Here is a 144,179-nt window from a genome sequence, read left to right on the forward strand (position 1 = left end):
TAAAAGTAAAATAAAGTAAAATAATATTCACAAAGCACCAGGCCTCGGCAATGCTCGGCTTAGCTCGCACTAAGCCTAATCAAAGCCACTAACTTGTAGCCCAAATGAGTTATGCACAATGGAAGGTAGAATTTTGTTTGGGAGTTTTGAATTGGGAATTAACTAAATTAAATGTAAACTAAAATAAAAGCAAATAACTAATTATCAAGCAAGAAATTAAATTCGGATTTCAAATTAATGGAAACATGGGAGTGTCGGGTGATTCACGCTAACTATCTTGTAAACATCGATGCCAATTTCACAAATGCATGCATTTCCTATATGTGTTAAGTCCCGTATCTAGTACCGGTCAAGGCTACTAAAACAATTATTCTTTCGGTGTATCGATTATGCCGGTTAGGGCCACAATCGACTCTCTAACTTAGGCATTACGCCGGTTAAGGCCTGAATATCTAAAATTAGAGGCCTCGAGTGCAAGATAATAGAGACCCAAGCAAGCTTAGCTACAATTAAGTTAGCTAATGGTTACCACACTTAAATCCTAGATGCAACAAGACCAATAAGTTGTCAATTTATCAATCTATTCATCACAATTGCCCACAACATAATTTCAAAGGTTGACAAATTAAAGCCTAGAAACATGCTTCTAAGGACCAATAAATTCGGATTTAAAGCATACACAATGAAAATTGCATTTATTAAAATTAAAGCATCAATATTTATACAAGATGAGTTAGGGCTTCACAACCCTAACTCCCAAAATTGAACTACTCACTACCCATACTCAAATACATCATCAATACCTAAGAAATTAAGAGAAATGATAGAGGAGAGAGGGAACACAAATTAAGCTCACAATTTTCTATAAGCAAACATGAACCCAACTTGATATTAATCCCCCACTCTTTACCAAACCCAAAATCCCTTGTGGTGATGAAGCCTTGATGATGTGAAGTGAAAAGCCCCTAATTGCTCCTTCCAATTTTGAGAGAAAATGATAAGAGATTTAAAAATGGAGGAGAGAGAGTATGAGAGAGAAGATGGAAAATGGAGGAGAGGTCTCTAAATTCGGCCAAAAGGCCTAGGGGGTAGAAAATGGGTCTTAAGCTTGTGAAGTGTGTGCAAATGTGCTTAAATACCCCCTTGGGTTCAAGGGTCAAGATTGGACTTGTACCCTAGATCCAAGGGCTCAAAAACAAGTAGAAAATGGGTAAAATGAAAAGACTAAAACAACCTAATAAAAATGTAGAGAATTAGAAGATTAGAAAACATTTTGGAAAATATAAAAAAAAAAAACAGATGGTAAAAGTGTAAGTGAGTGTGTGTCTAGTGTGAACACAAATAAATATCTCATCCACATGTGTGATGTGTGTGAGGTGTGGTCCACTATTATTATTGTCATTACATCCATTTTGAATTTGAAATTTGAATACAAAGATGTAATACAAATGGGCTTGGGTCTTCACTTGTGCTTCTTTGGTCTTAGGTCTTGGACTTCATGCTATCGGGCCAAGTTGACTTGGTTGACTTTTCGTCCTTTTGTCGAAAACTCCATTTTGCTCCAATTTCGCAGAACTTCTTCCGAAATCCACAACTCCGCTTATTTACTACAATATAAATGAAAATGGATTAATTACATAATAATTAACTTGAGGATTAATTTATTTCTAATGTTTTAGATATAATTACATGCATAAAAATGTGTGTAATCACACCCCCACACTTGAATTTTGCTTGTCCTCAAGCAAACTAAATGAAATATAATCCGATAATCTAATAACTTACAAACATAAAGATAGTGTAGTATTAGCCTTTCCAACCGTAACCCTCAGAGAACTAATTATGTTAATGACCATGAAGTAGATGTAAGCACAACATAAGATTTTCAAATTTGTAAAGCAATTAAGATGCACATGTGAGAAATGCTCAAGTATATGCATGTGATATCCATTTGTCAAATCAATCCACCATAATCAAATAGGCACATAGAAGACCCAATATAACCCACTAAACTCGCATAGGTTCACTAAATATTACCGCTAAAGTGTTTAGGGGTTATATGTGTTTCACTCAAGGTTCTAAAAAATGCTAGGCGCTAGTCGGGCGGTAACCCGAGGCCTAGCGCCCAGGAGCCTAGGCGGGGACTAGGCGGTTTTTATTTTATTTTATTTTATTATAATAATAAATACAAATGAATTAAATTTTTCACATAACTCTTGATAATTAATTGAATAATTATATTCAAATACTAAAATCACTTAATAATTTGATTGAGTAATTCACGTGCCCTTATCTCAATTCCAATTAACCTTATCATGTCAACGTGGCCAAACCATATGACAACAAAAAGTGAAAAAAGTCAAAAAGCTGCTCACTTCCTCTCTCTCTCTCCCCTGCTTCTTCTTCCCGAACTCTCTGTCTCTCTCTTCACTCTACCAGAAAATGGAGAACAAGAAAGAAAGCCACCTCTTCTTTTCCCTGACCTTCACTTTCCTCCTTCCTCTCTCAAGTCCCAACCCTCCTCCTTTTCCCCACCTCCGTCCCCTTCCTCTCTCAAGTCCCAACCCGAATCCATCTCTTAAACCTCCGAACTGGACCTGGACTCTCTCTCACTTCAACTCCACCTCCGCCTTTACCGCGACACCCTCTGCTTCAAAACCCTCACCTCTCTTGCCGCCGCCATGACCTGCAACTTGAGGAATTGAAAAAAATTTCTGGTATTATTCCAGCGCCCAGCGCCGAGTAGCTCCGCCTAGACCGCCTAGGCGGCCGCCAAGGAGCCAAACACCTACAGCCATCGCCTAGCCTATAATCGGAACGGTGACTCGACGCCCAGCGCCTAGGCGGCCGCCTAGGCCGATTTTTAGAACCATGGTTTCACTCAAAAGCAATTTCACAACATGCGCTGCCTTATGATTACTCTTCGATCTCATCTCCACTAGGTAGCTCACAACATTCAAGATCAAGATGTCTTTTATTTGGTTGTAATGGGGGCTCAGGGTAAGTGGTTAATAGAAATGAAGGATAAGGAAATACAAAGTCCATGGAAATCGGTGAAGCAACTCTTTCTTGTAGAGATATATGACTTTTGCTTTCAAATGCTAACTCACTCACTCTAATCCCAATGTACAACCCATACTATACTATGTAATACTCTTTTTTCTTTTTTTTTTTTAACTCTTTTTTTTTTGTTTCTTTCTTCTACTTTTCTTTTCCTTGAACTTTCTTTCTATTTTCACAAACTTTTTTTTTTTTTTTAGAACTTTCTTTTCTATACAAATCACTCACCCCCACACTTATTGTTTTTTAACCTCACACTTTTGACTTTTCTTTTCTTTTGAAGCACTCAAACATAAAGTCATTCTCTTGAATCGCTTCTCCAACCACCATGGAAGAGTAGGATAAAAGTGTATAGGCTAGGTAGGGATTTGTGGTGCGAATGAACGAAAAGCTAAATATATAAATCATCTCAAAGTGGCAATCTAGTGGTAAATATCTTAGGGCACATGCTTTTTTGGCCATGGTGGTATTAACCCTAATGCCTCAATCCTTTCCATCCCATTGTAAGTAAACATATAGCCTCGAGAGGTCTCAAGCAAGTTCTAGGTACGCAATGTCATGAAATTGTACACACATGAAAGAATAAGTGAATGAACGATGCATACACTATAGATATAGGCACAAAAGCTCACAAATAAGGGTATGCAAGTCAATCAAATCATCTATATGCTTTTCTAATTATGATGAACCAACCTAACCATAGGCTATGTGCACACATATAGTCAAGCATAGATGACATATACACTTAATCACAAAACAAATTCATAGTCCTAGATCATGCTCAATCTATCCACAGTCATAACAAGTTAAGTCCATGACTCGTCATTGGGGTTGGAAAAGGCATTAACCACTAAATTCTAATTACAAAAAGCTATCTAAAAGAATTTTTTTTTTTTTTTTTCAAGGGCACCCGAGCCCTCACCCCCACACTTAAAACCAACATTGTTCTCAATGTTGTCAAGTGAGCTCGAAAGCTAAAATTTGTGTCGGATTTAGGCATGTGAGTGAAGTTCGGGTGAAGGCACAAAAATTAACTATGAAAATGAAAATCTAAATGCAGAGAAAAGATATGGAAAACCCCCTTGTGGTGAACCTCCATTGGTCACGACCTTCGGAGAAGACCAATAAGAGACACCAACCTCAAGACACAAGGCCTTGACTTCCTTACATGTGCTCCATAATAGCTCAAGGTGCTCATGAAAAGATCAACTCCATTTAGAACATAAATGTCTTTGAGCAATGCGCCACACAACAACCACTTCAAAGAATAAGGAAAAGAGTCCTCCATTAAGCACATGGCCTTGATCACATCCAACACAGACCAAGACTGCCCATACATTAAACTCCATTGAAGAATTGAAGCGCAAGAAGTTCAACCAACCTGAGTGAACAAAAACTAGTGAGTGCAGAAAATTTCCAGCAATGACCTTTCTGTCTTCACACACCCATATCTCAAACTCAGAAATAGATAAATAAGTGAGACCTCATGGAATAGAAAGTAGACTCAGAGAGCTTTCTATCCAACTAAAATGAACGACCTATCTCCAACCGAGAAGAAATCTATAGCTGGTCAAAGTTGCTGATCTGTCATGAAGTCTTCTGCTGACCCTCAATCACCAAAACAGAAATATCTGAAGCTCCAGAGGTGCAAAGAGGGTGAGACTAACTGCAGATGAAACTAGACTCAAGGGGTTACCTTCTACTAAAATTTCATTGAAAAATAAATTCTGAGTCAAAAATCGTTGGCCTCCAAACTCACTGATCTGTTCTGCAGTTTCTGCTGTGCCTTATTTCTGACCTCTATCACTCGGAACATAAAATATGAAGGTAGGAAGGTTCAAATCAAAAACTGTTTTCTCCTGTATACAGAGGACATGTGAAGACACATCTTTAAAAAATTTTAGCTCCAAATTGCTTGGGATGTAGAAGGTGTAACTTCCCAAAGTCACTCTACAGTAGCTGTCTCTGTTCTGACCTCGATACATTGACTATTAAATAACTAGAGTTCCAGTAACTCAAAGGGGTTGAAATTTTGGCACATGACAATAGACATATAGGAGAATAGCCCCAAAAACTTTCAGCTCAAATTACCAAGTTAGTCAGAAGATATAGTCACCCAAAATCGACTGAACTTTCTAGACAGAAACTGCACACTACTACATTCTTGCTTTCTTCACACTTCAAACTCCGGACACCTCCCATCCTTCCAAAAGGATAGCTAAATAGCCTTATTGATGCAAAATAAACAAGAAAATTTCAAAACTACCTAGGGTTGCCTCCCTAGAAGCGCTTGTTTTTAAAGACCCCAAGCCGGTCTATGAAACTTGGTCTCTTCAAGGTGGCTCCTTCTTTCCACCACCACCCACAAAAGCTTTAGTAGAACTAGAACCTCCACAAGATGGTGCAAGGAACTTGATGTTCACAGGAGTTTTCCACTCAAGATACCCTTTCTTCTTCTTCTTTTTCAACCTACAAATCTCCCCTATTGTCTTGATTTGATTCTTTTGCTCCTCACTCAATGCGAGATCCTCATTCACATTTATCTCATCAAGAGTAGAAATTGCAAACACTTGGCAAGGAGAGGAAGAATTAAAAACCAATGGCTCTTGGTTGTAGTGTGGGACTTGGTTCAATGGGCCAAAAATTCTATCTCTCTTTGCTTTATTGTCCTTGACCAAGTTAATAGAAAGCACACTCTTTACCACCTCCGAAGGGTAAATGGGTTCAAGCCTCTTGAGTAATACTTTTTCACCCAATACCTTCATTTTGATAGTGCCCTTTTGAACATTAATTTTTATCCCCGCGGTCGCCGTAAAAGGTCTACCAAGAACGATAGGTATGTCCTTGTCACTAGGAGGTACATCATCCATATCTAATACCAAATCTTCCGATAACTAGAACTTGTCAACTTTGATCAATACATCTTCGACAACACCCATGGCTCTAATGATGCTCCGATCCACAAGTTGCAAGAATATAGGAGTAGCTTTAATAGGCCCAAGGTCAAGTTTCCGAAAAGTCTCAAAAGAAATAATGTTAACACTTGAACCAAGGTCCATCAAAGCTCTATTAAAGACTTTCTCACCAATAGTGCAAGAGATATTAAAGCTCCTCGGGTCCTTCAGTTTTGGAGGGATCCGTCCTTGGAAGATAGCACTAACCTTCTCACAAATTTCAAACCGCTCATCACTCTTTATCTTCCTCTTATGGGTGCACAAGTCCTTTAGAAATTTTGCATAAACCGGCATTTGTCGAATGAGCTCAATCAAAGGTATATTGACATTGACTTTCTTCAAAATATCATGCACTTCGGACATCAAACCAACTTTCTTCTTTTTCCCATCCTTCTTCACATTTTCCTTTCTTGGCACATTAGGGTAAGGAAGTTGAGGCTCCGGTGTACTCAAATCAAGAGGTGGATCAAAGGTGAGACTCCCGGTGGTGCCCCTAAGAGTAGTCACGGTCCCACTAGGGTTCTTAGCCTTCAAGGCCTCGCCTAGTGATGAATAGACCGGACCACCCCTATCACTAGAGCTACCATGAACCTGTAGGTCTTCCTCCTTATTCCTCCCCTCTTTTTCGGATGAAGTAAATGACTCAAACACATAGGAAGTGGGTCTAATATCATCAAGAACCTTCCTAGAGGTGTCATCGGCCTTAGATTGGTCCCTAGCCTTCATGGCCTCACCATCTAATCTGGAGGCCGAGATATCCTCATTCCTAGAAGTGTTCTTTTTCAATAAAGCTCTTTCCTTGCCGCTATCAATCAAACCATATTTACTTGCATCATTTTCAGAGAACAAGAAACCATAACCACCATTAGGCCAATAACCTTAACACACGACACTTTTTACACAACGAAAAAAAAAATTGTTGTGTGATGTGGGAAAGTGAATCTTACAACTCTTTTAAGAAAGCTTCATTGTCTAAAGCTGTTAAAATTAAAAAGATTTTAGCTGGAAGGTGATTGCACAACAATTACAAAAATGATCTGTTGTGTGAATGAAAAAAAAAAGAGCGGCATATTTCCCTCGTACTTTTACTCAAATGTGGCTCCAAATTTTTACTAAATTTCACAACAGAATTGTTAATTTTGTTGTATAAGAGTAACTTACAGAATGTCATACAATAATTTTTTACTTTGTGTTGTATGATCAAGGAAGATATTTTGGGAATCCCTACTAAATGCCACTCATTCCCCCAAAAACATACATATTGGAAATCATATTGTAAGTTCCTACAACATAACTCCCTTATTTCTATTGTGTGAATGAAAATGCCTATTCTAGCACCAAAGTCATTGAATATAGCGGGAACTTTCCCTCTTTTGAACCTTAGCTAAATTTTAACTTGTACATAATCAGACAACAAAATGTAATGTATATGTTGTCTGATTCATGAATACATTGACTTAGGTCTTTGACTTCGTGTACACTTACACTTGGACAAAGTGGATAGTCGTTTCCCCAACACTTAGACAAAAGAACAACCTCTTCTCTCCTCAAAAAACTCAGACCTACCAAGGCAAAACTTCTCATCTCAACACGACCTACATCACCCCTCATCAAAATACTATCATCCACCATCTCGCCATCTCTCATGAATTAGGGTTAGGAGTTCTACTGTCGCCATCTCTCATCAATAGGGTTCTACTCGGTTAGAGAAGGGTTATGGGTTCTACTCAGTTCGATTAGGGTTCCATTTGTGGGAAGAAGAAGGAGGAAAAGAGGGTTTCAATTTTCTAAAATTAGGGTTCCATTTGTGGATTCGGGGCTTTTTGGGCTACTTGATTTGGGGGTTTCTCGGCTACTCGAACTGGTGAGTTAAATTTTGTTTGGGATGTCTCGATTTGGTTTTGTGACTATTCATTGCCTTTCATGTGTCGATTTGCTGAACTTTTTCATTGGCATATGTGGGTTTTCTAGTTCGGAATTGGAAGAAGCTATTGTGGGTATATTGATTCCAAGTTGTAGGGTTAAAGGCATTCTTCTTCAGCAAAACATTCAGGCCATTGTTGCTATCGTTTTGTTCACGGTACGAATGTTAGTTCTCTTCTGTTTTCCTTTTCTATAGAAACAGCTTATCGTTGATTTAGAATGTGATGGTTGGTTAGATTAGGAAATTTGTTTGCTATGAAAAATGAAATGTTACCTTCTTTCCCTTTCAATTTCTCCTCGATGGTTAAATGTTAACGTCCTCTGTTATGGGTTTTCTCAGTTGACCACAGTTTCTCTGGGTTTCAATTTCTAAATGTTTATCTAAACCAACTAAGTAAACCCAATTGCTTTTAGATTTGTTCTCAAGCATTTGTTCTTCAAGCATTTTCATATCAAAGAGCCTTATTCTGGATGTGTTAAAGCTTTAAATAATTAGAAGATAAGTATATTGATTTATGTCATTCCAATATGATTCTATCTTAAATGTTGCAAGTGAGACCTTATAGTTTATCTAATTTAGTTCTTATATATGTATGGATATTGATTTATTTTGTTTTTGTATTCCTTCCAATTAGTTGTTAGGGAAAACTAAACTCCCTTTAAGCCTCCTATATTTGATGTTTCCTTTATATCAGTTTTTTTATTGCCTCTGTTTGATTGTGGCTCATGGGATTTTTTTTTTTTAATGTGTTTTGAATTAGAACATGGATGTTTTCAGTGTTCTGGGTTTGTAAGCATATCACCTTTTGCATCAGCAAAACTCTGCTATGATCTGGGCTGGTTAGAATATCAGTAAGAAGAAGACTATAGTGTTAGAAAATCTTAGATCATGATTTCAAAGCTTTCATAATTAATATGCCATACATCTAATAAAGTTATATGAAACATAATAGAGATCATAGATCTTATGTAGAGGTACACGTCTGCCCCCCTAGTTGGAATATGCCAAGTATGGAATTGAAAATTTATCCCATATTAGCGTTGGAATTTCATCAAGGAAGTGTTTTCTGTTAATGTAATATCATGATCATAAAATTTATCCTATTTTCTGGTTTCCCTAACCTTTTGTGCAAGTTGGCAGTATGCCAAATCTTGTGTAGTGTTATATATATATATATATATATATATATATATATATATATATATATATATATATATATATATATATATATAAACTGTTCGGACAGCATTATTACCCCCCACAGACCTATTCTTAGTGATGGTAAATATTAGTATAAGAAATTTAGTGAAGTTGTTGACCTACTAGGCAATCTGACCAAACGATGTCATTAGTTTAAAGCTCAGCCCCCTATGATCACCTAATATGATCATTAAATAATCACCACCTTGAAGCTAATAAAGTTATCCGCTCCCTGCCACCAGAAACTATGGGATTTTCTTTTGAGTCTAAAGTCTTGTTTTATGTAGAAACCAGAAACTATCAAGGATAATGCTGAGAAGAAAAGGAAAAAGAAAGAAACAGTGGATGAAGACTCAGAGGTACAATTTAGCTTGGCGTCAATGGCACCTACATTACCAGAATCATTGAAGATGCTATGTCAGTGGGGTGAAGACAAATTCAGAGACTGGCGTACCATCAGCTTCCACATTGAACCTGAAGTCTTCGGATATTCTCGCAATAACCTTCTAATGGGATCAGATGTTCAGCGACTTGCAAGCATGAGGGAAGTTAGTGGAACTTGCATTGTTGTGTACCAAAGGTAAAAAAGATTCAAATTTTCCATTACATATCATTGCTGCAAGTATGGCTGCTGAATAGTTGCTGAAAGTATTTTATTTGGTGTAAATGCTTGATAGGTATCTCTATGAGCAGTTGATTGCTTATAAAATGGTAGACAGGGTTGCATTCATTGACCCTTCTCTAATTGGTGCAAGTGGGTCTGGGAATGGAACTGTTAGGGCCCAACACATTAGAGATAGGCTTGTAACTGCAAAACCAGGACAGATGTTCATGTTGCCATATAACTCGGGGTAAGTCCATGAAAGTTATGTTTTTCGTATATTGTTTGCAATCAATTTGTGCCATGTTGAACATATATTCTATTACAAGATATATGACTATTTTGTATGCATGTAGTGATCATTGGATGTTGACAATTGTTGATCCGGACCAAGGCACTGCCTATTTTTTGGATCCTCTGAAAAGAAGCTTACCCACCGGAGATTGGATGTCTATAGTGGAAACGTAAGTCGCTGCTATAGATAATGCATTGTTGAGATCATTATATCTATTTAAAAATATATGTTGCCCCCTTCTGTTTCTCTCACATCTTCATTTTCTTGTTCTGATGTAGTGCACTAGGTATGTATAATTCTGAAAGGAAGAAGAAAGGCCTAAGTTCAGTTATGTGGAAAAATTTGGCTGTAAGTTTCACCTAACTGTCTTGCAAAAACAGTATTTTGTTTGTTGTTTAATCATCATTTGTTTTTAGGGCATTCCTCCCCAACCTAGCAACAAGGAGTGTGGGTACTTTATCATGCGATACATGAGGGATATTATTGAGAATAAAGACCTGTCATTATGTCCTGTAAAGGTAAACCCACCTATAAATGTAGTCACTTTACTTGGTTTCTGTTGAGATTGTGGACATAACAGTTATGCATGTCTTTGCCTCACTTTGATATAATACATTGATTTCAGTGGGAGAGGAGAGGTAGCCAGCCACTATACCCAAGCAGACATTGATTAGATGCGAAATGAGTAGGCAAAGTTTGTGGTCAAGGCGTATGTGTAGGAGATGAAGGAAAGCATTTCCCATGACGTAGGTTGTTGCTGAAGGAAAGCATCATTTTGGCGTGGTTCTCTGCTGGTACAATATCCATGCACCATGTGGCATGTTTTGGAACAAATATTATGTATTTGTACCAGCTTTTGATGTCCCAAGTAGATGGACATGCATTTGAGTGCTTTTCTTCTTTTTATTTTGGATTGGATGATTGGGAAATGCTCCATTTTAACATTTGAGGTTTATAATATGGGTTGGATTATTCATTTGATAGTTTGCAATATGATTTCTTTACAACTGATCACTGTTCAATAATTAGGTCCAAATGGAGCACCATTAGTAATGCACAAAATGCAAGCAATAAAAATTGTCATAAAACAGATTTAATGTTAATGTTACGTTATCTCAATACACCAAAATCCGGGTACTCACACAATGCATTCTTATATATCACACAATGGTTTTACCAAAATGTGTCTCTTCAATTACACTCACACAACTATAACAAATGCGTTCTTATATATCACACAATGGTTTTACCAAAATGTGTCTTTTCAATTACACTCACACAACTATAACAAATGCGTTCTTATATATCACACAATGGTTTCACCAAAAATGCGTCTTCTCAATTACACTCACACAACTGTAACAAATGCGTTCTTATATATCACACAATGGTTTCACCAAAAATGCGTCCTCTCAATTACACTCACACAACTATAAAAACAGAACTACGTTGTCTAGAACTAAGCTACACAACAACGATAGTCTCTAACTAAAGTCTGACAACAAATCAGAAGACAGTGAAATTTAAAAAAACGTTGTCTGATAATGTTTTCCAACAACATCTTGAAACAAGTTTCGTTGTCTGATGCATGCACCAACCATGCGCAGCATGGCTGCACGACAGCTCTGCCTACCATCTGCCGAGAGAATGCACAACGCTGATAACAAGAGTATGTCGACTGTTTTCATATCATACAATGGTGCATCACCGTTGTGCTATTTTTCATCACACAACGTGCCGATACACAACGATGGCTGTCAATATACCACAACGAAAAATATCCGTCGTCTGTTTCATTTTTTGGCCTAGTGCACTATAAAAAATAGCTCCTCCGAAAGGTACATTTTCTTCTCCTCCAGCTACCTTATCCACCCCCTTATTTCTTCCTTTGACATCACCCACTCCATATTTACCGGAAGGTACATTTTCTTCCCTTCCGGTCCCATCCTCCTTATAATAAAAAGAATCATGATGTGTATGCAATTGATCATCAACAACATGGCCAAGAGGTACATTTTCTTCTCTCTTGGCCCCATATGAGTGCAAATCATCATCAAGCACAAATAAAGGATTTGAATGGAAACTAGGAGATGAGGGCATGTAAACAAGATTATCATATACCTTTCCCGAACGTAAAATGGTAACGGCATTGCATTCATGAACTTTTCCTCTTGGGTTTGGCTCTGGTTGTGAAGGTAGAGCTCCTTGTGGACGTGCTCCAAGCTCTTTTTCCATTTGACCCAATTGAACCTCTAACTTTCCCACACATTGTGCAAGTGAACTTTGACCTTGAGCTAGAATACTAAGAGTTTGATCTGTCTTTGCTTGGCTTTGTGTAAGAGAAGTATGACTTTGAGCTAGAGTGGCCAATATATCATCCATGTGAGACTTCTTTGGTTCTAGTTGTGGTGCTTGCCTATTTTGAAATCCGGGAAGAGCATTTTGTGTAGGATTGACACCTCCAAATGATTGGGAACTTTGACCAAACCCTTGAGTGTCATGTGGGGCTCCTCCATAAGCATGTGTAGCACCAAAAGATGGCCCTTGGCCTTGAGAATTGTAACTAGATGCTTGCTGCCCATAATGATTTTGTCCACCAAATTGTGTGTTCCCATGACCGTGGGGACTAAAAGATGAAGAATTAGGGCCTTGATTCCCTCCATATGAATGAGAACCAACTTGGTGTGCATTAGAGGACCCTCCATTATCTCTCCATGAGAAATTTGGGTGATTTCGCCAACCCAGATTATATGTAGTAGAGTAAGGATCATTTCTTGGTAGCCTTTGATAAGAACTAACCGCTTTAACTTGCTCCTCAACAAATTCCGGAAATTGCGAAGCCAAGTAACAATCATGAGTAGAATGATGAGGGGACTCACAAATCAAGCAAAGATATGAAGAACTAACACTCTTAACATGTGAAGAAGCAGTACCATTACCCTTTTGTGCATGAAGAAGCATCTCAAATTTCTTGTCAATCTTTGCTTCAAGCCTTTCAAGCTTAGAATTCATAACTCCATCATCTCTAGAAACATGAGAAACATCATATACACCTCTACCACGAGGCTTTATATCAACTCGACCTCTAGACTCCATAGGATCATCACGGTCTCTAGTACCATATGCATGTAAATCTCGACCTCTAGATATATGATCGTCTCTACCTCCTCTTCTCCTTTGATGATTAACCCATTGACCGGATTGGGTAGCCACTTCCTCACAAAAGTCTCAAGCGGCATTAGGACATTTCTTAAGAAAATTTTCACCCGATGCATTGTCCAATCTCCTTCTATCATCAATAATCAACCCATTGTAGAAAGATTTGCAAAGAAGCCACTTGGTGAGTCCATGATGATGGCATCCTAACTCAATATCCTTGAAGCGCTCCCATGCATTATAAAAAGTCTCATTATCCTCTTGAAAGAACTTGGTTAAGCTATCCCGCATATAAGTAGTCTGATGATGTGGATAATAAGCATTCAAGAAGACTCTTTGCATACCGGGCCAAGAGAGAATGGATCTTGGCTTAAGCTTATGAAACCATGTGCGTGCTTGATCTTTCAAAAAAAATGGGAACAATCGAAGCTTCAAACCCTCCAAGGTTAATCCTCCCAAGTGCATAGTGGAACATATGGCATCAAACTCAATTATATGATCATAAGGCCTCTCACTAGCCATGCCATGGAAAGTGGGTAGAATAGACAACATGTTAGGCCTGATCTCAAAGTTGGCATTTGTTGGAGGAAACACAATGCAAGATGGAGCATTTACAATGCTAGGACATGAATAATGACTCAATGGAAGCTCCTCCTCATCTTATGGTACTTGACGCTCGTCAGCCATATCTACTACAAAATTGACAATAAATTAAAGAGGTGAGAAGAGAATGAAAAATAAAAAGTACTATTAAAATGAGTAAACTAACAAGCAAGAAGTGGAAAAATAAAAATAAAAGTAAACAAAGAAATAAGAAATAAAAATAAAAGTATGCTATAAGTGACCCTAAATGCCAATTACCAAGGGATTAAGATCCAAAGACCCTAATCCCCCGCAACGGCGCCATTGACTTGATGCATATACTCTTGCAAGCGTACGAATCGTGTCAAGTAAAAAAAGTATTTGGACCTTAGTTATCGTACCTCGGAGATTAGGTGTTGGACCTAACCGAGATAATTGGCACTAGGACAACTCAAATGCATACAATGAAAAATAAAAATAAAATAAAGTAAAATAATATTCACAAGGCACCAAGCCTCGGCAATGCTCGGCTTAGCTCACACTAAGCCTAATCAAAGCCAATAACTTGTAGCCCAAATGAGTTATGCACAATGGAAGGTAGAATTTTGTTTGGGAGTTTTGAATTGGGAATTAACTAAATTAAATGCAAACTAAAATAAAAGCAAACAACTAATTATCAAGCAAGAAATTAAATTCGGATTTCAAATTAATGGAAACATGGGAGTGTCGGGTGATTCACACTAATTATCTTGTAAACATCGATGCCAATTTCACAAATGCATGCATTTCCTATATGTGTTAAGTCCCGTATCTTGTACCGGTCAAGGCTACTAAACCAATTATCCTTTTGGTGTATCGATTATGCCGGTTAGGGCCACAATCAACTCTCTAACTTAGGCATTATGCTGGTTAATAAGGCCGCAATATCTAAGATTAGAGGCCTAGAGTGCAAGATAATAGAGATCCAATCAAACTTAGCTACAGTTAAGTTAGCTAATGGTTACCACACTTAAATCCTAGATGCAACAAGACTAATAAGTTGTCAATTTATCAATCTATTCATCACAATTGCCCACAACATAATTTCAAAGGTTGACAAAGACTAGAAACATGCTTCTAAGGACCAATAAATTCGGATTTAAAGCATACACAATGAAAATTGCATTTATTAAAATTAAAGCATCAATATTTATACAAGATGCGTTAGGGCTCACAACCCTAACTCCCAAAATTGAAATACTCACTACCCATACTCAAATACATCATCCAGTACATAAGAAATTAAGAGAAATGACAGAGGAGAGAGGGAACACAAATTAAGCTCACAATTTGCTATAAGCAAACATGAACCCAACTTGATATTAAGCCCCCACTCTGTACCAAAGCCAAAATCCCTTGTGGTGATGAAGCCTTGATGATGTGAAGTGAAAAGCCCCTTAATTGCTCCTTCCAATTTTGAGAGAAAATGATAAGAGATTTAAAAATGGAGGAGAGAGAGTATGAGAGAGAAGATGGAAAATGGAGGAGAGGTCTCTAAATTCGGCCAAAAGGCCTTGGGGGGTTAGAAAAATGAGTCTTCTTGTGAAATGTGTGTGCAAATGTGCTTAAATACCCCCTTGGGTTCAAGGGTCAAGATTGGACTTGTACCATAGATCCAAGGGCTCAAAAACAAGTAGAAAATGGGTAAAATGAAAAGACTAAAACAACCTAATAAAAATGTAAAGAATTAGAATATTAGAAAACATTTTGGAAAATATAAAGAAAACCGAAGGGTAAAAGTGTAAGTGAGTGTGTGTCATGGATTGGGTATTGTGATAAAGCCACATAAAATAAAATGCATTTGGTACCAAAAACGTGTGTCATCTAGCATTACTCAAATTTAAAATTAAAATAAATTCTTGTTGCAAAATTGTATTTGGTAATTGGTATAAATATATTTTCTTTGTTAGAGTGGGTATAACTGTATAAACCATGAATCCATAGCATTGAAGCCTGCTTTCGCCCCTCGTAATTCTCAAGAGTCCTAGAAAGTTCGGTGGAAAAACAAAAAGGACACTTATCCTCAGGGCCGAGTATGTACTAGAAACGTCTTGGCCATCCTTATAAATACGCAACCAAGATTCTCTTCACCAATCAGAGTAAGCACAAAAATCTGCCATGTGACCCAAATTTTCTCGAACTTATTCATCGTCAAAACAGTACAATGTCGCTTATCCCCAATTTCCGACGTAACAGCAACATCTCTGACCCCTTTTCCCTCGATCTCTGGGACCCCTTCAAGGATTTTCCATTCCCTTCTTCATCGCTCTCTCCTTTTCCCGAATTTCCTCGCGAAAATTCGGCTTTTGTCAACACTAGGATCGACTGGAAGGAGACCCCGGAAGCCCATGTGTTCAAGGCTGACATTCCGGGGCTGACGAAAGAAGAGGTCAAGGTCGAGGTAGAAGATGACAGGGTGCTTCAGATCAGAGGAGAGAGGAAAATAGAGAAGGAGGACAAGAACGACACCTGGCACCGGGTCGAGAGAAGCAGCGGCAAGTTCTCCAGAAGGTTCAGGCTTCCTGAGAATGCCAAGATAGATGAAATCAAGGCTGCTATGGAGAACGGGGTTCTCAGCGTGACTGTTCCGAAGGCGGAGGTGAAAAGGCCTGATGTTAAAACCATTCAAATCTCTGGTTAAAATTCCAGAAATTAGGATCAATTCTCTCTTACTTGTCGTCCTATAAATATCGTTGTGAGTACTTATAAGAGTCGTATATTGTTCTTGGTGTGTATCATTGTCAATGTGTGACCGTGTGTCAATGTAATGGATGTATGAATGTGTCTTGTAATATTATGAACTAATAGACTTAAACTTGTTTTGCTAATGTGAGTGTCTTATATTCCTGTGTTTCACCCCATGAACCCAATTGCCTGATCCAATCTCAAACATGGTTGTCTAAGCAATCAGAACAGTACTTGAAGAAAAATCACTCCCCCTTTCAATGTGAAAGTGTTTCAAGCTCCATGAATAAAGCAATGGTAGGGTTGTCATTCTTGTGAATACCGGATGAAACTGTCAGGCAAACCACATGATCCTATATATCATGGCTATTCTGATGTAAATGCTGCCTTAAAAGTTTAATGTAATTCCAGTCATGTTTACCTCCTTACCTTGAGTATTTTTTCTTTCTTTTGGTCTGGAAATTTATCTTATGTATTTGATTTCTTTCAGAGACTATATTCTGTTCTCACAACTTTTATATGGCATTTGAAATCTACAGAGGCTTGTACGAATTTCAGAAAAGCAAACACCAAATGTATAAACTTAATCACTAACAGAAAAAATGGACACAGAAGCAGAGACCAAATGAAGCACATTTTTTAGTGGTGTTTCAACTTTCACCAACAGTGTAATATGCTGGGAAATGTTTTACTGATATCTGTTGCTTGCATGTGTGTTCAATGTGTAAGAAATAAATTGGCATGGACAGGAATTACCCTCAGATATACCTAGCAACTGGCATATCCGTACACCTTTCTACACTCCCTCTTTTTCATATTATAAGGTTTGTGTAGTGCTAACTAGCGTCTGAAGAGAATTAACAACTGGAGAAATGAGAAGTCAAAGCAGGATAATAATGAAGTTCAGTTGTACAGCTACTAACTTTTCAATACCAGAGGATATAAGCCAATGCAGCAGCTGGTGTATTTGATGAAGTCAAAAACTGTGCTAACATGTTGCTTCTTAAGCACTACCCTGTTCTGTGCCATGACTGCCATCCTTTCCCATTACTTATTGTAAAGAGATCATGACTGAACCTGTACAAATTCTAGGGATGCAGAGATATGAATCTACAATAACCATATTTTGAAATTAAAAATATGAAACTGAAAATAATATTGATTGAAAAAATATCCATTCATTACAACTATCATTTCCATGGAAATTTTTTGATATGTTGAAGTCGCTGCAGTATGACCTTCTTATCAATACTATCAAGAATGTCCTTCTCAACATATCCAATCAAGCTATCCCTCATCCATTCATCTTCCATTTGATTGTGTAATTGATTCTTCAACAAATTCACAGCAGAAAACAGTCTTTCTACCCTGGGAGTTGCAACCGGTAAAATTAGAGACAATGTCAACAGCAAGTAAACTAATGGGTAAACCTGATATTTTCCCGTCTCAACCAATTTTTCAGCAAGCTCAGAAATTCCTTTCAAGGTTGAAAATCCAATGCTAGAACGCATGTCCAAAATGTATTTCTCAAGCTGGTCTTCAAGTATCATAAAGTCAGTTGTGGAAAAGTCATTTGGATAATATCGAGCAAGTTGAATCAACTTTAGTTTGTCAAAAGCAGAGAATGAATTACTTGGATCTAAACATGCCACACAAAGAAGCAACTGAGTATTCATCTCAGTGAATTGATTGTTTAACTCTTGAAGTTGCAGATCTATAACACTGTAGAACAACTCAACACAATAATGATGCTTGTTTGTGATCACTTGAGCTTTATGCCTTGGCCGCCCTCGAGTTAGAAACATACCATCCATCTTATGAACTTCAATATGATGTTTGTCACAGAAACTAGAAACTTGATCAAGTAAAGAATCCCAACAACTCTCCCTCATCATCTTCAGTTGCTTTTTGCATATTTGTACCAAGTTCAGGATGTTTAGAATATCTTGATCTTTTCTTTGAAATGCTTGTGACAAATCATCTGTGATTCCCAAAATCATTACCATCATATGTAAGCAAAAAATAAAATTGAAAGATTGGAGGGAATCCAATAGAATTTCTGCTTTATACTTCTGCTCAGAATCTGATCCAACCTCTGCTATCATCTCAAGCACATCTATCACGGATGAGAACACAGTACGCAAGCTTGATAAAGTCATAAAATTTGAGCTTTCCTCATTTAGACCTTGTCCTCTTAAAAACTCACCAGTATTGAGTGCTTCAAGAACTAACACACCATGTTTCTTCCGAAGTGTATCACGACATTGAACAAAGGTTCCAACAACCTTCACTACATTAGCAACTGCAGTAAAGAGACCCATGATTTCTTTGTGATTCTTCGCCACATCTATGAGAACTGAATGAAGATCATGAGTAAAGCTATGAACATAAAATGCACACTTATTCTCCTTCATAATAAGTGTCTTAAGACTATTGAACTCACAATGCATATTACTTGTCCCAACGTAAGTTTGTCCCCGCAACCTAGACATGATTAATCCATGACTAGAAAAAAAGTCATCAACAGCCACCTTGAGGGAGAGAGCAGTAGCATTGGTAACATGCACCATACCTAAATATCGCTCAATTACAGTACCCTTATCCACAAAACGTAATATAATAGCCATTTGATTCATTGAAGAAATGTCAAGGAATTCATTAATAAGAACGGAAAATAGTGAATCGCTGATATCTCTAGTAATTGTATTGACGATTTCGGTTGAAATAGCACTTACAATGTCCTTCTGAATATCACATGATGTCACCTTCAGAGTCTCAGGAGAATTTCTTGATGCAGCAGCTTTTATATCTGTACTATGATCATATAGAAATCTCAAAAGTCCAACAACACTTCCTTGGTCATTTGAAGTTTCATATTCATCATGTCCGCAGAATAGGAGACCTTGTCGCATAAGAAACTTAACACAATCAATTGATGCACCCAAAAGTGTTTGACAATCACTTCGAGCTTGGTTTTGGTTCAATAAGGCTTCATAATTTATCCTAGCTTTGTTGTGGGAACTATTAGGTCCTCCAACATGACCTTGTAAACCTTCTTTCTTCTTCCAATTCGAATACCCTTTGCGAACGAATGCATCACTGCCTGTTTGTTCTCCAATATCAGGTTTGAAGAGATAACAACAGAGACAAAAGGCAGCATCTTTTTCAATGCTATATTCCAACCAAGTAGGAAATTCATCAAACCAAGCCGGATTGAACCGTCTTTCTGAGTTTCCTGCCAGGGTCTTCTTGGGAAACTTATAGTCTCGAGGCTGACAAGGACCTTTTTGTATGTATGCCATTCGAACCTGTTCACGGACATTAGGATGATAATTCCAAATTCGAGGACGCAGGCCCGGATCAGTGGGGAGATCTTCCAAGTTTATACCCAAGGTAGCTTCTTTTGAACTGTTATTTACTTTCTTTGGAGCAGATGATGACTCTGTCAACTCATGCGTTGATTTTCTTTTGAAATATCTCTCCATGGCCGTTCTGTTTCAAAATGCAAACCAGTTCAATTACATATATGTACATCATCAAAAGCCCTATAATTTATTCTCTAAATCGAAGAAACACAGTCCACATCATGGAATAAAAGTAGACACACGAAATTTACATTCTTAGTTTTAACAACTAAGATATCCCTAATCAAACCAAAGCTAGTTTTACTTAGACTTTTATAGTTAAAACTATTCCTGTATTCCTTAGCCATCAACTGATCATTCAAATTAACAAAAATATACATGCAGATCACACCAGGGATAAGAATTCCTGAATCACTTTAATTGACAAAATTCATCAAACTATATTATATGCATTAAGATACACTGCAAAACAATCACTCAAACTAACAGAACCGCTATAAAAGCTTAAAAAACACTATAAACTTCAAAAGCTGGAGAAGTTTTATACCTCTGGGGAGATTGAGAGAGCAACAAAAGCGAAGAACTGAAGAGGTGTTAATGGTTGAGAGATCGGTAGGCGTTCTTATGATTGAGGAAGGAGTTTGAGAAGTGGAAGGGTTTCAACTTTCAAAGAGTTTCGAGTCTTCTGACGCCTCAGAGTGAGAAAAGGAGGGAAAGGGGAAGAAGAAACAAAGTGAAAACGGGATTAGGGATTTGAGGGCATTTTTCTACCAGTGAAAAGTTTACACACTTCTCTGAAAATAAAATGGAGAGATAAACACGTTAACCCAAAAAAAAAAAAAAAAAAAGATAAACACTGAGATTCAAATAGTAAGGTGTCTACTCATAATTATCAATGAGACTAGAGCTAGAAAAACTCTTACAATTCTATACAATTCTATACAATTGTTTTACTATTGAAACGGGATAAAGAGGATTCTCTTGCCTAAATCAATTTAAAACATTCATTCAAATTATCTTGTATTGACATACATTACTGTGTCATGATTCATATCATTAATTTTCTATTATCTCAACAAAAATATCAATCATCTCAGAGATCATCCGATCATTTAACGGTACTATTGTACCAACTAAATAAATGGACGAGTTTGATAAAGAGTTTTTTTATTGGAACCTCCAAATTTACTCACTTGACCTCTAAGCTTTTTACACCTCTTATCAAATTTTCAAATACTAAATTTACTCACAAAACTTCCTCAAATAATCTCACTCATATAATTTGCTAAAAAAATTATTATTTTTAAAATAAAAAGTTTGGTCATTTCAATGATTTAATCACTCTATAAATCTTAACTAAATACATTTCTTAATCAAACTTGAGTTTCAAAAATTAATGTCTAATCAATAAGAAAATGCCATGAACTATTCTTTTTAAAAAAAAAAAAAAAAATTTCTATTTTAGCTGTGCAAAAAAAAAAAATGAAGAAATCATTTGTTTTTATTCTCAAAAAAAAAATATTTGTTTTTTAATGTTTATTTTTTGTACCAATGATTAATTATTTAAATATTTTTATTTTTTTTTAACTGCTAGATTTTTTTTTTTTTGCAAATATAATGGATTGACTTAGATTTAGGTCATAAATCATAAGAGGATTTTTTTTTCCCTCACCAATATGCGTTCAACATATATATCATACATTTTTATGTCACATGATCTTAATCATATTTTTTAATTCTTATTAAATATATATGAATGCTTTAATGAGTATGTAGTGAAATTCGAAAATGAAAATAGATAAGGAAAATAATAAGGAATACAACCTAATATTATTGAATTGGAAAGTCTACATAAAATAAATATAATATTTTTTTGGTATAATTATTGTCCTTAATAGTCATTTTATAGTAAGTTATATATGTCATTTAATAATTCATAATAGAGTGAGGTCAAGTGAGCAGATTTGAAGGTCCCAATAAAAACTCTCTTTGATAAAAGTTCTCATTATTGCAAAAAAAAAAAAAATATTTGAGGCATTTCATTCACTAAGATAAAAAATAATTGAGTAAATTTCTTTTATCAACACTATACACATTAGATTAGATAAAAACGAGCTCTAGAGGTTATATCCTAATTAATTTAGACAAAAATACCCTTCATCTTGCAGCGAAAACTTTGAAGATAAGATAGTGAAGTAGTGATACATTACCCGTTACAAAAACAATAATTATAAAATTCCTGGGAATAGTGATCATCTTGGCTAACTACTAATACCTAAGGTGATCACGTTTTTTTTTTTTTTTTTTTTGAGTAAATACGTAAGGTGATCACCTTTGGAGGGGTAAAACAAGGAAAAATAAATCAATAAATAAAAAAATAGTGATCAAATTCTGGGTATAGTGATCAAATTCTTGGGTGTAGTTAGAAACAGCAGGAGCAATTGGTCCAAAACATTGAGCCGTTGATAGCTCCCCGCCTTACTCGGCCCGCCCAATTTGAAGAAACTACCAGAACCTCCAAAAGTGCTTCTACTCAAAGCACTTTTCACCGTCCTCCACTTGCTCACTTGCTCTCCTTAGTGTTTCGCTTTGATTTCTCAGTCCATCTTCAATTCCAACCAAAACCCAGTTCGACAAACATGTCAATCATCCCAATCAACGAGCGACGAAGCAGTGACTTCGATCCCTGGGCCCTCGACCTCTGGGACCCATTCCTAGATTTCCCATTATTCCCTTCTTCACTCTCCAACGTTTTCCATGAACTCAATCCGGGTTTTCCCTCGGTGAATTCCCGGCTCGATTGGAGCGAGACCCGCAACGTCCACGTTCTTAAGGCAGCTCTTCCTGCATTTGCCAACGAAGACGTGCTTGTTGAGCTTCAAGAAGACCGAGTGCTTCAGATTAGCACAGACAGCGGTAGCTTCATGACCAAGATTAAGCTCCCCGAGAACGCCAAGATTGAGGAGCTCAAGGCCTTTATGAGCAATGGGGTTGTTACTGTCACTTTTCCTAAGGGGGAGGCTGACAGGCCCAATGTCAGAGCCGTTGAAATTTCTGGCGAAGATTAAGGTGATAAGGTGATTCTCTGGGTAAAATAAGATATGGGTAATAGAGTTTTATGTAGAATGTCAATAACGTTTGTGTCTTTATCGGTTTAGATTGTATATCTCGGTGTGAGTATGTGTTGCTTAGATGTGCTATGTAGTCTGAAATTGTCGTAATATGCGAAGATTAAGGTCCAGTTCTGGGTGAAATAAGATTAGTCTGACACTGGTTGATGAATGTGAGTAAAGTTTGTGTCTTTATATGTGTTTGTACGGCGCCAGTTTGTAGTGCTTGGATGAACTTAACATTATGTGAAATTGGATCTGTCTTCGAGTACTGCTTGTATATTATGAAACTTGCAGGTACTGAATTTATATCTTTGTGCTTCTAAACGTAACGTGGTATGTAGTATGAAACTGTATTAATGTGCCAAGATTATCTGGCTGCAATGTGATATGAATAACATCAGGTTTGCGTTTTTATGTGTTTGACATGTATGGTTCGAGATTGTAATGCTTCACTGAACTTGAATAATGTACAGTCTACTATAAGTTTTGTAGTATACTTCGGTGTGAATTTGTAATGCTTAGTGCTAAATTGTATCATTATGAAGATTAATAAGATAAAGATCCCGAAAATAGATATGGGTTACACTGCTTGATGTCAGAATGTGAGTGAAATTTGTGTCTTTATCTGTTTAACACACCATATGTAAATATGTAATGGGTCAATAATTTATATAATGCGCTATCTAGCATGAAATTGGAGCGTCTCTGAGTACGATTTGTATACTATGAAAGTTGAAATTACTGATTTCATATCTCTGTGCTTAGCAAAAGGTAATGTGGTAGATAGCATGAAATTGTATATAATTTGCCAAGATTATGATCTAATTCAGGCCAACATAAGATACCTATAAGATCAAGTTTGTGTTTTTATGTGTTTTGAGTATGCTTCGAGAATGTAATGCTTCCCTTAATTGTCTGCTATGAGATTGGATTTGTCTTGATAGTCATACTACATGTATAGCATTTATGCAATTAGAATGACAAAATAAGGTCCACCAAATCATTCAAGGAATTGGAGGAAGAACCACCCTGGTTCATACTGGATTCAATTTTCTCCTTCAAATCTTTGCAAATCAGCTCTCCTTTACCCACCAGAAGCCTTCTTATAGCTCCCTCTATTTCTCCTCTCTTCATCTCACTCTCCCACTCTAACCCTACTCCCCAAACTTGGGTCAAGTACCTTGCATTCACTCGCTGGTCCCCATAATATGGTTGGCATATCGACGGAACTCCTTCGGACTTTCAGAGATATTCTCAATGGTTGAATTCCAACCACAGCGACTCCAAAACCCTCCAACTGCAGTGTGTGCCAAGACTTCCTGTTGGGGTGCCCATTTTACTATGCAACCCGTCTCCAACAGCTTCTTGGAAACCTTCTGGCATTGCTGTGGAGTCCATTCGGACCACCCACAAGAAAGGCTGCTCGCTGTTGGAGAGACCCCATGCCATTTCAACTAGGCCTTTATTGTCTATGGAAGCTGCGCTTCCGAGGCTTACATGTTGTGTGATTGTTTGTCAAGCCATGGAATGCAACTCTGGTCCTCTTTCAATAAGCTGATGGATATGGCCGAAACAGTTTTGTTGAGAGGGCTGATGGCGGGGAACAACGGAAGTTGGTATTCCTGCTGGATCTTTGTCAATGTTGATTGCTCAAGGCACTCCATGGAGTTCCAGATGATGGCTGAAGATGACCTTCGATCAAGGGCTTTCGCTATATGTTGAAGCAAGTCATCCAAATTTCTGAAATATGCGATGGCAAGGTCTTTAAATCTAAGTGGTTCAAGTCCTGGTAGTAGTTCCAACATCATAGAATCTGCCTTTATATAGGTAAAGCATCAGAGTTCTTAAGGTTCATGTCAAAGTTATGCATGAGAAGTAGAGACTAATAGAACGCAATTCTCACAAAAAAATAAATAATAATAATAATAATAATTCTATGTATGTCAATAGTCAATACAGCATTCAGAACGTTGAAAGATGTCTAATTGTTGCACACCTTGACAGGGTATGTAACCATTGTTTTGGAGCCTAGGATATGCAAGGTAACTTAATTAGCGTCTTTGCTGCACTGCTAGTAGACAATATGATACTAGGAATCCTTAGATTTCTGCAAAGTACATATATTCATCATAGATGATGCAAGCAATCTTATTGTGTTGATCCACTTTCTCCATTATCCTAGCCAACGATTCCCGGAGATGGCCTTTGCAGTTGGTGTTGAAACCTGATATCACGGCTATAAACTTGTGGGCTGATATATTTTGCTCACATATGCCATCGTACAACTCTTAAGAAGTCGAAATGAGGGTAGTTCAGCGGGTTGGGAAAGTTGAACACTTGAACTCGGTATGAGCGATTGTGACGTGAAAGCCTTTGGAATGAAGGATGGTGCCCAGATGAAGCATTGGGGTTACGTGGACGTTATTACCTGAAAATGGATTTACAAAGAATCATAGATTGATATATTAAATGAGTAATTGTATGCCTACTGAATACTTGGCTTATAGATCTGTATCAATGAGAGTTAAAGATTCAACGTTGGACCAATCTTGCTGACCCAGATAGTTGTAATTTATTGCTAGGAAATCTCAGTTACTCTATTATGCTATTTCCGTAGTGTTTAGTTACAGTACTTTGCAAAAAGTTTGCTCAGATTCTTGTTTTGTTTGCATTTTGCAGGTCTCACTTTTTGCTGATCTGATGTAGCTGATTGTGAATGGGAGATGCTTTTATGTTTGATGATTGTTGATGGGAGCGAATTCCTTTATTTTTGATGTAAGACCTATATTTCGTCTCGTAGAAACAACGAGTTGATTGAATGTTTTTTTTTATTTAGAGAAATGAATAGAATGTTTAGTCTCCTCCAGAGTTTTTGCTTTTTGCCCTTGTCACTGGTGTCTTTTCATTGTCTAGATACTTAGGATCTTAACATGGCCTGGTGATTAGAGAATGAAACAGTAAATATTATTACAGGATAACTAAAAATATATTAATGTCTGATTTAGTTGATTTGTAATTTTAGTAATTTCAACGAAGGTTGTATGTGATAAGATTAAGGCCATGACAGTTCCTAGTGTTGCCCATGGTTCAGGGGACTAGCCCAAAGAGCCCGTAAAGCAAAGCCCAAAATACAAACTAAATTACAAAGAGTTGAATCTCTCCTCCCTGTTCGACTAGACCAGGAACCAGAAAGAGCAACAGACAAAAGCATAACTAGAAACCCAGCAGCTAGGAAGAAGCTGACGGTGGACAAGGAAGGCCAGCAGTCTTCAGAACTCGAAGCAAGGATGGTGGTGGCGTGTCTGCCCAATCCAAATGCAGTAGAGGCATCAGTCCAAGCCCCGTCGCAGTTGACCTTTACAAAACTGGCCGGGGGAGGAGTCCATTTGGATGGGAGAGCTGACCTTGGATGCAGAGGGGTAGTGCTTATGCTTCTAGCTCCCCATAATTCACCAGCCAGATTGATGCCAGCTCTTATAACTTGCTGCGGGGACAATGCCTTCATTTGATAAATGAATTCACACCTCGCAGTCCATATTTTCCAGCAGAAGAAGCTCTGGTAATCAGGGTAAGAAGCCTCTTTTTTTCTGATGCCGTAGTAATACACTTGTATACGCTTGATAATCATTTGTCAAAAGTAGTTACACTTTGTTTATCAAGTCTGACGCACAATGGAGACCCAAACCACACTAAATCCACCCATGTACACAGTAGGAGAGAGTGTTCAATGGATTCTTTGTAATCACGACAGATAGGACATATGGGTTTAGGGGAGATTTTTCTTCGGTCATGAAGATTGAGCAATGTAGGAATAACCCCAGACATTACTCTCCAAAAGTAGTTTTTTACTTTTGGCAGGGTGTCCATCTTCCATACCAACTTCCACACACTTTTCTCCACAAGGTGTGATGTATGTCTGGAGCTAGAGATTGCCATACATATGCCGATTAGAGTGTAACCAATGGTAACCTGATTTGATTGAATATTTACCATTCCTGTTCCAGGGCCAAATTGTAATGATGCAGAACAGATGGCAGCCTAATTTGAAGAACAGTTGGACCGTGCTAAAGGAGGAAAACGAGAAGTGACTAGTAGACGCGAAACAGCTTCACGGAGTCCGTTTGGGACGCACTTTACCTTTCCGGAAAGGGAATCGTGCCAGAAATCAAACTCGTCGCTATGCCACGACCTGTGACCTTTTTCGGGCTTTCGGGGTCGTTTAGGACCTCAAAACTGCATTTTTCTATTTTCCGGTATTTTGGTTTTCCTAGTTAATTTCGGGTTGTTTTCGTTTTTACCCATGGGCTTTAGGGTTTCATTGTTAGTCGCCCTAGGGTTTATTTTCTTATAAATAAGTCGCCTTAAGGCTGCAGAACGCATCTATTATCTTTTATCAATAAATTTGAGATTATTCTCTTTTATCTCTGGTGGACTCCAGAATCTTTGCTTAGGTTTATTGCTGGTAAACCTAGTTTTATCAATCCGATCATTCCGACTGCGTCATGTAAGATGTTATTCAATGCAAAACATGTAAATATATACTTGAACATATAGCAACTCAGATAATCAACACTGCAGCAATTTCTATCAAAATCTGATATACAAATTATGCAGCTATAAATTATCAATTATGAATTATGATTAACTCTAAGTTCATCATTATATAGATTAACACATATTGGATAACTAATATGACTATGTCAAATATAAGATTGTAATTCAACAGCAACATGAATAAAGACCAAAATTTCTGCAGTAAACCAAATATTAAATCTAGAGCAAAAACTGATAAAAGTATGTAATACTAACACGATGCAGTTCCAGAATCCATTGATGCTTCTCCAAGATCCACTCTTAATCTCAATTGTTGAATGGGACAATTATTTGAGTGTGAAGTGTTCTTGCAGGGATCAAATGAGGCAGTTCCTTCCATCAAGAAACTGTCATGTAACTGCCATGTTTTGTCTGATTAGATTAATCCAAATAACCATACAATTTGAATTTCAAATTCAAATAGATCATCATCACCAAACCTATTTTCGATTACAGGTTTTATGTGTTTATATGTGTCACTACTTGAACTCAAAACATCTCATATATATCTACTTAAGTAATATTGCTGATATCTAGTTCCAATGAGTTTTACAATCTCCCACTGAACTAGATATCACACAAGATTAATTATACACATGAGTTGCTTCTAAAGTGTGCACTTGAGTTCAACAACACAATCTATTTTCAAAGTTCTGTCAATTTTACTGAACTGCATTGAACTAGAGAAAATTACAATGTTTTCAAGTCTGTTGCTGAATATAATTCAGAATCTCTTCGCCTACAGTCCATGTTGAGGTTTTGTGGACAACCTGTCACAGAGCAAGAGCTAATTGAGAAAACTCTCTCCACCTTCCCCGTTTCAGCCATTGTGGTATCAAAGCAATATCGCACTGAAGTCAATACTGGACGGATCACGAGGTTTCATCAGCTTATCAATCTCATATCTGTAACTGAGAATCATAATAACATACTCGTGAGGAATTATAATTCAAGGCCCATTGGAACTAAGAGCGTTCATGACGCGAATTATAATGCACCCAAAAGAGGGCGCAAGGAGCGGAACCCTAAGAATAAAGGATATGAGGGAGGTATAGGTCCATATAACCGCCCTAACAATGAAGGAAACCGTAGGTTTGGTGCGGATACACGTGGTGGCAATGCCACTTGTGGGAGAGGTGGTCGTGGTATCCCTGGTCGTGGTGGTGGCGCCAACCCTTCTAGGGAACGCCCACAACGTGCACAACGTCCACCTCAATTAAAGGGAGGCAACCACAATGACATGTGTCATCGATGTGGATCAAGTGAGCATTGGTTCAAGCAATGCAAGGCAAGCGAGCAACTAGCTTCAAGATACAGGGCATACAGGGACCTGAGGGAGCAAGAAGTGTACCTTGCAAAAGAAGAAGATGGTGGAGATGTCAATCTCACCATAGAGGACTTCAAAGCTGAAGATGAAGTGCACAAGGATGCTGCAGACTTTGATTAGAATAGTCCTTTTATTTTGCAAGAATTTTTGTAATGGCAATATGCCTTAGTCAATAAATGACAATTGTATTAAACTCTTTTTTATGTGGTGCACCCAATGAAATATGATGTCTAGGAAAGTCATCGAGATTAATGGTACTTAAGAGAGCCTCGCTCCACCAACATCTCTCTCTACTTTCCTGGTCATATTTGATTGGAGTTACCAAACGGATAGAGTGACTACAATGTGTCTTAGTTTGATTTTATTTTGGATTAGACTTTTTGGGACCTTTGATGTAATCATTATTGGCTATCTTTATTAATAAAGTACCGTATTATTATTCGATGTCATGGATGTCACAACCCAGAATTGAGTCATGACTAAAGTGGAGGTTAAAAACTGAAATTAGAGTAAGGCATTTTTTTTTTTTTGAAGTAAGAACATATCTGTGAGCACCAAAGTAACACAAGCAAACTGGACGTTTTCAAACTCTAACTCAACAGCAAGATTCAAATCCTTCACTGAACAAGACTTTTTACCAAAAAAAAAATTCCAAAGGAACACTTCTCAAAAAGCATTTCTACAAATCTGAGAGAAAAGTAATACATTTTACAAGCTCAAAAGAGCAACTTGCTTACAAAGTTTTCCACTACAAAAGAATGCTCCAGGTTAACACTTCAGTCATTTACAACAAATGTACATTGCAAAAAAAGACAAAAAGAGCAAAATTCTGGAATGTTGAACATCCAGCACCAAGGAGCAATCATTTAAACAAGAAAAGCAAGGTCCAGCACACACTTCACAAGCAAAACAAAGCTCCAACATTTTCTGCTCAAGACAATTCTGGTATCTCACTACCACGTCCACTCATGGACGTCTTTCCTGAAAATCACAACAAGAATATAGGGAATGAGCTTCACAAGCTCAGTAGGTACAACAAAAGATTAATATAGCAAAGATTCTAATTTAGAATGCCCATAGAAAGGGAGAAGCTAATGGAATTAAACCTTAAAAGTTACTGCTGAAATTCTTTGGAAAGAAAACAATGACACAATTGATATAAGTTATAACAAGGCTCATCTTAATAACAAAGACACAAACTAGCTGAAAGCAGTTCCATAAACAACTGAACCAGAAGAGAATAGTAAACAAAAAAAAACAACCATAACTGTCCTGGTAAACCTTCAAATATGTTGGGACAAGTAAAACTCGTCTTAAATCCCAACGAAATCCTTGAAAATCCATCTTTTTTTTTCCAGTTAGAGCCCATTGCTCGTATTAAGGCCACCGAGCACACCCCGTACAAGCGGATCCTGATCAGGTTTTGGGTCTTTCACCCTAGGGAAGCACAATCCCTACTTAACTTTTCCCGAGCCTAACCAAATAAAACGATTTCAAATCCAAAATTCTTTCCAGAAACCTTTTGTCTCTCCAACCAAACTGAACAGTCAAAAGAGTTCCGATAAGAACTTCAAATCTCTTTTCTTTTCAAATTCAATAGAGTTATGCCAAGATAAGGTTTAAAATTTAACTCTCAGATAAAATGAGAGAATAGTCAAAGAATGGAACTTGTTTCCAAATACTCTCATGAATGGAAACTTAACAGCTTTTGCCAACAAAACAAATTCGAAATCAGTCCAAAACAACAATCTTTTGAATAAAATCCCTTACTTGTTGTAAACATAATTGAAAAGAACAAATCCCTTTTTCAGACAATACTTTCAGTTAAAAGAGAAGGTGATTAAGCATAAAGTATAGACAAAGCTCTAATGGGAAAATTACTGTTTGGATGAAACAGATTGTAAGTAAGGAAGGAGTTGATTCACAACCTTAGTAAAAACAAACATTTGTTAACAATCAGTTTTTGATAGGTATTCTTGGATCTGCAGCAGCTATATGTATAAATCTTTAGCTGCATAGCGTTAAAAGGAGAACAACACCATAATATAGTTCTCGTGTGAACTTTGAAAAATTCCAGCAATTATAGCACAAAAGGTAGTTCCATGTGGACGTCCAAAAGCCAAGAATATAGATAAAAAAGAAAAGAAAAAAAAAAAACACAACTGTTCCTTCATTCAAATCAGTGACTAATCAACATGAGAAAATTGGGAGAGAAAGAGAGATGCTTCCAAATATCATTGTCAAAACTTTTGCTCAAAGCCTATTTCAGATCAAACTAAAAGAACAGAGGTAATGATCATATGAAACAAGGCATCATTAATTCCTGCCAAAACAAAGAAATCAAAGTTGCACGAAGGGAAAGCATTCCCTATCAAACGAGATTTCCACTTACAAATCAATTAATACCCAAAACAATAATCTCATAACAATTCGTAAAGAAAACATTCCAAAGCAATCACACTCACTACGTACACACTAGAATAGAAACTAAGCTATAAGAAAGTTTCGTCTTCCCTACCTCAAGCCTTAGTTCAGCGGCTAACAAAACCCCAATCCACTGCTACACGCGGCAACCCAAAATCAAAATGCTAATACCCACTCGATAAACAGCAATTCCAACCACCTAAACCAAATTTTCGACAAAATTAAACCCAAAATCAAAGAAAGGCAGAAACAGAAGGAGTGGGTTTTGGAAGATGGAAAATTCGACTTACTAGAGATAGCTGCAAGTAACCAAGGAATTCAATTCGAGGTCGGTGGGTTTCACAGCAATCTCTTTGAAGCTATTGCAAGAGTGCAGATTTGTTAACCTTTGGGTGAGTGAATGGATGTCTATCTCTGAGGTACAAGGCAAAAGAAGCGGTGGAAGAGGAAGTAGGAATGATGTTTATCGTTGAGAAAAAGAAGGGCACAGGAACTCGTAGCACGTGTTGTCCATCTAGATTGTGACTAGGCTTCTATACCCCAACAGATAAGTCTAAAACAAAATAAATTAAATAACCAACTAAAGAGATAAAAATCTGAAATAAAACCAAATCCTAGTCAGCAAACAAAACACACAAAATAGAAGGACAAAGAAACAATTCGATAACATCTCCTATTTAAAATCTAGGTCGTCACAATGGACATGTTTTAATTCCGAACTTTATTTTTCAGTATGTTTCCTGGAGAGTTGGAATGCCTTGTTGATAGTGGCACCACACATACTATATTGCAACATAGGCAACTATTTCTATGGATGATGCCTAGTCGATCTTCTGTGACTACGATGGCTGGACCATCACAATTGATTCATGGTCGAGGACTAGCTCAATTTATGTTGCCAAATGGCACAAGTATTAATGTCACCGAAGCTCTATATGCTCCTAGGGCTGGAAGGACCCTATTGAGTTTTAAAGATATAAGGGCCAATGGTTTTCAGGTGGAAACACATAAAAAGCTAGCAAACAAGTCAAGTCAAGTGACAATCGCTATCGATGCTCATGTCTTACATGTACTACAAAGTAATACAAGTCCCGTCACTGCGATAGAAATAACCACAAGTCTCAACAAACAAACACACAACTAGGAAATAATCAAAATAAAGTAAAACAAATAATTACAATTTTTTTTTTAAAGCTAAACACACAAAGAAAAATTAACTAAACTAAGAAAATAATGCAAGTGACCTAACAACCGAAAACCAAGGGATTAAAGTACAGGTGGCAAACGGGCCGGCCCAGCCTGACCCGGCCCATTATAAGCGGGCCTAGTCGTGCTTCGTGCCGTGCTTGGGCCGGCCCATTTATTATCGTGCCGAGCTCGTGCCGGCCCATTTACTTAAACATTAAGTCCGGTCCGGCCCATGGCCCGAGCCCATATAGTGCCGGGCCGTGCTTGTGCCGGGTCAATAAACGGGTCGTGCTCGTGCCTACCCACTATAAAGCACGATTTTAAAATCTTAATTTAAATAAATAAAAATTAATTTTATTTAACTATTTAGAAAATTAAAATAAATTAAGTTCTACAATATATTTCTTAATCTTAGCTTTTTAAGATTAGTTTTCTAATATTTTTTATATTCCACTACAAGAAAGAAAGAAAAAAAAAAACTCAAAATATATTGCTTGTAGTATATTATTGTGAGATTAATTTTTATTAATATAATGAAGATTTAGTATCATATTATTCTTTCCTTCATTCTATAGTTGTATTATTATGAGATTAGAAAAAATACTTTATGTCAAAATAAGGATATAATGTTTTATTTCACTATTTTGACAATATAAAAAAATAGCATTGGTGTAATTGTCATGAGATTTTAAATAAAGAGGTCTAATATTCAAATCTCATCATTGTGATTTTTAAATATTTTTAAAAACAAAATGAAATTTTGTGTTTGTAACGGGCCGGGCCACAATATGTCGTGCTCGGGCCGTGCCGGGCCCATTACGGGCTCGAGTCGGGCCGGGCCAATATTCCTAAGCCCAACCCTGCCCATTATTCTAACGTGCTCGGGTCGTGCCAGGCCACTAACGGACTTGGGCCGTGCCGGGCCTCTTTTAAGTGTGTCGTGCTCGTGCTTAGCGGCCCGTTTGCCACCTCTAGATTAAAGCTATTACACTCTAATCCCCAGCAACGGTGCCATTTGATTTTGGTGCTTAAATGCAACTTACGCATAATAAAGGCACGGTCATCAAAGAAATGAGAAACATTTGAACCCGAATTTATCGTAGGGGATTGAAAAGCTAACACTAATCCTTAGTTATGCCGATTACTAAGTCACTAACAATTTAACAAACAAAACCTAAAAGATAGCACCAAGCTATTTATGTGCCCGGCTCGGAACAACCAAGCCTAAAATGGTCATGCAAGAGAACCACAAGTGAATGCATAAACTGTTGGGTGCATCACGAGTATGAAAATATGTGCAAATTTGTGTGATGTGCCCTACTCCCAAGTATAGGAGGTCAAGTTTTAGTAAAGGGGAAAAGTAAGAGTATCTAACCCAAGGGATTGAGTAACTCTACCCTAACTAGATTACCGCGAAAATAAAACCTAAAAAACACATGCGAGTCTATCTTTTTACAAATTAATAGTCTCGGCCCTTTGGAAGCCAAAACTATCAATAATGATATTTACAATGATAAAGTGGTGAATCGGCTTTGTTGATTTTAATTTCTATAAAGTAAAATAAGTTGCACAAAAATAAACTAAGCTAATAAAAACAAAATAAAATAGAGACTTTGATCAATGAGATAAATAGGAGCATAGGTTTTTGCACCTAGCCTCCCTCATGCATATAATGTAACCCATTTTCTAATAACAACATGCTTTGATAAATTTCCCCTCGGTTTTCGCTAGAGAAATCGAGATACCAACTAATCATGCAATCTAACCATGTCGCTAGAGCAAAGCTAGATCACATAACCCTAGTCCAATTTACATTCGCTAAAACATAAAAGGGCTTTGATGTCGTAAAGCCTAAGGCCTCTCGACTCTTAAACTCATGGCACCAAGCATTAATTTTAAGGTAAGGACCCAAGCAATCTAGTTCTTCCCATAAGAATAAGCTAGACCACCACCCTATTAGCTACACGTGCTTCTCGGTTACAAAAGATTGTCAAGCTTAAGTTTCCGATTTCATTAATTCCTACAACATGCTTCTAGGTGACAAATCCAAAAACACATGTAAGAAAGCATTAAAGTAAAGTAGCTAAAGGATTCAAAACATGCATATTCATCAAAAACATGGCATCACATTGTTTTATACATGAGTTTGGCTAGGGCTAAGGCCTAGCCCCAAATTTATTCTACTCACAACCCATAGTTACATAAATCAAACCCATAAACATAATAATATCAAGCAAACACTACAAAAAAGAATTGTATTAGCTTCACCAATTTGCGTCGGCCTTCAATTGCCGTCGCCAATGCCTCCTCTTTTGCGACGGCAAAAACTGAGGGGTCGCGATTGTGTAAAATATTTGCGACGGTAACAACTGCCGTCGCCACTGGGCGTAGTAAAATAATATGCTTACAATATGTTTGTTGCAGGGGATTACGATCCCACCTAAATCTAAGTCGCTAACCCTAATCCCTCATTCCCTCAGCCTCTATTCGAGATTTCGACTGACCCTGACCCTCAGACTCTCTTCAACTCACTCCCTCTGTCCCTCAGTTTCAGTCGCCGCCGAGCCACCGCAAAGTTGGACGGTTCGGCCTTATCTCAGTCGTCGCCACGGCTTTGCTTCGACCCACTGTAAGTAAACCTTCTCTCTATACTTCATTGTTGGGATGTTGGTCTCCGACCCATCGATCTCCAGTTAATAGATTTCATTATTTGAATGTTTTGATTGATTTGAATGTTTTGATTGATTGATTAAGACCAAGAGCCGCCTTCATCTCACAACTCTCAATCTCCCTCAGTCCCTCATCTGAAATTTCATGAACCCAGTAAGTCAAGTAACCAATTATTTCAATTTTCAACCCAATCTCAGTAACTAACTCTCTGTTTTTGATTAAATAGTCTTAAATCTTACTCTTGGAGAGTTGGAGTCTTGGGGAGGCCGGAACTCAGGAAGACGAGCAGTCGGAGTAGACAGGAGGAAGGAGGTGAGAAACTGAGAACATGCGGACTGTGAATCTGTGAGTCTTCATTTGAAAATTGAAATTGCTTTGTGGGTTGTGGCTTCTTTGTGAGTCCACGGAGAAGCAGAAGGAGGTTGACTCTGATCTCACATTGCTTTGAATGTGATTGAAATTATTCCATCAAAATCTATAATACCTTTGCTTCTAAAAAGTTTGTAAATTACTAAATTTGACTGCATCCTTTTATGTAAAAAGCTTAAAATGAGTTGTATGATCATTTCCTTGGGTTCCATATAATAAGCTCCCAGCCAGAAGTACATAGAATCGTGGCCGTTAAGTCTGGCTAAACTTACACCAGGAATAACTGTGTACCAAATTTGCTTTCAACCACCATGCTTGTACAGATATCATTCAGTTCTCTCACCCCCTTCAGTCAACATTGGTATATGCATATAGTTAAAAGCTTGCTAGTAGAGATGTTTTAGTTTTGTGTACTTGATTTTATCTTTGAAACTTTGTAGAATAGTGGTTATTCCTTTCCTTCAGTACAATATGTAACAACTTTGGTTGAATTAGATCAGGAAATGTAGTAGATTTAGCTGTGGATTGATGGATGGAGTTTTTGAAATTAGTCCACATTAGATTCCTGTACGGTAGTGATAAAAAAAGATTAGATACTTGTTCCATTGCAGGAGCTAGAGGGTACCTAATGCCTTTTACTGCTTTTGAGCAGGCTGTTGCATCAGAAGTTTACTTTCAAAGAAATACTTATGAGCTTGCAAATGTTGCTGAGAAGACAGTGACTCTTCCTCTTGATAAGGGTTCTGATGAAGGAGCTGAGAGGCTAATGATGATGAGAGGCATGACAGCAAACAATTTTGACCCCATTAGATATTCTGGTAGGTGGTATGAAGTTGCTTCACTTAAACGTGGATTTGCTGGGCAAGGTCAGGAAGACTGTCATTGCACCCAGGTAAATGGAAATGGTATGTCTAGTTGTGAACTGATAAATGTGATGTTGAAATCTTGTTTTTGGAAATAATTTTGATATGCAGAGGAATTTACATTCTCCTGTTTTTTGTACCGGACATGACTGCAGTTACAAGTTGCGAGAAATCTCTTTCTTATCTTATTCTTATTGTTTTTATACATGTTCCTTCAGTCAAAACCTTAACCACTTACTTCTAACTGTAAAAACATTTCAACTTACTCATTTCAGGGTGTGTATACCTCAATCCTGGTTAGTTGTTTTTACATGTGGGGGGATTAGGCTACATTGTTTCTGTTTTGGTGATTGTCTCCTCGGATTTACCTGTGGGCTGTTTGAGTTGAATACATCTTTTGTTCTATCCTCGGACTGTGAATCTGTGAGTCTTCATTTGAAAATTGAAATTGTTTTGTGGGTTGTGGCTTCTTTGGTTAATTGATTATATGCAGCTAAGCAGCTTGATCAGTTTTTTTTTTTAATTATAATTTATATGCTTGATTGCTTGGCTGCTTCGTTGAAAGACAGAGAGGGATGGAAATTGCTTTGTGGCCTTGTGGCTTGTTTGATTAATGAATAATGATTATATATTTATATGAGTCTGTGTCTCTGTGTATGAAAGACACAAATAGTCAAATGGAATTGGTCAATTGGATTGGATAATTATGTTTGGTCATGGAAATGTTTGGCCAATTGGTTAAACTTTCTCACCTTTGTTTGGTTAGGTCACTAATTGTTTCTTCAGTTGGCAAGCTAAAGATCCATCTATACATCTAAAATAGTTAGAACATACTTTATCGTGTCAGCAATATATAACACACACACACACGTTTTGTTCTTTCTGTACGTATGGATATTGTTTCATGAGATGTATTACTTGCAAATATGTTAGGTTTAGATATATTCATGCCAAAAACAAGATAGGCTTTCTAGATAAATGCATTATCTCATAAGCAAGTTAGTTGATATGTGTTTGGTTTGTATTAAATGTTGAGGTTCCAAAAATTTTACCATATCAAAAGCAAATTTATCTATGAACTTCATGTCATGCTTGTTCTTTCTCAATTTCTTTTAGCTCTCTTTACAAGCATTAACTATTTTGCTGGTTAATTTTGACAGTGATAATGTTTATAGAATGCGAAAGTTAGTTGGTTTGAATTTAATGTGATTATATCCAACGCAGGGTTTGATGTCATCTTCAGAATCTAGTGAAGATGGAGGAAATGAAGTGTTCTGATTACCAGTTTTCCAGTACATTAACTATATGTAATTTAATTTTGTAAATTTATGTATTTGAACATTGGTGAAGATATATAAAATTGATGTTAAAAAGTAATTTGATGGAACTTTTCCTTTGTATCACTTTCTTCCCTAAAATAAAAATTTTAAAAAATTCTAGCATGCAAATTTTGTATGCTAGATTTTTTTTTAAATTAATAATTCACATTTTGCGACGGCAATTTGCCGTCGCAAATATCAATGGCGACGCCACCATTGCCGTCGCAAATATCAATGGCGACGCCACCAACGACATCGGCAAAATTGCCGTCGCCTAGCCGTCGCCATTGGTCTTTTGCGACGGCAAATTGGCTTTCCGCGACGGAGTTGCGCCGTGGCAATTTGAATTCTTTTTTGTAGTGAAAAGAGAGGAAGAGTAGAGACAGTGGTTGGTTACCAAACTAGCTCCCCTTGATGCTAAACTAGTGAGAGATGTTTCAAAGTATGGAAATTTCGGTTTTCTCAAACCCAAATTGCCATACAAATCCACAAAGCTCTTAGAAACTTGAAGAACAAAGGCTTGAAATGATAAAACTAAGGTGTGATTGATCAAAGATGTAAATGATCTTCGGTTTTTGGTAAAAACCCAAGACACTTTACACTTTTCTCTACACAAAAGCTAAACTAAACTACCTAAAAGATGAAGAACTATGGAGAATGGAGAGGAAATGGAGAAAGGAAGAAGATGAAATGGATGAAGGAAAGTATGAAAAAACGTCCAAAGTGAGGGGAGGGTGTTTTTATAGGCCAAAAGTGATGAATGGAGGGTGGAGATCAAAGAAAATGAAGGGCTAGATGTGATTGACAAATGTGTAAGTACAAAATGTAGATCTAGTCTTTAATACCACATAGAAATGACCTAGAAAGCCCATAGATATTTTGGTGGAGGAGAAAAAGTAAGGGTAGAAGAGTCATTGTGTAGGGGAACAAGGTAATAAATGAGAGACAAATGTGTAAGGTGTAAGGTTTCTTGACTATGTTGCCTACACATCCAAGTATCCCATGATTGATTTTATCAACTACCAAAAGTTGTCCCATGCCCATTCCGCCTATCTTGGTGCTCTTGATAATGCCTATGAACCTCAAAGTTTTCAAGAAGCCAGTCAACCTGAAGTTTGGAAACAAGCCATGGAAGAAGAGCTCCAAGCTCTTAATGACAATGAAACTTGGAGTGTTGTCAAGCTTCCAAAAGGAAAGAAAGCAGTGGGAAGTAGATGGATTTAAAAAAACAAGTTTCATTCTAATGGAACCATTGAGAGACACAAGGCTCGGTTAGACGTTGCTCAGGGATTTACACAAACCTATGGAGTGGATTACAAAGAAACATTTGCTCCAATTGTTTACGGTATTGTTGTCTCTAGCTGTTAACCAGGCTTGGTCATTACACCAAATGGATGTCAAAAATGCATTTCTGCATGGAGAGCTCGAAGAGGAAGTATACATGAAGCTTCCCCCTGGTCATCCCCAATCCCATGATCCTAAACTGGTGTGCAAGCTTCACAAAGCCATTTATGGCTTAAAGCAGTCTCCACGAGCTTGGTATGCTAAACTCAGTTCTGTCCTTGAAGAAGTTGGATTTCACAGAAGCAATGCTGATTCTTCACTCTTTGTTCGCCAGGGCACTCATGGAAAACTTGTTGTCCTCATTTATGTGGATGATTTGATCATCACTAATGACAGTGCAGATGAGATCACGTCTCTTAAACAAGCACTACAAACCAAGTTTGCTATAAAGGATCTTGGCTCTCTCAAATACTTTCTTGGTATCGAGATGGAATCTGCTCACAAAGGACTTTTCCTAAACCAAAGGAAATATGTGCTTGATATTCCGCAAGAAGCAAAAGTCATGGATTGCAAACTAGCTCGTAGTCCTCTTGATAGTAAGCTTCAATTGGATATCAAGAGTGAATCTCTTCTAAACTTGAGTTACTATCGAAGGTTAGTCAAAAAACTCATTTACCTTACCATTACTAGGCCTGATATCTCATATTCTGTGAGCATTGTTAGTCAATTTATGCATGCTCCTACTATTGCTCACTTGAACATTGTCAAGCGCATCCTTAGATATCTTAAGGGTTCAATTGGAAGAGGCATCATGCTAAAAAACAATTGTAATACAAACATCATGGATATGCTAATGCTGACTGGGTAGGAAATGCTCTTGATTGAAAAGGCACAACTGGTTTCTGTACTTTTGTTGGTGGCAATCTTGTAACATGGAGGAGTAAGAAACAAAGTGTAATTGCTCGATCAAGTGCTGAGGCTGAATATCGTGCCATGGCATCTGCTACTTGTGAATTGATTTAGCTGAAGGGTCTCCTTTCCGACTTAGGATTCTATAGTAATCAACCTATATCACTGTTCTGTGATAACCAAGCTGCAATGCACATTGCCTCAAATCCTGTTTTCCATGAGCGTAAAAAACACATTGAGGTTGATTGCCACTTCATCAGAGCAAAAGTTCAGTCCGAAGTGATTGAAACTCATGCATTACACCAAAAGCGAGGATTAGTTGGCTGACATTTTTACTAAATCTCTTCTTGCTACTCATTTTCAGAAGATTCTTAGCAAGCCTGGTTCAATCAACCCCCTTGACCCAGCTTGAGGTGGAATATTGAAGTTTTGGTACAAATAAAGTTAGAGAAGATTTAGAGAAGATTTGTGAAGTCATGGCATATTGCCAGCTTACAATTGCTTCTGTCCGTTGCTTCTCTCTTTCCTCTTGCCAGCTTGCAATAGCTTTTGGCTGTTGCTTTCTTCTCTTTCCTTTTGGCTATATGTATTCTCCTTCTTGTAAAGTTCATTCATTCATTCAATGTAGAAAACTTGCTCCATCAGATTATGTTTCTCTACAGAAATTTGTGGCGAAGATTAAGGTGATAAAGTGATTCTCTGGGTAGAATAAGATATAGGTGATAGAGCTCTATGTAGAATGTCAATAAAGTTTGTCTTTATCGCTTTAGATTGTATATCTGGGTGTGAGTTTGTGTTGCTATGTAGTCTGAAATTGTAGTAATATGCGAAGATTAAGGTCTAGTTCTGGCTAAAAATAAGAGTAGTCTGACTCTGGTTGATGTCTTCGCCTAAAAAAATGACTCTGGTAGATGTCAGAATGTGAGTAAAGTTTGTGTCTTTAATTCTTTATGTGTGTTTGTGTGGCGTCAGCTTGTAAACTTATATACTATGAAATTGGATTTGTCTTCAAGTACTGCTTGTATACTATGAAACTTGCAGCTACTGATATTCTTTGTGCTTCTAAACGTAATGCGGTATGTAGTATGAAACTGTACTGATGTGCCAAGATTATCTAGCTAAAATATGATATGGATGATATCAGGTTTGTGTTTTTATGTATTTGACACGTATGGTTCGAGATTGTAGTATGCTTCTAAACGTAATGCGGTATGTAGTATGAAACTGTACTGATGTGCCAAGATTATCTAGCTAAAATATGATATGGATGATATCAGGTTTGTGTTTTTATGTATTTGACACGTATGGTTCGAGATTGTAGTATGTTTACTGAACTTGAATAATATACTGTACTATAAGTTTTGTAGTATACTTAGGTATGAGTTTGTAATGCTTTGTGTTAAATTATATCGATCAGTATGTGAAGATTAAAAAGATAAAGGTCCCTAAATAGATATGGGTAACACAGCTTGATGTCAGTATGCAAGCGAAATTTGTGTCTTGATCTGTTTAGCATGTATGGTGCGAGTTTGTAATGCGTCGATAATTTATATAATGCGCTATCTAGTATGAAATTGGATTCATCTTCGAGTACCGTTTGTACACTATGAAAGTTGCAATTACTGATTTCATATCTTTGTGCTTAGCTAAAGGTAATGGTGGTATTTAGCATGAAATTGTATATAATTTGCCAGGATCATAATATTATGATCCAATTCAGGCTAACATAAGATACCGATAAGATCAAGTTTGTGTTTTTATGTGTTTGAGTATGCTTCGAGAATATAATGCTTCCCTTCATTGTCTGCTATGAAATTGGAGTTGTCTTGACGTAAACTTGAAATTGCTGATTTAGTGATTTTATATCTTTATTCTTTTTGTAGTAATATAGTATCATCTATAGCATTTAAGCAATTAGAATGATAAAATAAGGTCCACCAAATCATTCAAGGAATTGTAGGAAGAACCACCCTGGTTCATACTGAATTCAATTTTCTCCATCAATTCTTTTGCTCTTTCCCTTATCAGCTCTCCTTCTTTACCCACCATAAGCCTTCTTATAGCTCCCTCTATTTCTCCTCTGTTCATGTCATTCTCCCATTCTAATCCTACTCCCCAAACTTGGGTCAAGTACCTTGCATTCACTCGCTGGTCCCCAAAATAAGGTTAGCATATCAACGGAACTCCTTCAGAGATACTCTCAATCGTTGAATTCCAACCACAGTGACTCCAAAACCCTCCAACTGCAGTGTGTGCCAAGACTTCCTTTTGGGGTGCCCATTTTACTATGCAACCGCTGACTCCAACAGCTTCGTGGAAACCTTCTGCCAGTGCTGTGGATTCCGTTCGGACCACCCACAAGAAAGGCTGCTCACGGTTGGAGAGACCCCATGCCATTTCAACCAGGTCTTTATTGTCCATGGAATCTGCGCTTCCGAGGCTTATATAGATGACAGAGTTGTGTGATTGTTTGTCAAGCCATGGAATGCAACTCTGGTCCTCTTTCAACAAGCTGATGGATATGGCTGGAACAGTTTTGTTGAGAGGGCCGATAGGGAACAACGGAAGTTGGTATTCCTGCTGGATCTTTGTCAATGTTGATTGCTCGAGGCAATCCATGGTGTTCCAGATGACAGCTGAAGATGACCTTCGATCAAGGGCTTTCGCTATCAGTTGTAGTAAGTCATCCAAATTTCTGAAATATGTGATGGTTAGGTCTTTAAATCTAAGTGGTTGAAGTCCTGGTACTAGTTCTGACATCATAGAATCTGCATTTATATATGTAGAGCATCAGAGTTCTTAAGGTTCATGTCAAAGTTATGCGTGAGAAGTAGAGAATAATAGAACGCAATTCTCACGAAAAAAAAAAAAAAAATTGGTATGTCAATACTGAAAGATAATGATTTTGTAAATGGATTGCATACCTCAAACTTGAGATTGCTTTTCTATTTATATTAGAGTTGGGTCCATATACAATGATTGTGAGATTCAATGATAGTAACAGTTACAAAATCAGATAGCTAGAATCAAGCTAATTAATACAAAAGGAAATAAAGACATTGATACAGTCTTTAAGAGAATGATTCAATCTTTAATAGGTGATTTGCCGTTATCAATTTCCATTGAGTTATCACCTCCCCGCAAGCTGACGGGGCGTGCACGAATAGGAAGCTTGAGAACTAGGGAAGAGAATCTAGCAGATGGCAAACCTTTTGTAAATAGATCTGCAATCATATTAGTTGTGCAGAGATAGTGAACTGTAAGCTCACGACGGACCACCTTTTCACGGACATAGTGATAATCGACCTCCACATGGCGAGTTCGAGTGTGAAAGACTGGATTAGATGCTAGAGAAAGAGCGCTGATATTGTCACACCATAAAGTGGGACAAGAGAGAGGCAATTTGAGATCTTTGAAGAGATGGCGGAACCATGAAATGGTTGCTGCTGTATAAGCAAGCTGACGATATTCAGCTTCTGTGCTTGACCGAGAGACACCTCCTTGTTTCTTAGAAGACCATGAAATTAGATTAGGACCCAAATAGATGCAAGAGCCACCAGTGGAGATTCGGTCATCTGGATCTCCAGCATAATCCGCATCAGAAAAAGCATTTATATTTAAAGAACCAGGCCTATAAAAGAGACCATGATTGTGAGTTTTCTTGATGTACCGCAGAATACGTTTCACTGCAACCCAATGTGTGGTAGTAGCCTTATGTAAAAATTGACAAACTTGATTAACAGCAAAGGCAATATCCGGACGTGTGATTGTGAGGTATTGAAGGGCGCCGACAACACTTCGAAAAACAGTAGGATCAGATAAGGCATCACCATCATTAATGCTTAAACGTTTACCACTTACAGCTGGAGTGGCATAGGGTTTGGCATCAAGCATATCTGTGCGGCGTAATAGATCCAGAGCATATTTAGATTGAGTGAGGGAGAGACCAGCAGCAGAACGTTGAACTTCAATACCCAAAAAATAATGAAGATTGCCGAGATCTTTCATAGAGAATAGTTTTCCCAAATGAATAATAAGTGTAGCAATAGAGGATGAATTATTGCCCGTGATCAGAATATCATCAACATAGATTAATAAATAAATTAGCACAGTTCCAGAATGGTAGACAAATAGGGAAGAGTCAGCCATGGACGAGACAAAACCCAGTTCTTCAAGGTATGAGGAGAAGCAAGAAAACCATGCCCGTGGTGCCTGTTTGAGGCCATATAATGATCGGGTTAATTTGCAAACAAAATGAGGGAACTGAGCATCAACAAATCCAGTAGGTTGCTTCATGTATACATCCTCAGTGAGAAATCCATGTAGAAATGCGTTTTGAACATCTAGCTGTTTAATAGACCAACCAAAATTGACAGCAATGGCAAGAATAAGGCGTATGGTAGAATGCTTGACAACAGGGCTGAAAGTCTCACCATAATCAACACCTTCACGTTGATGGAAACCATTTGCCACTAATCGAGCTTTTGAGATTGAGAGGCATATCGCTTTTCAAGAGAGATCCAGGTTGCATGAGAGGAAGTAGAGCGAGCCACAGTGGCGAGGACAGAGGGAGTAAGGGACCCATTAATCCAGCTTAGCACCATCTGATCCTGTTGAATCCAAGCATCAAAATCGGGATTGACAGTATCTGTGAGGTTTCCTTTGTCATCCTTTAGAAAACAAGGAGGGCATTTGTTAGAACCATCAACAAAGCCCAACAGATTGCGACTGCGCAAGGTGGGAACAAGTTGAGCGAGCCAGAGGGAATAATTGGTCCTATCGAGTTTGATATTCAAGAAGTTGGTAATGGATGGAGTAGAGTTGGAAGTGGTGCTGGAGGAAGAGATGGTAGTGGAAGTAGTACTGGAGGTAGTCATCATAACAAGGGAAATGGGAGAGAAAAAAAATTTGTGTCGTTAGACTAGGGCTTTGATACCATGAAAGATAATGATTTTGTAATTGGATTGAATACCTCAAACTTGAGATTGCTTTTCTATTTATATTAGAGTTGGGTCCATATACAATGATTGTGAGATTCAATGATAGTAACAGTTACAAAATCAGATAGCTAGAATCAAGCTAATTAATACAAAAGGAAATAAAGACATTGATACAGTCTTTAAGAGAATGATTCAATCTTTAATAGGTGATTTGCCGTTATCAATTTCCATTGAGTTATCAAATACAGCATTCAGAAAGTTGAAAGAGGTCTAATTGTTGCACACCTTGAAGGGGAATGTAACCATAGTTTTGGAGCCTAGGAATTGCGAGGTAACTTAGCGTCTTTGCTGCACTGCTAGTAGATAATATGATACTAGGAATCCTTAGATAATTGGCCACCTCTTCTGCAAAGTACATGTATTCATCATAGATCGATGATGCAAGCAATCTTATTGTGTTGGTCCTCTTTCTCCATTATTCTAGCCAACGATTCCCGGAGATGGCCTTTGCAGTTGGTGTTGAAACCTGATATCACGGCTATGAAGTTGTGGGCTGATATATTTTGCTCACATATGCGATCGGACAACTCTAAAAAGTCGAAATGAGGGTAGTTCAGCTTGTTGGGAAAGTTGAACTGGGTATGAGCGATTGTGATGTGAAAGCCTTTGGAATGAAGGATAGCGCCCAGATGAAGCATTGGGGTTATGTGGCCTTGAAAGGGCAGAGGAACCAGCACCACTCTGCGGCATCTCTCTTGTTGATATTCCATCTAGCACTGAGAATGGGTTGTTCAACAGAGAAATGAGGTATTTTCTGTTTTGGTCAGGTGAGTTGGAATTGCATTGTTTTGTGGTTTATATAGACAAGGATACCTTAAAAGCTTGAAGTCAATGCTCTCTGAGAAGCAAAGTTGTTTGTTTAATTTGGAAAGTTGGAATACTTTCAATTTCCTAGAAATGTATTATGTTTATCGATCTAGTCCTTATTTAAAATAGCTTTAAAATAAGATCAGTATGGACTTTTGAGACTCAGTTTTGGGAAGGAAATATGGTAGCTAAGAGCTGATGATGTGCTTCAGTACGGAAATAAAGTGGAAGTCACAAGTGAAATGCATAACATATTCTTATCGTATTGTTGTTCTTCTTTTTTGTGTTGACTATGAACTTGAACAAAGGCACAAAGCCTTTCTGCTTCTCGAGAATGGTAGTGGAAATTTATGGGTCAGTCCCTCCTTAATTGGAGATGAGAAACCATGTGGTGAATTACACATGAAGAAAGCATGAGAAACTATTGCTTTGGTGACCCATTAATTGAAGAAGGCTATAGCTACATGGTAGAGCTATATAGGTTAAAGATGAGAAACAATTGTAGTACAAGATGGTGGTTGGAGTTTTTGTCATGAATTGATTAAGGAAACATGCAATTAATGTTAGCACGCAAACATAGAAACGTAAGAAATGGAAAAGCATGACCTTGCTTTACGAATATGAAGATGGTGCTTGATGATGAGTTGCAAGCACTGTTGTTACTAAGCTCGTTGCCAGACAGCTAGCTGGGAATGGGTGGTGTCATTAAGCGACTCAGCTCCTCAAGCCGTTTTCACACTGAGCACTGTAAAAGACGGCATGTTCAATGAAGAAGCAAGGAGGAAGGAGCAAGAAATATTGACCGAGTCAGAAGCCCTCATCACCAACAACGTGGAAGCAATAGAAAATTCCACAACCGAGTCAAAAAGGAAGACCGGTCAACGGGAAAGTTTAGCCCGAAAGACACAAAATGTTTTCCCTGTGGTGAAAAAGGCCACATGAAGAGGAATTGCAGGAGGCTCAAGAGAGAGCAAGCCGAGAAAGGTGGTGCCAGAGATACAGCCATTACTACCTCATACGGACATCTCAAGATACATGTTGGATCGTCGATTCCGGCGTATCGTTTCATGTAACCTCACGGAAGGAGTTCTTTACATCCTAACACTGGAGATTTCGATAATGTCAGGATGGGAAATGATAAGTTGTCCAATTAAGATCGTGGGAAGAGGAGATATTTCCCTTGAAACTAACAGAGGCTGCTGCCTGGTTCCTAACGTGACACATGTTCCAGACATGCGTCTCAACTTGATCTCCACAGGAGTACTTGATGATGAAGGCTGCAGAAATGTCTTTGGTGATGGAAAGTGGAAGCTCATATAAATCGTCTTCCCCTGTCCACTCCTCAAACTACTCTCCAGCACTTTCTCACTTGCTCTCCCCTGTTTCGCTTTGATTTCTCAGTCCATCTTCAATTTCAACCAAAACCCAGTTCGATAAACATGTCAATCATCCCAATCAACGAGCGACGAAGCAGTGAGCCAGTGACTTCGATCCCTGCGCCTTCAACCTCTGGGACCCAATCCCATTATTCCCTTATCCACTCTCCAACGTTTTCCAAGAACTCAATCCAGGTTTTTCCTCAGTGAATTCCCGGCTCGATTGGAGCGAGACCCGAAATGTCCACGTTCTTAAGGCAGCTCTTCCTGCGTTTGAGAACGGAGACGTTCTTGTTGAGCTTCAAGAAGAGCGAGTGCTTCAGATTAGCACAGACAGCGGTAGCTTCATGACCAAGATTAAGCTCCCCGAGAACGCCAAGATTGAGGAGCTCAAGGCCTTTATGAGCAATGGGGTTGACTGTCACTATTCCTAATGTGGAGGCTGACAGGCCCAATGTCAGAGCCATTGAAATTTCTGGCGAAGATTAAGGTGATAAGGTGATTCTCTAGGTAGAATACGATATGGGTGATAGAGTTTTATCACTTTACGTAGAATGTCAACAAAGTTTGTGTCTTTATCGGTTTAGATTGTATATCTCTGTGTGAGTATGTGTTGCTTAGATGTGCTATGTAAGTCTGAAATTGTAGTAATATGCGAAGATTAAGGTCCAGTTCTGGGTGAAGTGAGATTAGTCTGACACTGGTTGATGAATGTGATTAAAGTTTGTGTCTTTATGTGTTTGTATGGCGCCAGTTTGTAATGCTTCAATGAACTTTTATAATGTGAAATTGGATTTGTCTTTGAGTACTGCTTGTATACTATGAAACTTGCAGCTACTGATATTCTTTGTGCTTCTAAACGTAATGCGGTATGTAGTATGAAACTGTATTAATGTGCCAAGAATATTGGCTGCAATGTGATATGAATAACATCAGGTTTGCGTTTTTATGTGTTTGACGTGTATGGTTCGAGATTGTAATGCTTCACTGAACTTGAATAATGTACAGTCTACTATAAGTTTTGTAGTATACTTCGGTGTGAATTTGTAATGGTTAGTGCTAAATTGTATCATTATGTGAAGGTTAATAAGATAAAGGTCCCCAAATAGATATGGGTTACACTGCTTGATGCCAGAATGTGAGTGAAATTTGTGTCTTTATCTGTTAATTAACATATACGGTGCGAGTTTGTAATGGGTCAATAATTTATATAATGCGCTATCTATCATGAAATTGGATCGTCTCTGAGTACGATTTGTATACTATGAAAGTTGAAATTACTGATTTCATATCTCTGTGCTTAGCTAAAGGTAATGTGGTAGACAGCATGAAATTGTATATAATTTGCCAAGATTATGATCTAATTCAGGCCAACATAACATACCTATAAGATCAAGTTTGTGTTTTTATGTGTTTTGAGTATGCTTCGAGAATGTAATGCTTCCCTTCATTGTCAGCTATGAAATTGGGTTTGTCTTGATGTAAACTTCAATATCTGATATGGTGATTTTAAATCTTTATTCTTTAATTATGTAGTAATATACTATCATGACTATCATCTATAGCATTTATGCAATTAGAATGACAAAATAAGGTCCACCAAATCATTCATGGAATTGTAGGAAGAACCACCCTGGTTCATACTGGATTCAATTTTCTCCTTGAAATCTTTTGCTCTTTGCCTTATCAGCTCTCCTTCTTTACCCACCATAAGCCTTCTTATAGCTCCCTCTATTTCTTCTCTGTTCATCTCACTCTCCCACTCTAACCCTACTCCCCAAACTTGGGTCAAGTACCTTGCATTCACTCGCTGGTCCCCATAATATGGCTGGCATATTAACGGAACTCCTTCAGAGATACTCTCAATGGTTGAATTCCAACCACAGTGACTCCAAAACCCTCCAACTGCAGTGTGTGCCAAGACTTGCTTTTGGGGTGCCCATTTTACTATGCAACCCCTGTCTCCAACAGCTTCTTGGAAACCTTCTGGCAGTTCTGTGGAGTCCATTCGGACTACCCACAAGAAAGGCTGCTCGCTGTTGGAGAGACCCCATGCCATTTCAACTAGGTCTTTATTGTCCATGGAAGCTGTGCTTCCAAGGCTTATGTAGATGACCGAGTTGTGTGATTGTTTGTCAAGCCATGGAATGCAACTCTGGTCCTCTTTCAATAAGCTGATGGATATGGCCGGAACAGTTTTGTTGAGAGGGCCAATGGGGAACAACGGAAGTTGGTATTCCTGCTGGATCTTTTTCAATGTTGATTGCTCAAGGCAATCCATGGAGTTCCAGATCATGGCTGAAGATGACCTTCGATCAAGGGCTTTTGCTATATGTTGTAGCAAGTCATCCCAATTTCTGAAATATGTGATGGTTAGGTCTTTAAATCTAAGTGGTTCAAGTCCTGGTACTAGTTCCAACATCATAGAATCTGCAATTATATAGGTAAAGCATCAGAGTTCTTGAGGTTCATGTCAAAGTTATGCATGAGAAGTAGAGAATAATCCTGGTACTAGTTCCAACATCATAGAATCTGCATTTATATAGGTAAAGCATCAGAGTTCTTGAGGTTCATGTCAAAGTTATGCATGAGAAGTAGAGAATAATAGAACGCAATTCTCACAAAAAAAAAAAAAAAAAAAAGTAACCATCAGAACAGCATTCAGAATAATTCAGAAGTTCTTGAGGTTCATAATAATAATAATTCTATGTATGTCAATAGTCAATACAGCATTCAGAACGTTGAAAGATGTCTAATTGTTGCACACCTTGACAGGGAATGTAACCATCGGTTTGGAGCCTAGGATATGCAAGGTAACTTAGCGTCTTTGCTGCACTGCTAGTAGACAATATGATACTAGGAATCCTTAGATAATTGGCCACCTCTTCTGCAAAGTACATATATTCATCATAGATGATGCAAGCAATCTTATTGTGTTGATCCACTTTCTCCATTATCCTAGCCAACGAATCCCGGAGATGGCCTTTGCAGTTGGTGTTGAAACCTGATATCACGGCTATAAAGTTGTGGGCTGATATATTTTGCTCACATATGCCATCGTACAACTTTAAGAAGTCGAAATGAGGGTAGTTCAGCGGGTTGGGAAAGTTGAACTGGGTATGAGCGATTGTGATGTGAAAGCCTTTGGAATGAAGGATAGTGCCCAGATAAAGCATTGGGGTTATGTGGCCTTGAAAGGGCAGAGGAACCAGCACCACTCTGCGGCATCTCTCTTGTCGATATTCCATCTGTCACTGAGAAAGGCTTGTTCAACAGAGAAATGTGGTATTTTCTGTTTTGGTCAGGTGACTTGGAAATGCATTGTTATGTGGTTTATATAGACCAACATACCTTAAAAGTTAAGGTTGAAGTCGATGCTCTCTGAGAAGCAAAGTTGTTTGTTTAATTTGGAAAGATTGAAATTATTATTTCAATGTCCTGTTCCTGGAAAGTGTGTTATGTTCATCTAGTCCTTATTTAAAATAAGATCAGTAGAGACTTCTGGGGACTCGGTTTTGGGAAAGAAATTTCGCAGCTGAGAGCTGATTTATTGACTAATAATAGATAAATTGGTTTTAGTTTGTGACTTGATTACCAAGTAAAGGGAAACTTTGAAACTTTAGTTTGTGGCTCGATTACCAAGCACAACTGATTTATTGACTTAAGACCAGCTTTAAAAGTGTCACAAGTTTGTGGCTTGATTACCAAGTGATGGGGAACTTGTTGCGCTTCGATACGTAAATAAAAAGAATAAATAAAAAAGTGAAATGCGTAAGATATGCTAATCGTTTTCTTATTCTTCTTTCTTGTACGTGTTGATTATGTGATTAGACAAAGGCACAAGGTCTTCATGCTTGTCCAGAGTGGTATTGGGAATCAACTAAAAGCCAGACAATTTTCATAAACTATCTGTACGGAATGTTTGTGTTTGTTGAATCAGCAAGAATATACGTTTCTCCAACCACCTTATGAGTTAAAAGGCAACAATATATTTTCTCCAGGACTAATGTGATGCATTAGCATAGTTAATTTTACTCAAGGCCGAGTGATAAACTACAACGATTTCTCTACATTCAGATTTAACATCAGTTAGCGAGTAAAAGGGGGTCTCATCACTTTTCTGTTGAGAGACAAATTTATTGGAGTCACAGGTAGCCAATAGAGTGTTTCTATTCATACCTCTAAAATTAGTAATTGGACCTCTTAAATTTTTTGAACTTTTAATATTCCCCTTTTAAGTTTTAACCCTAAAATTAAAAAACATAAAAAAACTATCTAATTCCAACGAACAACCAAATGCATAACCTCCACCTTGTCGATCCACTCTTTGAGAGTCAGTGTTGTCAATTGATCATATTCATGTAGATTCATAGAAATTAAGATTTGATTGTGTTCATGTAAATTCGTATGAATCTAACTGGATTGTGTTCATTATATTTAATGGATAATTTGATTTGAAAATTCACAATTAGGTTTGATGATTAATCTTAGTTTCGTGGTTGTAATTCATTGCTTTAATCATATTTTCTCTAAAAAGTTTTTTTTTTTTTTTTTGAGATTTCAACTTTGTCTGTTTCGTTTTGTCATATACATATTGCAATACACTCTAAACTACCAGTTCCTAAAGAATGTTCTTGGCTAATTCTCATGAGTTTTTCTTAATTGTATAGTGTTATGTTTTCAATGGCTAGACTTTTTACTCAAATTGATATCTTGTGTTTGAAGATGAGATTACTGTGGTTCAAGGAAGATGGATAAAGTTGGAAGTTTTTTTTTTTTTTTTTGATCGAGGATAAAGTTGGAAGTTTGATGATAAAAAATTCAAAGGAGGTATGAATAGAACCACTCCAGCCAATGGTAGGGAGGAGATCGACATTTGCCAATCAATGAAGAGTAGTCCACGAAAGAACTTGTAACAAGCATCCGAATCCCCATAGGAACCAGTAAAATATCATTGCAATGAGCCCTCACCGTGAAGAATAGCATCGACAAATCAGGTGAAGCATACCTAAACCGGAAATCAACTTCATTAGACCAAAAAAAAAAAACTAAATTCGAGGTAGACAATATAGGGAGAGAGCATAGAGGGAATCGTCGTGGCAGATGCCCTTGTAATTCCAATATACGGTTAGGCGACGGGAATGTTCATGGTATCTAGTTGCTTACGCTACCAAACAAAAAGGATAGACTTAGTATTCAAAAAAAAAAAAAAGACTTAGTACTCTTTCATCCGATCAGACTAGATAATTAATTACGTATAACTTTACCATATTAAGATAAGGCGTTCATTTATTTTCTTAATAAAAAACGTTCAATCTTTATTCCACATTCTAAATTTTTAAAGGGCTCATGCCATTAGGAAAAAAGTCCCAGCATAGTTTACATTCCTCATTTTTTACATATAACCTAGCAGTTGTTATGTGTTCTAGCCTTCTAGGTATTCGATACTTCCGTTGACAACGTGACTTTTACATTCTCTTTCCATCAAATTTCATGGATCTCCTTTCTTGACTTTTTCTCCTTTGGTTTTTTACTGTAGCATACTGGTCTTAGTAGTGCCTCCTTAGCCCCAAACAACAGCATAGCGATGACAAAGTATGTGTCACAAATTTCTTATATGGATCAACAATGGCTTCCAGTATGTCAAATTCTTGAAGTTGGTTGGCTTTACCTCACAAGCAGGGGCGGATGCAGGTACTTAGTCAGTTTGGCTCAAGCCCCACTGAGGTTTTTGGGCCAAAAAAAAAAAAAAAACTAGGTATATAGCATCTGTTTTATTTTATTTTTTGTTGAACGCTCTTTTCCTTTCTCAAGCCCCACGGAAATCCCGAACGCTCTTCTCCTCCTCTCCGTCTCCGAGCTCCAGGCCTCTAGGTATCTCTCTCTCCCTCTCGGTCTTCTCCTCCTCCTCTTCTTCTCTTCTTCTCCTTTATATTCCTTTTTTTTTTTTTTTGAAGTTTATGATCTTCAGTTCTTCGGCAGCTCGACCCTTGATCAATTGACTCCAATCACTCCACGAATCTAAGATGTTAAAGAGGTATTATAATTGATAAGGCATTCATATGATTGATTATCATTTTAAAATAAGGCATTCTGAGATGTCAGTTGACCCCATTTCCTTTATATGGTGCCCAAGAATGAAACCCTAATTGAGTTTATTCCTCATGTTTTGGTAGAGGATTCAAAAAACAATGCTGCTCCGGCAAGTCTCTCTAACTTAGATGAAGGTGAGACTTTTTCCTCTGAATTTGTTTGATAAACCTCATTTTCTTCATTGGGAGCCCAAGAACGAAACCCTTTTTCCTCAATTTTGGCAGAGGATTCAGAAAGCAATACTGCTCCTGGAAGTCTTTCTAACTCAGATGAAGGTGAGATTCTTTCCTCTGAATTTGTTCGATAAACCTCATTTCCTTCATCGGGAGCCCAAGAACGAAACCGTAATTGAGTTTTTTCCTCAGGTTTGGCAGAAGATTCGGAAAGCAATGCTGCTCCGGCAAGTCTCTTTAACATAGCTAAATGTGAGACTCTTTCATCTGAATTTGTTCGATAAACCTCATTTCCTTCACCGGGAGCCCAAGAACGAAACCTTAATTGAGTTTTTTCCTCACGTTTGGCAGAGGATTGGGAAAATAATGCTACTCCAGCAAGTCTCCCTAATGCAGACAAAGGTGAGACTCTTTCCTCTGAATTTGTTCAATAAACCTCATTTACTTCATCAGGAGCCCAAGAACGAAACCCTAATTGAGTTGTTTCCTCATGTTTGACAGAGAATTCGGAAAACAATGCTGCTCCTGCAAGTCTCTCTAACGCAGATGAAGATGAGACTCTTTCCTCTAAATTTGTTCGTAAACCTCATTTCCTTCATCAAGAGCCTAAGAATGAATCACTTGTTGAGTTTTTTCCTTAAGTTTGGCAGAGAATTCAGAAAACAATGCTGCTCTGGCAAGTCTCTCTAACACAAATGAAGGTGAGACTCTTTCTGAATATGTTCGATAAAATTCCATTTCCTTCACCAGAAGCCCAAGAACAAAACCCTAATTGAGTGTTTTCCTTAGGTTTGGCAGAGAATTCGGAAAACAATGCTGCTCCGGTAAGTCTCTGTAACGCAGATGAAGGTGAGACTCTTTCCTCTGAATTTGTTCGATTAACCTCATTTCCTTCATCCAGATCCCAAGAACGAAATCCTAATTGAGTCTTTCCTCAATTTTGACAGAGGATTTAGAAAACAATGCTGCTCTTGGAAGTCTCTCTAACCCATATGAAGGTGAGATTGTTTTCCGCATCCTCTCTAACCCAATTTCATATTGGAAACTGTATTTGAATTCGAAGAAAATCTACAATACATTAATGTACCAATATTAATTAACCCTCCCCCTCTTACTAAGACTACATAATGTTTTGATTTGACATAGAGGTGGATTTGGTTCTATCTCCGTTCAGTTTTTCACTAGTAACAGAAACCGCACCGCAAATGTCGGCAACCGATATATCAATTCGGTTTGGTTTGATTTTGGTTAATTTTAACCCCATTAACATTGTTGATTTAATCACTATTTCTAATGAAAATTTGCATTTCTTCAATTGTTATCATACATATGGTAATTATCCAAACAACATCAATATCCACAAACTTTGACATAGAGGTAGATACAAAGATAAGACTCTGAAACTAGTTTTTTAACAGAATAAAACAATTTTTTTTTAAATTTTTACTTTTAATAAATTCGGGTGGAGAAGTTTTATATACACATTTCAATTACTTAATGCACACCCCCTATATTCTTGGGGAGTGAAATTTGAAGGAATTGTGTCCTAAAACAATCATTTTGATGTAATTATTATTGTAATTATTATTAATCAAAAGGGCAAGTTTATTGTTCATTGCTTATATTTAATATTTGATTGAACAAGGTCCAAGGAATATGAGTTAAAGAGAAAGTAATCTAAAGAGTTAGATGTGTGAGACCTTTACTCTTTCACACTCTTATCCTAAAAGGTTCCTAGTCATAGGATTATCACTTGGACATTGATAATCCGGAAAGACTAGCACATACTATGTATGCTCAATATGGAGGATGATATGTCTCTTGTCATTTGTGTAGAGACACTAATACAAGTATGTGGGTGCTCTTAACTTAAAGAGTACACTGAACGCGATCATTAGAGTTATTGTATGGAGTCTTACTTACATGTCAAACTTGAACTCTAAATTGCAATAATACAAATTAGTCCTTTGACCTGAGACACCATAGTTGTCTTATGAGTGAATGGATTATCTCTCGATGATGCAATAATATTGTGTCCCTTAATGGATGTAATAGATGCATTCATTGGTATAATCAATTCGGTCATGGAGACATGTGAGTGTACAACAAGGAATCTCTATCCTTAAGTAAATAAGGTGTATGTTCAAAGATGTGATTCAATGAGACTTTGGCCAAAGCATTGAATGAGATTTAAAAAGGAGTTTTTAATCACATTCTAAGAATCACATAAGAATGAAAATCACATTAGGGGATTGACATATCAATTCCATACCCCGATGATGTGATTTAGAACATCGTGTTAGAGAAGGACCGTATTGTATTGTAATTCCAATTGAATATGTTCTTTGTCATTCTACATTAACTAGGGTAGTCATAATATGTTGCAAGACGTCACTCATGACTTGTGAAGTCCCCGAAGATTAATAAACATTTATTATCCTAATAACAAGGGAGAATCAAAAATGGAGTTTTTGATTCGTAAACAAAATAGAATGGTTTCTATAAACTTCACTGCCTTGTTAATTAGAACCTAAGAGATCGCACACCATATAAGTGGATCCTTGACATTGTATATGAAGAAGATTAAACAAGAGTTGGTTATGAGCAAATAATTAATTAGATTTATTATTTGAACATAATTAGGATTTTCGGGTAAAAACCGAACCTATTGGGCCTAAACGATTGTCGGATTTTTGGTGTGGACTTGAGCTTCATTAAATGAGATTTAAATGAAAGTCCAAGACACGTTTTTAGTGCCCAATAACATGTATAGACCAGCCAAAATATTGGCTTTATGAAAATCAATATTTTTCTTTTAGTAATTGGAGTTATTTCCTATTATATAAAAGTGAAAGCATGGACAAAGAAAAAAGGTGTGTCTCCACACTATTATTTTCATATTAGAGAGAGAGAAAGAGAGTTCTCTCTTGGTCCATTTTTCAGAAATTAAAGGAAAGAAGAACACTTGCATAATTTCTTCTTTTCTTTCATCTTTCTTCATCTCTTGATTCACTTGGTGAAGATCCTTAGAGGCCATATATTTTTGTGGCTTTACTTGTTACATCAAGGAGGAGATTACAAGCACAAGAAGGAGTTCTTAATTCAAGGTGCTTCAAGGTGGAGGAAACACACACAAGGAGAGATCAAGGAGAGGAACTTTGGTGGTTCACTTGGATCGGATTAAAATCACGCTCCAAGGGTGAGTAGAACATAAACTCCCTCTTTGTTCTTCCTTACTATGCATGCTATGTTTATATACATATCACAATAAGCCAAGATCATGGGTTAAAGGAATGGATTTTATGTTTAGTTAGTAGTTTAATTGTTAAACTAATTCCGCACTAATTAAAAAGTTTTGAAATCCATCCATTCCTTCAAAATTTGCACTCCCCATTTTGTAAACCACACTCCCATTATCTCTTTTGTTCATTAAATTTCCTAAATTACCCTTACCATCTTTTTATATTTTCCTTGCCCCTCATTGCCTTATGCAGCTCCTCTCTCTATAATCTTCTCTCTCTTACTCCCATATCAACTCATAGACCAAAAAGATCATCTAACCACCAGTGCCCATCACATTTGGCTTGCCTGTTCGTGTGAAGCGACCCTGAGCTGCTATACTCCGAGAGCGAGAAGCTTGAACCAATTTGCTCCACGAGGGCCTTTGAGGCTATTGCATCTATGCAGCGGCTAACTACTGTGAGCTCATCATTTAGAGGAAGTAGAGTCTGAATACGTTTGTTATAATCACACTTTACACCCTCTAAGTAGCTTGGCAGATCCATGAACGCTGGTTTCGATTCGATCAAAACCGGGGTTGATTGAAGTTCATCGAGTTGGGGATGAGGTGATTTCCTGCTTAAATTTAGGCTCATTAGTGGTCTAACCATAAATTAGAAATTTCAATTGTTAAGCAATGGCAGCAAAGCCTTCATGATTGAAAAGGACGAGAAGAAAATGTTTTCCCATAGAACTCGATCAGAATGTGAGAACTAAAGAAAAGAAATGAAAAGAAGAAAAAAGAAAAGAAGAGAAGAGATGAAGAACTAGGGGTATTTTTGAAATAAACAATAAAGGGAGTGTGGTTTACAAAAAGGGAGGTACAAATTTCACTTCCCATATTCTTTTGTCATCAAACTTCCATTTATACCCCTCCTCATTAATAAATAAATAAAAACAAAAACAAAGAAGAGTCTACAAAAATAAGAATTAAATGCTTTATATATTAAAATATGTAAAAGTAAATTGGAATTGGTCTTCTCATTTCATTTCATAGTCCCGATAGAATTACAACGGAAATATCAATTACAATAATAATACTAAATACTGATTGAACTATAATTGCAATTCCAAATAAATAAATAAATCTGTCAAATTCGGGGTATAGTGATCAAATTCTTGGGTGTAATTAGAAACACCATGACCAATTGGTCCAAAACATTGAGCCGCTGATGGCTAACCGACTCGCTCGGCCCGCCCAATTTGAAGAAACTACCAGAACCTCCAAAGTGCTTCTTCTCGAAGCAAAGCACTTTTCACCGCCTTCCCCTGTCCAATCCTCAAACTACTCCCCAGCACTTGCTCACTTGCTCCCCCCTGTTTCGCTTTGATTTCTCAGTCCATCTTCAATTCCAACCAAAACCCAGTTCGACAAACATGTCAATCATCCCAATCAACGAGCGACGAAGCAGTGACGTCGATCCCTGGGCTCTCGACCTCTGGGACCCATTCCTAGATTTCCCATTATTCCCTTCTTCACTCTCCAACGTTTTCCATGAACTCAATCCGGGTTTTCCCTCGGTGAATTCCCGGCTCGATTGGAGCGAGACCCGCAACGTCCACGTTCTTAAGGCAGCTCTTCCTGCGTTTGCCAACGAAGACGTGCTTGTTGAGCTTCAAGAAGACCGAGTGCTTCAGATTAGCACAGACAGTGGTAGCTTCATGACCAAGATTAAGCTCCCCGAGAACGCCAAGATTGAGGAGCTCAAGGCCTTTATGAGCAATGGGGTTGTTACTGTCACTGTTCCTAAGGGGGAGGCTGACAGGCCCAATGTCAGAGCCATTGAAATTTCTGGCGAAGATTAAGGTGATAAGGTGATTCCTTGGGTAGAATAAGATATGGGTAATAGAGTTTTATGTAGAATGTCAATAAAGTTTGTGTCTTTATGGATTTAGATTGTATATCTCGGTGTGAGTATGTGTTGCTTAGATGTGCTATGTAAGTGTGAAATTGTAGTAACATGCGAAGATTAAGATCCAGTTCTGGGTGAAATAAGATTAGTCTGACACTGGTTGACGAATGTGAGTAAAGTTTGTGTGGCGCCAGTTTGTAATGCTTCAATGAACTCTTATAATGTGAAATTGGATTTCTCTTCAAGTACTGCTTGTATACTATGAAACTTGCAGCTACTGATATTCTTTGTGCTTCTAAACGTAATGCAGTATGTAGTATGAAACTGTATTAATGTGCCAAGATTATCTGGCTAAAATATGATATGGATGACATCAGGTTTGTGTTTTCATGTATTTGACATGTATGGTTGGAGATTGTAGTACGCTTACTGAACTTGAATAATGTACTGTACTATAAGTTTTGTAGTACACTTAGGTATGAGTTTGTAATGCTTAGTGTGAAATTATATCAGTATGTGGAGATTAAAAAGTATAAGTCCCTAAAATAGATATGGGTAACACTGCTTGATGTCGTTGTGTAAGCAAAATATGTGTCTTGATCTGTTTAACATGTATGGTGCGCATTTGTAATGGGTCGATAATTTATATAATGTGCTATCTAGTATGATATTGGATTCGTCTTCGAGTAACCGTTGGTATACTATGAAAGTTGCAATTACTGATTTCATATCTTTGTGCTTAGCTAAAGGTAATGTGGTATTTAGCATGAAATTGTATATAATTTGCCAAGATTATGATCTAATTCAGGCTAACATAAGATACCGATCAGATCAAGTTTGTGTTTTTATGTGTTTGGGTATGCTTCGAGAATATAATGCTTCCCTTCATTGTCTGCTATGAAATTGGATTTGTCTCGACGTAAACTTGAAATTGCTGATATAGTGATTTTATATCTTTATTCTTTATGTAGTAATATAGTATCATCTATAGCATTTATGCAATTAGAATGACAAAATAAGGTCCACCAAATCATTCAAGGAATTGTAGGAAGAACCACCCTGGTTCATACTGGATTCAATTTTCTCCTTCAATTCTTTTGCTCTTTGCCTTATTAGCTCTCCTTATTTACCCACCTTAAGCCTTCTTATAGCTCCCTCTATTTCTCCTCTGTTCATGTCATTCTCCCATTCTAACCCTACTCCCCAAACTTGGGTCAAGTACCTTGCATTCACTCGCTGGTCCCCAAAATAAGGTTGGCATATCAACGGAACTCCTTCAGAGATACTCTCAATCGTTGAATTCCAACCACAGTGACTCCAAAACCCTCCAACTGCAGTGTGTGCCAAGACTTCCTTTTGGGGTGCCCATTTTACTATGCAACCCCTGTCCCCAATAGTTTCGTGGAAACCTTCTGGCAGTGCGCTAGAGTCCGTTCGGACCACCCACAAGAAAGGCTGCTCACTGTTGGAGAGACCCCATGCCATTTCAACTAGGTCTTTAGATGACAGATTTGTGTGATTGTTTGTCAAGCCATGGAATGCAACTCTGGTCCTCTTTCAATAAGCTGATGGATATGGCCGGAACAGTTTTGTTGAGAGGGCCGATAGGGAACGACGGAAGTTGGTATTCCTGCTGGATCTTTGTCAATGTTGATTGCTCGAGGCAATCCATGGTGTTCCAGATGATAGCTGAAGATGACCTTCGATCAAGGGCTTTCGCTATCAGTTGTAGTAAGTCATCCAAATTTCTGAATTATGTGATGGTTAGGTCTTTAAATCTGAGTGGTTCAAGTCCTGGTACTAGTTCCAACATCATAGAATCTGCAATTATATAGGTAGAGCATCAGAGTTCTTAATGTTCATGTCAAAGTTATGCGTGAGAAGTAGAGAATAATAGAACGTAATTCTCACAACAACAAAAATAAAAAATTCTGTATGTCAATACAGCATTCAGAAAGTTGAAAGAGGTCTAATTGTTGCACACTTTGACAGGGAATGTAACCATCGTTTTGGAGCCTAGGAATTGCGAGGTAACTTAGCGTCTTTGCTGCACTGCTAGTAGATAATATGATACTAGGAGTCTTAGATAATTGGCCACCTCTTCTGCAAAGTACATATATTCGTCATAGATGATACAAGCAATCTTATTGTGTTGGTCCTCTTTCTCCATTATCACGGAATTGGCCTTTGAAGTTGGTGTTGAAACCTGATATCACGGCTATAAAGTTGTGGGCTGATATATTTTTGGGTTATTATCACAAAAGGTACCTGAACTTTTCCTCTATTTTATCGATGGTACCTGAACTAACTTCAATTTTGATCACAACCAGTACCTGAACTTTTCGATTTCATTTTAAATGGTACCTAAGGCCACATTCGGTCATCATTCCGGCCAAAAAACCCAAATCTAAAAAAATAAAAAACAAAAAAACAAGTTCAATGCAAGTCTATTACCAAAAAATCATCACTATATATATGATCTCAACCCTTGAAATCATTAAAAATCATCACTATGATCGCCTCCCATGCCGTTTTTAGTTGGAATAGTGACCGGAGGTGGCTCTAGATGCCATTTAAAATGAAATCGAAAAGTTCGGGTACTGGTTGTGATCAAAATTGAGGTATAGTTCAGGTACCATTTGTGATAATAACCCTATATTTTTCTCACATATGCCATTGGACAACTCTATGAGGGTAGTTTAGCGGGTTGGGAAAGTTGAACTGGGTATGAGCGATTGTGATGTGAAAGCCTTTGGAATGAAGGATATTGCCCAGATGAAGCATTGGGGTTATGTGGACTTGAAAGGGCAGAGGAACCAGCACCACTCTGCGGCATCTCTCTTGTCGATATTGCATCTGTCACTGAGAAAGGCTTGTTCAACAGGGAAATGAGGTATTTTCTGTTTTGGACAGGTGAGTTGGAAATGCATTGTTATATGGTTTATATAAATAAACATACCTTAAAAGTTAGAGTTGAACTACTCTCAGAGAAGCAAAGTTGTTTGTTTAATTTGGAAAGATTGAAATTATTATTTCAATGTCTTGGAAAGTGTGTTATGTTTATCTAGTCCTTATTTAAATGATTAATTTCAGTTTACCCCCCTGAGGTTTGGGAGTGACATGTCACCCCCTCGACTCTCAATTTTGAATTTTTACCCCCCAAACTTTCCAATTTCAGTCAGTCATGTCCAATTTCTCAAATTCCGTTGGACGTTAATTCTGACAATCTAACCCACTTTGAAGCCTTTTATGGTCATTTCAAGACAAAAAAAACTCATATGTGTCCTTAAAAGGCTTCAAAGTGGGTTAGATCGTCAGAATTAACGTCCAATTTGGACGGAATCTGAGAAATTGGACATGACTGACAGAAATTGAAAAGTTTGGGGTAAAAATTCAAAATTGAGAGTCGAGGGGGTGACATGATGACACCCCTCAACCTTAAACTGAAATTAATCCTTATTTAAAATAAGATCAGTAAACTCTGGGGACTCGGTTTTGGGAAAGAAATTTCGCAGCTGAGAGCTGATTTATTGACTAATAATAGATAAATTGGTTTTTGTTTGTGGCTTGCTTACCAAGTAATAGGGAAACTTTGAAACTTTAGTTTGTGGCTTGATTACCAAGCACAACTGATTTATTGACTTAAGGCCAGCTTTGAAAGTGTCACAAGTTTGTGGCTTGATTATCAAGTAATAAGGAAACTTATTGTGCTTCGATACGTAAATAAAAAGGAAAATTAAAAATGAGATCGATGGAAATCAAAAGTGAAATGCGTAAGATATGATAACCGTTTTCTTGTTCTTGTTTCTTGTGTTGATTATGTACTTAGACAAAGGCACAAAGCCTTCATGCTTCTCGAGAGTGGTAGTGGTAATCAACTAAAAGCCAGACACAATTTTCATAAACTGTCTGTAGGGAATGTTTGTGTTTGTTGAATCAGCAGCAATATATGTTGCTTCAACCACCTTATAAGTTAAAGACAACAATATATTTTCTCTAGGAGTACTGTGATGCATTAGCATAGTTAATTTTATTCAAGGCCGAGTGATGAACTACAACGATTTCCCTACATTAAGATTTTACTGATAGTACTGTTTAGCCAGTACTGACCATGTAAAAGGGGTACGTTCCAAAAAAAACCGAGGTAAAAAGATCACACTTTTCTGTTGAGAGACAAATTTATTAGAGTCACGGGCAGCCAACAATAGCACAGAGGAGATCGACATCTGCCAATCAACGAAGAGTAGTCCACAAAAGATCTTGTAACAAGCATCCGAATACCCGGCCCATAGAAACCGGCAAAATATCATTGCAATGAGCCCTTGCCATGAAGAATAGCATCAACAAAATCAAGTGAAGCATGCCTAAACCGGAAATTAACTTTATTAGACCCAAAAAATACCTAAATCCGAGGTAGACAATGTAAGGAGAGAGCATAGACGGAATCGTTGTGGCAGATGCCCTTGTTGTTCCAATATGCCGTTAGGCGACGAGAATGTTCATGGTATCTAGTTGCTTACACTACCAAACAAAAAAGATAGACTTAGTACTCTTTCATCCAACCAGACTAGATAACTTCATCATTTAAAAAAAAATGCGTTCATATATTTACTAAATAAAAAATATTCAATCTCTATTCCACATTCTAAAAGTTTATAAGAGCTCAAGCCATTAGGGAAAAAGTCCTAACATAGTTTACATTCCAGGTTTTTTGCACCAACAGTGTCTGGAAACTTAGGTGACTGACAATATGATATCCTAACTTACAAAGTTATCAAAGTGATACCCAGACTTATTTTTTCGTATCTCCGGCATACCTGCTGTCAATTTCCGTCACATCTCCTTCAATTATGACCATGTGCCACGCACGTGATTCCTTGGAGGAGGGCAAAAGCGACTTTTACACATATTTCGACCCTAACCTCAATCAAAACTTGAAATCCCTCTAAAACAACACAGTTAAACACAAAAAGAGACCAAACTGATTCCCAAACTTTGGCTCTCAAACCAAAATTTGATTAAAATGAAAGAAACTCTCCGAAAAGGATTCAATTGGATTTGATTCCTGACCAAAGGAGATAATGGCAAAGATATGGAGGTTTTTTAGAGAATCTGGACCCAGACGCAGAAATAGTAAGTTCCCTTTCTTCTTTGATTTTGAATACATGGTTAAAGCCAAACGATCCAAAACCAAATTCGTCACTTTCAGAGACTCTGTGTTTAGCATTAGGGAAACCTAGATTAGGGTTTTGATTAAGACGAAATAGTATTTTAGGGTTTAGGGATTTGGGGCTGAAATTTTAAATTTTCAGTGGGAGTGGTCCGTGTATTGAAAATTAATATTGTCTTTGACATTTAGTTGTTTTGGATTGGATTTGCGTTGTTTAAATTTCCAGAAACAAATTTATAATGGTTTCGATTATAGGTACCAGATTATATATAGGATTTAAGCGTTTTGATAAAGCATTGGTTTTTCTGGGTTTAAGGTTGCAATGTATGCAACCCAGGTCATACATAGGAGGATTAATGGTGTTCTTTCCCATTTTCAATTCCAGAAGACCTATACACCATGGAAATACACCATGGTGGTTACTTTGACAAGCTGCTGGATGGTACGAAGAAGTATAGGGTGGCTAGGTTCAACAAGGATGGTGGGAAGATTTGGCTAGATGGGTTGGATCCTGACATGATTGCATGGACAGAGTTCGGGAATAGAGCCTGGGATCTTGGGTACAGGGAGAAGCCCATTTCATACTACTTCAAGATTCCAAGGACTACTTGCAATGAGGGTTGGGTGCCGATTAGGAATGATGCAGATGCATTGGAGATGATTAAATTGATTCCACTTAAGACCAGGTAAATCAGTGTGTACATAACTGGTGGTGGGAGGAGAAGGAAAGCAGAGGCTAAAGCTGATGACTTGGTGCCAACTGACCCAAATTGGGAGAATCCCTTGAATACGGTGACTGGTGAAGAGAGAAAAAGAATGGAGCATGAAAACAACCTATTTGGGACTCAGTTAAATAGGGAGAGTGATGTAGATGGCAGTTCTAAGGGAGTAAATAGGGTTGGTGCAAATGTTAATGCACATGGGGGGGGGGGGGGTTAGGCATGAAGGAGGGCTAGCTGATGTTATAAATTTGGATTCAGATAGTGATGTGGATGTGGGGGAGGGTGTGCAGAGGCAAAGTGAAGGAACTTTTGGAGGGCTTAGTGACTTAGTCCTCGACTTGTTTGCTTCACAATGCGAGGTGAGGAAGGGAGGTAATGACAAAACTGGACAGGGACAGAATGAAAGACGGCAGCAACAGGAGGATGACTTAGGGGTATTTAGTGGATTCTACAATGCCTTTGTGAAAAGCCGTAGACCAAAGCATATATCTAAGAGGCCTAAACAGTATGCTCCAGCTGTTCAAGAGGCAATCAGGGCATCTGCTGAAGAGGCTTTAAAGGCATCTGTTGAAGAGGCAGAACAGGTTTTGTTACAGACCAAACAAGACCTGAGATTGGGTCAGTTGTTGAAGAGGCTGCAGCCCAAACAAGACCAGATGTTGGGCCAATTTTTGAAGAGGCTACAGCCCAAACAAGACCAGATGTTGAAGCACCTGCACCAAGTGTTGAAGAGGCAGGGCCAAGTGTTGAAGCTGTTGACACCAATGAACCAATTGTTGGGCCTAGAGAAAAAGGGAAGAAAACAGGCAATGTGAGCAAGGGAGCAGAGGGTAAAGACAAGGGGAAGAGGTTGCAGCAAGCAGATAAAGGGAAGAAGGCTGCTAGTGAAACAACAGCCAAGAAGAGTAGATCTTAGCCCAAGTCTAATGGGAGACAAAAGAAGCAGCCAAGGTACAATACCAGAAAGAAGGGAAGCAAGGGATATGAGGAGGTAGATGGTGATGATTCAAGCTCGGATGGTTCAGATTTTTATGTGGACAGCGAATATGACCAAGGAGATTCTGAGGATGACCAACAGTTTCAAGAAAATGTGTCAAATCCCCAAAATGTGGAAAATTTTGAAGAGATGGGATTCAGAGGTGACTGTAGTGATGATGGGGTTGAAACAGACGAAGAGTTGGGGAGTTTGAAGGGATCTGAGTCAGAGGAGGATGAAGATGGGAATCCTCTCCCTATAGCAGCTTGGAGAGGCATAAAGCTCAAGTCTTGGAACAGAAGGGTAGATCTCAAAAACACTAGGTTTGTTGTTGGTTTGTGTTTCCCAAATTCGGAGTAGTTGAAGGAGGCAATCAGGGGGTATGGTCTCGTGAACAGAAGAGGAATTTGGTTTCAGAAGAACACAGCCAAGAAGATTGAAGTTAAATGTCAGTGGGGATGTGATTTTTAGTTGTATGCTACTGGGATAGCTGACCTTGGGCTCAACACACTTGTGATCAAGACTCTCAGATCTAAGCACAAGTGTTCATACATTCAGTCCAGTCACCACATAAACTACAATAGGGTTGCTAAGGAGGTACAACAAGACCTCTTGGTTGATTAAGATTGGAGCAGAAAAGGGATTTAGAACCACATCCAGAAAAAGTTCAATTTGGATGTGAATGTGTAGACCATCTCGAAGGGAAAGAACAAAGCCAAAAGGATGAATGAGGGACACTATGTTGAGCAGTACAACAAGCTGGCCAGCTATAAGAATGAATTACTGAGAAGCAACCCAGGTTCAACAGTGGAGATCAAGACCGAAATGGTTGGGGAAGTGAAGAGGTTTCATAGAATGTATGTGTGCTTGGCAGCTTGCAAGAAGGGCTGGATGGATGGTTGCAGGCCTTTAATTGGGTTGGATGGGTGTCACATTAAGGGCCACCACCCGAGCCAACTGTTATATGTTGTTGGGATAGATGCAAACAATGGGATGTTCCCCATTGCCTATGTAGCTGAGGTTGAGAACACTGATTCATGGAGGTGGTTTTTAAGGTACCTCATGTGAGATTTGAGGATTGAGAGGGATTCAGCCTACACCTTCATCACAGACAAGCAGAAAGGATTGGGGATTGCAATAGCAGAGTTGTTTCCCAATGCTGAACACAGGCACTGTGTTAGGCATATGTACACACTACTAGAATTATGTTAATAGACATCGCATGTTTTAAATCGGTCAGACTTGCCCACGATGTAAAAAAGTAATCTAACATCGTTTTACTAAAATACCGATTTAAATGTATATCATTAACATCGGTTCTTAAAATGACCGGTGTTAAAAGTGTTGTTTGAAAATTTGCAGGAACCTATTTTTGCAAAACGCGCTAAGTCTTTTAAGTGAAATGAAGAAGCAGGTACTAAAACTCAAAACTTTCACACTTCGAAAAAAATTGCCCCCGACCCCAAATCTGAAACAGATCGAAACCCTCAAGCTCAGTTGATCTCCTCCCAAACTCGAGCTCTTCCTCCTTCTCTTCACCATCACAATCTTTCCTCCTCCATTTTCGGCGGAGTCTGAAACGCCAAGAGAGTCGAAGAAACATAGATCCTGACAATGTCGAAGAAACCCGAGCTCCTTCTCGACCTTTCTTCACCTCTGACCGAGATCTATTAGCTTCTCATCTCATCTCAGCTTTTCTCTCCAGATCGGTGTATGAATTTCTAAACCCAGCCCCCCTTTTCTTTTTCGCTCTTCGATGTTTTCTTCTAGTTGTTTTTATTCTATGGATTTGTGGGCTAGAGCCCGACCTCACATATAAGGAGAATGAGTTGGGTGAGTCAGTTCCTGCTCTTCTTCCACCATGATCGATAAAGCTAAATCGTCAGACCCGTAATTCCTCAGATCCAATTCCTCTTCTTTTCGATTTTAAGCTAACTTTTTTTATTTTCTAAAATTTTTAGGGATTTTGATTTCTGATGCGATTGCTTTGAAAATTGTTGCAGTAAAGGGACTAAGAGGGATTTCAGCTCTGCGATTCTCGAGCGGAAGAAGGCAGCGAATCGCCTTGTCGTCGATGAGGCCATCAATGATGTCAACTCTGTCGTCGCGCTCCACCCTGAGACCATGGAGAAGCTCCAGCTCTTTAGGGGCAACACAATCCTCATCAAGGTGCGATTTTGATGTCGTTTTGTTGGTTTATTCAGAATATTGTTGAAGAAAATTGATGGAATTTTGCTTAATTAGGTTTTGGGTAGTGAGTGAAGGTAATAACCAAGATAAACTGTGGGATTGTCTGTTTTCAAGTCAAATGGTCATTGCTTGCATTTGGGTTTTATCTATTTTGGATGTTTGGAGGTTTAATTTTGAGATAAGGCTTCATGATCTACATAGCCTCTGCAAGCCATGCAAGACTGAGTGCTTGACAGCTTAAAGATCACTGGGAGAGTTAGCAACTTAGCAATGAATTTCTTAACTTTCTCTATTGCAATGGAGTTAGCAGGTTTTCATTAAAGCTGAGCCCCAACTGATTATATTTTTCTGGAAGTACTTTCCCTACCAACTAAACAAAATCAAGGAGTGATATTATTCCTGGGGGATGTTGGGGCCAAGGATTCTATTACATTTACATACATGCATTATGAATTTAAAAACCCAGATGAACGTAGGCATAATATATAGTACTATGTATTCTGAATTTTTGATCTCATGAAGGATCGAAATAATTTTAAAGAATTACATGTTCATATACTCTAGTATTAGATATTAGTATATAGAAAATATGAACTTGGGAATCTTCCTCTTATTGCTGGATTCTATGTCCTAGCAACCAGCTATTTTGATCTTTTCTCTTGAAAAAGTTATTGGTTAATTAGATTTTTCCCTTATGGTTTGTTTTACCTCCAGATTGGGTATGTTCTCTCTTACTTCCTTCCAATCTTTGTACCAATTGAAATTGTGAGCTATGCAATTTTGGTTTTAATTGCTTTATTCTATGATTTGTATGGTCACCTTGAGTTTGAACGTACTGTTGATTTTGTTATGCTTTTGAGATTGGACGGTCTGGAGGTTGAAATGTTTTTCTTGGAGATTTGGTGATCGAGGATTTAGCAAGCATGGCAGAAGTACATTGATATTGTTAGTGAGCTATATCGATCCTACTTGGACTGATGGTTTGATTGTGGTGAGTGGTCTCACTAGTTCTTGTTGTTTTCGATGTGTCTCTGTATTAGTACATCGGTGTAGTTACTTACTTTCTGTTTGGTTTTCTTGTCGGATTGTTTGTTTTGTATTGCTAGAAGAGAAAAGGTGGAGATGGTAGCTCGATTGGTAATGATTCAAAAAGATCAATGGGACCGGTTTTCAGGACTTTTGTTTATGAGGAGGGATCTGAAAATGATTTGTAAGCTTCTTTACTACTGCTAACTATGGGAGGTTTGATATATTAGGAGTTCAGTTATATCTATATAGTTTTTCATGCTTTAAGTTCTGCTGAAACTGCCATAATCATGTTAAGCAATTTTTGTATGCTTGGGTTAGCTTTTTCGTTGTTTAATTTATCAGCTCAGTTTGCGAACTAGAAGTGGAGATTACTTGTATCTTGGAATAGTGATTGTGGTGGTATTGTGTCTTGTCTGTGAAAACTATAAGTTGCACAATTGGAAGGCCGATAGAGTACTTGGTACTAATTATGTGAAGTTTTATACACAATCTGATCTTCCTCTTTGTGTACAATATCTTGTAGAACTAAGAGTTCTAGTTGTCTGGTGTCTAAGTGTTTAGTTATATAAATTTTGTTTTTCATAGTGCTTCAAAAGTAGTCATCTGAAGTCAATGAGCTAATCTTTGTCATATTTTATAATTCCTTGGCATGGGCTAATACTATTTTGTCAAAAGAAAAAATAAAATAAAATTAAGGTCATGCTAAGGTGAAGTTGTTTACTTTGCAGCAAGATGGATGCTATACATGCTATTTTGTCAGTTATATCTACATGTTAGAATGGTTCACGTACTTATGATGAATAGACAATGGGTGGATGGTCTAATATCAGTCCATCAGTTTGATATGTAGTGATTGCACTACTATGTTACAGTGTTTTAGCTAACACATGTTACTGATTCTTGCCCCTCTATACAAATATTTGACAAACTATGTCAGAGTTTTAATGGAAATGTATTGCAAACTTTATTTAACTCAGCAGACGGACTTGGTAGTTGTCTAACAGAAAACATGAGATTCTGGATTTGGAGATTTACTTGCGACCAAGCTTTAGCCGTGACTACCTTAAATATCCTTACTTTAGAAATTTATGATTTTTGTTCTGTTATTTTCCCTTCAATGCCATTGGATCCTTGACTCTACGTACTTATTCATTCATTTATCCTCTTTGTTTAGGCAATTACTTTGTCAAACTGCATTGTTGCTCACAATAATGACTTGTTCGCTTTGCTGGTGTCCTATAACTTTGCCGAGATAAAAAGCAATGTGTTCAAGCGATATAGTAAGGAAAACATTCATAGCCTGGTATACTTTGGTGAGTTTGCTTCCTTTTATTGGCTTATAGCCACTATGTTAATTAAACTAGATGTGGTTCTGTGTCCGATGAATTAAATTAGATTAGTCTTATATTCTTTTTAGATGGTCCTAAATCCTCCACATTTATGCATTTATCATATTCATCCTAGCTCAAAACATTCTGGAGGAAACATTTGATGGGAAACTGTTTTAACTTTTGGGTACTGCAGAACGCTGGTGTGGTATTCGTCTGTGAAATGATCATCGATATTGTAAAGCACTCGTTCATTGCTAAGTTCAATGACATAAAGCCCTTTGCATACTCTGAGTTTCTTGAAGGACCTATGCAAGCAGGTATTGTTTTGTTCAAAGTGTGGATAGCTTTCTTATATTATTTGTTGAGTTTAGATCAGTTCAGCAAATGTTGACTTATGATTCTAAATTACACTACTCATTGCAAATTGTTCTGTGTGTTTTTTTTTTTGGCTTAAAGAGTGGGATTCGAGATTTGAAAGGTGGAAGTGCGGGACGAGAACCTGAATATCGTGGCAGACGTTCAAACAGGCTCAAGAGCTTTGCCTACTTTCTTCAACTATACTCGTGATGGTATAGAGGTACATGTATAGTCATGACTTAATTGAAAATTTGAAATAACATTTGATGGCCTCTATGCTTCGCCTTCTATTAGGTAATACATCTTCTGTTGTACTGTCTTCCATCTATTTATTTTTTTCTAAAGTATTAGCTTTTTTTTTCTTTAAAAAGTAAATGATGTAACTAAAATAGAGGTTTGCTTGCTTGCGTTAAGAAATACTCACCAACATGAGAATTCTAAAAGCGTGCATGTATGCACATGTATGGTATATGGGTGATTCATTTTTCTGGATTTATGTGTGTTTAAATTTGGTAAAGTCCAGTTATATTAGTATTGGATGTGACTTGTAGTTGTGCAGATCCATCTTGTAGTTCAGGTGCTGCAGTTTGTTTGTTTGAGTTTTTTGTTTTGTTTTTGGGTTAATTAAATATTAACTTGTTTACCCAATGATTGTGACTTGATTGTGTTGGTTTATACAGTTCTAGTGGGCGGTAAAGACTCGGAAATCATATAGCCAACATCAATGAGGTATGCATTGAAGTAGCTGATTATATACAGACTTTGGTATAGAATTTTGACTACTAAAATGATTTGGAGTAAGGCTAGTTTTTTTCTTTGAGGCAATGTGTGTTGATAAAACTGATTGTAACTTGTTATTCATATGTCTCTAGGCTAGCTTTTGTAGGCTTGGAGTTTTCTGTTGGATCATAAATTTGGAAAGAAAATTAATGGAATGTCCCATTTTTGGATGATGTGCTTGAGTTAAGATGTTGAGATAGATATATATATATATATATATATATATATATATATGAACTGATGTATATAAATGGGAAACAAAACACTAATGTCAAAGAAAACGATGTCAATTCAGAGATTACAAATCAGTACCTAAAACTGGACTGATGTCTCATGATTATGAACATATCGAAATATCACCCAAAAATCGATGTACACAAAACCAATGCACATCGATATCTAAACACCAAATCGTTATCTATTGTCAACATACAAATCAATTGTTATAAAGTAAACTGATTTACCATGAAATACAGGTCATCGGTTTTGAAAAATAGAAATAATGTCTACAAAACTACTAGACATCGTTTCAAATAACGAAAAGCGATGTTCCTAGTAACATAAAACATCATTCTTAATAGATTAACTGATGTTGCCTAAAGGCACATACATCGTTCTCAGGAGAATAAGGTGGTAAGATGCACGTAAAAATGGACACGAACAAACAAAATTTTTTGGTGACTGATGTCTACGAATGTACTGGACATCGCTTCTGGAATAGAAATCGATGCAAATGTTCACGTAGGTATTGTTCGACATATACTTTATTAAGCATAAAATGTGAAAATATGAAGAATTAAATATAGTTAACATATAAGATTATGATGATTATAATGATTATACATCGATTTGTTTTTTAGAATCGATGTTGGTTGTTGTCTGGGATATCGGTTAAAAACGCGCTTATACTGATGTCTATATCTTTCTCTACACCCACTAAGACATTGGTCGAAAATTAGCTTAACATTGGTTCTGGACCGATGTCTATAAACAAAATTCTAGTAGTGACAACAACTTCAAAGCAAAGCATCCAAGAGAAGGCCTAAAATAGCTAGTTTGGGATGCAACAAGATCAAGTACAAAAGTGTGGTTCAAAAGGCATATGAACGAGATGCAGTAATTGGATCCACAAGCATGGCAGTGGTTTCAAGATAAGAATCCAGCTCAATGGAGTAGAGCATACTTCAGAGAAGATGGGAGGTGTGATATATTGCTAAATATCCTCTGTGAGTCATTTAATGCAGCTATTATTCCTGCTAGGGATAAGCCAATCTTGACTATGCTTGAGAAGATAAGGATGGACTTGATGGTTAGGATAGCTAATAGAAGAGTTGCAGTTCAAGGCTGGAAAGATATGGTTGGCCCTAGGATTAAGAAGATTATGGATAAGGTGGCAGAGAGAACTTCATGTTATAGAGCATGGAGTAGTGGTGAACTTGAGTTTCAAATTACTGGAGGGGGAGATAATGGCAGCAAACATGCGGTGGACTTGAGGCTTCACACATGTACATGTAGGAGGTGGCAATTGAGTGTCATACCTTATGTTCATGCCATATGTGCCATTAGAAGCAAGAAAGCAAAACCTGCCCTGTTTTGTGATGACTACTTGATGCCTTCTAGTTATATGGAGGCATACAGTCCCATTATCCATCCTATTGCTGGGGAGGATGATTGGGAAGTTGTGGATTACCCTATTGCACCTCTCCCATATAAGAAGCAAGCTGGAAGACCTAGAATGACCAGATTCAAGGAACCGGGTGAGAACAAGTAGGCTCCACCAACACCAGACCCAACAAACACAACAAGGATGCCTAGAACATATACCAAGATGACTTGTCAGGTTTGCTTCAAAAAAGGGCACAACCGGTTGGGCTGCTCAATCACTAAGGCAAAAAATGCAGTAGCAGCAAAGCAATTAGTGAGTCATTTAAGTCATTTAAATTGTTGGTTTTTTGACAATCACACTTCATCAAATTAATGTTGTTTCCATTGCAGGGGGAAGGTAGTTATTCTAATGGTGCCCAACCAACTAGGGAGAGGCAAAGAAGGCAGCAGGTTGGGCTTATAACCTTGTCATTTTGTTGGTTTTTGTGGTTGTTGTTGTGATCTGTTGGTTGTGGTTAAGCTTGTGCTCCATTTGGTATGGTCTAGTTTGTGATCTGTTGCTTATGGTTAAGGTTGTGCCTCATTTGGTTTGGAACTAGTTTGTGATCTGTTTGTTGTCGTAAAGGTTATGGATTTATGCTAGGGATCTGTTGGTTGTGGTTGTGATGGATATGGTTGTGTTTTTTACATGTAGGCACCAAAAGTTTTAGCTTCAAAGGGTAACACCAGCTTGAAAGTCTAGGAAGGGTTGGAAGAAGCGAAAGACCGTGGAGGGCAACCAAGGTGGCAATGCAGGGCCTTCTAGTTCACAAACAAGGCATGGACCTCCAACACAAAGTAGCCAAAACCCAGCAGCAAAAAAGGCAAAACTGAATCTGAGTGGGCAGCACTTTGAGGCATGTTGTCATGAACCAATCCATTTGTGGTTCTCATGTATGATCTGTTCAATGATGTGAAGAACATTTGGTGTAATTGCTCTCTTTTGATGACATTTTCTTGAACAATTTGTTGGTTTATAGAGCAATCAATGTATGTTAACTTGTTGGGTTTGATATTATCATTTTTTATGTTTATATCCATGCATCAGAACAAATACATTTGCCTTTGATATGGTACATCTCTTTGAATCATGTTAATTTTTGTAGACATCTGAAGTGAAATAGGTCTTGGTCAAATTTGGAGGGAAGAGTTCATAGCTTTGACAATTTTGGAGGGAAACCAACCCAGGTCTTTGTCAATTTAATGTGTTTCGGAGGGAGGGAAGAAGTTGTGGTTCTCATGTTATAAAACGAATTGAGGGCAAAACAGACTTTTTAGCCTCATTTAAGGAGTCACGTGTGTGGCACATGGTCATAATTGACAGAAACGTGACGGAAATTGACAGCAGGTATGTCGGAGATACGAAAAAATAAGTCTGGGTATCACTTTGATAACTTTGTAAATTCGGGTATCATATTGTCAGTCACCCAAGTCTTCAGACACTGTTGGTGCAAAAAACCCTTACATTCCTCGTCTTTACATACAACCTAACAGTCCCCTTATCTGACAACATGGCTAATTAGGAAGGAAATTCTGATAAAATAAAATAAAAAAATAACTCGTTTCATTTTTCAATTTTTAAATAAAGTATTACGAGAGAGAATTATTTAGCTAAGAATGCGCTTATGTATCCTGCATTTCAAGTTTGGATTGAGGATGAGCCACAATGACTATCCGATGTACTTATAGCTTATGTAAACATTCCAATTGCGTAGTTAATGCAATTTCTTTTTCTCAAAAAAAAAAAAAAATTTAAATAAAGTATTACGAGAGAGAGAGACAGAGAAAAAAACCTGGTCTCATCCGGAATTTTAAGGAAGCAGTTCTACGAGAAAATCCTATTCAACCCAGGTTTCCTGATCGATTGGATCTAGGATACCATTTCCTACTTGACAAGTACTTATCATATATGATGTATATAGGCGCTCCTATAGGCTATAGTTTCTACATTATTCTTCCGAAAGCTTTTGCTTTTCTTCGTGGGTGTTCTCTCCCTTCAACTTTTTCGCTAGTTTTGATCTGTTTCTACTTCTCCCTCTATCTACTGGGAACTGATTGTCCACACCTGCAGATTTTGAGAATTGGGTTTGCTTCAGGTAAAGTTTCTAGCTTTCTTTTCAACTCTTTTTTGCTCTTCAATGTCTCCTTCTACAAACGATTGGTTAATTATTCATTGAGAAATTTGAACTTTTAGTGAGTTTCTTGTTTGAAATGTATGTGTGCAGCGATTGGTTCTAAACATTTGTTTTAGTTTCATGAACCATAGTGAGTTTCTTGTTTGAAATGTATGTGTGCAGCGATTGGTTCTAAACATTTGTTTTAGTTTCATGAACCATAGTGAGTTTCTTGTTTGAAATGTATGTGTGCAGCGATTGGTTCTAAACATTTGTTTATGTTCAGGTTATCAACTGTAAAGCTTTATATTCTGTTCTTGTTCTGCATGCTCTTTTTAAGGATTTCTGTTTGAGACTAAAATTTTTGTAGAAGAGAGAGAGAATTAAATTGAGATGTAATGGAAATTGAGGTATTTTAGGGAATGGATATGTGGGTTCACTGCTAATTTGAGGTCTGGATGGGGTCCAAAGGATAAATAATTTAGCAGTTCATGTTGTTTTGATGAAGGATTTTCACTGCAATCTTCATATTCTTGATACTCTCACCAGAAGTTGAAATTTTTACTTTAAGCAACTTATCTAATGTCCATAGTTACAGATAAAGAAACACACTTTCGTCCATCCTCGATTCCCTTCCTCTGACAGTTTTTCTTCGTTTATGATTGATGGTTGGTGTTTAGGCTCCAGGTGCTATTTGTCTTGTTTTGCCTGATCAAGTCTAGTCCCCCAAGTTAAACTGAATAAGAAAAAAATCAAACAATCCTGCCCTTATATCATTAGCATATGGGAAATTAAAATTTAATTGATATACATATATGCTATGATGATCTTTTGTGTACATTGATAGTTACATATCCAATATCCTATTCTAATATCAAAATATTTAACTTTTATTCAGACCTAAAAAGAAAACTCACTAAATTTGTTTCATTCCAATGTTCAGGTTTTTTCAAAAGAGGTTAACTATTAGAGAAGGTGATCGAGTAGACCTTTGAATTGTTATACACAGACAAGGATGGAATTGGTTCATCCGTCTTTTCGAATGTTTCTGGAGCATATATGCAAAATCTGCAAACTTGGATTGATGTTGTTGCTCACCATCTTTGTTAGAATGATTCCTGAGGAGAGGAAGATTAAATGCGCTAAACTTCTCAGAAGAATTTTTGAAGTTCTTTTTACACACTACCGCTTGTCAAGAATGACGTTATTTCACATTCTAAATTTTATTGAACGCAAGCTCACTATTTCCATTAGAAGGGTGCAAGAGTACAGACAAAAATATCATTCTGAATGCGAAGAAGATACCAGCAGGTGGTCCAATGAACTCCCAGAAGATATCATGCAAAATGTTCTACAACGGTTATGCCTATCAGATTTCTTTCAGTGCGGTGCAGTATGCGTTTCTTGGCAAGCCAATGTTGATATGGCAATTGCCAGTAAGTCTTTTCGTCCTATTCCCGAACTTCCGTGGCTCATGCTCTGTTCTCATCCCTTCTCCACCAAAGATAATTGCTTTCTAAGTCTAACTGATGACCAGAAATTTATTTGCAAGTCAGCTCCTACATGTACTATGAAGAGGGGGATTGTGTTGGGTCAATAGATGGGTGGTTGATCATGGCTGATAGTGTTTTATGGCGTCCTGAGGGTTTTATGAAACCCTGGTCATTCTACTTGTATAATCATCAGAGCAGTACTTTTAGTATCAACTTTTTCTTCTTAAATCCATTATCAGGTGCTCGAGTGATGCTCCCATCATCAAAATCCACCCTTCCATGTCACTGCAGCAATGGACCTGGCTTCTGCATTGTAAAAGTAGCTGCCTCATCAGTACCAACAAGCCAGGACTGTTATGTCGTTAGCCTTTGCATAAGTGGTCATTTGGCTTTTGGTAGGCCCAACGATTTACTCATTGATCAGGCAGAAGCTAGAGGGCTTATTTTTTGTGATATAGAAATAATTGATGGGAAAATATATGCTGCAACTACGGAGGCATCCAAGTTTTTAATGGTATTTGATGTCCAATATGGCAATGGCCCTCCTAGCTATAGGGCTGAAAGGTTGGTCATGCTTGAGCCCAGTCCAGTTCCTAACATGTTTCGTGATATTAGGAGAACAAATGGAGTTGAATCCCATACAAACTTCGAAGTCATTTCCCTAGCAAAAAATTCTCTATCAGAGGAGTTGTTTATGATATTCTGCAGGACTAACTTTGTTCTTGAGGAGGGTCAATTTCCTTGGCATGTAATCTTTGGTGGTGATTTTGTCAGTCCACCACAGATTCAAGCATTTCAAGTGTTCAAGATGGAGTGGAAGATTAATGGTCCTCAGTGGGTAGAGGTTCTTGACCTCGGTGACGAGATATTATTTGTGTCTGTGGGGGGTAACAAAATGATTTCTACCAGCAATTGCCTTAATTATAATGGTCTCAATGATAAAACATTTCAAAGAAACTGCATCTATTTTGCTTACCATACTCCTTGTTTAACATTACCATCAGAAGGGCGGAGTTTTGGGGTGTTTTCTTTGACAAATAGGAGCATCAAACGTGTCACTTTTGCGGAGGAACATTCCTTTACCCAATTATATTCTCGACCTGTCTGGTTCACACCAAATCCTTGGTAGCTTAGTTCACTCAGTTTTTATAGTATCTTTATGGGACGTCCTTGGGGGCTGTTGATGTTGATTTTAACTGATTTTAAGACAGTAAGGTTGGCTGCCTTGTATTATATGACTTTAGTTGGATACATTCAATCATACTTTGCTCAGACTTCCATTCATACCCAGTATTCTTTAATGCTAATACATGATTTGTTTGGACTGGACCCAGTTTATTTTGGCTGGTGCATGGTTTTATTTATTTATAGTTATTTTACTTTATTTTATTGTGCTTCAACGAATTCTTCTTTTTCTTTCTCACTTGATGATGGACTGAATTGTAGTCTGAAAAAGTGGACAAAACTCTAATGGGAGTTTATGAAGCTGGTAGGTTATAAAGCACAAGCATGTGTTTCGCACTTCTGTAGATGATTTCTCTTTTGTTCTCCATGAAAAAAGTTAGAAAATCTCAGCAGTGCCTACCATTCAAACAATATCAATCACTTTGCAGGCATTTCCCAAGAAAAAGTAAGTTATGTTCATCTATTCTTGACTCTGTCTTTTGCTTGGTCTCATAATAGCTTGGAATGTGAATCTTGTGAATCCACTTTCTAGTCTCTGTTGGTTTGCTAAAATTGGTGACAAATTCGCATGTAGAATTTATAAAGCCTGTAGGTCTATAATGAATTTTTTTTTTTTTTTTTTTTTTTTGTTTGAGACTTGAGTCTGGCTACTAAATGTTGTGGACTTCAGATGAAATAGTAAATCTTTAGGTAAATGTTTGGTTTGCGGCTTGTGGTTTGATTTTTTCTGCAGGTTAATGCATGATATTATTCTCTAATACTCTGCTGGGTTTAAAGTCTGAGGTTACATTGTTGAGTTTCTGGGACTTTTTTACCATTATCCTGAATTATGCATGTGACCCAGTATGGGTTCCATCTTTTGAATTATCACCACTAGTTATACAGTCAAATCAATTTGAGCAATAAATATTTGTTTCTCTGACCTGTTTTTTGTTGGAATTACTCTGTATTGTGGTTCTGAAGTATTTCAACTAAATTGTGTTTTGTGGTCTTGTACTATGACCAGGTTACTTGGGTCATGTGCTCTGCAAGACCTGTGGGAATTCAAATTTCAAACATCTGTTAATCCCAGCTTCTGATTTCCAACAGGTACAAACGTTAACTTATTTACTAACCGATGTTTATCAAATTTTAGTTATAGTTCATCACTTTGTTCCTGTTCTCTATCAGAAATAGTAATATCACAGCTTTTAGGTCATTTTGTTTTTCTCGACTACATTTTCCAGTACATTTCTTTGACGTTATAATTTAATTCTGTTGTTCTTTATCTCCGTTGGTCCTTGTTCTTTTCAAATTTTCATCCCAATCTGATTCTCATATTTTAATTTAATTTCATAGAGTTCATGAATCTTTCTTTAGCGTTGCTCCACCATGAGAAGATCAGCAGAACTTTTTTAGTTACAATAGCATCTCGACATCATGCTAATCCATCATTGACGCTTCGCTCACATTCAACAGATGAAAAAATCACACTTTAAAGAAAAGTAGTAGAAGTAGTTGTGTCCGCTGAGTGTTGAAAGTCAAGAAATGGATTACTGGAGAGAAGATCAACTGGTTCTGTATCATTAAGAATGGATGCAATGTTTGGAAAATTTGAACATGAAGGAATTTGATGGTAATAGATTTTGAATCTTTGAAGCATTTGTGTGGATGCTACTTGGAGAAAGTTATGTCTGCCCATATGTTGGGCCTGATGATGGGAAAAAAATTGCTTACAATTCCAAGTTGAACAAGCGATAATTTCGACCTGAGTTTTTACCCAGATCAGAAGTTGAAGTTTCCGCAGGGATCCAAGGTAGGCCCTTGACCGCAATCCAGTTGGTTGGTTGATTGATTTAGTGTTGAAACAATTTCCTGTATAGTTTACATCAATGTACACAAATATTTTTTCTTCTTATATTCATTTTGAAAAATGTAAAAGCGGAACTTTGGACACAGGATCTCGAACACGGATGCCTGAATAAGGAATTTGGAACCTTATGAATAGGTTTTCTTTTGAATTTCGGTCTCGAGTTTGATTATAGACTCAAACTTGGAACCCAGACAATATACTTGTTTTAGACTAAAATTATGAAGAGAAGCTGTCTCTTAACTTGCAATTTTGTCTCCGTTTGCCACTCCAATATCTGAAGGATGGCAACCCCCTTGAACTGGAATCGTTAAAATAAAGCTGGATCTGGATGCACAAATGCATCATATTTTTACATTGTGGCCTCATCGTTGCAGTGACAATTGTAGTTAATGATTTAAATGACCAGGCAATTCAAACGCAGTAATTGACTAAGCATATCAATATTGTACATGATCTTACTGAAGGAAACACCAAGGCCAACTAAGAATATGGTCATATTGGCAGATGATCTCCACAAACGAGTAATATACACCCGAGTCTCAAACCCAAAATCAATGCCAAAACAAAGCATATATCTAATCCCAAACAAAGCACAACCACTTGCGACTGCAAAACCACCCAGCCACCGCACCGAGCTCACCAGAAGTCCCCAGATTGGATCATATCCATCATATTTACAAGAAGAAGGTGTCGTCCGTCAAAAAGATTGAGGGGAAGGGACTACCTCAAGGTTGCACATGGAGATCAATCTCAATAAGGCAGCTGTGTCGTGGAAGTTAATAGTCTGATGATCAATCTTCTCAAGTGCCGGTAAAACGCTCAAAAGTCAAAACTCTAGTAGAGTGAAAATGCCGGCTAATATTTTACTGTGTTGCTTCAATTTCAATTTATGTCAGTGATAATTCGAGAATTGACCACTAGATTTATCCATAAAAATTGATCTAGCTTAACATTGACATTGCAAATTATGGAGTAAATGTTAGGGTAAAGGGTGCGCATGAACCAATTTTTTTTTTTTTTTTTTATCAATAAGAAACTTGATTAATAATGAATTGGTTAAAATGATTTTGGGCAACATCTCTTATACAGAAATGACCACTAGACTTTACATTGGAACTCTATAATGACTGACTGGAGCCAGAAGGGCTCCGACTAAAAAACTTGCACAATAACTATATGGCAAAGACAACATGCGCAGGAGCAGTGAATCCTTAATACTCAACTTTGTTAACACTAACTCGACACCCAAAGTCCACCTGACCTGCCTTTGATCGACCAAGCCAACACTTGTTGTGACTTCGAACCCGACCAAAGTGAATTGCTAGACCGTCGGACATGGGACTAAAGTAAAACTTTTGATGTTATAAGTAAAATCAATATTGCAAACCTTTTTTATTTATTTAGCATGTCGAAGGACAATTTTATTTTACTCATAATGAACAAACTGCACTCAATAATTTATCTTTTTATAAAAGGATAAAAAGAATTAGATAAATTTTAAATACACATCCCTATTATTTTATATTTCAAATAAGATTTTATAGATAGGTTAAATAACCAAAATAGACATTTATGTATAAGAAGAAAAATAATAATAATCAATATCTTTTTTTTTTTTTTTAAGGGAAAGACGACAAACTATATTAAGTGAAACTGAGAAGTACATGGAGCGATGCAAAAGCATCGAAAGAAAAACAATAAAGCATAACAAGATGCACAAACGCATCTATAAAGTAGGAAAATAATAACGGATAGCAAGACACGCAGACGCATCGATATGTTATGAGAGCAATGTAAATATAGGAGTAACCGTAACCGTAACCAGTGATATGATCACCTAGGAGAGGTGATCGCTCACCGAGAGTTCGAAAGTAACCGAGGGTGTCAAAAACTCGAAAATTAGCAAACGAACTCCCAAGAACCAGAACAAATGCTAGATCAATATGAGCAGCTGTCTTGGATCCAAGATCCGGAGTTGAATGCTACCCGAGTCCCAAATGCGGATCCAAATCCGGCCTAAATCCAAAGTCAAATCGGACTGGTCAAACTTGACAAAGGCCCAGGCCCATCTGAAACTAATCTGGGCACCCAAGCACTTGGGCACCCATGCTTCAGCCCGACGTCCGGCCACCCTTCCCGATCTGCACAGCCGCCCAACTGAGCCGCACCGCTGCATCGTCGACAAGGCAAGGCCGACCTTGGAAGGAGACACCCATCGCAATCCGTTGACCCAAGCGCTCCAACCTTCTGTCTCCCAAAATCCCGATCGCAGAATCCATTGCAACTAGGACCGCCGCCGGAGATGCTGATGCAAAGTCGGACAGGAATCCTCATAAGTGAGGCGTGCGGCCAGATGCCCCTGCCACCCAACTGCACGGCCAAAATGCCAAGAAGACTTCATAGTCCCTGGATCCCAGATCAGGATCTGACCCAACAAACCCGATGTCTTAGCGAAGGGTCTGATGTGCTCATATTTTCCTATATTTCTTTGCCTCTTAATCTTAGTATTTATGCTTAGTCCTCCTTATTTCTAGTCATTTATGTTGTTATAGTGTTTTTGTAGGTTTGTTACATAGAAAGAAGAAAAGAAGCTAAAATGAGCTAACTAGGATTCAAAGACGCCCAGGTCCCAGAATCTGTCTGTGCAGAACACCCAACTTCACTGAATTACTGGTAGTTACTCAGATCGAATCAGACAATGAACCTTATATCATTGGAAAGCTACGGATGTCTATTTTCTGTAGAATTTTACGGATCTTGATTTCGATTCTTCTAGAGCAAGTTATGATTATTTGAGTGAAGATAGGTCGGACAGGAAATCTGCTCGGGAATTTACAATCATTCGTGGAGAACTCAAGTTCCGTGGCACAAGATCATCAATCCTAATGTTTCAAGGAAGTTAATTCAGATGAGGATTCAATGATGAACTTATTCCTACTTCTACAAGAGATATTGCAAGGTTTTCCCATTCCAAATGAAGAAAGGAATCTAAATCCAAGTTTTACAAGGAAACATGAAGCCAAAGATGAGCAGAAATCTTCCCTATATAAGGGAGCACGAATTTACATGAGAGGGAGAGTCTCGGAGCACAATGTAGACGCCTAAGGAGCGGAGACGACTCATCCACCTTTCCTTTCTTTTCCCTTCCATTCTTTTTATGTTTTTTCCTATGTTTTACTTAGTTATCTTTTGTTAAACTTTTTCTAGGGTTAGGATGATGCCCTATCATGATTGTTTATGTACTTTTATTGATGGATTTATAGTTTCTTTATGATGAATTCTTAGTCACTATTTGAATTGATGCTTTATGTTTAAGTTCTTTGATTGATCACCTTAGGGCTTTGCATATAGTAATTGGAAGACAAATTTGAAGCAGAGATGCAATATAATTTGATTAGCTTCTTGTGATTAAGTGTGGTAAATTACATTATTACTTGAGAAAGACTAATGGTTTGCTTGATTCCCTTGTTTTCTAAAGCGTAATGAGTCTTGCATGTTAAATTTATACCTGAGAAGGATAAACTGCATAGTTAGGATATAAGATCTTTACCCGAGAGGGAGAGCATCATACACTTAAGGAAAACTATGGTCTAGAGTACCTGAGAAGGACTTAGATACGGGAATTATCATCTAGAGAAATAAAAGAATCTGTTAATTGCATTGAAACATAAATAGGATTGTTTGTGGTTGATTCTGAAACTCTAGGTTTTATCATTATTTGTTTGTTTCTTTGTTTCTTTAATTTTCACATTATTTGTTTAGTCGAAAACCCAAAAATCCATATATTCTTTAGTTTGATTGTTTATGTTTTTTTGTGTTTGGATTAATTAGGTTAGGATTTAAATTGATTATCAATCCTCAGTTGGAACGACCTCGTACTTGCACACTATACTAACGACGATCCGTGCGCTTGCGAGTTTTAATTAAAATTTCACAACAGGGTCGCCGACCACTTGCCCAAATCGATCGCAGCCTTGAATCCCATATTGTAAAGATCCAAGAGAAATGGAACACATCATGATCCGCCGCCGCAAGAGGAGTCGTAGACCACTCCTTTGAAAAGCAAACCGAAAGAAAAGAAGAGACGGTATGCACCGCACTTGAGGTATACGACAACAAGGGATGAGCCGACATTGATCTCCATCGGAGATGGAGAAAATTGCAGAGACGGCCACCCATGAGGGCGGCGTTCTCTCAAACCCCTTTAGTGTTTTAACGATAGCAACATCAATATCTTTCTTATATTATTAGATAATTATAAATACAATGAATTTCTATACATGACATCCTCATTTAAAACAAGAATAAAGTTATAAACCATCTAATTTAAATTTTCATTAAATAAATTGTAATTAAATGGGGTGAGAGACCATATAATTTAGAATTTCGAAATCAATGACATTAAATGTTTTAAAAACATATCGCTTTACTCCCACTTTTTAGTTCTTTTTTTCTTTTTCTTACCTACCATTTAATTTCATGGTTTTTTAATTTAAGGATATTTTAGGTAATTTGGATTGTGTATTTAGTAAAATGTTAGAATGAGAAATTAAATGGTAGGTGTATTGAGTAAGGAGTGTGTATTAAGTAATTAGGGGGGTGTATTTAAAACTTCTCAAAGAATTATCATCTAAATAAATTTTTTTGAAAAATACTTACATTCGGTAGTAAATTTGTGTTTTGTAGTCAAAAAGTTAAATTAATCATTAAAAATATATGCAAAAGTCACTGTCAAATAAATGACTGTTGATCGAGACCGTTAACTTTTATAAGAATTGTTCATTTGTTTGACGCAATTGAATCGAATGAGTGAATAATTTTTGTTTATGTTGATATTTATAGAAATGATCTTTGAAAATTGATTTATGTTAAATCATATATTTAGACTGCCGAATATAAGTAAATAAGAAAATATTGGACACATAGGTCCATACCCTAAGTTTTTTCCTCTTCTCTTTCTTACTGCAATAAAATTCTCTAAACTCCATATGACATATATAATGGAAGCATATAACAACTGTGTTTGAATTCGAAGAAAATCTAGCTAGATACATTAATGTACCAATATTAATTAACTATTCCCCTCTCATTAAGACTACAGAATGTTTTGGTTTGACATAGAGGTGGATTTGATTCTATCGGTTCAGTTTTTCGCTAGTAGCTAAAACCACACCGCAAATTCGGTTAGCTGACTATTTCAGTTAACCGATATATCGACTCAGTTCGGTTTGATCTCATTAACATTGTTGATTTAATTCTTATTTCTGATAAAAATTTGCATTTCTTCAATTGTTATCATACATATGGTAATTATCCAAATGTTAGTAAGTTGAAGACATTTCCCATCTTCTAAGGACTATTGTACCCTAAGCGTGTTCTCTCTGCACGCACCTAAACCCAAAGCCTTGACGACGGCCTGAGTCGCTCTTCCTTCCGCATCAACATCCCAATCATCATGGCTTCCATTGAAGATGTCACGGAATCCTTTGCTGCATCTCTTGCTCTGGCTAGCAATGAGATCATTGATTTGTCCAGGCGAATGAGAGGTGCGCACCATCGTCCAAGGCAGTCATTCCTTCTGGCAAAGCCTCTAGCAAAACCACCACCTGTGGTGAATGATCTACGAAGATTCTTTAGGAGAGTGTGGGTTCTCGACAAAAGTTTCAAGATCCAAGAGAGAGAAAATAACCACTTTGTTCTGAGTTTTGATCTACTCCGAGATCGAAATAAGGTTCTCCGGGGTGGACCTTGGACGATCAATCATGCTCCCATTGTGATGTAGGAATATGATGGTGTAGCACCGATCCAATCTGTGGACATGCGCTCACTGTTCTTCTGGGTGAAGATCTCTAACACTCCTCCTACTTTTGAGGATCCTGATACCATTGCAAATATTGCATCTGTTGCAGGTAAGTTTTTGGAGATGGATGATAAATTGTTTAACAATATGAGGAAGGTTCAGGTTAGGGTTTCTCATGACCTAGCCAAGCCTTTCCTCCTCAAGAAGAAACTACGCCTTGCTCCTGGGGTTGAACCAAAAATTTCCTTCTTCTTTGAGAATTTGGTTGGAATGTGCAACTCTTGTCACTTCCTCATGCATGAAGGAGAGAAGTGCCCAGTTAGCATGGGATCTGCAAGATAGAATTGTACTCATGTTGACAGACTTGAGATTGGTTCTCCATCTTTAAGTTTTACTGCAGGTAATTTCCGCTTCCATGGAGTGCAAATGCCGGTATTACCACCGGTCAATCGAGTCTTGTTTCAGAACAACACAACTTCACGTAAACCTGTCATTCTGCTTGAAAAATTTCTTTCCAAGGAACCTGCAGACAACTCTTTGGCAATAGTTCTAGTTTCTAACCTTCAAGAGAATAACAAGTCTCCGACTAAGAAAGAGCATGTTGTGGCTTCACCGGATAAGGCATTGGTTATGATTCTTGAAATCTTGCAATCTCCTCCTAAGAAGGAGCACTTGACTTCATCGTCAAAGGCTTTGGTCATGGTTTCTGAAACCTTGCAACCTGCTCTAACAACAGTTGGGGAGGTAATGGTGTCACAGAAGACTGCGGTGAGTGCTGATTCAAAGCAGCAAGAGCATTGCACTGCCCCAACCAAAGACAAGTCTAAGATTGAGAAAAGAGGTCGTCCTCCAACCTCAGTGGCTTCTCAGAAGAAATTGAAAATCCTTCTCCCTGATTTGTTCTAGAAAATTGAGATACAAGATGCACCCTTAAAGAAGATGAAAACCCCTAGCTTCCCCTGCAAATTCACTGCCCGATCTCTAGGCCTCACTGAAGCGCCAGGAAGCATTTTGATACCCAAGGATCTGATTGTGGAGGTCCCAAAACCAAAAAAGAAGAGAGGATGACCTTTGGGGTCGAAAAATAAAAATCCCTCAAAGTCTAAAAAGGTTTCTGCTGCACAGGTGACCTGCTTTGAGTACCTTACTAAGCCTCCTAGCCCTAGTGACAAGGGCAAGGAGAAGATTTAGGTTTTTTGTTTGAGACTTAGTCTATCTACTATGCTTTTGTGTAGTTTATAGGATCACTTGAAATAAGTGAGCATTGATTGTATTAGTGAGTGGTGCTAGCATATCGCTGTCTAACTATAACCCTATCATGGCAGAGATTGATATGTATTCGTGCCGTTCTGGCCTTTGGTAATAAATCCTTATTTGTTGATTCAAAAAAATGGTAATTATCCAAACAACATGATCAATATCCAGAAACTTTGACATAAGGGTAAATACAAAGATAAGAGTACACCGGAATTGGTTTCTTTTACTGTATCAATAAAAAAAAAAATTTCTTTTTCTCAATAAAAAAAAAAAAAACAATTTTTTTTTTTTTTTAAAAAGGGCTGTGCGGCTGCCCTCAGGCCTTTACTAATGAAACAGATGAATACATAGGGGGGACATGATGCCTAAACCCCTTATTACAATACATATCAAGAGAAACTCCGGGATAATACCAGCAACCTCTACAACTACAATGTATTCAAACATGCACCTGATAGCAAAGAGTGTCATACCGACTACTCCATTTGCTTTACAATGACGGTGGCATATCAGAAAGTTAAAGCAATGCCATAATAACAATAAATTAGTAGCTTTCCCAACATGTTGCCTATCGGAAACAAAACCGACGACACGTCGTTTCATCCTGCCACCAGGAGGTTGCAACCAATGCATGATCCGTCACCTCGCTAGGGAAGACAAGGCATACTGAGTAAGCAAACCTGGACAATGCCCACATGTCCCTACCAAGAGGTGGTAGGGATTTATTGTACAGAAAATACGCTTGAACTTTAAATAAACTACTAATACTAATATTAGATCACAAGCCCACTGTTGGTTTCATCACGAGTATGAAAATATGTGCAAATTTGTGTGATGTTACCTACTCCCAAGATTAGGAGGTCAAGTTTTAGTAAAGTGGAAAAGTAATAGTATCGTACCCAAGGGATTGAGTAACTCTACCCTAACTAGATTACCGGGAAAATAAAACCTAGAAAACACATGTGAGTCTATCTTTTTACAAATTAATAGTCTCGGCCCTTTGGAAGCCAAAACTATCAATAATGATATTTACAATGGTAAAGTGGTGAATCGGCTTTGTTGATTTTAATTTCTATAAAGTAAAATAAGTTGCACAAAAATAAACTAAGCTAATAAAAACAAAATAAAATAGAGACTTTGATCAATGAGATAAATAGGAGCATAGGTTTTTGCACCTAGCCTCCCTCATGCATATAATGTAACCCATTTTCAAATAACAACATGCTTTGATAAATTTCCCCTCGGTTTTCGCTAGAGAAACCGAGATACCAACTAATCATGCAACCTAACCATGTCGCTAGAGCAAAGCTAGATCACACAACCTTAGTCCCATTTACATTCGCTAAAACATAAAAGGGCTTTGATGTCGTAAAACCTAAGGCCTCTCGACTCTTAAACTCATGGCACCAAACATTAATTTTAAGGTAAGGACCCAAGCAATCTAGTTCTTCCCATAAGAATAAGCTAGACCACCACCCTATTAGCTACACGTGCTTCTCGGTTACAAAAGATTGTCAAGCTTAAGTTTCCGATTTCATTAATTCCTACAACATGCTTCTAGGTGACAAATCCAAAAACACATGTAAGAAAGCATTAAAGTAAAGTAGCTAAAGGATTCAAAACATGCATATTCATAAAAAACATGGCATCACACTATTTTATACATGAGTTTGGCTAGGGCTAGGGCCTAGCCCCAAATTTATTCTACTCACAACCCATAGTTACATAAATCAAACCCACAAACATAATAAAATTAAGCAAAAGAGAGGAAGAGTAGAGAAAGTGGTTGGTTACAAAACTAGCTCCCCTTGATGCAAAACTAGTGAGAGATGTTTCAAAGTATGGAAATTCCGATTTTCTCAAACCCAAATTGCCATACAAATCCACAAAACTCTTAGAAGCTATGAAGAACAAGGCTTGTATATATGGAAACTAAGGTGTGATTGATCAAAGATGTAATGGATCTTTGGTTTTTGGTAAAAACCCAAGACACTTTACACTTTTCTCTACACAAAAGCTAAACTAAACTACTTAAAAGATGAAGAACTATGGAAAATGGAGAGAGAAAGGAGATGAAATGGATGAAGGAATACATGAAAAACGTCCAAAGTGAGGGGATTTATAGGCCAAAAGTGATGAATGGAGGGTGGAGATCAAAGGAAATGAAGGGCTAGATGTGGTTGACAAATGTGTAAGCACAAAATGTGGATCTAGTCTTTAAATCCACATGAAAATGACCTAGAAAGCCCATAAGATATTTTGGTGAAGGGGAAAAAGTAAAGGTAGAAGGGTCATTGTGTAGGGGAACAAGGTAATAAATGGGAGACAAAGGTGTAAGGTGTAAGAATGAGACCACTTGTCATATTTCAATTTTTGGATTTCAAAATAACCTAGACCTAAAGTCTCTAACCCTAATCAGCTCTTCCTTCTCCTCCACACATGGTCTTGGCCGGCCAACTTGGGCGGAATCCGGCGTTGATTCTCATTTTGTCAAGTTTTCGCACTTTCTTCCTTCAATTTAATCTCCAGTAAGACTTCGGAATTGGCCTCCGACATCTGCATATGAAATGTTCCTCCATGAGTGTAGATCACCTTGATAAAATTTCAGAGCTTAGTTCACTGTAGTTTTCCCGGAAATGCTGCCGTAATCCGTACAGGTCCGGTTGTGCAGTTTTCATCTTTTAGTTAGAAATTTGTGCCGATCTTTTGAAGGTCTTCCACTCCGAACTAGCTCTTGTACTCTTCATACGAAATGATCCTTAATATGTATAGAATGGATCTGAAAAGTTTCAACTTATTTGGAGTTTATTTGGTCAGTCTGCCGCTCCTCCTTCCTTGCCTAGCTCTGTTTCTCCTAGCCGGAGTAGGAAAATGTGCTAAAGTTGACTTTTTAGTGTTTTTCCATGCTTCTCCATCATTTCCTAGCATGATAAGGAAAACATAATAAATATATATAAATGAATACAAAGGTTAAACAAAAGTGCAAGATTAGAGGAATAATTACTAGGTAATTATGGACCTAACACCCACCAGGAAAAGCCCATCAACAGAGCAAAAGCCCACGACCCAACTGCCCTTCCATCCTCCCCCTTGTGCTGCCGGACGCATACCACCACCACCGTCGACCAACTGTGTCGGCGATCCATTTCCTGCACCAGTGACCGGATCACACCTAAGTGGAATATACCCGCTGCCAAACCACAACGACGTCGCCCCATTTCCGGTAAAACATTCCTCTGTGGAACGAAGCCCAGCAACAATGGCCGGATCTCCGTATTTCTTAGATTCTAGCCGCATCCGGAGCGCAACACGAGTCTCCCTTGCCCTCTACAAGGCTTCCACGACGGCGACCAAATGCGGATTGAATTGTCGTCGTCTCAAAGTGGCGGTTGTACCCATCCCCACAGAACACCAGAAAAACTCCATCGTTCCTCCCCGTCGCAGCCTCCCCCCTGTCTCGGACATGCACTGGTGGACTGTGACTCCTGACCTATCGATTCGGCGACGACGTCAACAAAGCCGCGCCGCCGGACGGAACAAGGGAACACTCGGTTCTTCTCTACTTCCAAAGAAAACTGCTTTTTCTTTTCTCTGAAGTACGCGGAGCCTGTAATCCAATTTTTATAATAAATAAAGTTTTTTACAAATTTTTTATTTTACTTTTAATAAATTCGGGTGTCAAAAATAATAAGAAAGTAATTGTACTAATACCCAAGGAAAGTGGTTCTGAAGTATTTCAACTGAATTGTGTTTTGTGGTCGTGTACTATGACCAGGTCACTTGGGTCATGAGCTCAGCAAGACCTGTGGCCTGTGGGAATTCAAACATCTGTTAATCCTAGCTTTTGATTTCCAACAGGTACAAACGATAACTTATTTACTAATCAATGTTTGTCAAATTTTGGTTTTAGTTCATCACTCTGTTCCTGTTCTCTATCAGAAATGGTAATATGATAACTTTTAGGTCGTTTTGTTTTTCTCGACTACATTTTCCAGTACCTTTCTTTGACATTATAATTTAAATTCTGTTCTTCTTTACTCCGTTGGTCCTTGTTCTTTTCAATTTTTCATCCCAAATGATTCTCATATTTTATTTAATTTCTTAGAGTTCATTAATCATTCTTTAACGTTGCCCCACTATGTGAAGATCAGCAGAACTTATTTAGTTACAATAGCATCTCGACATCATGATCATCCATCAGTGACGCTTCCCTCACATTCAACAGATGAAAAAAAAAAATCACACTTTAAAAAGTAGTTGTGATCGCTGACTGTTCAAAATTAAGAAATGGAGTAGTAAAAAGAATATCAACTGGTTCTGTATCACTAAGAATTGATGCAATGCTTGGAAACTTTGAACATGAAGGAATTTTATGGTAATAGGTTTTGAATCTTTGAAGCACTTTGTTGATGCTACTTGGAAAAAGTGATGTCTTCTCATATGTTGCGCCTGATGACGGAAAAAAATTGCTTAGAATTCCAAGTTCAACAAGCGATAATTCCGACCTGAGTTTTTAGCCAGATCGGAAGTTCGGGTTCAAGTTTCCACAGGGATCCAAGGTAAATTCTTGACCGCAAGTCAGTTGATTGATTGATTTAGTGTTGAAACAATTTCCTGTATGGTTTACATCCATGTACACGAATATTATTTTTCTTCTTATATCCATTTTAAAGAATATAAAATTGGGTTTCAGAACTTTGGACATGGGATCTCGAACATGGAAGCCTGAATAAGGAATTTGAAACCTTATGAATGTTGAGATTATAGATCCCACATGGGAAAAATGGGACCTTGCCTATGGATTTATAAGGGTTTGGGCCACTCCATTCATTGTCAATTGGTTTTGGATGTGAATCGTAGATTACTTTATCACGGTATCGTTATTTCACGTGTGAATGCTTAACCCCTACACGGGCTCCACGTCACCCAATATATGTTGTCCATGTGTATGGCTTGAAAATTCGCCACACGTGCGCGGGCGTGTTGAGATTATAGATCCCACATGGGAAAAATGGGACCTTACCTAATTCATTGCCAATTGGTTTTGGATGTGAACCCCAAATTACTTTATCAATGAATAAGTTTTCTTTTGAATTTCAGTCTCAAGTTTGATTCCAGAGTATAGGCTCGAATTTGGAACCCAGACAAAATAATTGTTTTAAACTCGAATTATAAAGTGAAGCTGTCTCTTAACTTGCAATTTTTTCTCCGTTTGCCACTCCAATATCTGAAGGATAGCAACCCTGGAACTGGAATCGTTAAAATCAAGCTGGATGCACAGATGCATCATATTTTACATTGTGGACTCAGTGTTGCAGTGACAATTGTAGTTATTGAAAATGACCATGCAATTCAAATGCATTAATTGAAAAGACTCGGATATTTATAAAATTCTCTTGATCTTGTGGTCATCTCTTTGCTCGTCAAGTGTACGATCCTTCTCATCGCTTCCCGCATTCAGGTTTCTCTAGCTTCGTCAAGCTGAAAACCCTAAGATTTGACATCTGTGACTCATCTCTCAATCGAAGCTTCAAGGTTCTTCTCATCTTCTCTCGGATTGTTTTGTATTTGAAAAATCCTTTAAAATCTAGTTGTATTCAATCGAAATTTTTAAAAGTCCTTTCAAATTGAGAAAAATATACAAACAGTACCCGAACTAAGGTCCACTTTTAACCTCAGTACCCAACTATGCAAAACTATCACTTTGGTACCCCAAGTTTGAAGCCCGACCCAAGAATCGTACACGTTGTTATTAACGGCGTCAAGTCTTGTGCTAGGTGGCATATTTTGATGGATATTTTGGTCATCACTCTGTCTTAACCCAGATTTTATATATATATATAAATATATATATATATATATATATATATATATATATATATATATATCAATTTACTACCCTGTGATTTGCATTTAACATCATGTTAGTTCCTCCCCTTTCAATTTCATCAACAACACCCCTGTGCTCTCAATTTCGATCAACCGTGTCTAAAATTTGCTAAATCATCCAAATGAGACGTTAAGTGATGATGTGGCAGCGACAAACTGATCACGTGGGCCCAGTTGATCGAAATTGAGAGCACAGGGGTGTTGTTGATGGGCGTCCATTACTCCGTCTCTGCCGTCTCAATCGCGAGACTCTACGTCACCATCAAGAACAACGTCGATGTGGAGTCGCTGATCGACAGGCTTCCCAATCTAAACCCTCTTAAAACCTGTCATGAAGACAAACCCACCTCTGAAAATGGGTCATCCACAGCTGTGGTTGAGAAGAGGAAGAGGAATTGGATGGCGGAGTTCGCAGCCACCAGCGGCGGTGCTCTGGCCTCTGGCATTGGCTTTTCTCTGCAACAATGCTTTGCTTCAGATTGTAGAGGTGATTCGAAGGACAACTATTTGTTCTGTCCAAGGGCTGAAAGCATTTTCAGAGGCATTGGATGAGGTATGAGCCTGTTATTGTGAGCAATGCGCTTGAAAATGGTTCAGGGTTGAGTTGGGAACCCTTAGTCATGTGGAGGGCTTTTCGTCAAGTTAATAATACTAAGCATGAGAAGGATGTGGAAGTTCAGGCCATTGATTGCTTGGATTGGTGTTTCATTGATGTCAATATGCACAAATTTTTTACTGGATATTCTGAAGGCATGTTTGATACAAAAAACTGCCCTCGGATCCTAAAACTTAAAGACTGGCCACCCTCCACTGATTTCGATAAACGTCTTCCTCGCCATGGCAAGGAGTTTGTGTGTTGCTTGCCTCTCAAGCAAGGTTAGAAAAATCACTAGGCGCTAGTCGGGCGGTGGGCTGGGGAGGAGTGCCCAGGCGGGTGCCTAGGCGGCGCCTAGGCGGTTTTGTATTTTTAAATTTTTATTTATTTTTATATCATATATATATATATATATATATATATATATATATATATATATAGCCTTTAAATGAATATATGAAGAACTGAAGACTTATTATAACTTATAAAAGAATACTAAGATATCCTATAAAACTATATTTTATTCCAAGATTCTAATGCCCAAGTGATTCAAACATGACTAATGAATTAAAAAGGGGAACATAGGGAAGGGTGGCAGACCACTTCATTTACTCTCTATGACTCAGTCAAAAAGAGAATACGTGAAAGACAATAAAGAAAACTAAAAAAGGTTATCTCTGTTCCTCACTTCCTCGTGCAGTCCTGCTCTCCTCCTCTTTCCCTCTCTATCTCCATTCTCCAACAGCTGGATCGAAAGCATTGTATCTCTCTCTCTCTCCTTCTCTAACTCACGATTTCACTCTCTGAGTTAGAAATTTGAAAGTGGATCTCATCCTGATCCACTCGAGTACAGTCTGATCTCATTGAATATAGGCTCTGCTTAACCAGAAAGCGAACAAGAAAAGAAACCGAAGATGATGTGAATGAAGACACGAGAGTAAAGGCCACTCCTTTTTGGGTATTGTGAGATTCTTCTTTGCTTTCAGAGATTGTGCAAGCAACTGTATCTAGTTTTGTTTGCTTTGCTTTGCTTTCAGGTTCGGTGGGGTTATATCTGGGCTCTGGCGTTTGTTATAGGAAAGATTATAGAAGATCAGATTAGTGATTCTGGAAAACGCCCAGCCAACCGCCCAGTCCGCCCAGGCGCCCGCCTAGGCCGCCTAGGCACCCGCCTAAAATCCCAGCGCCCAGAAGCTCCGATTATGCATTACTCGAGGCGGAGAGGTGCCGCCCAGCGCCTAGGCGGGCTGGGCGGCCGCGTTTTAGAACACTGCTCTCAAGGAATACACTCATCCAACAGGTAGTATTCTAAACCTTGCTTGCCACTTGCCTAAAAGAGCTGTCAAACCTGACTTGGGGCCAAAGACATACATTGCATATGGGGTTGCTCAAGAACTTGGACGCGGAGATTCTATGACAAAGCTTCACTGTGATGTGTCTGATGCAGTTAACATTCTGACCCATGCTACTGAAGTGACCCTTGAACCTAAACATCTTGCTGCTATAGAAGAGTTGAAGAGAAAGCACAGGGAGCAAGACCAAAAGGAGATTTTTGGAAATTTGGGTCAAAGGAGACTCCCTTGTTGATGATGCAGGTGAAGGAGGTGCTCTATGGGACATTTTCCGGGTACAAGATGTTCCAAAGCTGGAGCAATACCTAAAGAAGCATTGTAGGGAATTCAGGCACTTCCAGTGTAGGCCATTAAAGCAGGTGGTTCATCCGATACACGATCAGACAATTTATCTGACTGTGGAGCACAAAAGAAAGCTTAAGGCAGAATATGGGATTGAGCCATGGACATTTATCCAAAAGCTTGGTGATGCGGTGTTCATTCCTGCAGGCTGTCCACATCAGGTGAGAAACTTGAAGTCTAGCTTGCATTAAAGTTGCAATGGATTTTGTTTCCCCCGAAACCGTTGGTCAATGCTTTCGGCTGACAGAGGAGTTCCGCACTCTCCCAACAGATCATAGGGCAAGCGAGGACAAGTTAGAGGTTAAAAAAATTATTGTTCATGCTGTCTTTGATGCTGTGAAGGAGATTACTGGTGGGAAGGAGAGGCCTAAGGATGTAAAGCCTGATGAGAGGCCTATATGTGCGAGGCGTAAGGGAAAGGCCTATATGAGTCTTTAATAAAATGTAATAGTACCTGAACTTAGCTTATCAGTGTTCTATGGCATTTTTTAAACATGTTAACTGATGGTTTGTCCTCCATGTTCAAGTTTTATTCTTGTTGCTCAAGAGTTTGGAGATAAAGCATTGAAGGTGCATGTGGTTAATCTTCTGTACATTTATTTTTTTAAATGCAGTTTATCCTAATACTAATCACCAGTTACATTTGTTATCTCTATTTATACTCATTGTAGTAGTGGGATGATGAACAACTAGTATGCGTCTTTTCTAGTTCCCGACAGAGAACTTTTTCTCCTCGTTGTTTCTGTAGGCAGGGCATATCTTAAATAAATGTCATTTTGTATAGATCATCTGTTACAAAATTCTTCGAACCTGATTAAGGCTCTAATAACAAAACAGAACCACTATATAAGTCATTTTTGTAAAGTACTTCTCAAATTAAAGATAAACTAAGACGTTGCACCTTAGAACTCAATTTGTATTGGACTGACTAAACGTTTGTTGGTGAAGTTCATATCATTTATCATTGATATGAATTTTCTGGGTAAACTAAGCTATATATGATTTCTTAGACTCTTGGCAGTTGCAACCTGGATGGTATTAAGCCATTGAGGGAGGCTATATATATAATTTCAGGCGTTATCGGTCCTTTTCTTGTTCAACTGGGAGAAAGTCCATCATATCTGAACACCCATTTTTGGCATGATAGGTTTTATGTGTGTTTGCTCACCATTCTATATTGTAGTTATAGTAGGTGGATGTACATGAAAGTGTCTCCAAAACTTACGTAGCTTTGCTAAAGTTTCTTCTCCAAATTGTGAACGTAACCGAATAGAGTGCATCATGCATATCAAGCAGAGGTATAGACCGACTGTGGACTTGCCCAGACTGCAAGGCTGATTCAAATTAATATACGGTGAGTCCATACCTACCGCATTGAAATATTTCCCATATAATTACTTTCACCCTCCACTTATCAACTAAAACAAATTAATGTATTTAATTAAGAGCATCTATGCATCAGTAATCTCTGTCTCTGATATTCACATTTTGCCAAAATGAGAGAGAGATGCAACTTCCACCTTCATGCTTAGCTGGTCCTGAGTCATGAGTCATAATGAAATCAAATATATATGGTCAGTGGCCACATTGGAGCAGCTATATATGAAATATGCACTCTACATGTACAGCAAGACACTACTAGCAAAACGGGCAACTCACACAGATTTTAGTCACATAGATATTCTACAGCTACTGATGTCCGTGTGAAAGACAAATACATACAGATAACCGTATGAAATCAGTTGAGTTGGACCCACATGAGTTTCTGTCATACCAATAGCAACAGACATCCGTGTGAAATAACAATTCACACAGATTTCAGTGTGAAAGCGTTGATAATTTCACACGGTTGTCCGTGGGGAAGTCAGTTCACACAGATATCAGTGTGAATAAAGTATTTCATTATTTAAAAATAAAATTTTTTTATTCTTATACGCATTATACAACTACGGTCTTCAGTAGCTATTACAATTTGATACAGATGTCTGTGTGAAATGAGCATCACACATATATCAGTGTATAATGAACATACTGATGTCCGTGTGAGAGTATAATTTTCATACGGCTATCCGTGTGAGAGTATAATTTTTATACGGATATCTGTGTGAAAGTTGGAAGATAATTTCATACGGATATCTGTGTAAAAGTTCGACTGATAATATTAGTTTACCGAAGTAAATATACACGGACATCAGTAAAAGCTGTAAATGCATTTCACACAGATTTCAGTAGCTATACTGCTTAAAATCAGAAACCGTAACTGACTAGCAAAAATTTAAAAATCCCCCACTCAGTCGTTTTAGCTAAATTCTAATTTCCCACCAAACCTTTTACTTGGAAGACATTCTTTTTCGAAAAGATGCCAAACCCATATCTCTCAGTCTCCTTCATCTCTCATCCCGTTTCCTCTTCTTCTCTTCATCCTCGCTCGATGCCATCCCATCGATATAAAGGCTGAAGCCAATAATCCGGTCATTAGGTGAGTAAATATGTCTCTCCCAAATTCAATTGAGGATTGTTTCTGATTTTTTTTTTTTTTAAATTCCTTTCAGATCTGAGGAAGAACCACTAGAGCGAAGAAGAAGAGAGCCAGACCTACACAAACCCCTTCTTTCCGTCCTCTCTCAGGTACTCCGGCCTCTCTCTCTCTCTCTGTTTGTATTTACCTGATCTACTTTTTCAATCAAAAGCTTCAACTTGGTGGTTTTGAGGGATTTCGGGGTTTTATCTCATTGCCGATTCCCTATCTCTGTGTTTCAGTTTTTGGTTTAATTTTGTGGTATTTGTTTGGGTTTTAGGGGTAGAAGTAGTTTTTGCAGTAGAGAAAGCTGCGGTGGAGATATGACATCAAGCGTCTCTTTTCCGAGCACGCCCTTCTCTCCTCGTCCACCAGATCACTCACTCGGTATGGTTCTCAATTCCATTTGCTTATTTGATCAACTTTAAAGGAAGGGTCTTTGATTCTGTCACTGATTTTTGTTTCTGGGTTAGTGGATATTTGATTGAATTGAGCTTGGGATGTTGAGAATTTTGGGTTTTGGGGTGTTGGGTATTGGGCGGGTGTGTGTTAGAGTGGCTTGAGCTTTGTAATTAGTGAAATGTGTGTTCAGTTCATGATACGCAATTCGCGATTTGGGACCTTGAGTAGCAGTTGGCTTTGATGGTCTTGTGATTCTTGCAATCTTAGGAGGATCAGATTTCCTAGATTTGTTGTCATATAAAGAAGTCGACAGCCTGTGGAAGTACTACCAGGATTGCCTTCAAGTAACTGCTTCTCTTGCTCCCTCAACTTGTCTTCAAGTAACTGCTTCTCTTGCACCACCCTGAACTTGTATTCAAGTAACTGTTTCTCTTGCTCCCTCAACTTATCTTCAAGTTCCTCAATCTATGACAACATGTCAAATAAATATTAGCTCTTGCTCCCTCAGATATAGAATTTGTAGAAAGAAGATGTGCGTTTTAGTATACCTTAATAGAAAAGGAAGGAGCCAAAAGGACAAGTGATTCACACAATGTTTTTGTTTGATAGAGTCAAATACATCATGAAAATTGAGTTGGTATCAGACCAAATGTGGAAGTTCAATGATAATGTAAATCACAATTTGGAAATCCTAAACACCAGCCAAGGATGCTGATGAATTTTCAATAGCAAAAATCATTCAATTGAGCTTGGGATGATGAGAATTTTGGGTTTTGGGGTGTTGGGTATTGGGCGGGTGTGTGTTAGAGTGGCTTGAGTTTTGTAATTAGTGAAATGTGTGTTCAGTTCATGATATAGTAATGGGTTTTGGTGATTTTGTGATGTGATTTCTATTGGTGATTTTTATCCTCTATGTTTGTGTGTGCTGGCATTTTACTGACAATGAAATAGATCAGGCCTGCATCTTTGTCCATGCTCACTGGAGTCCGGTATAAATTTTCATACCTCAAGGTTAGTGTTTGAAATGTATATTAGTAGATATACATTAGCTTCTTAGGATCCTACTGCTTGAACATCCGTATACATATATTGTAGAGGTATTCAAGTTATAGTTCCACCATTTGCATATTCATGGTCATAAGAGAAAGAAACAAAGGGTATGGTGGCTCTCCTAGAGTTCAGAGTAAATGTCAAAAATGTTATATATAAATTTGTTAGGAAAATAACTAACTATATATCGCATGTATGCAGGAGTACTTGCATTTTGTAGTTACTGCTGACACCTAGTTTTTTGTAGTTCTGGAAAACATCCCTAGTTTTTTGTATGCCAAGAATTTATTTAAGGTATGAAGTAGATGTCATTTTTGTATGCCAAGAAATGTAAAAAAAGATCTTGCTGGCATGGCCAGTTTGTATATATTGGGCACTTTCTCATGGATATATAGCTTGATTAAAACAATGAAGAGAGATTGGGAATGTATAGTTTACTTTATTATTAGTAATTGTGGATGAGTTTGAATATACTTTTGTTGGGAAAAATAAAATGCAATTGTATATATTTTTGTATTTGTTAATTAACAGCATTTTTTTTTTAATGCTATTCACATTTTCACACAGATTTCAGTGTGAGTCAATTTCATAACAGTTTACACAGACATTTGTGGGGGTTAAGAACATACTTCACACAGATATCTGTGTGTGTTAAGAAGCTATTTCACACAGATATCTGTGTGTGTTAGGTATTTTACACTGATTAAGGTATTAAAATATTATTTTCATCTCATACGGATTACATAAAATTCAAGTTTGCATATTGGAAGACAAGTGAGACCCACATTAAATTTCACACGGACTCCCAAAACTGTGTGAATAGAGCATTAGCGCCCCCTCCGAAGGCAATTGAAAAACAATCCGTAGCTGCACTGTAGGTAAAGCCCTTTATACACTGACATCCGTGTGAAATTGTAGTATTTCACACAGATTTAAATCTGTGTGAGTTGCCCGTTTTGCTAGTAGTGAGAAATGTGTTCAAAGTTCAAACTACTTATAAGCTTTGATCAGTAACTAATGGCTCCTCCCAAGTTCTTTGTTCCTCTAATAACTTTATCATTGCGCTGTTCATTTCTGCGTCTTGTTCTTCTGTTGTGGATCATGGCATCAATGTTCCGTCTGCTCTAGAATCCGAGAAGGCTATATATATTGCCTTCTAGCGACGATAAGAAAGTTAATCTGACACTTTACTATTTTGAACCCAGATTCTGCTCTTTTCCTAGTAAGAGATCTTAAAGGGGTTTTTGATAACAATCTCATCACTATTCTTAATCTCAGACTGGTTCCTTGGGGTAAACTGGTCAAGCACATACCAACCAGTCTAACAATGCCATTTTGTGCCAGGTCCTATGTCTATCTCTATCATTTTCATACTGTACGTCAAGCATGCATATATTTTGTTCATATACATTCCTATGTTTCATTAAGATCTCAGCAACCAGATATGTTTTTCTTTAATCATTCATTAATGGTTACTTGATGACATAGTGCTTCATTATATTGTGCAGAGTGGCCCAGATGAATGCTACTTGATCGAACACTATACAAGCCTGTGGAATCGACGTCTGTAGAGTTGTGGTAAGGCCATTAATTTTTCAACATATGTTAATTAATGTAGTACGAAATGGTTGTGGAATTTCCCTTTAATTAATTAAGCTGGTATTGCATTTTCTTAAATTTCAATGAATTCGTGATATGCAGGACAAGCATTAATTCGGTTTTATTTACTGCATAGAATTTCTGGTCATAGAGGGAGAGCAGGAGTGGCAAAGTTGCTTTATACATGGGCAATGCCTCAAAAACCGATCATGGTTGCTACAATAGTGGAGATGGAAAAGAGGTTACTTTGATTTCATAGTGATGTGTAGTCATTTATGTAAGTGTTCATGGAAATTGTTTTATTCTCAGCAGATAGTTAATTAATTGGATATATGCTAGACATTATTGGAGTGCAGCTTGAACAAAAATTTGGTAATGAAACCATGCACCTTAGTCCACCTCTTGAGTTTGTGCCATGGCTGGTTGTGAATGATCAACCAATTGGAAATCTCTCTCTCTCTCTCTCTCTCTCTCTCTCTCTCCCTCCCTCCCTCCCCAAAAAAAATTCCTGTGTGTTGTGTGTGTGTGTATATATATTAATTGTTGGGATTTTCAAGCTATTGCTCATAACTTTTAGAGCATTTTTTTCAAGCACATTTTTCGTGAGGCAAACTTTGTTGCCTGCGCGATTACTTCCCTTGGACATGAGGATCAGACCTCACGAAATTGGAACGACAGGCTTCGTCGAGCTCCTTGCCCTTAGTGCCTTTAATTTAGATCAATTTGGTACTGGTGTTGTTGGAGGTTTCTCTTTGTAGCTATTCTGTTCCTTTTCTTTTCAAAAAATATATATATATATATTGTTGAGATTTTAATCTCATGAACGAACCGAGATTCAGGAATAGACACATCCCTCAACAAAACCACAATAAAGCAGAATAAACAAACAAGGATGAAAAAAAAATTAACACGAGATTTAACGTGGTTCGGCAAATTTTCTGCCTACGTCCACCCAAGATATTTGCTCTTTCACTATGAGAATAAAACTAGTACAAGATACATGAGTCAAATCTCATAACCCAAATCCTAAAACCCATGTACACCCTCACTCATAGAATACCCAAAAACACAATATCTTACCTAAGAGAATTTCTCTCTTTCTCACTCTCATGCACAACCTACAAGCTATTTCTAATGCTGGCCTGATACTTGCTTGCATGCTTCAAATGATTTACCATGCTGCCAATTTATAGGCAACTATCATACATGTGAAAAAGGCAAACTTCCTTCCTGTTCAAATTGCAACAGCCCAAAATTGAAGACCACGTTTTTATCTTCAATTTCCACAAACATCATTTAAAGTCTTGTAGCTATGTTATAGCTACCTATTCACCCGAGTCAATACTTGCTGCATCATACTATTACATGTGTCCTAGTTGCAATGAACATCAATCTCAAAACACACACACACACACACACATATATATATATATATAACATGACATTTTCTTGCCTTAATCAATGCAGGACTACGCAAACTTTATCGTTTATGTATGCAAGGCTTACAAAGGTAGCAATGTGCCCCAGGCCTGCCAGTCTGTGCACATGAATCCAAAGACAGGATAGGCACACACAAGCATGAAGATCTCCTATACATTTGATATAAAGCTTCAAGATGATTAGTTGATTATGTTATTATGATCAGATTGGCAACATATCCATGTTTCTTAGTATATTGAATAACTTTATTTGACAATATTCACTTTCAATTAAATAAGAATACCAAATAGCCGTCGATATGGGTTGTGCCTTCTTTTCAACCGTAAAAGGCAAAGCTATTTTTTTGGAAGAGGTAACAAATGAAACTCATAGCATAAAATAAAATAAAGAAACAGATAGGCATTAAATTTTAAAAATTTGAAAGTCACGTCTACTACCTATTTATATATATCAGGGCTCTTCTAATGAAAGATCCATTTTTTGGCAATTTTAAGGGATCGCTTATTAGACCCACTTTTCGATCACGTATACAGATCTTAACCGTTCAGTTTTTAGCTCTATGTAAGTAGATCACTTATACAAATTTTCAGCTAAATTGATAATCGTTAAGGCATTCATAACTGCAATTTACAATTATAAATATGAACTGTTCATGTTGGACAGATTAGGTTCGTCTATTGATTTAATCTAGTTTGATACTTTAAAACGATTACCAATTAGAACCTAAAAACTAAACAGTCGAGATGTAGAAATACAATAAAAAATAGGTCATACAAGAGATTCTTTAAAATGACAAAAAAAAATAAATCTCTTAATTGGAGGGCCCTATATAGATACACACATATATAACATCAATTCTTTTAGGTAACACGTGAATGAACAAGTTATGAGTCTTTTGAGGGAGATTAAAGTGACAAGAAAGGCAGTGGCGGTTGGGTTTGGGTGGTCGAAGCCTAAGCATGTGAATCAGGTTCATATATGGCGAACTAGGGGGCTGATTGAGCTATTGTTGGCAGTGCCATTGTGAAGGTATTAGGTGAAGCTAGATCTCCATTGCAAGGGTCTAGAGAACTTGAAACTTTCACCAAGTCTTTGTACTGCCTGCCTTGATGAATTGTAGTTTAGGAGATCAAATTAGTTACCAATCTAGATCAACTCCCATGTATGTAACACATGCAGTTACGTACTGAAAGCATACTGTAGCCCTAACCTTTCATTTTCAGTACGATGTTATGTTAGTAGCTGGGAACGTAGTATGTTGTTTTCAAGACCGGAACCTATGAACTGTTAGACTATATGATCTTAATTGACGTTAATTGTTAATTAGTCATTAGTCAGCTAATTAGTTAGTTCTTAACTTGTTAATTAGTTGGTTAAGTATGCATGGTTTGATGTGTGTTGAGCTGTCATTGCTTTACACGTGTTGACCATCTGTATACCTAACTATCTACTATAAATACCTGCAGTCCCTTGTCTTCACGAATTAATCAGAAATACATTGGATCCTTTTTTAGCTCTTCTCTCTTTCTTACAGTTACTTTCTTCGTCTTCTACCTCTAGCTTTCATGGTATCAGAGCCAGGTTACGATGTCATATGTCTCATATCAAGCACTTCGTATCTGGTACGTTATGCAACCATTACATTTATTTCACGTTTATATTGTCAAGAAAAATAGTGGTTGACGTTGAATTTCTCAACAGAGCTAATAATTCATGTTTTACTTTTCAAATTGCTAAGAATGTGTATATATATCGTATCATATCACCTCACCAGCTAAACAAATTAATCTTTTCAATGGCTATTCCTAGTTTTCTTAAACTTACTGCTCCCGGCTTTATACATACAAAGAAACCCCAAAACCCATTTCAACAACAGCTTCATTCTCCATCCCAAACATCATTAACCTTATCAATCAAAAGAGTTCTTAGGCCAAATCCAATGGCTGCTCTCACCCACCCTTGTGCCCCTAGCATAAGCATCTCACAAACTTTCACAAAATTGAAGTCACAAGGGAAAGTGGCATTCATCCCCTACGTCACCGCCGGCGATCCAGATCTCTCAACAACCGGGGCGGCATTGAAGGTGCTCGATTCTTGTGGATCAGATGTAATCGAACTAGGCCTTCCCTACTCCGATCCGTTACTAGACGGTCCTGTCATATGTGCTTCAGCCACCCGTTCCTTGGCTAGAGGGACAAACTTCAACAAAGTCATCTCAATGTTGAAGGAAGTTGTTCCACAACTGTCTTGCCCCATTGTTCTTTTTTCATACTATAACCCTATCATCAATCATGGCATCAAAAACTATATGTTCACCATTAGTCAAGCAGGTGTACGTGGGCTTGTGGTTCCGGATGTTCCTTTTGAAGAGACACAAATCTTAAGGAAGGAAGCTGCGAAAAATAACATCGAGTTGGTGCTACTGACCACTCCAGCTACTACAACAGACCGAATGAAAGACATCGTCAAAGCTTCTGAGGGATTTGTGTACCTAGTGAGCACGGTGGGGGTCACCGGAGCTCGTGCTCGTGTGAACGAACAAGTTCCGAGTCTTTTGAGGGAGATTAAGGATGCCACCAGCAAGGCAGTGGCGGTTGGGTTTGGGCTGTCTAAGCCTGAACATGTGAAACAGGTGGCTGAGTGGGGGGCTGATGGCGTTATTGTTGGTAGTGCCATTGTGAAGGTTCTAGGTGAAGCTAGATCTCCTCTTGAAGGGTTGAGAGAACTTGAAACTTTCACCAAGTCTTTCAAGTCTGCTCTCCATTGATGATGCATGTATATGTAGTTTAATTACGAGAGAAAGTTTTCTACTAATATTACTACATGCAGCTACAGTCATGATGAACTTGAATAGAATGATGAAAATTATATATCATAATATTTTAATTTAATGTGAGTGATTATATAATTACTCATCATTTTTCTAAAATTGAAAGGGTAATGGTATAAGTCATATTTCTAATAAGTTTCTTTTGAAATAGTTATGTCTTTTAACAGATAAGTGGATAGATATATTATGTCACTTCAGTTTCTCTATAAACTTATGATTGTATATTGGGTGTGTCTATTCAGACCTCCAAATTTGCTATTTAGACTTGCTTTCAAAATTTTTGCCATCAAATTTCCATCTTTACCCATTTTCTGTCTTTCTTACTCTCTTCCTTTTCCCTAAGGCATGAAGTTCCAATTTCACCATGGCCAAGACCTCGCATTACCACTACAACGTTGGAAAGAGAGATATTCTTGTTCACTTGCCCTTCTATTTCAATTGATATTCATGAACTTTCTTTCTCTTGTTCACATACTGTAGGGAGGATAATTAACATTCATGATATGATTATGAACTTCCTAATTAATTACTGGTGTTTATCCATGATTTTGGCAGACTAGTTGTTTGCCTCATGTTTTAAAGTCCGAGCACGTCGCTCTTGTTTCAATAGATTTTTGGTTTGTTAACCGGCCTTTTTTTTTTTTCTAGGTATAGATGAGAGTAAATTGATAAAGTTGGGAAGAGCAGGCTAGTATAGTACGATTCTAATGTGGAGAAATATTTTTCATTAGTATAGTTGACACCAATGCCAAGGGCCCAAGGCCGAGAGAGTTGCAGTGGTGGAAGGAAAGATATATAGATTCATTGGGTAGTTGAGTACGTAGGATTATATGAATTTGGAAAATTTTTGATTATGGGGGTAAAAGAGGGTTTCTAAATTTTCAAAGAAGTTGGGAGATCCAAATAGAAAATTTGGAAATATGACTAAAATCATCCTTATATATTTTCAATAATACAAAAAATAGAGACATGTGTGATGAAATTAAAAATGTAAGGTCATAAATGATTTAGAGTGTTAGTAAAATATATATATATATATATATATATATATATATATATATATATATATATATACCCAAAAATAAATCACGTCGATGTAATGAGTTTTCTCGATTTTCATTTGTAAGTCTTCTTATCTAGAGATACAAAATACACTATAGTTGGCTAGGGTCGCAAACATAGTCCCAGACTATTTATATTTAATGCGTAATATATATTCATAATGTGACATACGTCTCAACTCTCAACTTCTAAAGTAAAACGTGTTTGTTGTAGGAGAATGAAATTGTGTTTATTATTGATAATAGGAGCCCTTTAAATAGGGAGTTACAAGGTACCACAAAGGTAATAGAATCCGATTACAATTGAATACTTAGAACACATTCCTATTACAACTCTAAACCCTAGTTTGTAGAGGCACACATCATGTCGACATCCTTCAACACTCCCCCTTGTGCCGCTCAAACTTGGCGATGACGCTTTGATTGTTGCCTCGTTAAAAACCTTGCCAGGTAACAAAAACTCAGTGGGACAAAAATAACCTTGGTCGAAGGACAAAAAGAGCACAACACGTCCTTCACTCTTCGAGATCGAACATGTAGACATCATGCCTCCCCCTGATGTCAATATCTCCCCCTGATTGCTACAATCATGGTAGTTCGGATAACTTTCTTAATCCGATGCTTTTCACATGTTTCTCGAAGGTGGATTTTGGTAACGACTTAGTAAATAAGTCCGCTACATTATCCTCAGATCGGATTTGGTTCACTTCAATATTTAGAAGTGCCTGTTGTCATTTTGATGGAAGGGAGGAGGAGCACGGAAGGTGGCATTTTGCCTTGTGGGGTCCAATCCCACACTTCCGTTACCTCTTTTCTCTGTAGGGATAGAACAAGCCCATATCAATCGTACCTCTCAAATATCGAAAGATTGTCTTTATACCAATCTAATGGCGTTGCGTTGGCGCGGAGCTATATCTAGCCAACAAGTTCATAACAATTGAGGTGTCCGGTCTTGTATTGTGCTAAGTACAATAATGCGCCTATTATATATAAGTAAGCACTTCCGCTATTAACACGTCTTCGTCATCATCCCTGGGACGAAACGGATCCCTTTTAGGGTCAAGACTACGGACGACCATGGGAGTGCATCTTTGACTTTATCAAAATGCCTAAGCATCTATTGACACGGTATACAAAACCGTGTTCTCCCAAGGTCCTTCCTTTCAAACTCGGATTTCAGGTGTTCAGCGGTTTTCCTCAACTCACAAGGGTTCCAATTATGTTTATCAACATAAACCGCGACAATTGCAAATCCGGAATTTGTCATGGAAACGCGTGGGCATAGTTCATCATATCCCTTCCCAATCAAGTAGTCACTTTAGTGAGCGTTTCAACCTCGTTGTAAACGTGCTCCGTGGTCTAGAGCCACTTGACTTGGGTAAATGAAGTTCACAAGAACCTTCATTATATTCCGTATCTAGATCCCCATAAACATATGTAGTGACCACATTTGTAAGCTGCATGTTCAGTTATTTGGAAACTACCAAACTGACAAGGTAGTAGAGTGCAATGACATCCATTACGAGAGAATATGTCTTCTCGTAGTCGATTCCAGGGCGTTGTGAGAAACCTTGCGCCATAAGGTGAGATTACCATCTCTTTTTCTCGTCACGCTATCTAACGAAGATCTATTAATGTCAACAGGTTTTATGTTAGGAGGTGTTGGCATCTCAGGCTCGAAATCCTTCCTCTTCGTTAGTGAATCCAATTCAACCTGGATCGCATCTTTCCATTTAGGCCAATTTTCTCTACGTTGGCATTCTTCAACGGAGTAAGGTTCGATGTCATTGGTCTCAATAATTCCACGTCCTCATGTACACTAGTGTAGTTCGTAGAGATCTCTATATTCTCAGGAATTGGTTCTAACATTGAAGCGTCCCCCAACGATGTCTCTTGGACATAACCATAATCCAAAATATTCTCATGAGACGGATTTTGAGTATCAATGATCAATGGATCAAGTTGTGCCAAACTCGCTCTCTTCTTAGGGCGAGAATCCATCGAACCTATGGGTCTCCTACTCTCTCTAGCGGAACCCATGGCCTATGACTCCATTATGCCACCTTTGTGGCGTCACCATACCACCATCCATGGTAGTGGTGCAGTACCCATCTTCTTTGGGTGGCACCATGTCCTCTTGTGGGGACATCAATCCTTGCAGGCATGCTTGCAGCAGATATATGTGATCTCGTCACTTTTAGGGGATCAAGATGAGACATAGTGGGGACAGACCACGACAATTCCTGTCGTTCCTGTTGAACATTGACGTTCTAATCTCCCCCTAACGACGGGAAGACTGTCTCATCAAAGTGACAATTCGCAAATCCAGTGAAATAGAGATCGCCTGTCAAGGGTTCTACATAGCGGACTCATGTTGCACAAATATATATATGCATTCGTTGCAATGACTGATGTTGATGCGCTGTGGCGGCGCAATTGGCACATGAACCGCACACTCAAATATGCATAAATACGAGATATTAGACTCGAACCCAGTCACTAGCTGTAACGCAAATAAAAGTTGAGTGGCTGCTATGAGTCGTAGACGAATTAGCATAGCTGCATGCGATATTGCATAACCCAAGCGGAAATATTGGTGCGCATTACCAATGTCCGGGCTACCATCGTAGTCGTTTAATGGTGTCTTTTCCGCGAGACTAAGTAGGTGTGTACATGGGAATACGATACTTGATATCAATACCCAATGATATGCAATAGTCATCGAAAATTGTCGATGTAAACTCTCTAGCATTATCAAGTCAAATTGACTGAATGGGATGATCTGGGTAGTGAGCCCGTAGCCATATGTTATGTGCTAGGAGTGTAGTATAAGCAGCATTACGAGTGGATAATGGCACAACACGTGACCAGCGTGTTTGCGTATCAACCAACACCATAAAACATCTATACGGTCCGCAAGTTGGTTGATCAAATCCATAGAATTCCCTTAGATTCTTTGTAAGAATGGAATTATTTCCTCAATCTCCTTTGCATAGGATAGTCTCAATCCTAAATAACAGGCTTTACAGAACGAAACATGGGCTTTATAATCAACCAATGAGGCTTTTGGTTAAGCCATAATGTCACAATAGACTTGAGAAGTAGAGAGAGGAGTTTATGGCGTCAATGCCATGTATTTGCCGCAGGGGGTAGGCGGTGCCGGCCATGTATGGCCGGTCTTTGCACAATCATGGCACCATGAGGCACATGTGCAGCTCCTCAAACCAATTCTTGGTCCTTACTTTTCTTTGTTCTGAAAATGGATGTCCGTGTAAAGTCTTTAATACACGGATCATCATGTCAAAGCCTATATGTGTTAAAATCCCATAAGTCGTCTCTCATGACATGGTTGGATTCAATAACTCAAATAGTGGTTGCATACAACCCACTAGAGCGACACATAAGTTTATCTAATACTCGTTTATGTCCGTAGTCATTAGAGGTGATGCAAAGGAACTCTGTCCACTCTCATAATGTGTTTCCACATGAAAACCATTGGCTCTTATATAATAAAGTTTGAATTAAGGTATGTCCAAGACATTAAGTAAAAGAATTGACACTTTATTAATATCCAATGATTACATCAAAGTTTCCAAAGTCTAATCCAAAATAAAAATCAAACTTAGACGAATCGTAGTCACACCACCACGTGCCATTTAATTTCTCTCCTTCTTTTTGAACAGCCTAGATTCTGTTTCTTCTCTCTCTGGCAATCATCCATCCATCCATTTACTCACACTACCCTCCCCCTCCGTCCTTTACGAGAACCCTGCGGCCGCACACCCCATTCCCTATTTGCTCGATTCCTTCTTCTCTACAGCGCCGCATACCCCATTAAACCCCAGATCCTCTCCTCCAACATAGCCGCAGCCCACCTCCCTCTCTAGTCTCCTAGTTCTCTCACTTTCCAATACCATTCTCAACCATTTTTCTCAAGGAATAATCAAGGGGCTTTTACTACCCACACAATCAATTGCTCATCACCACAAAGGGATTTTGGCTTGGTAAAGAGTAGGGGCTTAATTTCAAGTTGGGTTCATGTTTGCCTATAGCAAATTGTGAGCTTAGCTTGTGTTCCATCTCTCTTCTATCATTTCTCTTAATTTCTTATGTATTTGATGATGTATTTGCTAATGGGTTATGAGTAGTTTAATTTTGGGAGTTAGGGTTGTGAAGCCCTAACTCATCTTGTATAAATATTGATGCTTTAATTTTAATAAATGCAATTTCCATTGTGTATGCTTTAAATCTGAATTTATTGGTCCTTAGAAGCATGTTTCTAGGGTTTGTCACCCTTTGAAATTATGTTGTGGGCAATTGTGATGAATAGATTGATAAATTGACAACTTATTGGTCTTGTTGCATCTAAGATTTAAGTGTGGTAACCATTAGCTAACTTAATTGTAGCTAAGCTTGCTTGGGTCTCTATTATCTTGCACTCTAGGCCTCTAATTTTAGATATTGCGGCCCTAACCGGCGTAATGCCTAAGTTAGAGAGTTGATTGTGGCCTTAACCGGCATAATCGATACACCGAAAGGATAATTGGTTTAGTAGCCTTGACCGGTACTAGATACGGGACTTAACACATATAGGAAATGCATGCATTTATGAAATTGGCATCGATGTTTACAAGATAGTTAGTGTGAATCACCCGACACTCCCATGTTTCCATTAATTTGAAAATCCGAATTTAATTTCTTGCTTGATAATTAGTTGTTTGCTTTTATCTTAGTTTGCATTTAATTTAGTGAATTCCCAATTCAAAACTCCTAAACAAAATTCTACCTTCCATTGTGCATAATTCATTTGGGCTACAAGTTAGTGGCTTTGATTAGGCTTAGTGTGAGCTAAGTCGAGCATTGCCGAGGCTTGGTGCCTTGTGAATATTATTTTACTTTATTTTATTTTTATTTTTCATTGTATGCTTTTGAGTTATTCCAGCGCCAATTACCTCGGTTAGGTTCAACGCCTAATCCCCGAGGTACGATAATCAAGGTCCAAATACTTTCCTTACTTAACAACGATTCGTACGCTTGCGAAAGTTTATGAGCCAAGTCATAGTTTCAGATTATTGGGTACCAATTTGCTACGAGAAATCTCAACCAGCAATATTCATACCAGTATATTCTTAGAGCAAGTTCACCCGTTGGGTCACCAGGCAGGAAACTATTCACTGCCACTGGATCTTTGCTTCCACCCATTGGGTCAGGGTCACCAGTCAATTACTGTTCATCAATTTTTTTTTTTTTTTTTTTTTTGAAAATGAGAAATGTATGATGTAAATAAATAGTATTGTTGAACAATTTGGATATGCAACCAAATAAAATTTTATGGGTAGACAATTTAAATCACCGCAACAAATGATGTAAATATCTCCTTAATTATACACCATAGGATCCCTCATATAATTAGAACCAACGGTCCAGATCTATGGACCGTTGCATTTAAATTGCAAAGCACCCAACGGCTAATTGCCACGTCACATCTCCACTTGCCACTAGCCGACAGCTTCTGGCCTTCCACGCGCGAGCAGCCTCCTATCTGCTACACGACAAGAAACTGCGGCTCACCTCCATTGCCAGGCGCGTCTATCCTCAGTCACCACGGTGGAGGCCTGGGTCATCAACTCCGTCACCACGCTGCCCGAGCTCTTGACTTGGATCACCCACTGCTCTCTTGCCCCAGCCCCGGTGGAAGGAACAACAGTGGAATTTTGATGACTTGGGTCACCGTTTAACGTGGTGCCCGGGCACCAAGGCCTCCGCTGAACTTGCTCTTAGAGGATTTCAATATCTACTCAAACAATTATTTGTATGCTGTTCTTTTTTTCTTTTTCTCTTTATACAAATAATGTCACTAGAGTTGGATGATGAAACAATTATATTTAAATATAAATGATTCTTGTCCGTGTTAATAAGCCGTGGCCTGTTAGTTATTTGCCTAATTAATATTACGAAAGTCATAATTCTGATTTCATTTCTATTAGTTAAAGTGATCGAACTATTTTATCCTGGTGAGAGCCGGTCAAGAATCAAGAATTCACCAATAGCCAAGTCTTCTAGTCTCAGCAAAACTTCACGTCACTGTAATATGCAAACATGTAAACCTATTCCAAAAAAAAAAAAAAAAAAAAAGAGGTAGGAGAATCACACAACCCGCAATACTTAGTCCCCCAAATTTGTATTTCATTACTGACTTAGACATTGAAGGATCAATGGACAAACAAACTACTCGATTCACTCGCTGTAGTGCTAGTTTAAAATCCAATCCTCCATCAAGTCCTGCCATAGGCATCATCCATGACAATTTGTATAAAAATGATAGAGACATGCACGAACGTAATTAAATCTGTACAATTTGAAGTTACACAACCACAAAAGTGGGCAAAGGATACAATTTCCTACCCACTATTGGGCTAATGGTGTGTGTTGCCAATTTGTGCTCACCAATGTTTTTAATGGTGTGTGTCTGATTGGTTTTTATATTTATAAAACCAATAAAGGCAAAAAACAAAAGAGTTCTAGTGTCACCAAAACCCTTGACGCAATAAAATATTATTTAGAGATTTATCAACAATTGTTTTGATATTTTTATAACTCTCATTTTCATTTTGTGCGGTACCAAGCTCTCTTCCCCCCCCCCCCCCCCCCCCCCCGACAAACAAAAAAACAAAAGACCTGGTTTTGATCGAGACCGCACTATGCCACTCTCTTCCTCTTCTTCTCTCTCTTTCTCCCTCCCCCCTCCCCCCCCCCCCCCGGCCACCACGACCACCTCTCTTGCATCACTGTTATTTTCATTTCGTCCTTTACCTGTCTCTCTTGAAGCTTCTCAAGCTGGATCTGGCATTACTGGCGTACCCGAACATCAACCATTGTCTCTTTTTTATTTCCTGCACTTTCACTCACATATGCACTTTCTCTTTACGTAGTTTCTTTTGTCAAATTTATTTGCAGGTTGCAATTTTTTCAACCTTAGGGTTTCGAATTTGGGGCTTGTGCAGCAACCTATCAAATTTGTTTCCCTCGTTACAAAATTGGAGTTTATCTTGACACGCATGCAGACTTTCCATGACGAGTTCAGTCACTGTGATTTGAATTTAGATTCGGTATAGATCTGAATCCATGTAGCTTATTTTTGCTTCTGGTTTGCTATATGGCTAAGATTTTATCTTTTAATTTTATTCTTCTGGGCATGAAAGAGGCATATTGGTGAGATAACGTTTTTAACGTTAGTTTTGCATGCCATTGATTAGTTGTAAATGTAATAGCATATATGCTTGGTACGTTTTGTTGAATTGTGATGTATGCCACTGTTTTCCTCTTCCAGATATGCTTGGTATGTTTTGTTTTCTCTATTATGTTGGTTTACTGGAATTATTGTTGGTTGGAATTATGGATGAGGACTTAGAAATAGTAATTGATAATGCTTCTTGTGTATGTTCTTTTATTTTGCAAGTTTTAACTTCTCATTACATTAATTTAGTTTATGTGCTATTTTACTTTGATTCTTTATACATATATATGCTTATGTGTAACTAATTTGGTCATGATCTGCCATGTTCCTTTTGTAGAACAGTGTATGATGTGAGTTTGAGTGATGAGAGCTGACCTCAAGATCTCTTTGATTTCGTCAGCGGCAAACGCTTTCAAGTCATGGGAAAGGCTTGATGTGCAAGTGCCAACTGTTTAATATGACTCTTGCTGCTTTGTATGGTTTCTACTTTCCATTTCTTCTGTTTATTATTTACTAATTCTGCATACCGGTTTCCAGAGGTGGAATTATATCCCACTCTTTTGAATTGGAAGCCAAGACGAAAGGACTGTTTAGTGGTGCAACAGCTGTTATTACATTTCGCTTTCCCTCAAAGGCTGCTCTGCAGGTTGAATATTAGAATGTCCAAATTCCTTGTATAATGCAAGCTTTTCTTGTTTCCTTTAGGAGGCATATTCTGTGCCTTTTCCCTTTACTCATGTTCTTTCTTAGTAGGAGCCCTCCATTTAACGCAATGACTTGTACTTTTTCCACAGGAGAGTGTTGATGCTTTTATCAACTGTGTTGTGAAAAACAGAGGATTCAGCTAGGGAAAGCACGCTGCCTGTTTGATCAGAATGTGGAAGGACCAGTCACATATACAATTGGTATACAGCTTCCTCCATTTTCTTCTATTATAGCTTCTTCCGTTTTTATTTTTGTATTTTTCCCTTCACATATGCTATGTAATGATTGTTAAACTGGTTAATGAACCTGTTGCAGTTATACTTTCGATGAGAATACTCCACTTGTTGATGATCCAGAGTACATCTCTGCATTGGGTGAAACAATATTCAAGGGGCTGCAAAGCGGAGATAAGGATGGGGTCTGGCTAATGCAGGTAAAAGGAAGGATTTAATTGAGTCTTACTATTTAACTCTGAGTATCTCTTTAAGAGAATGTAGCTAGTTACATTGACATCCCATTTGTAAACAGTAACCATGCCTGATTATTTATGTTTCTCTAGATATTAGGACACGATACTTGCGCCATTTTCATTTTAGTGCAAGTAGCATGCATACTATGGAATAGTTTTTATACCCTCATATATTGTTTATGCATTAGTGCCTAAGCATGCATACTCTGTGAAATCATAGTGATTATTTCTAGCCAAGTAAGCTGACTTGCCCCTTTGCTGCTTGCAAGAGAGAGATCTTTTTGTAGTTCAGTGATGGACCAAAAGAGATGATATATTGTTCTTATTTCAGATGAAAGAAGAGTGAAAGGAGTCTCTTGTAGAGTTGTTTACAATAATTTGTATTTGCAGATTTAAATATATATATTTTTTAAAAATGAAATATATGTAGTCACCAAAGCTTGTATTAGTGGGTATGAAGCTTTTGTGGGACCCATAATGGCAGACACCAAAAATATGATAGTGGGTACTTGGGTCTTTGTCACGCCAGCAAAGGAAACCATTGCTGATAATGGTGGCTCAACCGTGGCTATTGGTGTTATAAACCAATGATTGGTAGCCATTGACCCAATAGACACCATTAGTGATGGTGTCTAAAGGCCAGATTTGTGGTAGTGTTATCAAATCAAAATATCGTCTAATTCTAATCAAAATGGACATTAAACAGACAAAGATAATTTGAATTTTGAAAATAAAATAAAAACTTCACATGCTCTACGAGATAAAAGATTTCGTATTTACCTTGTGATATCACAAGATGTATTCAGTTGACTTAAAACCTTAAAAGAGATGCTTGCTTGAGCTGCAACATACGTAGTTCGTAATATAATGCAGTCACTTTGCAGAAGCCCTTGCTAGTAAAATTTCTTCACGTTTTTTTTTTTTTTTTGAAAACAAATTTCTTCACGTTTATGTTGTTAAGAAAGGAAAGTTTTTGACGCGTAGATTTTACAGGCAATTGAGCTGATGTTTCGTGTTTGATCATTCTGGTCCACATATCCATAATATAAATGTACGTATGGCTCGTATCGCACCATTACACAATTAGCTAGTAACATATATTTATACCAGAGAAGCATCCCGGCTTAAACATACATTTTCCTCAATGGCAATTCCTAGTTCTCTTAAACTTACTACTACTTCAGGCTTTCTTCAACTGAATACAAAGAAACCTCGATACCCAGTTCATCATCTTCCTTCTCCATCCCAATTGCAAACAACATTAACCTTTCCAATCAAGAAACTACTTGATGAGCTAAATCCAAGGGATACTCTCACCCTCACCCGTGCCCCTAACATAAGCATCTCACAAACTTTCACAAAATTGAAATCACAAGGGAAAGTAGCATTCATCCCCTAAATCACCGCCGGCGATCCAGATCGATCTCTCAACAACCATTCAAGCGTTGAAGGTGCTCGATTCTTGTGGATCCGATGTAATCGAACTAGGCATACCCTACTCCGATCCCTCACTAGACGGTCCGGTCATACGCGCTTCAGCGTCACGGTCCTTGGCTGGAGGGACAAAGTTCAACAATATCATTTCAATGTTAGAAGATGTTGTTCCCCAACTGTCGTGCCCTATCACTCTATTCTCCTACTATAACCCTATGATCAAGCATGGCATCGAAAACTTCATGTCCACCATTAGCCAACCCGGCGTCCGTGGGCTTGTGGTTCCGGATGTCCCTTTTGAAAACACACAACGCTTGAGAAATGAAGCCGCGAAGAATAACGTTGAGTTGGTGCTGCTAACCACACCCACTACTACAACATGTTGAATGAAAGACATTGTCCGAGCCTCGGAGGCTTTCGTGTACCTGGTGAGTGCGGTGGGGGTCACCGGGGCTCGTCCACGTGTGAACGAACAAGTTCCGAGTCTCTTGAGGGAGATTAAGGAGGTGACGACCAAGGCAGTGGCTGTTGGGTTCGGATTGTCGAAGCCTGAGCATGTGAAGCAGGTGGCCGAGTGGGGGGCAGATGGTGCTATTGTTGGTAGTGCCATTGTGAAGGTATTGGGTGAAGCTAGATCTCCATTGCAAGGGTCGAGAGACCTTGAAACTTTCGCCAAATCTTTCAAGGCTGCTCTCCTGTAATGATCTATGCAATAGAAGAAGAAAAAAATGTTTTTGGATCATAGATTCTGATATGTACGTTCTAATAGTTTCACTAAAACGAAATCACTCATTTATGATTCGGGGAGTCACTATACAGTAATTTACTTATTATTTGGTTGACCAAGTCAAATACATCTTTTGGGGCCATGCCTTTTTATTATCGGAATATGTACTAGAGAATTGTTAAACGTGACTTGATACAACATACAACAATTAATATTGTTCCTAAACTTATTCGTAACATGGTGGAACTTAATTTTCTGAATTTAGTGTTGGGATCTTATGAACTGGGTTTACTGTTGGGATCTCTTATGAACACGAGTGATTGCAAGCGAAAAATGGATGGGTTTGATCCGTTGTGAGAGGATGTACCTGACTTAATGTGTCATCAGTAGTCATTTCATCGGTTAAGTTTGAGTAAATCATTGTCCATACAACCTACATATTCTTCGGGAAGGAAATACGGTGGCCGATAGAATGACAAACATGGGCTTACTTTCTCCATCCCTGGTATGGCATGTTTCTCCTCCGCCTAATATATCTCCTTATCTTCGTATGGATGATCTGGGATTCCCTTACCTTCGCCATGTTTAACTCTCTTTCTTGCATCGGTTGGTGTTGGGCTTGTTTTAACAGTTGGAAGTTGGGAAAATTTGAGGTTCTGCTTCAATTTTTTTCACTTCCTTTTGTCTTTCTTTCTAGCTTTTGGGGTAAGGTTTATGTCCCCCCCCTTCTTTAGGTTGTATTTTCTTTTTCTGTTATTAATAAAATAAAAATAGGGGGACGGGCGGTGGGTTCCCAGAGTGTGGCAAACCCCTCTCCTTCGGGATTGAGGGTGGGACTTGTTCCCTACATCGTTTGCCTCCGATGAACTAATATCGCCTAATCCCTTATTCAAAAAAAAAAAAAAAAAAAAAACCTATCGCGTGCGCCTAGCTAGTTCATTATACATGAGTTCTGATAAGCACTTGCTAATTAAGTTTCTATATATAGTACTGATCTGATGTAAATCGTTGCATGCATCTTCATGCACACTGAGTTGCAATGGTGCAATACAGAGTATGTTTTATGCAAACAAAAGACAATGCAATGCTAATTGAGTCTCTAAGAGGATTCTGATTCTTAAATGTAATGGTTGGACAAGTCAAGACTCAAAAGATAGTGCACAAAGACCATGACTGACATCGATATGCTAGCTATCACTTTATCCCGGCCTCTACAATTAATGGTCTTCTTGGCTAGTTTTCCGTCACGATCATGGAGCAACGCAATATCATTATCCCACTCATGTAAATATCACCTGCTTATTATCAACTAATTAAAGCGAATGACTTTAATTAAGAGCATAATATTATTCATCTCCACACATTTAACTAAAAGAAGAAGAAATACAGGTAAATATCACTTTCATCCTAAACTACTCATACCTGCCAAAATCAAGAAGGTCATTATGGTCAGAGCCCGCATTTTAACATTCGAGCCCAAGAACAGTGCTGGGAGCTATATATATGCATACTTCATGTAGCTTCGGGGTACCACCTAAGCATTCAGTAATGGCTTCTCTAGATCTTAAGCTCTTGTTTTCCCTTGTTGTTCTCACTTCCGTGCTCTCCATTCAAGCATCTTATCCTTCTTTTGAAGATAACGGCGTCAATGTCCTTGAATCCAAGAAAGTTAACCTCTCTCTGTATTATGAAACTCTATGCCCATCCTGTGCGAGCTTCATTGTAAATGAACTAGCAGCTAAGTTATTCGATCCCGAAGGGGATCTCATAAGCATTGTCAACCTCAAGCTAGTTCCATATGGAAATGCTCAGGTCAAAGCACCTAACAAGACCATCGTTTGCCAGGTCACATTTCCCTCTCCACCATCTTTATTTATTATATATATATATATATATATATATATATATATATATATATATCTTTTTTCTTTTGTGCTTGGAATCTTGGATAATTATCATTCCATTTGCTTCATATTCTGCAGCATGGCCCAGACGAATGCTACTTTAACAGTATAGAAGCCTGTGCAATCCACCTCTGGTCAGACGTGGTAAGGCCATCTTTCTATGGCTTTTTTTTTACCATAAATCAAAGGTGAATATTGCAACCAGTGATGTTCCCTGGTCAGCAGCTGACCAGGGGAACGGGACCGATATTGCAACTATCACATTTTTTATTTTTTTATTTTTACCATTACAATAGGTCTTACAAAAACATTATAATAGTAACAATGATAGAATAACTTAAATTGTTCCAGAACAATGTAGATATGGTTTTACTTTTATCTTCTTCACATCTTATCTCCTTGTTGTATCTGCTGCAGAAGCGGCATTTCAAGTTCATTCATTGTCTTGAGAGTAAACTTATTGAAGGACTGCACTGCTCGAAAGAATATGCTTGGGAATCTTGTTGTGTAAAACTTAAGATGGATTTGGATCGTTTGGGAAAGTGCTACCGCAGTGGATATGAAAAGAAGGTAGCTAGTTCATACTACTTTACAGCACGTACATTGTTGTTTTTCTTCATACAAGTTAAAGCTCATGTCTACATATCTCAATTATAGTGCTAATCATTTACCAAATGAATGGCATGCAGCTTATACTTCAAAATGCTAAAGAAACAGACCACCTTGTTCCGCCTCATGAGTACGTACCATGGCTGGTTGTTAATGGACAACCGCTAAAGGATGTAAGCGTTAGCTGTCGATCTCTATGTATTTCTCATTTTCTCTCACAGAGATTATATTATTGAACTCTTTATATATGGATGCAGGATTACCTAAATTTTGTGAGGTATGTCTGCAACACTTACAAAGACAGTCCGAAACCAAAGGCTTGCAGATCATATCCACACAACATCAATTCAGGTGGAAAGGCAAACTCGAGCCTAGAAGGATGCTATAAAGGTGAAGAACGCGGGGGGAGCTGAAACACTTCAGTCTGATTCAATATGGTGGTTCTGCATCATCCATTAATTTGCTCTGGGGAGCATTGCTGGTCTACTATAGCATCATAAAATAAAGGACTTTAGTGTTCCAAGATCATTTCCTTTATGTTTGTTTGCTTTAACAACTACGAATGAAAAATTCGGGTTATATTGTTTGAATAACATTCTTCAATTCTCCTACAACAAATGGCGGGGGGGGACTGCGTCTATAAAACATAATTTTAGTGCTTTAGGAAACAAAAAAAAAAAAAAAAAATATATATATATATATATATATATATATATATATATATATATATATATATTAACAAATGATAAGAGGTACAATTAAAGTACCAAAATTGGAAGAATAAATATTAATGTAAAACAAAAGAAAGCATATGTCTTATAGTCGCATTAATTAGATCGATCTTAATTTGTCACTTACAAACTTGGTACGTGGTTGTGGTTGTATCTATGAAGTATGTGGTGCTTCTAAAATATTAGGTACTGAAAGTTGCTCCACCTTTTCATCTTCCATGTTAAAGAAAAAAACAGCCGGATCCAAGTTTGTATTCGGAAGTGAGAGCCACTCAAACCATTTAACCATGAAGTATCTGTACACGCAATTGGCTTTGCATCCAGAGTAGTAGTCTGAGCCATCAACAGAGAATGAAGAATTTTCACATCCCAAGAATACATTTCTATTCTCCAAATTATTTACCTCCAACTCTGACCACTCCCACTCGTGGTCTTTACCAAACGGCACCTCAAATACCCTAAACTTAGTGATTTCAATTGATCCAATTCTTGGCCTAGATTGTAGAACCACCCACAAGGCCCCTGCTGATTCTACCATGTACAAGCTCTGACTACTAGTCTGCCCATACATAGGTACCATTGGTACAAGTTCTGATTCTATCATCGTGTTGTAATTAGTTCTTTTTCTTCTCCCAAAAAAAAAAAAAACTTCCGTACCAAAATTTCACACGTGAGAGATTTCCCTCCAAAAATTGCCAATCGTTCACACGTGCTAGATTTCCCTCTGAAAAACTCTAGGGTTGTCCAAGGCAGTGAACCCGGGCAAGCACATATCTCTGCCCGTTTATTTCACAAATTGGCGATCCCATTTTCATCTCCCTCCCTCCTGCTTCTTCAAAGCTCTCGAAATGCAGAGCCTTTCTCTGTAAATCGGCGATAACATCAAATCAGAGCACAGTCAGACTCTCTCTCTCTTCTCAGTCTCTTTCTCTCTCTCCTTCTCTTCGAGGCAGAAGCATTTCCTTGAGCACATTTATCACCTCCATGACTCCGGGTCGCAGTCATTGAGTGGTGAATTGAAATGAAGGACTTGGGAGAAGCTAAGAAGATTTTGGGCATGGAAATTGAAAGAGATAGATCGAAAGGCAAGGTTTGTTTGTCATAAAAAAACAATATTTGAAGAAGATACTACAGCGGTTTGGCATGGTTGATAAATCTAAACCTGTAAGTACACCTTTTGCCTCTCACTTCAAGCTTAAATCTACTATGTCTTGTAGCACTGATGATTATATGCAATATATGGCTAAAATTCCTTATGCTAGTGCTGTTGGTAGCTTGATGTACTGTATGGTGTGTACTAGACTTGACATTTCACAGGTTTTAAGTGTGGTGAGCAGATATATGCATAACCCATGTAAAAGCCATTGGCAAGCAGTGAAATGGATTCTACGGTATATTCTTGGTACTGTGGATCAATGTTGGAATTGTGTTTCAGCAGGATAAGACGAGTCAGTGTGATGTTAGATATGTGGACTCTGATTTCGCAGGTGATTTGGATAAGTGCCGATCTACTACAGCTTATGTGTTTACTCTTGCTAGTGGAGCGGTGAGTTGGAAGTCGAACTTGCAATCTACTATTGCTTTGTCGACTACAGAAGCTGAATACATGGCGGTAACAGAGGGTGCAAAAGAAGCAGTTTGGCTTCGTGGTGTACTTGAGGACTTGGGAATAATTCAAGATTATGTGGATCGCTATTGTGATAGTCAGAGTGCTATTCATTTAGCAGAGAACCAGGTTGCTCATGCTCACACTAAACATATCAATGTCAAATTTCACAAGATTCGTCAACTGGTAGAGGATGGTGATATAGAGCTTCTGAAAGTTGGAACGGAAGACAACCCTACTGATATGTTGACTAAGCCAATTCCATTGAGCAAGTGCTTGAACTTGATTGGTGTTCATAGCATTTGATTCTCCCTATGGGGATGTCAGAGCTACAAATTGGTATATGATATTCTACTTGTGATATTATTGTATCAATTGAAGCCAAGGTGGAGATTGTTGATGTTGGCTTCACTTGATGGGCTTGGCCCAAGTGATATGCCTTTAGTCTGATCACGTGAGCTGCATGTGCTAGGTTAATAGCACAATTGTAGACATATATATATATATATATATAGACACACACACACACACACGGAGCACTTTCAAAGAGGACGTCCGCACTGTTGCTAAAGTGCGGACGTCGATGTAGCAGCCTCGATCAAGCTTCAACGGCGCGGCACCACTTGCAGGACGAAGGCCAGGGGTAGGACGGACCGGTTTGCAGTCGGGTGGAGTCGCCGGCGAGGAGTTGCAGCTCTGCCCAGATAGTTACAGTTGCAAGTCGAGTCGCTGCCCAGAACCTGCAACCTCGACCTCCTCCGACCTCGATAGCTGTCCAAAACCGTCTGGGATGCCTCCGGCCTCGGTCCGCCAAGCCCTGAACTTTAGCAAAGTGCGGTCGTCCGCTTCAGAACCGGCCTGTATATATATATATATATATATTTATTTATTTATGTTGAACATGCCAGCCGTAAGGGATATATAGAAGTGGAGAGAAACATTGAAAGCTATCCATCCTTGAATACTCATAGAGCCTTCCTCTTCTTGTGACTTAGCTACTCCATAGTTGAAGCTTCTTAAGCGTAGTTGTTGGTGTTGCTATGTATTGTATATGAGACGTAAGTATTCTTCTTCTTCTCTATTTGAATTAAGAAGAGAGTCAATAGGTTTGGGTGTATTGGGGATTTTGGTAGAGAGAGTTGTTCATAAACTCTAGTTGTATGTTTCTTCAAATTGATGATAGTGGAATATCTTGCTGGCTCCGAAAGTAGATGTCGCTCAATCACACCGATTGAGTGAACCACTATAAATCTTGGTGTTCTTTGTGGTTTGTTTATTGGTTGCTTTCTTTTAACTTTGCTTGTTACTCTTGAATTCATATCAATACATTATTTGTTATGCTTCCGCACAGCAGAAACTCCACTAAAGCTGAATATAGGACTCTTGCAAACACTGCTGCTGAAATCTCTTGGATGACACATTTTGTGTGACTTCTTAAACTTCCAGCTTCTCCTCTGCTTAAATGTGATAATTTGATTGCATTGGCTCTTTGTTCTAATCCAGTCTTTCATTCCAGAATCAAGCATCTTGATAATGATTTCCATTTTATAAGAAAACGTGTGCAGAAACAAGACTCGCGTCTTCATTATGTTCCCACAACTTAGTTGATTGCATATGTGTCTACTAAGAGCAAGTTCATTGGGCTCTCTTATGCCCGAGCACCACGTCAAAAGCAAGCTTGGGTCACCATTTTTTCACTATTCATGCTTCCACCGGTGTTGGGGCAAGACCACAGTGGGAGGCCCAGGACACCAGCTCGGGTAGGAGGGTGATTGAGCCCGTGACCTAGGATTCCACGTTGGCCCAAAAAGAAGAGGCTCCGGGAGACGCGCCGTGTAGAAGAATTGAAAGCCAGTCGCTTGTCTTCTAGCGGAGACAAGACGGCAGGCGCGTAGGAGGCAGGTTTTTGTCGTTTAGTGGCGTGGTATAGCGACGTGGCGTGTAGCCGTTGGGCTACTTTGCAATTTGAATGCAACGGTCCACAGATCTGGACCGTTGGTTACGATAATTAAATGGATCTGATGGCTATAAATCAACATTTGCAAAGGTTAAAAAAAATTAATAATAACTGTTAGATTACAACGGTAACAAAAAAAATATAACCAAAATTTCCTATAAATACCTCACCTCCTATTTTACTTCTCACACCAAAAAAATCATCTTTCTTCCTCAAAATTTTTTGTTCCTTCTCCTCATAGCTTTCATCTTCCGAAATTTTTTGATTCCAATATGAGCGTACGAGGCAATACGATTGTCCAACCCGTATCAGATCCAAGTATTGACGGGACACGTTGCCAGACTAATGAAGACATTCAATTGTGCAAGTCTTGGAGGGCTGTTAGTCAAAATCCGGCAAAGGGTACGGAATGAAGAAAAGATGATCTATGGATAGAGGTATGCCAACACTATGCCGAACATTGGGATAGATATGTCCGATCATTGCAAGCTTTTCAAGGGAGGTGGAAAACCTTGAAAGTCGAACTTTTTGTTTGGCATTGTGCGTTAAGGCAAGCAAAAAGTTGGTACAAGAGTGGTGCGAATATGATTGATGAGGTATGAATTTGTAGTGTAACACGAATATTAATTTTTATGATTCTTTTAGTGTATATTAAAATTTAATTAGTTGATACATCTTACTTTAAATTATTAATTGATATATTAAAATTTAGTTGATAATTATACTTCAAATTAGTACTTCATAATCATACTTTAGACTTAAATTTATTTTAATTATACATTATACTCACCTTATACTTAAAGTTAGTAGGTGATGTAGGTGGATTTAATTAGTTGATACATTGTACCTCGTTTATATTTGTACTAATAGATTTATATTGTTTTGTTTAAATTAATATAGCGACGTCAAGCACAAGATTTGTGGAGAGCTGCAATGACCAAATCGAAAGGAAAACAAAAAAAAGGTGATTTCATTAGTTTAGAATGTTACGAGATTGTTAAGGGGTTTCAACAATTTGGTGACATTCCAAGCCATTCCTCTTCGGCTAGAGGAACCTCCAGGGGAGGAACTGAACGGATGCACACACAACAATCCGTTCCTGATTCTCATGTCTAGTTGGACATAGATGCAGATGAGGTAAATGTCGATGCAACTCCCAATCCTTCGGTGAGGCCTCAAGGAAAGAAGGCTGCCAAAGAAGGTATTCGGAAAGGAAAGAAAGCATCTAATGATTCCAGTCCTCTGACAGCCGCTATGGAGACTATAGCAACCAACCAAACATCAATGTTGTCTGCCAAGAAGAAATGTGATGAGGAATATGCTCGACATCTCCATGACCAACAACAACGAGATTATATACGCTTGAAAATAGATATTCAAGAGAGGGAATTCAAAATTCAAGAGAGGGAAGAGCGTATTATGGAGATGGACACAAGTAAGATGACGCCAACTAAAAAGAAATACTGGCAAAGAAAACAAAAAAAAATTGCGGAGAAAGAAGATGAAGATGCAACCCGTGGATCTAACATCCCACAACCACCATTCACCGGTGGATATTATCCACCACCTCCTTTCCCCGGTGGCTATCCACAACCACCATTCCCCGGTGGGTATTATCCACAATCTCATTTCCCCGGTGGTTTTTCACAACCAACATTCACCGGTGGCTTCCCACAACCACCATTCACCGGTGGCTATCCACAACCACCATTCACCGGTGGAGTCCCTTCCCCACCTTTCTCTTCGGGTGAATCCACCAACCCCAATACAAGTCAACATGATGTATCGGAGGTCCTCTTTATGTCATCCACGAGCAGCTCCTCTAACAATACCAAAGCGTGACTGTAATATACCAAAACATCTTTCTACATCCTTCCTATACCCCTCTTGAGCCTTTGCAAACTCGATTTCCTTGGGGCGTGTAGGATTTCGAACTGTTTTCAAGAAAGTCGCCCATCGAGGATAAATACCGTCAGCGAGATAGTACCCTAAACTGTGAAATCTGTTATTAACTTAGAATTGGATCTGAGGTGCTCTACCGGCGGTAAGCTCATCAAACAATGGAGACTTTGCCAAGACGTTGAGGTCGTTGCATGCCCCGGGCATTCCAAAGAATGCGTGCCAAATCCAGGTGTTGTAAGATGCGACTGCTTCCAGGATGATAGTGGGGATCTGCTTCCTACCACTATATTCTCCAGCCCAACCTGTCGGGCAATTCTTCCATTGTCAATGCATACAGTCGATGCTCCCAATAATTCCTGGAAAACCTCTCCTCTCAGATTTGGCAAGAAGTCGTCTGAGGTCGACAACAGTAGGAGCGCGGAGGTATTCTGCTGAGTAAAGATCAACAATTCCTCATGTAAATCGCTGAAGGGCTGCGACGGAGGTGGATTTCGCCATCCGACAATACTCAGCACATTGATCTGCCCCCGCACCGTAAGCAAGCATTCGCAAGGCAGCTGTCATCTTCTGCTTTGAAAGCAGTCAGACTTTGCTGGTAGCATCTGACTTTTGAACAAAGTAACGATCATACTGGCAAAGGTCAGTAGATATACGCTTGAAGAGATTGAGACTCATCCTGTAACGTGTTCGGAACTCCCAATCTTTGAACACTAGCCGGTCGACAAAGTAGTCGACCATCATATTTTTGCCTCTTTCTTCTCAAGTCATTCCTCATTTGGTGCACGACCCGGATGAGAACCGCGCCCTCGGTGTTGGTTTCCAGATTTTTCTGCGACTGCAGTGATGACAATGGCGTTGGTGGCCATCATCTCTTCATCATCTTCATCCTGAGACGGTCGAATTTGATCCCACAACCTATTCATTGAAAAAAGAGAAATTGAGGAAATATGTAATGCTAGAGATATGAAAAGGGTGAAGGTTTGTTAAGCTCGGATGCTGTGTGTATGTAGTGAAAACATCATGTCTATTTATTGAAATTTTTCATACAGATAAAAGTTTCGGTGGGTTATCACTCACTCATTTCAAAAAATTGTCGGTGGTGTACATGTGATAAAACTGTCGGTGGAGTTTTCAGATTTTCACTCTTTTCAAAAATCTTGTCAATGGTGTACATGTGATAAAAGTGTCGGTGGAGTTTTAAATTTTTTCACACTTTTCAAAAACTTTGTCAGTAGTGTGCATGTGATAAAAGTGTCGGTGGATTTTTAATTTTTTTCACACTTTTCAAAAACTTTGTCGGTGGAGTTAAAAAAAAAAAATGTCGGTGGACATATAATTTGTCTACCCATAAAATTTTATTTGGTTGCATTTCCAAATTGTTCATCAATACTATTTATTTACATCATACATTTCTCATTTTCTAAAAAAAAAAAAAAAAAAAAAATAATAATAATAATAATAAAATGATGAACAGTAACTGACTGGTGACCCTGACCCAACGGGTGGAAGCAAAGATTCAGTGGCAGTGAATAGTTTCCTGCCCTGGTGACTTGGTGACCCTGACCTGGTGACCCAACGGGTGAACTTGCTCTAAGGGTCTTCACAATCCTACATTTTACCAAGGGTCTTCAGAGTTCTACATTCAAAGAGCATCATCGTTCGGGGAGGTGTTGAGGAGTCAATTCCTTGACTCTTGGTCAAGATGTTGACTCTAACAGAATGATGATGATGATGTGGCATTAGGAGTGTAACTAGCTAAATCCATGATATTAGGGATGACAAAAATCCCCAGCGGGGCGGAGCTTCATTGGATATCCTCCCCTAATGGGGGGAGAATTAGGGGACAAATGGGGATCCCCAATCCCCGCTATTTAAGATTGGGGATGGGGCGGGGATGGTATTGTGATCCCCATCCCCAAACCCGCCCCAATAATATATATATATATATATATATATATATTTAATTTATATATTTTTTAATTTATTTTTATAATATAAATCATAAATCATAAATATATATATATATATATATATATATATATATATATATATATATATATCTACTTTACTTTAATGGCTACACTTTTACTTTAATGGTGTTTTGACTTTTTTTTTTTTTTTTTTAATGAAGATAATAGTTTCATTAATAAGAAGCTCAGGCCAGAATGGCACTATACATAGGTACCATTACACTTACAAAAATTCCGCTCATTTTCCGGAGCCTAGCAGAACAACATAATTCTATACTAAAATAATAGCAGACAAAGTTCCCGGTGCCAATGCGCTCAATTGCGGTACACCAAAGAACTTTGCACTTAGATGTGTAGAATCACCGATCATTCTGTAGGCAAAGTACCAAAGCTAGGATCCCTAAATACATAGGGAATTATTGAAAGTAAACACATCTACTAACATAGAGTTGGGCTTAGGCCAAAACCCTAGCCCAAAATAGCCAAGATCCAAGAACTCCAACGGAAAGCCCACTTAAAGGCCCAGCAGGCCAGGCTTGACTCCAGCCCCGCAGCCATCTCTGCTCCTAAAACCCTGCACCCAGTTCCAGTGAAGTTTTGTATGAGGCCGCTCCGCTGTGATCCCCTCCGCCACAGAACAGACCCACCGCAGAACATGCCGCCTCCACCTTCCTCACACCGAAGCCACTGCAATCCAGTACCCCACCGACCCACGCCGCTGCAGATCCTGAATCTCAAACCCCTGCAACCGTCGTCCGTCAAAGAAGCCCGAACCGACGTCCACCAAAACCCGCAGACCCAAAGCCACCAGAATCCGAGATGCAAACCAGAAACCGAAATCAGAACCCACCTGCAAAAACCTTCGAGCAACCCCCGCACAGAGTTTGATCGTATATTGCAATCCCCGTCCGACAGCGGCGTCGGCGAGGGCCAAAGGCCAGCCTAGAGCCATCACCGGACGAAGAAAGTGATCGTGCAGAAAGCCCCCGGAGGCTGTGCTTAGAGTTTGGGGATGAGTGCAATTTTAGGTTCAATAGCGAGGACTCTAAATTTTTCCATGGTGTTTTGACTTTTGAACTCACTGAATTATGATTTATGAATTTAATTATGTTTTAAATTTATTTGTTGTAAATTTTGATTTTAAAAAAGGCAATTTGAGGAAAAAATTATTTTATTTATTAAATTCTTATTGGGGATTTGGGGCGGGTTTGGAGGCTTAGTCCCGAGTGGGGATGGGGACGGGGAATGCCGAATATATTTTTATTGGAGATTGGGGCGGGGATGGGGATAGAGAATGACCCCGGAGATAGGAATGGTATTGTGATCTCCATCCCCAACCCGCCCCATTACCATCCCTACATGATATAATAATAGTTTGTTAGAAGATTGTTAAGAGCTTCAGATTTTCCAGTATGAGTTTTCCTTGGCTCTCTGAAGTTCTCTCTAGCGTTTCTTCTTCGTCTTCCTTTACATCTTGATTTTTCTGTGTTCAAGCAACCACCTCACCCCTCACTCTTCCCGCCGCTGCCACCTCACATCTGCCTCCTCTCGCCGGTGCCGTTTCATCTAACCCTAACGCTACTCTCACCGGACTGAACCTCCTTGAACGGAACTTCGTTTCCAACCTCTGCTCAATCGGCACCAACATCGCGCTTGACATGTACCAATTTTTTTGTGAGTATCCCCTGGCGTCTGCCATTGTTGTAGCCTTTCTCGGTTCGCCTTCATCATTCCAAGTGCTTCTGCTTGCTTTCTCGATTTTCTTGGTGATATTGATGAGGGCCCTTCTATATCTAACCCTGCATCTTATCTTCTACCATGGGCTCTGATTGTGACGGCTATTCTATAAAGGTTGATTCTTGATTCTCTAAATCTTTGATGGTTTTATATATGTTGTATAAGGAATTCATCTATAAATTGTTTCGTTGGATTTACGTAGAATCATTGATTGATATATTAAAGGAGTAACTGTTTCCTACCGAATACTTGGCTTAAAGATTTGTTTACATGTTGCAGGGGCTGACATTTTGCTATCTGATTGTGGATGGTTGTGGCTGATTTGGAATTGGAGCATGCTTTGATGTAATTGTTGATGGCTTTATTTTTGAGTAAGATCTATTAGTTTACGATATAATGCTGCAATTTTTTGTCTCTTACAAAGAGCATCTGTAAAGCTTCATTGAATGGTTTTTTGAGAGAAAGGAATAGAATGTTTAATCTCCTCCCTTTTTTGCTTTACTGGTGTGCATTCATTGTGTGTGTACATTTAGGATTTATTTTAGGAATTGTGAAGTTGAGAACAAAAGAAAGGAATGCTAGAACAAAATATGTGTGTTTATACATTTACAGTCATTTGGGACTGTAAAATCTTAAGCCCCAAGTTTGACCTGGTGGATGTTTTGTGTTTGCTTTGCATTGGTCAAGGGTGTTTCAAAGCTGTCAAACATTGGTGCAAGTTCAAAGTGCAAAAAGTTACATTTACACGAATTTCTGATGAACCAGAAGCTACTTTGTCTAAAAATATCTTTTCATTTGCTTCCTGAACTCTAAATCCTGTGAAAAGTTTGATTTACAGTTGTATGTTTCCCATCTCTTGTGTTCTTTCTGTTGTTAGATTTTCCCAAGCTTCCTAAGCACACAAAAGAAAAGTATTGAACTTTTTTAACTAGAGTTAAAAATAGGAAAAAAAAAAATTCTAAAAAGAAGAAGAAGTGAGGGCTTCTATAGTTACAGTAACATATGTTTCTTGGATATGTAAGATTGTTAATGCAGCCACATAGAATCTAAAAGAAAATAGAGAAAGAAAATACAGCTTCGGCTCTCCCAAAAGTTGCTTCTGTTTATGTATGTATTATAATTTTACTATAGAGGGTACTCTGTGTCTAACCAAGTTGTGGTTCATTCATGCCATGTGCAATTCTTATCTCCACAGCCATTTGGAAACCTTCTGAAATGGTGTGGATTCTGTCCGAACACCCACAAGAAAGGGTGCTCGATGTCGGTGAGATCCCATGCCATTTAGCTAGGTCTAGATCTGAATTGTTCATGGAATTGATTCTGGATGTTTAAGTAGATGGTTGGAGTTGTGTGATTGTTTGTCAAGTCATGAAATGCAGCTCTAATCCTCTTTGGATAAGCTTCTGGAGGTGGCCAAATCTGTTTTCACAGGGCCAACAGGGAACAATGCAAACTCCGTATTCCTACTAGATCTGTGTTAACGTCAATTGCTCGAGGCAATCCATGGTGTTCTAAATAATGGCTGAAGATGACCTTGGACAAGGATTTTCGCTTTGAAATGTTGTACGTCCTTTTAAGATCAGATTAGGAAACCATGGTGTTCTATAAAAATCAGGATTATTTCATCTCCAGAGGGTCTTATGTTGATACTTGATACAGTACATCCTTTAAGATAAGATTAGGAAACCTTTTGGGATTTGGCTTTGGGAAGGAAATTCTGCAGGAGAGAGCCAAATGTTGATTATTAATGCAAGAAAATTGGCTTTGGTTGGTCTTAGTTTGGAGAGACCTAGCCGATAAGTATCGTCTTTGCTTCAATAAGTAACTGAATTTTCTTTGGCTACGTTTTGATAGGTAACAGCCAGATTTATACAAGTTTTAGGATGAGCAAGATAAATACTTTTATCAGTAAAGAAATGTTGAAAATTTTAAAATCCATTAGCATAGAACTGACTTGGGGACCGCAAAGAAAAGTTTGCTTACACCCAGATGCTAGAAGCCTCATCTATCAATATGTGCAGATAGGACATCGCTGGACATCGCTAATTGTGAAGACACTGCTGTTGTTGCAGCTTAGAATGCCATAATGAATTCAACAAGTTCACTCTTTCTTTTGTAGTTAGATCCAACCTTGCTCATAGAAACTTGTATTTTCTCTTTCATATCCTTGGCCCTCGCCCTTATTTCTTCCCCATCACTATTTACCATGAGTTTCCTAACAGCTCTCTCTATCTCTCCTCTCTCAAACTCATCCTCCAATTCTAAACCTAGTCTCCATACTTTGCTAACATACCTCGCATGCACCTTCTGATCACTAAAACATGGTTTGCAAATCATCGGAACCCCTTCAGATATGCTTTCAAGAGTTGAATTCCAGCCACAATGGGTCCAAAACGCGCCCACAGCACCATGAGCCAAAACTTCCCTTTGGGGTGCCCATTTCACTATGAAACCTCTTTCTCCAATAGCTTCTCTAACCTCTTGAGGCAATAGCTCGATCCAATCTGAGCCGGTAATGGAGCCAGGTCTGTGTTTGAGCCCAAAAGTAATTTTGGCAATGTCCTTTAGTGGACCTAGCACAGCGGGCCGATACCTGCGGCCCAAAAATAAGCCTACTAGGGTTTGAGTTACAGCTTCGCCCATTCCGGAATCCGTGAGGAGAACGAAACCTTATTGGAATCAAGTAGCAGAGATTGATTAGGAAACTTCAATCAATAATCCTTCTACAACAAGGAGCAGTCGAAACCCTAGGTATATATACTAGGTTTCAAGGACAGAAGAGGAGATCTCTCTCATATCAATCAATCCTAGCGATTACAAAGCCTCCCCGGAGCAAACCTTCAACCTCGTTGAAACCCGGTGACCGCAATCTAGTCCCAGTCTCCCCAGGAGCCGACTGCTAGCATCACCAGACCAACCCGGCGACCGTACTTCCAGTCCCAGTCTCCCCAGGAGCCGACTGCGAGCGCAACCGCCACCGTTACTACCAGCGAAGCAAGGGTAACGCCCTCGCAACCCAGCGAAGCTAAAGTCACGCTTTAGCGCAACCCCGTGCTTCTCCCAACTTCCCAGTGATTGCTCTGCTTAGTCTACAACACTAAGTATCGATTCGGTGAACGCAAGAGACCACAACCAAAGTCCTTATCCGTAAGGCAAAAGTCCTTTTCCGAAAGGCTAGAGAAGAACCCTGTGACGAGGTTGGTGCTCTCCTCGTCCACAACGCTTGAAGAAGAAGTCAGGTCAAGGGACTACCCCAACGACTGCACCCCGTGGTGCTGGCACGCCTGCGCAATCACACGCTCAAAAGAGACAGTTTGCAAGCCAACTGGTTTTGGAGCCAAACATTTTGGCACGCCCAGTGGGACCAGACTAGTGTTTCTTCGTGAACGTTAGCCATTGGGAAATCAAGCGAAAACCCTTACCGAAAAGTTTACGCTAACTGCTCAAAACACAAGACCTCCAGTTACAAACCGCACCCTCGCGCGGATTGTCGTGGTCTGTCTGAAGAACAAGTAATTCAAAGATTCTCTCTTCATCCCCAATTCTCCGATATGTCGACTGAACAGGGAGAGAGTCACTCGACCGCTACTGAGGGTCAGACTGGCACTATTAACCAGGCCAACGAGCCGGTTGACACTGTCGCTGCCTCCAACGCAGCGACTAGTAGAGAAAGAGAGGCTTTTGTTGCAAAGCCTGTGCCAGAAGAAGCTACCCCCGAGGTCGCGTTCGCGATCATCCGGGAGAATATTGAAAATCATAGCAGGTGGCTAGCTGCTGATTTGGCAAGGGAAAACGCGAGAGCAGATCGGATCATACGCGAGGCGGACCAGCGCATACGCGAAATAGACCAGCGTCTTTCCCGACAGGCAGAGGAGACTAAACAGCAAATCACACAGACTGAGAATACTTTGATGGCTCATGCTTCAGTTATCGCAGAGGAGCAAAACCAGCGCTACAAGGGGATCATGGATGCTATTGCGAATCAAACCAAGCAAACAGCGTCAGATATGGCAGGTCTTCGCAAAGATGGAGCAAATCTCTCAACCGAGGTGGCCATGCAAAGAGCCGAGTTGAACCAAGCTAAAGAGGTGTTGAACAAGACGTTAGGAGATCCTAACGCTATCCTTGGTTCCCTTGGCCAACCATCTGGTTCAAGTAAATATGTGCCGCCAAACCAGCGGGAAAAGGTTAGCAGCAGTACCGCTATACCTGCCGCGACCGCTGCTACCACTCAGTTGAGAGGTAAGGAACAGGCCCTGGTTATTGGCGGCAGCAAGGAAAGAACCACACTGTCAGGTGGACAGACCGCCGGACAGAAACAGCAGGCATCGAAAGGCACTGGAACTCTGTCCGATCCCGCTGTGTTCATTCAGTACGATAGTGATGGAGCAGAGAATGTATATCAAGAGTTGCCAGGAAGCTACTACGGGATTGACCAAGCTGGCAACCCGGTTAAGATAACAGCTCTGTCAAAGGAGATGCCCATGCCAACCGTGACTCTACAGCAGCCGGTTACAACTCGCGTCGTACAGGTGGGAGAGAGAGCAACAACAAATACCATCCAAGCTATACCATTGCAGGCTGCTGCCCGCCAGAATGTGGCGACACCTCCTCCTCCTGGTCCTGAGTACGTGAGACGTGATGAGGTGGAAGAAATGATCCGTTTGGCCAATCCCAGGGCCCAGATGGATGGGGTCTATGAGGGACCTTTCCCGCCGCATATAATGCTCGCGCCTTTCCCGAGGGGCTATAAGAATATCATATTTTCTACTTTTTCAGGGGAAGACACTGAGAATGCGATAACTCACTTGGCCAGGTTCAAGGTGCAATGTGGCCAGTACCAGAATGATGACATCCTCAAGTGCAGGATCTTTGGCACCTCTCTCTCTGGAGCTGCATTTAGGTGGTTTTCCAAACTCCGACCAGGAACAGTGGCGGATTGGCCTGCGATGGAAAAGCTCTTTCGAGAAACTTTTGGGGCCATTGAGCCTGAGGTGGATTTGGCTTCTCTCACACAGATGGCCCAGCAGCCTACTGAGTCCGCCGTCGCATACCTTCAACGTTTCCAGATTCAGAAGGCCAAACTGAACGTGGTCCTGCCTGAGAAAGAATTGATCAAGTTGGCGATCAAGGGATTGGAACCTCGTCAGCGAAAGAAGCAACACGGCAGCATGATCCAGTCAATGGGAGAGCCTATCACAGAAGTAGGCAGCTTTGAACATCTTCTCAGGGAAACTGATGCGAGGAAGAATGCGTCCAAAGGGACATACGTGCCAGGCAAGCATCGCACAATTGCGGCCATGCATTACCAGCCAGCTACCTATGACCCTTATTACCATCATAATGAAGAAGAGTTGTTGCCGGAAGAAGATGAAGAAGAGGATACTGACATTGCTGCTTATGAATTGACCGGGAGGAAGAATCCAGCCTTGAAACAATTGAAAATCTCCAAGGAACCTGTCAAGCTCAAATCAGTGGCCTTCACCAAACCTGAGTTCGCGACGTATACATATGATGCCAACAAGGCACACGAGATCCTAGATGAGATGATCGCCGCGAAGATGGTGAAGACCGACTTTGGACCTTTCCCTCGACCAGATCAGCTGAAAGGAAAGAAGTATTGTAAATTCCATAACTTGTGGAACCATAATACAGCTGACTGTGTGAAGCTCAAGGACCAGATTCAGGTATGGCTCAATAACGGTAGTCTTCAAGTGGAAGCTCCAGTAACTGCGGCAGCGCTTGTTGACCTAAACCCTTTTCCTGATACTGGGATCAACATGGTCGACGTGAACTGGACCAAACAGAACCAGAGGAAACCAACCCTGGATTTGAACGCAAAGGGGCGAGAAGGAGAGCCTAACGAGGCCCCTGCCCAGAAGAAAGCTAAACCGTTTGGTCAAGCCTCACCCGTAGTGTTGTGCTCGCGATGCAAAGAAGAGTGTGGCATCCAAGTGTCGCACGAAGAGACCGAGCAGACATTTCGTTTTGGCTCACTCCCGCCCGTCAAGTGGGCCTCGCCATCGCGAAACTATCAGCCTTCCAGCCCGAGAGAAAGGAAGGAGATGGGGTCACCGACATCACCAAAAGACTCCAATCTGTTCAAGAAACTGAGGGCAGCTACGGATGATCGAAAGACAGATCAGAAGGCTGCAAACAAGCACAAAGATATTCTGACCAAACCCTACATACCACCTGCTTCAACCACTACCATCAAGGAGGGGAAGTGGTACACCAGGGAAAAGGGGAAGGCAGTGGAGATAAGTCCTTCCAGAAAGAGGAAACTACAGCGTAGGTTTGGAGAAGCCAAGCGCGAGCTAGAGGCTTTAGACCAGGGCCTAATCAAACCTTCACAATTGGTCAAATCGCCTGAGCAGTATCAAAAGGAAATGGAAGCACTTGCTGCCAAGCCATTAGTGGCCCCTCGCAGTTTACGAAAACGAGTGAGCCCAGCAACAGGGGCATCTGAGCCCAGTGTTTTTTGCAGAATTACTAAGGCGAGAACACCTCCACTAGCCAGAAAGGAGCGCTCGCCGTGCAGGCGACCGCATGTCAGGCGCCGTTTGTCGCGCGAGGAGCCGGAGGCTAAACCCTCAGTTTTCGAGAGACTGGGGGGCAAGGATAGGACTACTGATGCTTTACAGTGGAAACCTAAGAAAGTCCAAAGTGCAGTGGTTGCTCCCTTAGAGGCGGACGTTGCTAAGAAACCCAAGTCAGTTTCCTCTGAGCAAGCTCCCGTGGTTCAAGAGCCTGAGCAGTGTGAGGTAAAAGGCCTCATTGCAGAATCCTTAGTAGACAGGTTGGCTAAACAGTTCAACACGGATATCCCTGTCAACGAACCCAAGCTCAACCTGGAGGACGACATAGCTGAATTAGACACGTCCTGTAATATGGTTTATGTGCTCCCAGCGCGGTATGCAATACCAGTCGCTGCTCAGGAATGCGTAGACGCGGAGGAATGTAATACACAGCCCCTGCAGGTCACGTCCGCGGTCACAACACCGGTAGAAGAGACTGTCTTTCTGGAAACAGAGGACGCCAACAGTAAAGAATTCTTCATGAGCTTCACTAGGCCAACGCCTGCTATGGTTCAACACATGCGACCTTTATACATCACGGCAGACGTTGGCGGTACTAAAGTTAGCAAGATCATGGTTGATACTGGAGCTGCTGTTAATGTCATTACTACTAGGACCATGCACTTGCTTGGAATCAAGAAGGAGAAGATCCAGTCCACGTCTCTCACTCTCAAGAACTTCGCGGGGACTATAACAAAGACCTTGGGATTACTTTTCTTGCGTATCAAGGTAGGTCCAGCAGAGGGAGTTTATGCTTTCTTTGTGACAGATTGCTATGCGGCCTACAGCGCTATCCTGGGAAGGGACTGGATTCACCGGAGCTACTGTGTTCCGTCATCCCTCCACCAGGAACTTATTATGTGGAACAGGGAAACAGATAAAGCGGAGGTGATCAAAGCGGATCCTCGTCCATTCCCAGTATCTGCAAACTATGTAGATGCCAGGTACTATTTGGAGCCTATCGCTCCTTTGAAAGTTAGTGGCATCGATAGCAAAGGCCGCCCTACAGGGGTGACGGCTTCTGAACTGGCACAGTGGGGGCTTACGCTCGCAAAAGAAGGCTTGGAAAGGCCCGGCCACGCTGTGCCTAAACCCTTGAACGATTAATGGATTACGACCTTCCAGAAGAAGGGATAGAGGCCCTCCACTCGTTGTATGAACGACTATCATCATATTTAGTGGAAAGAGAGGCCTATGATCGAATCGCGACCTTAGAAACTGTCAATGAAGAAATCTCTGATCAGGAACACGAAGACGAGATTGAAATTCAACTAGCTCCGGCAGCGCTGGATGATACACCTCCTAAGGTCAAAGACCCTACCGAGAGGGTTAATCTTGGAACAGCAGATGAGCCTATGGAAGTGGCTATCAGCGCTTACTTGGAGCCTAGCGAAAAGCAGAGGCTTATTGAGCTATTATTAGAGTTCAAAGATTGCTTTGCAGAGAAATATGAAGATATGCCTGGCCTGTCACAGGACTTGGTTTGCCATCAGCTTCCAACACTCACTGACAAGAGGCCTGTGAAGCAAGAGCCGCGAAGAATGAATTCAGAAACTCAAGTCCTCGTCAAGGAGGAAGTCGAGAAAATGCATAAATCAGGCATTATCAGGGTGGCCAAATACAATCAGTGGCTCTCCAATATAGTGCCTGTTCGCAAGAAGAATGGTAAGATGCGGGTCTGCGTGGACTACAAAGACCTAAATCTCGCGACACCTAAAGATGTCTACCCCATGCCGGTGGCGGATATGTTGGTAGACGCCGTAGCGGGCCACGAATTATTATCTTTTATGGACGGCACCGCGGGATATCACCAAATTCCAGTCGCCGAGGAGGACAGACATAAGAACGCGTTTAGATGTCCGGGGTTCGCGGGCGTTTTCGAGTATGTGGTTATGCCTTTTGGGTTGAAGAATGCTGGGGCCACTTATCAAAGAGCCATGAACCTGATCTTCCACGATATCCTTGGAAAGATTTTGGAGGTTTATATCGATGATGTGGTGGTGAAGTCCAAGAAGAAAGGGGATCATATCACAGACCTCAGGAAAGTCTTCGAGCGCATGCGACTACACCAACTCAAGATGAATCCTGCCAAATACGTGTTTGGAGTTCAAGCAGGAGACTTCCTAGGGTTCGTTGTCCATCAGAGGGGCATTGAGGTCCCTGAAGACAAGGCGTGCACAGTCATCAACGCATCTCCGCCACGCACGAAGAAAGAGCTGCAGCGTCTGCTCGGTAAAATCAATTTTTTGAGACGCTTTATCTCTAATTCTGCAGGTAAGATCCAGCCTTTTTCTCCTCTGCTGAAGCTACAGGGCCAGAGCGAGTTCGTCTGGGAGCATAAGCACCAAGAGGCTTTTGATACAATCAAGGCCTACCTGGCGAGCCCACCAGTGCTCGTTCCTCCTAGGGTTGGATTCCCATTAAAACTATATATTTCAGCTGCTGAGGCCTCCATTGGCAGCCTGCTTGCACAAGACGATGAGGACGGTGTCGAACATGCCATATTTTATCTTAGTAGGACACTCACAGACTGCGAGACGAGATACACTCCGATGGAAAAGCTGTGTCTCACATTGTACTTCTCAGCATGCAAGCTGCGCCACTACATGTTATCCTTTACCACTTGCATCATCGCTCAGACTGACTTGGTCAAGTACATGCTGTCGCGGCCTATTCTGCGCGGCCGCATTGGCAAATGGGTTTTGGCTTTATCTGAATTCTCGCTACAATACGTGCCACAAAAGGCAGTAAAGGGACAGGCTATCGCAGACTTCCTAGCACACCACCCTACCTTGGACATCCCCATAGTGAAGGAGTTGGAGATAGCCGCGATGACCATAACTCGCCCAGATTTAGCGCGCATCCCAGAATACGCTATTCGGTATCAAGCCACAGTCTCCTTGCAGCCCTGGATCCCATACTTTGATGGATCACGGACGGAAACGTTAGCAGGGGCAGGGATTGTTCTGGAGAATCTAGCGGGCGATCGTTTTTCTTATTCTTTCCAGTTGGAGTTCAAATGTACAAACAATCAAGCAGAGTATGAGGCCCTTATCATTGGCCTAGAGGTTCTGCTCGAGCTGGGAGTAAGAGACGTTCAGATACACGGCGACTCTTTGCTTATAATCAACCAACTCCACGGAAAGTACAAGTGTGAAAGCTTTTTGCTTATACCCTATTTGCATCGCGCCATTGAACTTCTGGATCAATTCGATGAGGCGGATTTGGAGCACATACCTCGTGAGCGCAACTTTGCGGCCAATGAGCTCGCTCAATTGGCTACAGGCATTACATTGAAGTACGGCGTTCGCGAGCGCATTCTGAAAGTCGAGCGCCGCACACTGCCTTCGTGGCTCGCGCGGCCTGACCCACCGGATGATCCAGTCGTCGCGGTGCTCGAACCTATTGACGTCGATTGGCGCGTTCCGCTGATTGAGTACCTCAAGCAACCAGATCCTACAGCAGACAGGAAGACTCGCTTTCTTGCCTTGAATTATTTCCTCAGAGGTGACGAGCTGCGACGACGTGGGGAAGACTGCATCGATTTTCGTTGCGTCTATGGCCGTGAGGCAAAACGGTTAATGCGTGAAGCACACACGGGAGTGTGTGGAGCCCATCAGGCTGGCCCCAAGATGCGTTGGCTGATCAGAAGACATGGGTTTTATTGGCCCAGCATTTTGAAAGATTGTATCGCGTTCGCAAAAGGATGCCAAGACTGTCAGGCACACGGTCCAGTGCAGCATGTCCCCAATATCCCCATGAAACCCATTATTAAACCTTGGCCTGCACGAGGCTGGGCTTTAGATTTGATTGGGATGATTCACCCTCATTCCTCGCTCCAGCATAAGTTCATCATTGTAGCCACTGATTTCTTCACGAAATGGGTTGAAGCTGAACCTTTGAAGGAAGCTTCCGGCGCTACCATTCGCCAGTTTATCTTTCAGAATATTATTTGCAGGTTTGGCATCCCAGAAGTGTTGGTCTCAGACAGGGGAGCAGCATTTATGGGCGGTGAAGTAGAGAAGCTTGTCAATGACTTGGGCATCCAGTTCGTCCACAGCACTCCCTATTATGCTCAATCGAATGGTCAAGCAGAGGCCAGTAACAAGATTATTATCACCTTGCTCAAGAAGATGCTCGTTGAGAACCCTAGACAGTGGCACAATACGTTGTATGAGACCTTATGGGCCTATCGTACATCCAAGAGGAATCCCACTGCTACAACCCCCTATGCTCTCATGTTCGGGCATGATGCGGTCTTACCTTTGGAACTCAACGTCCAGTCTTTGCGCGTCCAAGATCAGCATCACTTGATTGGGGAAGATTATGTTCAGGCGATGTGGCAAGAGCACGAGGATCTCAGCGAGCAGCGCTTAGCAGCTTTGGATAACTTGATCATGGAAAAGCAACGGATCGCTCGCGCCTATGACAAGCGGACGCGTGGCCGTAGTTACAAGGAGGGTGACTTGGTTTGGAAGGCTGTTTTGCCTCTTGGTGAGAAATTGACCGGTCGCGGTAAATGGACTCCGCGCTGGGAGGGACCCTTCGTTGTTCATCGCATCCTGGAGCGCGGGGCCTTTCACCTCAAAGATTTGGATGGCGACCTCCACCGTAATCCCATTAACGGGCGTTTCCTGAAGAAATACTACCCTAGTGTTTGGGAGTTTGACGATCCCCCGGATCCACCTTCTTCTCCGACAGGGGGGCAACCTTAGTCTCCCCAGGTTCGCTTCATCCCTATTCAGGCCTTTTCCGTGGCCTTCGTATCCTGTACTTGCTTCACCTACGCATACTAGGGGGGCAACACTCCATACATTCAGGCCTTATTTGGGGCTTTATTTTTGCTTTATTTTTGGTAAACAATTTCAAATTTCTTGTTATTGTTGTCAAATGCATGTAATGGCCTATACCTGAGGCCTTTATTTTATACATTGATTTGCAAAATAAAAAGTGTTAAAGACTTTCATTCATAAAGTGGCTTTGCAGTACAATGTGCAAATCAAGATAATTACATTTGCGGTTTACAAAGCCAGAAGTGGCTTAGAATAAAAACCGTAAAGTTACAGATCTACCAAGAGTTTCTGGATCTAGTGGCAGCGAGGGGGCTGTGCTCGGGTGTTCATCCTCTCCCTCTCTTCACCCACATGCCTCCTCCGATCTGAGTCGCAGCCGCTACCGTCTGTATCGGACGAAGGAAGGAAATAATCCATCGCAACCCTTTCGGTTGGATTATCCTCCGGGATGGAGATGGTCTTCACGGGGAGGTGCGACTCACAACCACATCTACCTCCTGGGGAAAAACATAAGTCACGCAATCAGTCCCCGGAGGTAGACTGCGAAAGAAGAACAATCGGCCTCAAGTGGCCTTCCTTCCTTCTTCCGCCTGCTCCACGCGAGAAAATCTGAGGAGAGGGATCCCTCAGAATCTGGTTCCGCCGCGAAGGAGCGCCACATGTTCTTCAGTCTAAGGGAAACCGGTGGATTTCACCGCGACTTCCAGAGACCAAAGACATGAGGTTGGACCTGAGGTTAGGCCATAAGACCTACCCAGGTATTGAGGTTAAGCCATAAGACCTAGGAATTCGAGGCTAAGGCTGATATCGTGAGGAGAGGATTGTAGAAACTGAAGGAAGAGAAGGAGAGATTGCGATACTATTTCTGGGAAACCCATATTCATTTGTGTATGCCATCTCTCCAGAGTGCAGGTATTTACAGTGCCAGTCTCAGTGGCCTTGACCGTACGATGGGCGGTTGTGATATTCTCATTGCCATCAATGAGCGTATCAATTGGTGTTAAATGCTAAGATCTCGGAAATGAAGATAATTGAAAACGCGTGGGAAGCGGGGCAGTCTCCAAGGAGGTAACCGCTTTATTTCGAGATTATCTTTTCAATCTTTTCAAACAGTTTTAAAAGCATTAAAACGAATTGAAGCGCCGAGCAGTTTGAGAGGACAAGCTGATTTGTATTTGGGCCAAGCAATGTGGGCTAAATATTAAGATTAATAATAATATTCTTGTTCATACAAAAACATGGGCTTAATTCTAGAGGCCCAAGAGTCTGCGGCCTGCATGGGTCAGGCGAAGGAAAAGCTCATCCAAACGAAAACTAGCATCCGCAGCAGCTTGTGCAGCTTGTTGAGCTGCCACACGAGCCTGAGCCAATTCCCGGGATAGCGTCTCGAAGGCAGCGAGGGGTTGTTCTAACTGAGGCTCCGCATGAGTGAGTCTGGTAGTAACGTCAGTTAAGCGGCTTGAAGAGCCTGAATCTGGGACCTCAGGTGGTTCCTTTCGAGCGTCAGTTCCCTGATGAGGTTAGCCTGATCACCCAAGAAATCGCGCGCGGTCTCTGTCTGCCGGTTAAGGTTCTGATAGTGCGTCTCAGTCTGCCTAGCCTGCGCGTTCGCGACTGCCCGTTCATTGAGCCCTTGAGGAAGATTTTGCAGTAGTTGGTCGACCTCTCGAAATTGTTCCTCAGTGATGGCTCCCTCGCGGAGAAGTACCCTCAGATATTCTAAAACTTGCACGGGCGCACCAGGAATCAAGATATCAGGACCCAAGAGGCGGCGAAGGCCTTCTCTAGCTTCATCTACGACCCCAGGGGGGGTCACTTCAAGTACGCGAGCTAACCTTTCCAGAGTGGAGGGAGTTGGTGGCTCAGCGACAGGAGCCTCGGGAGGCTCGGCGACAGGTGTTGCCTCTGGCACCGAGTCAGGGAGGACTCTCGATTCTCCGGCTTCAGCGACTTGGGGGGCAGGGGGAAAGAGGTCCTGACCAACCATATTAGGTGCAGGCTCAGCAGCTTCTGCTTCTACGTCTTCAGCTACAGCGTCCTCAGTGTGGGCGGCATTTTGATTCTGAAAGAAGGTATTGTCAGAATATTTAAGCCAGGAAGTAATAATGAATTTATCAATCAAGGGAAGTACCTCCTCGGTTGGGAGCTCACGCATAACGACTGCCGGTACTGCCTCTGGGATAGCTTCACTGGGAATAAGAGTTGGGTCACGCACTGTCTGCTCCAGGATGGGTACATCGCTTGGTTCCTCACGAGGTGCATCTGGTAGCGCTCTATCTTCGACCTCAGGTGAACTATCATCTATGATCTGAACTGGGGTCAAAACCAACTGTGCATCACTGGCAGCGCCCGCAGGAGGTGGGGAGTTGTTCATGATAGTTGGCGCTTGGGCTTGGGAAACAGATGTGCCTTCACCTGTGGCTGAAGATCCTTCTCCAGTGTGTGTCAAGGACCTGTGGCGAACCTGCAAATGAGGATTGTCACATGGTCGCATAAAATAAAAATAAAATTGCTAATGAGTACTGAATGTGCTTGTGTCTTACCAATCGGTCAGCGATTGGTTCATCTTCCTCCCATGGGTCAGTTCGAGGATCAGAACGACTGCGTTTCCGAGCCGATAGGGCGGCGATCTGTTGGAGTCAGAGGGTTAGGTTTGATTTGTGGAGGAAGTATGATTTATTCAAACAGAAAGTTCTTACCGTCTGCGAGTCATCGTCATCAGAGGAGGATTCTTGGTCTTCAGGCTCTGTCATCACCGCCTTTTGTTTCCCAGACTGGCCAGTAGCTTGGGTGTTGTTCGCTGCGCGACTGCCAGAAAGTGGCGCGTTTCCCTGGAATAGCAAAATTTGAATTAAAAGGGAAGAGCAAATGAACAAAGTACAAAACGTAAGTCAGGATACTTACCTCTTGAGGGGGTTCGCGGATTACGATACCAGCCTGGGCCTGACGTGGTGCTCGCGCGGGTCGCGGAGCCGGCTCAGCAGCGGGAGGAGGAACTTGTGCAGCGTCCTCCAGAACGCGAGCAAGTAGATCGACATCGGCAGTGTAGGGGTATCGCAGTTCCCCGAAAATGGCAGCGAATAGCTCATCATGCTGTTGCCTCCAGCAGTTAACCGAGACTTCTGCCCACCATGTCTCGTATCCGTCCTCAGTTCCATCCACAGAGTCAATCTCTTTAGCCCAATCAGGGAGATCAACCAGTGCGAGTGTGCTTTGCGCTGGCGGAGACCCAGAAAGGGGCCCTAGTCTGCGCCAAGAGGTGTTATAGTTCCAAGCATCATACAGAGGGAATGGCACTAATTGGACAAGGCCGAATTGGCGAGCGAAGTGGTTGGGAGCGTAGAGCTCGTAACTGAGTTCGTCAGCGGCAATCCTGATGTCTGAACAGGAGATTGCGCGGCGGAAAGCCAAGCGCGCGCGATCACTGTAGCGAGAAGCACCAGGGAGAAATCCATGTTCAAGCGGAGCCGGGAATCTCCTACTTAGCACCAAGTCGCAGTATGGCATCTCGTGCAGGAGGTACAAGTATGTGAAGCACTCAGAATAAGGAGGGGATATGTACCTTTCATCGCGACTGAGCCATCGTCCCAGGAGTTGATCAGAAGGCGGAAGCAATGGGATGTCATCGCGACGAAAATATGGGAAGTAAATTTGAATCCAGAAGTCAAGAATCCAAAAGGGGCCAGAAATGCTAGTCTCGAAGGGATGCATGGTGGCTTGATACAAAGTGCGATAGAGGGCACCCAGCACGGGTTGTCCTAACCCAATGCGGCGACCGTTGTAGAGGGCCGTTGCCAGAAGAGTCCAGGCACCAGTGGGCTTGCAGGAGGAAGTACAGAAGACAAACTTACAGAGCCAGTACTCTAAGAAAGCGATCCCGCCGGTCGCATTGCGCTCCTGACGGTAATAAGCCAACCACCGCGGATAGGAGCCACTATGAGCGCTGCGACCATGTTGGGCCATGGTGGAAGCAAAGGTATCAGAATCGAATTGGCCATGCAAATAGGGCTCGCCGTCGATGGGTAGGCCAGTGATGGTGAGAATGTCCAATAAAGTGATGCTCATTTGACCAAATCGAAAATCGAAGGTATTGGTGGCAGTGTTCCAAAAACAGAGAAAAGCAGCGAGTGGCGAACGATTGCCACCGCGCGGAAGATGAAAACAAAGATCGATAGTGTGGGTGATACCTGCTGCGTTCCAGCGAGCCAGATCTCGGGCTCGCGTCTCGCGATACCAGGACAGCTCCGCCGCGCTGATAAACGATGGCCAATGCCCTATTTTTGATCGGTGGTTAGGGGCGCTCCAACTGGTAAAATCCCCAGGAGTCCTTCGGAGGACTGG

At 39.3% G+C, this 144,179-nt stretch overlaps 8 protein-coding genes, 4 long non-coding RNA genes, 1 other non-coding gene and 7 pseudogenes across 15 annotated transcripts in view; 13 read left to right on the forward strand and 7 right to left on the reverse strand.

Moving 5' to 3' along the window:
* Positions 1–13,377: 13,377 nt before the first annotated feature.
* Positions 13,378–13,481, forward strand: LOC133735012 (small nucleolar RNA R71). Its single transcript, XR_009858749.1, has one exon. It is a non-coding gene; the product is annotated as a small nucleolar RNA R71 (small nucleolar RNA).
* Positions 13,482–15,890: 2,409 nt separating this feature from the next.
* LOC133733735 (18.1 kDa class I heat shock protein-like) lies at positions 15,891–16,639 on the forward strand. The gene has a single exon (XM_062161373.1). The coding sequence runs from the start codon at positions 15,976–15,978 to the stop codon at positions 16,450–16,452; it is 477 nt and encodes a 158-aa protein (XP_062017357.1). The 5' UTR covers positions 15,891–15,975; the 3' UTR covers positions 16,453–16,639.
* A 615-nt stretch (positions 16,640–17,254) lies between these two features.
* On the reverse strand, positions 17,255–20,634 carry LOC133733428 (uncharacterized). The gene is made up of 2 exons (XM_062161049.1): positions 20,409–20,634; positions 17,255–19,988 (listed from the first exon to the last, which is right to left on the reverse strand). Exon 2 carries the CDS (start codon positions 19,979–19,981, stop codon positions 17,687–17,689), a length of 2,295 nt encoding a protein of 764 aa, XP_062017033.1. The 5' UTR covers positions 19,982–19,988; positions 20,409–20,634; the 3' UTR covers positions 17,255–17,686.
* A 1,774-nt stretch (positions 20,635–22,408) lies between these two features.
* Positions 22,409–23,251, forward strand: LOC133734619 (18.2 kDa class I heat shock protein-like). The gene has a single exon (XM_062162228.1). It carries the CDS (start codon positions 22,501–22,503, stop codon positions 22,927–22,929), a length of 429 nt encoding a protein of 142 aa, XP_062018212.1. The 5' UTR covers positions 22,409–22,500; the 3' UTR covers positions 22,930–23,251.
* A 296-nt stretch (positions 23,252–23,547) lies between these two features.
* LOC133734617 (UDP-glucose iridoid glucosyltransferase-like) lies at positions 23,548–24,796 on the reverse strand (annotated as a pseudogene).
* Positions 24,797–29,552: 4,756 nt separating this feature from the next.
* Positions 29,553–31,940, reverse strand: LOC133728105 (uncharacterized). The gene is made up of 3 exons (XR_009855613.1): positions 31,609–31,940; positions 31,413–31,517; positions 29,553–29,875 (listed from the first exon to the last, which is right to left on the reverse strand). It is a non-coding gene; the product is annotated as an uncharacterized LOC133728105 (long non-coding RNA).
* A 9,894-nt stretch (positions 31,941–41,834) lies between these two features.
* On the reverse strand, positions 41,835–45,774 carry LOC133730377 (UDP-glucose iridoid glucosyltransferase-like; annotated as a pseudogene).
* Positions 45,775–46,635: 861 nt separating this feature from the next.
* LOC133732540 (17.6 kDa class I heat shock protein-like) lies at positions 46,636–47,911 on the forward strand (annotated as a pseudogene).
* Positions 47,912–48,509: 598 nt separating this feature from the next.
* LOC133734542 (UDP-glucose iridoid glucosyltransferase-like) lies at positions 48,510–50,391 on the reverse strand. Its single transcript, XM_062162171.1, has 2 exons — positions 49,871–50,391; positions 48,510–49,533 (listed from the first exon to the last, which is right to left on the reverse strand). Exons 1-2 carry the CDS (start codon positions 50,349–50,351, stop codon positions 48,680–48,682), a joined length of 1,335 nt encoding a protein of 444 aa, XP_062018155.1. The 5' UTR covers positions 50,352–50,391; the 3' UTR covers positions 48,510–48,679.
* Positions 50,392–57,899: 7,508 nt separating this feature from the next.
* LOC133731939 (18.2 kDa class I heat shock protein-like) lies at positions 57,900–58,746 on the forward strand. The gene has a single exon (XM_062159386.1). The coding sequence runs from the start codon at positions 58,026–58,028 to the stop codon at positions 58,452–58,454; it is 429 nt and encodes a 142-aa protein (XP_062015370.1). The 5' UTR covers positions 57,900–58,025; the 3' UTR covers positions 58,455–58,746.
* A 757-nt stretch (positions 58,747–59,503) lies between these two features.
* LOC133730378 (UDP-glucose iridoid glucosyltransferase-like) lies at positions 59,504–61,178 on the reverse strand (annotated as a pseudogene).
* A 15,547-nt stretch (positions 61,179–76,725) lies between these two features.
* Positions 76,726–79,540, forward strand: LOC133734599 (uncharacterized). Of its 2 annotated transcripts, none has more exons than XR_009858424.1 (3): positions 76,726–77,937; positions 78,499–78,581; positions 78,831–79,540. It is a non-coding gene; the product is annotated as an uncharacterized LOC133734599 (long non-coding RNA). The 2 variants fall into 2 exon arrangements; XR_009858423.1 differs by having other exon boundaries at positions 78,951–79,540.
* A 13,105-nt stretch (positions 79,541–92,645) lies between these two features.
* LOC133730379 (lysine-specific demethylase JMJ25-like) lies at positions 92,646–95,017 on the forward strand (annotated as a pseudogene).
* Positions 95,018–96,878: 1,861 nt separating this feature from the next.
* LOC133729033 (uncharacterized) lies at positions 96,879–98,944 on the forward strand. Of its 2 annotated transcripts, XR_009856195.1 has the most exons (5): positions 96,879–97,058; positions 97,132–97,207; positions 97,378–97,484; positions 98,456–98,510; positions 98,751–98,944. It is a non-coding gene; the product is annotated as an uncharacterized LOC133729033 (long non-coding RNA). The 2 variants fall into 2 exon arrangements; XR_009856194.1 differs by having other exon boundaries at positions 98,456–98,944.
* A 622-nt stretch (positions 98,945–99,566) lies between these two features.
* Positions 99,567–101,714, forward strand: LOC133730380 (gamma-interferon-responsive lysosomal thiol protein-like; annotated as a pseudogene).
* Positions 101,715–103,370: 1,656 nt separating this feature from the next.
* On the forward strand, positions 103,371–104,654 carry LOC133733339 (tryptophan synthase alpha chain-like). The gene has a single exon (XM_062160977.1). It carries the CDS (start codon positions 103,384–103,386, stop codon positions 104,353–104,355), a length of 972 nt encoding a protein of 323 aa, XP_062016961.1. The 5' UTR covers positions 103,371–103,383; the 3' UTR covers positions 104,356–104,654.
* Positions 104,655–112,252: 7,598 nt separating this feature from the next.
* LOC133734839 (uncharacterized) lies at positions 112,253–114,264 on the forward strand. The gene is made up of 4 exons (XR_009858609.1): positions 112,253–112,588; positions 113,054–113,362; positions 113,511–113,621; positions 113,737–114,264. It is a non-coding gene; the product is annotated as an uncharacterized LOC133734839 (long non-coding RNA).
* A 731-nt stretch (positions 114,265–114,995) lies between these two features.
* Positions 114,996–116,066, forward strand: LOC133733412 (tryptophan synthase alpha chain-like; annotated as a pseudogene).
* A 1,533-nt stretch (positions 116,067–117,599) lies between these two features.
* On the forward strand, positions 117,600–118,977 carry LOC133730381 (gamma-interferon-responsive lysosomal thiol protein-like). Its single transcript, XM_062157981.1, has 5 exons — positions 117,600–117,896; positions 118,034–118,099; positions 118,373–118,525; positions 118,645–118,737; positions 118,822–118,977. The coding sequence occupies exons 1-5, from the start codon at positions 117,600–117,602 to the stop codon at positions 118,975–118,977; spliced, it is 765 nt and encodes a 254-aa protein (XP_062013965.1).
* A 22,048-nt stretch (positions 118,978–141,025) lies between these two features.
* Positions 141,026–144,179, reverse strand: part of LOC133734659 (uncharacterized) — a 5,601-nt gene continuing 2,447 nt past the window's right edge. The window contains exons 2-6 of the mRNA XM_062162271.1: positions 142,743–144,179; positions 142,538–142,669; positions 142,382–142,468; positions 141,970–142,302; positions 141,026–141,900 (exon numbers count right to left, since the gene is read on the reverse strand). The exon at positions 142,743–144,179 is cut by the window's right edge and continues 1,731 nt beyond it. Of these exons, the coding sequence (XP_062018255.1) occupies positions 141,289–141,900; positions 141,970–142,302; positions 142,382–142,468; positions 142,538–142,669; positions 142,743–144,179 (2,601 nt within the window). The 3' untranslated portion in view covers positions 141,026–141,288. The remainder of the gene's footprint in view (positions 141,901–141,969; positions 142,303–142,381; positions 142,469–142,537; positions 142,670–142,742) is intronic.

Source organism: Rosa rugosa, chromosome 2, assembly GCF_958449725.1.
Source record: "Rosa rugosa chromosome 2, drRosRugo1.1, whole genome shotgun sequence".
NCBI lineage: Eukaryota > Viridiplantae > Streptophyta > Magnoliopsida > Rosales > Rosaceae > Rosa > Rosa rugosa.

What these genes read in the sequence shown, in the direction of transcription:
- LOC133733735 (XM_062161373.1), top strand. Translation starts at nt 15,976, where the DNA reads ATGTCGCTTATCCCCAATTTCCGACGTAACAGCAACATCTCTGACCCC.
- LOC133733428 (XM_062161049.1), bottom strand. Translation starts at nt 19,981, where the DNA reads ATGGAGAGATATTTCAAAAGAAAATCAACGCATGAGTTGACAGAGTCA.
- LOC133734619 (XM_062162228.1), top strand. Translation starts at nt 22,501, where the DNA reads ATGTCAATCATCCCAATCAACGAGCGACGAAGCAGTGACTTCGATCCC.
- LOC133734542 (XM_062162171.1), bottom strand. Translation starts at nt 50,351, where the DNA reads ATGGAATATCGACAAGAGAGATGCCGCAGAGTGGTGCTGGTTCCTCTG. An exon ending in TGGTTACATTCCCTGTCAAG is followed by an intron (nt 49,534 to 49,870) that starts GTGTGCAACAAT and finishes ATATAATTGCAG; the next exon opens with ATTCTATGATGTTGGAACTA.
- LOC133731939 (XM_062159386.1), top strand. Translation starts at nt 58,026, where the DNA reads ATGTCAATCATCCCAATCAACGAGCGACGAAGCAGTGACGTCGATCCC.
- LOC133733339 (XM_062160977.1), top strand. Translation starts at nt 103,384, where the DNA reads ATGGCTATTCCTAGTTTTCTTAAACTTACTGCTCCCGGCTTTATACAT.
- LOC133730381 (XM_062157981.1), top strand. Translation starts at nt 117,600, where the DNA reads ATGGCTTCTCTAGATCTTAAGCTCTTGTTTTCCCTTGTTGTTCTCACT. An exon ending in TCCACCTCTGGTCAGACGTG is followed by an intron (nt 118,100 to 118,372) that starts GTAAGGCCATCT and finishes TATCTGCTGCAG; the next exon opens with AAGCGGCATTTCAAGTTCAT. An exon ending in ATGGACAACCGCTAAAGGAT is followed by an intron (nt 118,738 to 118,821) that starts GTAAGCGTTAGC and finishes ATATGGATGCAG; the next exon opens with GATTACCTAAATTTTGTGAG.